General features: G+C 48.9%; 2 protein-coding genes, 1 long non-coding RNA gene and 1 pseudogene across 6 annotated transcripts in view; 2 read left to right on the forward strand and 2 right to left on the reverse strand.

The window, feature by feature from the left end:
• Window positions 1-4,085: 4,085 nt before the first annotated feature.
• Window positions 4,086-68,141, reverse strand: Rnft2 (ring finger protein, transmembrane 2). Its single transcript, XM_026386143.2, has 10 exons — window positions 68,063-68,141; window positions 67,520-67,578; window positions 60,669-61,138; window positions 57,953-58,029; window positions 54,714-54,814; window positions 47,092-47,245; window positions 14,246-14,395; window positions 13,001-13,066; window positions 12,757-12,858; window positions 4,086-4,288 (listed from the first exon to the last, which is right to left on the reverse strand). Exons 1-10 carry the CDS (start codon window positions 68,084-68,086, stop codon window positions 4,154-4,156), a joined length of 1,338 nt encoding a protein of 445 aa, XP_026241928.2. The 5' UTR covers window positions 68,087-68,141; the 3' UTR covers window positions 4,086-4,153.
• A 1,983-nt stretch (window positions 68,142-70,124) lies between these two features.
• Spring1 (SREBF pathway regulator in golgi 1) lies at window positions 70,125-95,306 on the forward strand. 2 transcript variants are annotated; one of them, XM_026386022.2, is made up of 5 exons: window positions 70,188-70,384; window positions 82,092-82,248; window positions 85,657-85,808; window positions 86,134-86,247; window positions 94,251-95,306. In XM_026386022.2, exons 1-5 carry the CDS (start codon window positions 70,274-70,276, stop codon window positions 94,332-94,334), a joined length of 618 nt encoding a protein of 205 aa, XP_026241807.1. In that variant the 5' UTR covers window positions 70,188-70,273; the 3' UTR covers window positions 94,335-95,306. The 2 variants fall into 2 exon arrangements, with proteins under 2 accessions (XP_026241808.1, XP_026241807.1); XM_026386023.2 differs by lacking the exon at window positions 82,092-82,248 and having other exon boundaries at window positions 70,125-70,384.
• An 8,911-nt stretch (window positions 95,307-104,217) lies between these two features.
• On the reverse strand, window positions 104,218-115,126 carry LOC113180842 (ribosome biogenesis protein BOP1-like; annotated as a pseudogene).
• A 20,192-nt stretch (window positions 115,127-135,318) lies between these two features.
• LOC113180901 (uncharacterized) overlaps window positions 135,319-142,708 on the forward strand; it is an 11,794-nt gene continuing 4,404 nt past the window's right edge. Inside the window, exons 1-5 of one of the 3 annotated variants that reach the window (XR_013343345.1) lie at window positions 135,326-135,793; window positions 136,024-136,607; window positions 136,903-137,077; window positions 137,802-138,768; window positions 138,863-139,203. This is a non-coding gene — a long non-coding RNA (uncharacterized LOC113180901). Of the gene's footprint in view, window positions 135,794-136,023; window positions 136,608-136,902; window positions 138,769-138,862; window positions 139,204-142,708 lie in introns of all 3 variants that reach the window. The other 2 variants (XR_013343346.1, XR_013343344.1) reach the window with 2 other exon arrangements.

Genomic DNA, 142,708 nt, shown 5'->3' on the forward strand with positions numbered 1-142,708 from the left:
CTCAATGTCCACGGGACAATCTGGCTGCCCTACCCCTGGACCCTGCACACTCTTGATCTCTGTCCCTGCCCCATCCCCAGGGCAGAAAGCCACACACTTACCTCACCTCTGAATTCCTGAGTACCCCTCAGGGGAAGGAAGGGTTTGCTGAGATAGGACCCAGGCAACAGGTTTGAGAACTTGCCCCACAATTCAAAGTCTCAGCTTTGGGCAAATAGGTTACACTGGGTTAAGAACTTTCACCTGCATTTGTGGGGTCTGAGACATACCAAGAGGCCAGGTTCTAGTCTCTTCCTAAGAATGGTGAGTTGCGGCAGGATTCTTAGGGGGAGGCGTTTTTAGATAAGAGATCTTCTCTTTTCCTTTGGAGTCTCACCCCTTCCCCACTCTCTTGTGACTTTGAGGGGCTGACTCCATGCTCCCATCTCCTCCACCATCACCCCCAGGGCTCGGTACCTGACAGGGCCCGGCTGGTACTCCACTTCCCACAGGCCAAAGTAATTGGTCTGAAGACAAATGGGATACTTTCTGGAACTCTGGGGAGGCAGAAGCTCTCTGTGGCGGGGTCGTTCAACTAGCGCAATATACGCATAGAGTTGGGGGGAGGGTCATCTTACCACCACAGGGGACCCGACTGCCTGGGAGGAACACAGAACTGAGGAAGGAAAAGAGACATGGTCATTGCTCCAGCCCCTGAATCCAGCTGTACCTGAAGTCCATACTATTACAGGAACCAAATAAAGTCCTTTTAAAATTCAAGCCATTTTTGCATTGGTTTTCTAACAGTGGCAACCAAAACGTTCCTATGATGTTTTTTTCTGGCTGGTGTCATCATGCTACCCTGAGAGGCATAATCTGTCACCTAATGCCAATGAGTTACATTTCGACATCCGTTACTGGCTGACACCCGGGCAAGTCCTCTTGCATCAAACTGTCCGTTTGGGGCCCACACAACCGATAGCCCCCATGGTAGGCATTGCAGTTGTTCCACGGAGGCCCCTCTGGTCCCTTTTACCAATTCTATGTTCCCGTCCTGCACCTCAGTCTGCTTTGCTGGGGCCTGAGGTCTTCAGAGACTTCTCTTGGACACAGGCACCTCCTCAGTGCAGAGCCTGAGGTGCCCCCGTCAACCCAGAGCCAAGGATCCACTGGTATTTTTATGAACTCAAAAACCACAAGGTCGGACCAGCTCTGAGATGCAACTTAGACTCAGGGCTCCATGTGGGATGGGGCTGAGGCTGAGACCTCCCCAGAAGTCGCCGCTAGCTTGGCTCCTTCCCCTGGCTCATTCTGTCCCATCCAGTCCCTCACCAGCTCCTCCTGGGAGCATGTCCCCAATAGACCACATGCTCCTCCACAGGCTCTGCTTTGGGAGCAACCAGGAGAAGATAAGGACCCGCCCCATGAAGCCCTGCCTCTCATCTGACCTGAAATGGTTTCTCCTGTCTTCAAGAGGTGACAGGATCATCAAGCCAGGAACCAAAGCTGTACCAACAAATGAGATTTATTGGCAGATTTATTATTAAGAAGACACAAAGACACCAAAGGCAGCAGTTTGTCCTACAACAAAAGGTGACTCTGGGACTAGATTCACAGTTCTTCCTTAGCAGCCAGGCTGTCCCTGGGGCTCGGTACCTGCTTCTCTTTTGAAGGCAGAGAACCTGTTACATCCGGGTTCAAAGTCTCCCCTTTCTCATTCTTGCACATTTATGATTCTAAGTTCCTTTTACATGAACAGGACCATTCCTGAGGACTTCATGGAACTTAAGTCAGTGAATCATAAAATATTAAGAGCAGGACCCTGGGAACCTGACACTGGATTGATCCTATATATAACAAATGAGCTGCATGTCAGCCTGGGAGCAGGAGAGGAGCCTTGTTCTTTTTCACGGGGACTCGTGGCTGCTTTTACTCAGGTGTTGGAGAATTCAGGTAGCCTGGTATTTGGAAAATTCTGCCTTAACCACAGTAGCCATCCAGAGCCGTGAAATGCTCCGACCTGAAAGAAAACCTACAAATGGGATGTTCCCCTAGAGGGTAGGGAATGAGTAAATAAAATCCTAAATGAAACCATCCCACCTGCCCTGGAGGGTCCCCCACATGGAACAGTCTATAATGTCAGAATCATGGCTCATTATTTGTAGAAGGTTAGAAAATGTGTGTGTGTGTGTGTGTGTGTGTGTGTGGAGGGGGGGGAGTATAACTGGCAAAACCATTAGTGTGAATATCTATGCAGTAATCGATAGTTAGTATCTGTGGTTCTGAAGGATAATACACTAGATTTTGTCACCCTCACCATGGCTACGGGAAGTAAAGTGACTTCCAAAGTCATGTCGAGTCTGCCGTCAGGGTTCCAGGTCTGACCCCCCCCCCACAGGCTGTCCACTCCCTTAGCTCCATGACGTGCTGACACTTTAATAAATCTTGCCCAGCTCTGAATTCTGGAGCTTCTGACAGCTTCTGCAGGCAGGGTGATCTTTCTGATGAAAACCACTTGCAGACGATCCCCTGGCTTCCCTTGGGGTCTCCCTCCAGGCACAGAGAACAGAGCCGCGGCAGCCTCTCAGCCCGCTTCCCCTTCCCACCGGATTCTGCAGGCAAGTGGGATTGTTAGCAGCCTGGCCATCGCCATAGTAACAGGGCTTGAAAGATGCCACGCTGGCCTGCCAGGGATGTCTTGCTGGGAGCCCGAGATGTCAAGCAAAGGAGGACATCCTGGTGTGGTGGCACCCAGGGGCAAATGTCCTGATTCTAGTGGAGGAGGTGGCCGTGAGCCTCCCCATCCCCCCGGGCCTTGCACACTCCTCTGCTCACTCGCCACACAGTCTGCCTTCCTGGTAATGCTGCTGGTGCCAGCCTGTTGTGCTGAGGTTGACAATGAGAGGGGCAGGGCAGGGCGGGCAAAAATCCCAGTGCTTCTACGTGGTCACCTGCACCATCTCATCCCGGGTTCCAAGGCAGGAGAGTTTCACAGGCAGACAAGCAGCTCTCATTGGGATTCTGGAACGGGGATGGCTGCTGGGCTCCGTGCAGCTCATGGAAAAGTCCATACTGTCCATTGTTCCTTCTGCTCAGAGGGTTTTCAGGGGAGGGAGCGATGTCTACAGGAGCCGTGGAGGCCTGAGACTTAAGGAAGGGAGAGGACAGACGAGGAGGAGGAGGAGAGAAACCATGACGGGAGACCCAGTGGTACCCACATCAGGGCCACAGTTGACTCTTTCTGAAGCCCAAGTGGGACTGGGCATCCCACACAGAGTCCAGGAAAAGAGCAATTTTAAGGGCCACGTCTTGCCGTGGACCCAGCCGCAGGACTTCCAGAGCTGGTGCTCACCATGTGCATGATCAGCAAGGTCTGAGGCTAACATCCTGTCCACCTGGCCGCTGATTCTTAACCAGGGAGGGGCATCAAAGTCACCTCTTGTGCTTTTAACACACCAGGTCTGGTGGCCCACACCTGCAGCGTCAGCATGCTGGCTTCGGGGCAGGCTCTGAAGCCACACGGGGCCAGTGTTGGACACTGGGTTCATCCTGGTCAGCTGGATGACCCTGGGAAAGTTACCACACCAAGCTCTGTGCCTCGGTTTCCTCACCTGTCAAAGGCAGGGACCAAGAGCACCTCCATCCTGGGGTTGTGGAGAGGATGACAGGAAGTCACCCCAGCAGGATGCGTGACACTGTGGGAACACATGAGGTGCTTGGTGCATGAAGCTATCCAGGTAGATGGTGGGGCTCGGCATTTGCATTGTGAAAATACTTCACAGTGACCAATCTGCAGCCTGAGCCGTGGGCAGGGGGAGCAGAACCTCCAGGGTGCTCCCGGGCTGGCAGCATCTTGGACTAGCAACAGGTACCAGGTGAGAGCTTCAGGTAGCACCGCCTCCTTGACTTGGAGGGGGCTGGATGACCTGCCGGGTGGAGGCGGAGACTGAGTCAGGAGGCCCCCCTTCCAGAGGGGAAGGCCACACATACCACCAGATACAAGACGGAGGTGAAGGGGAGGAGGCCAGGAGCCCGGCTCAGGCCCCGGGGCTGGAGGTGGCGGAAGGCAGAGGCAGGAGGTAAGTGCTGGAGGCTGTTTCTCAGGAAGCCCCCAGCGCTGGACCCAGGAGCGCTGACCCTTTGGCATCCGTCTGGACGCCCTCCGCGTTGGGCCCTAGTACACCTGGAAGTGCGCCGAGGTGGCCCCGTCCTTCCAGCAGCGCAGCGTGTCCACGGCGACCGAGCGGCAGAGGGGACAGGTGCGCTCCCGGTCCAGCCACAGGCAGAGGCACTCCTCACAGAACACGTGCTGTGGGGACAGCAATCGGCAGGACTGAGAAGCCAGGGGCAGCAGTGGGCAAAACAGCCCTTGATGCCCTCCCGAAGCTCGCTCCAGTGGGGGAGACCGTGGCGCCCCGAACATCAGCCAAACAGTGGAGGCGGAAAGGGTGGGAAGGGGGCCTGGGGAAGCTTCACCAACACATGGGCATTTGGGTAAATCGGTTTTTAATTTAATTTTTGGTGCTTGGGATGGGACCCAGGACCTCATGCATGCTCAGCAAGTGCTCTACCACTGGGTTACATCTAGAAGGAAAATGAGGAGTGAACCCTGGAAACATACAGGGGAAGAGCATTCCTGGCCAAGGAGATAGCATGGGCAAAGGTCCTGAGGTCAGAATGGGCCTCCCATGCTGGAGGAACTGCAAGGACAGTGTGGGGAAGCCAGAGGGGCCGGGGAATGGGAGAGGGAGGTGAGGTCAAAGGGCTCACGGGGACTTCAGGCTCTGCAGGGCCCTGTGGACCATTCTGAGGACCCTGTATGATGGCACCCTCTCCTTTTCAGACTCATCGACCCTGGGTACCCAAGGTCAGTGACAGGCCATGTGGCCTTCAATACAAGGTTAATTCACAGTCTTTGCACAAGCAGCGAACCTGTTTATTCTGGAAGGTTCTGTCAATCACACTCCCCTGTTCCGTCATGTCTCTCCAACCCCAACCCTCCACTCTTGCACCACATTCTGGAATGATCTGCAAACATGTCTGTCTTGTCACTAGATTGGGGTTTTCTGGGGTCCAGAAGCTTCCTGTTTTACTCTGAGAGCAGACTGCTCGGATGCTCAGTAAACATCTGTTAAATGAAGGGACACATGTGCTCTCCTGGAAAGAGGTACTGATGTGGGAGGCTGCGACACACTCCTGTTCACACGAGGTTCTCAGTTGGATTAGGGAACAGGGACTAGTCACCGGAGTGGGCAGTCCCTCTACCCATTCATTCAACACAGGTTCAGTGAGGCTTGCACTTTTTTTTTTTTTTTTTGGTACTTGGTATTGAACACAGGGGCACTTTACCACTGAGCCACATCCCCAGCCCTTTTTATTTTCTATTTTAAAACAGGGTCTCACTAAGTTGCTTAGGGCCTAAATTGCTGAGGCTGGCCTGGAACTTGCAAACCTCCTGCCTCAGCCTCCTGAGCCACTGGGATTACAGTTATACTCCACCATGCTCAGCACTTTTTTTTTTTTTTAAACAGGGTCTTGTTGTGTTGTCCAGGCTGCCCTCAAACTCCTGGGCTCCAGGGATCCTCCAGCCTCAGACTCCCAGTAGCTGGGACAAAAAGGGCATGTCTCAGCAACTGGCTTTACACACTTTTAATCTTTACACACTCAAATACTTGGATCATAAGGCCAAACATTCTGCATCTCACCACATGTTTGTTGCGGATTTTATACATTTTTTTTGTTTGTTTGTTTTGCAAAAATGTGGTGTGCAACCATTATGTGAAGCTTTTCTTTTTTTTAATATTATGTATTACTGAACAATCACTTATTACTAAACTGTCTTTGGTGCATGCTCGGGGGTGCATGGAATACTCATAATGTGGTGGCAATGATTATGTGGTGAAATATGGTTCTCAAAGATCACTGATGGCCTCAAGGAACTTTTGTTCTTGTGAGCTAAATCTGACTATATTTACTGTATCAAAAATAGAAAATGAGCTGAGCTCAATGATGCACACCTCTAATCCCAGTGTCTTGGGAGGCCGAGGCAGCAAGATTGCAAGTTTGAGGCCAACAGCAGCTTATTGAGATCTTGTCTCAAGATAAACAAATAACAAGGACTGGGGATGTAGCTCAGTGGTAAAGCATCCCCAGGTTCAATTCCCAGTAGCAAAAAAAAAAAAAAAAAAGAAAGAAACCGAGTCATATTTAAAACCTATGAATACAGACATAAGTACACATTCTACCAGAACAACGACCTCATCACGGTCATCACAACCTCTGGGAAACCCCACTGTATGCTCTAGAGAGATGAAAGCAAATGATATCTTAATATTATTGTAAAACTAGTTTTTACCTTGGAGACTCCCGAAAGGGACTCTTGGAGGTAGTACCCCTGTGACACTTTGAAAACACATTCTAATTGCTTTTTCTTGGTATCTGCCCTGCCCTCTCCAGGAGAGTAGCACAGCTGTAACTGTCTTCCTCCTGTCCACCCCCAAACTTGGGCAGAGCAGGAACTCCACTGGTATTGCTGAGAACTGAATTCAAATCAGGAGAGAGACCCATGGGACACTAGACTGGAGAAGACCCAGTCCCTGCCCCCAGGGACTCAAGATCTCTACTCCTCAGAGCATCGGGCAGGGCAGAATCTGCTGCTGAGGAAGTTCCAATAGCCAGGACTGCCCAGGACCTGGGTGACCTTGAGTTCCTTCTGCATCTGAGAGAGATGAACCCTACAGACAGAGGGAGGGGCTCCTTCCCAGTTGGGGTGTGTGGAATGGGCAGGTAGTGCTGGATAGTCATGTGTCCCCTGCCTGTGTCTCCCGGGTCAAGAGTAGCAGGACCAGCACCCTGTCCTCACCCAGACTGTGTTTTGCCCAAAGGCTCAGAGTAGGCAGGAAAAGGCGGCGGGGCTGAGGACAAGATCCCCCCCAACCACAGAAGCCAGGCCCTACGTGAAAAAAGAGACGTTGAATGGGAACAGAGGGCCACCTCTTGACCTGGCACTTGACTGTGGGTGTGCGCTGAGAAAGAAGGAAGCAGCAGCCAGGCCTGGGCACAGGGGGATGGGTGCAGGTGAGGAGTACAGGTCAAAATTGTGACACTGTGCAGAGAACTGCTAGTGACCTCCTGTGCACTTCACAGCCCCGTCATGCAACAAACAGGTCACAAAGACCCAGGGAAGCCACGTTGTTCCCAAGGGCACACGTGTGGCACAGTGGGCAAACACATTCCAGCACAGTGGGCTGGAATGCGACTTCAGACAGGTGGCAATCCGATTTCTATGGCATCCACCGCCTTGGGCAGCCCCCTTCCCTGAGTAAGGGCTGCACCTCGTGACTCTCTTCTAAGCAGGAGAATACAGCAAAGTCCACGGGATGTCACTTCCGACACTAGCGCACTCTCTGCTGCATCTCGAATGCTTGCTCCGAGGCAGCTAGCTTGGTGAGGAACTTGGGGTGGCTTCCAATCACCACAGCCTGAGAGGAATGGGGGCCTCCAGTCCCGCGGCCCTAGAGGAGCGGAGTCTTGCCAATAACCGCAGGATGGAGCTGGAAGCGGCCGCTCCCCACTGAGCCAGAAAATGACCATGGCCCTAGCTGAGACTGCATTCGCAGCCCCTGAGAGACCCCGACGGAGAGGAGAGAAGGCAGTGAAGCCATGTCTGGATTTGGATCCTGGGAAACCGTGTGATGATACGTGTTTGTAGCTTTAAGCCACTAAGTTTTGGAGTCATCGGTTATGCAGAAATCAGTAAGTGACGAAAGAAATGTCCCACTCCCGATCAAAAATTCTTGCCTATACGTTCTATCCCGCAGAGTGTGCATACAGGGACGGGGGGGGGGGAGAAAGGTTTAAAGAGCTTGATTATGAAAAACAACATTACTGAATATGTGGCCACTCCCATAAGGGGACACACACACACACACACACACACACACACACACACACACACACCTGTAACCACAGATCCCCTTTAATCACACAAATCAGGCCTGCTGTGTTCAGACTCAGTCTTCAACACTAATACTGAATATTGGTACAACATGCTCTGCTTTTCAAAACCCGTATGTAATTACGTATTCCGTCGCGGATAACTAGAAACACCTACAAGTTACCTGGGGCAAGCATTTTTATTCTCCGGTGACAGATGACATGGACAGTTAGTGTCACTGTGAAATGTGTTGCTCGGGGCTATCCAATCATGCTTGGGATACTGTTGGCACTCAAAAGCCCCTGATGCAGAAGTGAATGGGTGGAGGAGTCGTTGCCAATCCCAGCTCAGCCTTCATTTTCTGAGGAGGCCACGTGCAGGTTGGCCTGGGCAGAGCTCAGCATTCTCGAGGATTTCCAGAAAAAGCCCTCTGGTTCTTTAATGCAGCCCTCAGGACATCTCAAAGCCAAAGGCCCAGCCTCAAGGAAATGGTGGCTCTAGGGGTTCTGGATTGGAATCTGGGTTCTGCCACAGAGAGCAATGAGATCTCAGGCAAGGGCACCCCTTTGCCTTTCTGAGCCCAAGTCACCCCCTCTGTCACACAGCAGAACTCTTTCCCTCCAGGGCATCCGTGAGGACTGAGACAGCTACGGCCTCTAAGTGTCAGATGGGAACACCTTTTAAGTCCAAAACTAATAGGATCCACCCTTCTCTTGTTGAATGTTTATAACATACAACACTCAAAAAAGCCAAACTCATAGTGACCAAGAATTGGAAAGCAGTTTCTTCTCAAACGCACGCTCAGCTCACTCTTCTCTTTGCCAAAGGAGTCCTTTAAACAAACCAAGTTTCTGACTTTGTGTTCAAAATGCCTAGCCCCTGCTCCCTGGTAGTCTGGTGAGAGGCTATATGCCATAAACACCATAGAGACAAACTAAAACACGTCTGAGCCGAGGTCCAACCTCTGGATGTGTTCAGTGGGCAATCTGTTTCCCAGGCCCTAGCTCAGGGGATGGGGCGGCGGCTGAGGAAGTGACACACTGAGTTTCACTAGTGACTCTCTGAAGGACAGACAGGATGCTACTGTAGCTAAGGGGGTTCTTCATCCACTCACTCATTCATTTGCCCCTCCATCCATCTACCCGTCCACCCATCTACACATCTGATATTCACTTATCCAATCACCCATCTGTCCATCTGTCTATCCATACAGGCAGTCATCCACCCTCTTATACCTCTATCCAGCTGCCTTTGACCCTCTCATCCACCCATTTACATATCGGATTTTTATCTGTTTACCCATCTGTTCATGTTTTTATCCATCCATGGAGCTACCTACCCACTTATACCTCTACCCACTCACCTGTGCACTCACCCATCCACTTGTCCACCTGGTCACCGTCCTATCCAGCTGTGTGTCCACCCATTTCACCCATCCCATCTGTCTGTCCATCCAATCCATCCATCTACCTGCCTATCCATCCCATCCCATATCCATCCATCCATCCATCCATCCATCCATCCATCCAATATTTACTGGTCCATACTGTGGCTCTGTTGCTAAGCAAGACAGCCATGGTTTCCACTTGCAAGCTGCTTGAAGTTTGGCAACAGAGAGACAGACCTTACACAACCAGTCATCCACTGGATTATCTAGCTCGCCACTGGAAAAAAGTGCTATGAAGGAAATGTACCAGGCATATAGCCGAGAATGTGACTCATCTGGGGAAGCAGAGTCAGGAACACTTTATGGATGAAGTGACACCCAAGCTGTAGTCATTCATTCCTTTGTTTGTACATCCAGTGCATTTACAGGTCAGCAAATCCCTCTGACCCATGCAAGTCATCTCTGCCCTTCCAGGCTCAGCTCCTAGTGACCGGGTGACACTGAGATGTGTGTTTAGCCTGATGATGTTTGTGGTCTTCAACCATCACTAGGTATAGCTGTCACTCCTAGTCTGGGACAATGGGGTCTTGTCTGAACCCCCCCAAGAATTTCTAATCCAACTGTGGGAAGAGTGTGGTGGTACCAGGAGAGGAATGAGAAGGAGACAAACAGATTGATGCTCAGAGAGATTGCCAGAAAAGAAGAAAGACTTTCACCTTGACATCATGTTCAAATAAACCCGGCAACTGAGAAGAAAGTACAGATGGTGCCGAAGCATATGAAAAGATGCTCAACCACGCTCGTAATTAGGGAGATGCAAATTAAATCATCGCTGAGATAGAGTTTGTCACCTGTCAGATTGGCAAAGCTCACAAGAGGCTTGATAATGCTGTGTTTTGAGGCGGGAGGGAACAAGAGGCCATGTCACACTTTGCACTGGAGGTGTAAGCGGATACTCTCTTTATGGAGGGCAATTGAGCAATACCTGTCAAAACTGTGTACCTGTGACCTGGGAATTCCACCTCGAGGAATTTATCCTACCAAGAGCTCATGCACTTGTGAAATGGAATGTGTGTCCCTAAGAGCTGTATGCATTCAACCATGACCATGTGCCAGGCACAGCTTTAGATATTTCACTTGAATTAACTCATTGAGCCAACCTGACGCGGTGAGGTAGCTAGAACTGATCTCCCCATTTCAGAATCTTTGAGCTAGCCATATCTGTAATAATAGAAGATAAAAGCTACTAAATGCCTATCCATAGAACAATGGTTAAATAAATTTAGGTTTATTCATAAAATGGCATGTTATATAGTTATAACACAGAGTAAGGAGAGCTCCTAAGACAGAATTGCAAGGTAAAAAGACAAGTGGGTAAGAACACACTTTAACATATTTTTTTTAAAAAGATACATTCATGTGTGTATCTGAGTTTGTGTATGCATATGTGTGTGTGTGTGTGTGTGTGTGTGTGTGTGTATGTGCGTGAATATGTATATACCTAACACATATACTGTGTTAGTAACAGTAACAGTAGTAGTAGAATTTGGTCACAGTAGTTGCTTGTGTAGGTTGACAGAGGATTAGAGAGATGGGGGGCAGGGGAGGTGGCCTATTACCATCCTTTGTATATATTGCAAAACAATTTTTTTAAATAAACTCTTAATTTTTGGATAAATTTAGGCTTACAGAAAAGTTGCAAAGACAGAATAGAAAATGTCTGTATCCCCCTCACCTAGTTTGTCCAAATATTATCTCTTGCATGGATATGGTACATTCGTCAAAGCTAAGAAATCCACACTGGCACATTACTATCAACTAAATCCCCAACTCGATTCAGGTTTTATAAAGCTAGCTTTTCCAATGTCCTCTCTCTGATCTGGGATCCAAACCAGGTCCCAGATTGCATTTAGCTGTCACGTCTCTTTAGGTCTTCTTTTTTGAATTTCGATTCATGCGAACACGTTATTGAGTTACACGGAAACAAAATCAAAAGTTAAATTAAAAACAAATTCCTTTACAATCCCCAAACAGCAAACAACAAAAACATTTTCGCTGGTGCTAAAAGAAGACCCCGTCTCCTGTCCCACCTTGAGGGAAAGATGGCGGGCCATCTGCTTTTCCAGTCCGTCTGGTCTCCAGGCTTCATGACTCCTCCGAAAAGCCTTCCCAGCCTGGAACTCATCGCTCTGCTCGGGTCCCCTGGGACGCTGCATGAATCTCTCTTACACAGCACTTATCACCGCCTGCCTGGTTTCATAGTTATTTATGTATATGTCTCTCTCCCCAGGGAGACCGTGAGCTTCCAGAGAAGGGGACAGAATCTGCATGCCCTTCGCCTCTCCTTCTGATAGGACACTTTGACCCAATACATATTGGCTGAATTGACACCTGCCTCCTGATGTCAGGGAAGGGAGGACGGACACATCTTGAGAGTTGAAAGGGGCTAACCAGCATTTACCACCAAGGTTTGGTGATTCTCAACTAATAGTGAAAACAAACGCTGATAATTACCAACAATAAGAAGTATAATGTTATCAACTTATAGGTTAAAAGATCAAAACTTAGTCCTTTCCATAGATAATCTCATTGAATCATAAAAGCATGATGCAGTAGTTATTATTAGTAGTATAATATTATTTTTTTGAAGCTGGGAATTGAACCCAGGACCTTGCACATACTAGATAAGCACTGTACCAGTGTACTAGATGCCAGCTCCCTGAAGTAGGTATTATAATTAACATTATGCTCATTTCATACATGGCTGGGGGAGAGGCAGATGGAGACGGGAATAGTGCTAGGATTTGCCGCAGCCTGGCTGGCTGGGCAAAATAGCTGGGGGGTGACGAACAACTTGTTTACATTGATACAGCAGGAGTGGGAGCCGTTTATTGTAGGACAGGAGCAGTATTTATACATTCCACACAGCTTATCTTAATTAGCATAAACTAGATATATCAGTCAACCAATAAAGAATTTTCACACTTAATGGCTCGCTGGCATTACTTTACAAACCACTCCCTCTGGCATTTTGCCAGGCGCCATCCAGACTTGTTTACAGACTCTACCATTTGCCAGGTGCCATCCGGACTTGTTTACAGACCCTAACATTGCCATCCTGACTTGTTTACAGACCCTAACAAGGATTCACACTTGGACTGTTCTTACATGACTCCACACTGAATTTGGCATTTCTACATTTTACTAATGATACGAGGCTCAGAGAGGTGAAGTCATCTGCCCAAGGCCAGTCAGCTAAACAGGAAGAGCTGAGATTCAAACCTGGATCTGACTGGCCTTGGGCAGTTAGGGTACGAGCCACCGGTCTTGACAAGGTTGTTCCCAAAGACCCAAGCCAGAGCCCTGAGATTTGGTCAGGGGGCAGCTTTTCCAGGGACAGGACTTTGCTGTGCCTCAGCCCCAGTCCCCTAGGCCCAACCCGAACCCCTCTCACCTGGCACAGGAGGATCAGAGGTTCTCGGAACTCAGCCTGGCAGATGGCACATATGTCACCAGCTTCTGTGCACTGCTGCCCCGTGGCTCGGACCCCATAATTCTGTTTAGGAAAGAGAGAAAGGAAAACAGTTATAGTCCCTTGTGAAAGTGAGGCCATCAGGAGCACCGTGAGAGCTGGGGGGTAAGAAGGGGCTGCTCCTAGTTCCCATGACCTTAGTCAGGACCACCTGAGACCAACTCACCTGGGAGGTGCAGAGAAGCTTCAGGGCTTTCCTAACTCCACCCACACGGCCGCAGATATCAAATGACTAAAAAGGAGAGAAGAATGACAGCTGAAAAGTGTCCAAGACTTGCTTGGCCTTTGTCTTGCTTCCTGAGACCCACAGTCTCCCCTGCTACCTAAGCCACCACAGAAAATAAATGGCACACATACAGCTTTCTTCCCCTCCCAAGTCCAGAGCAGGCATCACTAATCAATCACAGCACACTTCTTCTGAGCCCAGGCAAAGCCTGAAGGATGATCTTTTTCCATCTAGCACTCCACTCAGCCACTACCAGTCGATCCATGAGCGAGCGAGCAAGCAGAATAGACCCCCTTGACTGACACTGCGCAGTTGGGTAGCTAGTCCCCTGGGAGGAAGGAAATAGAAGGCATGCATTCTCCCAGGATCTGCTAAAGCTGTAAAAAGAGAATGCTTCAAAAGAACAAGAGAATGTATTTGTTTTTAGGGGAGGGGGAAAATCTTGATTTGTACTAAAAATGAAAAGTACCGTGTTCTGATTTGAGGAGTTAGGGCATGCAAGATGAGAGGGATAATGTTTTTGAGATAAGGAGTTAAAGGAAATTCAGTGACAAGGAGGTGAAGTGCTCTGGGCTTTGGAAACAGCCTGCCTGGATTTGATGCTTGCTCTGAGTGACTGTGGGCAAGTAACTGCATCTCCCTCAAACCTCAGTGTCCTCACCTATAACATAGGAGTCCGAAGGGTATGCAGGCTGGTGGTTGTGAAGATGACTGTGTGAAAAGGCAGCATATGGTGAGCTTCCCAGGCAAGAAATTAGGCTGGACTCAGCCATTATAGGGAGTGACATGTGCTCTCCTGTGGGTGTACCTCAGACGTGGTAAGCTCAGTGAGGGAAGCCAAACAGGAAAGGTGGTGGTGCATGGAAAGATTCCATGTATACCAAGCATCCAGAATCGAGAGATTCAGAGACACAGATCAGGGGGTGTGAGGGCCTGTGGGAGGGATGGCTGTTTAATAGGTACAGGACATCTTTTGGGGGTGAAGAAAATATCTTAGAGAACTAGGCTGGCTCGCCATTGTGAATCTGCTGGATGCCACAGTCGCACACTGGGATCCTCAGAGGGTAATCTGATGTTGTGAATTTTACCTTAATTTAAAAGTGAAAGAAATGACTGTCGTTCCAGGCTCACCAACAGCCCCCCCCCCCACACTGGCTAGGGAATGCAGCCCTGGGGCCATCTCACCTTGCAGACACTGTAGAGAACGATCAGGACCCCTCCCAGGAAGTAGCTGTTGGAGGAGTCATCCCCCATGATGTATTTGTACCACAGCTGGATGGGGACCAGCGATCGGAACAGCTGGCTCAGCTCCTCGATAACCAGATAGAACTTTCCCTGCAGCCACACAAAGAGCATCAATTATTATTAGCCATAAAGACCCAGAGGACCAAGCTGGGGGTGGGGGGAAACTGGCCCAGCAGTAATGACATTCCAGGTCACAGGCAGGCCATTAATCAGCTTTGGAAAGCACTCAGGCCAGCTCTAATGGGGCCCGATATGGCCAGGGAGACTTGGCCCCTGCCCGATGTCCTCACCCAACACCCACCAGCCCAGAAGATCAAAGCACTGAGGATCAGGTTTCAAGGAGGGAGAAACCCTAGACTTTTCTGGTCAAGGGCTGGAGTGGGGTCACTCTTGGGTTCTTGCTGTAGCTTGGAGGGCTGAGCACTGGATGCGGGGAGATGGTCACTCCCTCACTGCCCCCCGCAGACCACCCTAGAGGGCTGGTGGAGGCAGAGGCATTGCAGGTGACTGTCCCAAGGGAGCAGGTGAGTCCAGGAGGAGGCTGGGGACAAGGAGATGCATGTCCCTGTCACTGCCAGCTGAGGAGGCAGGATGGATGGCATGGGGCCTCCACCAGGCTGGGTGTGACTCTCATCTTCCCACACACTCCCGAACCTGCGTCCTCACCTACAGGACGGGAATCCCATTGCCCACCTTATGGAATTTCTCCGAGGATCGAAGCAGATGAGTGGACAAGCACCTGGCACTGGGATTGACCTCCAGTTCTAGCCCCTTTCTTCCCTTTGCTCACTGATCAGTCCCTGGAGCTTTCTGTGGCTTGTGCTAGAAAGTGGAGGTGAAAAGAACCCCACCCTGTTGTGTCTAGTGAAGGTGAATGTACACCTGTCCTGTGGCCCTTTGATTCTACCCTGAGGTATCATCTGCCCAAGGGGAATGGAAACTAAGCCCCAAATGTACACAAATGTTCTCAGCAGCTCTGTCCATAAAAATCCCCAAACTGGAAACAGCCAAAACGTCCATCGGCGGAAGAACAGATAAACAAATTCTGGCGATGTTTATACAATAGGGTCCTGCTTGGCAGTAACAATCAACAAATGGCTGATATCTGCCACACTGTGGACGGATCTCATAGACGTTATGCTGAATTAAAGAAGACAGCTATTAATGACTATATTGTAATTCTGGTTTGTATAAAGTCCAAGAAGAGGTAACACTCACCTGGGGTGAGAGAAGTCAGACCTAAAGCTTCCTGGAGGGAGGGTTGGGAGGATGCCCAGCAGGCACCAGGGCATTTTGGAAAGTAGAAATATCCTACGTGTTGATTGGGATGGTGGTGATACGGGTGTATGCATTTGCTACAACTCACAGAAACATATGCCTGAAATCTATGCATCTTGTTGTATATATTTAAGTTATACTTTAATACAGTTGATAACAAAAAAAAACACATAAAAATAAGCATGTAACCCTACCCCAGGCATCCACAGTCTTAAAAATGTAAGTAACTTTTTTTGGGGGGAGGTACTGGGGTTTGAACTCAGGGGCCCTCAACCACTGAGCCACATCCCCAGCTCTATTTTGTATTCTATTTAGAGACAGGGTCTCACTGAGTTGCTCAGTACCTTGCTTTTTGCTGAACCTGGCTTTGAACTTGCGATCCTCCTGTCTCAGCCACTTGAGCCACTGGGGTGACAGGTATGTGCCACTGTGCCTGGTATAAGTAACTTAAAAAAACAACAACTTTTTTTTTTGTCCTTGTAGATGGATAGCATGCCTTTATTTTGTTTATTTTTATGTGGTGCTAAGGATCAAACCCAGAGCCACACACGTGCTAGCCAAACGCTCTACCACTGAGCTACAGCCCCAGCCCCCAAAATGTGAGTCATTTTTTGCTCCAGCAATTATACGGATAAAATAATTAAGGAAAACACGGAAAGACGTACCCTGGGGAATGGTTGCCACAGCATTCTTTGTTACAACGGCAAAAAAGTCACAAACAAAAATGCTTAAAAAGACAGTCGGTCTGATTATATTAGAGAGCTATAATGGAAAACCAGACAGTCATTAAAAAAATTATCCTGAAAAATAGCAGCTTTATAGTAAAGAAAGCAAACATACCACTCTCACCACACACCACATTAACCAAGGAGTCAAGGTTAATATCTCCGGTAATAGTCTTAGTGACGTCCTGAACTCTCTGATAGGATGCGCAGGCAAGACATGGCATCCTTCTGTGGGACTCACATCCAAAATATGTAACCTCCATCTAATCATCAGAGAACAAGGGACAAGTTCAAATGAGGCACAGTCCACAGAGGAACTGTACGACCATCTTCACATTCATCTCTGATCAAAGACAAAGGAAAGACCAAAAAATGGTCAGATAGGAGACTAAGAAATGCACATGGGATCTTGGACTCAATCCTGGACCAGGAAAAAAGGCGCTCACGAGGCAACCGACAGCATCTCGATAGGTTGTGCAGGTTGGTGAACGGTAACAGGACTGATGCCCATTTTTCTGGCTTGGTTAACTGTTCCAGGGTCACATTGGATGTTAGCACTTGAGGAAGCTGGATGAAGGATACTTGGACTCTCAGCACAGCTTTTAGAACTTTTCTAAATCTAAAGTTATTTCAAATTACAAGTTAAAAAAAAGAAACCATCCTGCCGGGCATGGTGGTGGCATGCCCAACATCCCAGTGGCTCGGGAGGCTGAGGCAGGAGGATCTCAAGTCCAAAGCCAGCCTCAGCAACTTAGTGAAGCCCTAAGCAACTCAGTGAGACCCTGTCTCTAAAGAAAATGCCAAATAGGGCTGGGGATGTGGCTCAGTGGTTGAGTGCCCCTGAGTTCAATTCCCAGTACCAAAAAAAAAAAAAAAAAAAAAAAAGAAAAAGAAAAAGAAAAGAAACCATCCTGATAACTGTTATCTATTGACCTGGAGAAATGCTTATTTTATAGTTCCAAGTGGAAAAATGGTGAACATAAAAAAATACTCATCTTTCTGTTTTTCTGCTTTTTTTCCGTTTATTTAAATTAAAGGAGGAAAGATTATAAAAACATGTTGCTTTATATCTACCTCTTTAGATCCATCTTGATGGCTGGGCACAGGCCACTCAGGAGGGGACCCGTGGAAGATGTATCACAAATGCCAAGGACCAAGAAAGGGATCCACTCGTCTTTATCTTTGCAACTGATTGTTTCTCTGTTGGAAAGTCAGAGTTTCCCAAAGCGCCTTTCTTTCCCACCTCCTGACTCCCACCAGCCCCTTTCCCCTAGAAACATTCCTGGAGGGATGTTGCAGGAGGCGGAGATGGGAGAACAGGTGTGGGTGGCCGCCATGTTTGTTTTACACGGACAGTGGCACAGCAGCTCCAACGATGGCGATGTCTGCCTGACCCTTCCACAGCCTGAGAGTTGGTCCCAAGCTCTCACTTTGAACTTTGTTTTCCTGTTTTGATCTTTCTTTTCCTGAATTCCCAACTTCAGCTGCCCTAGGCATTCTCCATGTCTCCCAAATTGCTCTTTTCTAAGATCTCTCACCTCCTGATTGTTCCATCTGATCCTGGACCAGCAACCCAGTCTCACCTAACTTCCAACATTAACCTGTTGGCCACTCCACCCTGAATTCAGTGCACCTCTGGGGAATTCTTTTCTCTTCTTTTCCTCCCTCCTCTTTTTCATTGTATACTTGCATCCACCTAATCATCTGTCTGTTCATCCATTTATCCATCCATCATCCATCCATTTATCCAACCATCCATCCATCCATCCACTCATTTTTCAATCCACCCATCCATCCATCCATCCATTTACATGGACAGTGGCACAGCAGCTCCAACGTCCGTCTATCCATCCATCCATCCATCCATCCATCCATCCATCCATCAATCCATCTATCCATCCATCCACCCAACCACTCATCCACCCAATCACCCATCTGTCCATACATTCATCCTTTCTTTCTTCCTTTCCTCCCCTCTCTCCTTCCCAACCCATGAAGCTCCCTTCCTTCCCTCTCCTCAGAACAGGAAAGGATTTTTGGCTCTGGATATATCCCCAGCATCTATTCCCATAATAGGTGCCCATTTAATAACCAGGGTCCTCCAAAGCTAAAGATTCCACCCCCATTACTTATGCCAACTTCCTATAGTTTGCGGACAGTGAAGGAAAGCTGAAACACTGGCAAAGGAGAGTTTGGAACATCAAAGAGAGAATGCCACTTTATAAGCAAGCACCAATGTCACAGAAAATAAAATTAAGGGAGTGAGTGCCTATGTGACACCATGTTAAAAGTAGCAATTAGCTGCTTGTGGGGTGGGGTGGGCCACTTTGAGAGAGAGAGAGAGATCAAACCACCAGGGAAAACTGGGCATATCCCAGTGAAACCATCTCTCCGTAATTAAGCAGTTTTATAATTCCAGGTTTCTTAAGCGTGTTATTTCTGAGGACCATCAAATGGAACGTGTGGTTTCTCTGGGGTGTCAGAGAACAAGGGAAGCGATCCGAGCGTGAGCCGTCTGGCCTGCCTGTCACCCGCGCGTGCGGGAGGAACAGTGGCAATTGTTGCAAGCCTGGCTGGGGCGCAGAGGTTCTGGGCTCGGATTCCAACAGGGGGGCAGCAACAGTTGAGTGGGGAAGGCGGATTCTATTTTGACTTCCTCGCTGCCAGGCTGGGGGCGGGACAGAAGTGAAATGGGAAACTCGGAAACAACAGAGGCTGGTGCAGAAGGCAGTGGTAATGAGGGAGAGTGGGATGCCGGGAGACAGAGACAGGAACAGAGGAGGGGGCTCTGAGAATAATGCACCTAGATGGGAAAAATGATGGGAAAAATTATGGGGGTGGAGAGGAAGAGAGAAGAGACCTAATCAGATCCTTGTTAGCTGCTTTCACAGGGAGGAATTCACGGGGAGTAATGAAAGCCTTGAGCCTTTTGTCCCCCTCTGTATCAGGCTCAGTAATGAATATTTATAAAGTTTTGCCTGTTGATGAATCTTTTTGGTACACAGGACTGCACAGTGGTTAGTGGCCCAGGATGTGGGATTCCAAGCTCAGATCTGCCACCTGCTAAACTGGTTGATTTGGGACAATAATTGAACTTCTCTGAACCTCAGTTTCTTCATCTATCCATGGGGTTAAATACATATATATATACATGCACACACACACATGCCTACCATGGTGTGCTGGCTACCCAGCTCTCTGGGGAGGGGGAAAGGCCCTGATCTGTGTGTTTGCCGATCTGTGGTGTGAATACTCCCACAAGGCCAATTTTAAGGTGCTAAGAGTTTAACAACTGCACACAGATTTCCTGAAAATTTAACCATGAGCTCTCACGAGCCCTTGCAACCTGGATCCCACTCACCAGGGTGATCATAGGATTAAATAAGGGAGCAAATCTAAACACGAGTTCACAGGGAGGGCACCATGCATGACACGGCTGGAGCTGAGCCTCGTGGTGATCCAGGCGCGTGGGTATTCTGTTGTCACCACCTTATTTTAGAGATGAGACAAAACAGATCCAAAATAAATAAGGTGCAGGCTGTAGAGCACATGCCCCTCATCTGTCACACACCCTCCACTCTGCATGCTGGTCTCATTTCCTATTGCATCCGTCCCTGAACAGTGTCTGTGTTTCACTGTTATATCCCAAAATGTGGGGTGTCCTTTGGCAGTGCCATTTCTGTCAGCAGAATCTGGAAGAGGGCTTGGGCATCCAAAGGGGTGCTCACTGCACATATACTGAATGCACTGGTGTGGCTCTGTGCCCACATCTGTAAGCTGGAGCTAATACCATGGAGGGCTGGTCCCCCAGCAGGTGTTAATACAAGCACTGTGTATCAACTCATTTAATCCTCAAAAGGACTTATAAGATCGGAGCGATCACTCTATTATCCCCATTTTACTGAAGGGCATAAGACACAGAGAAGTTAAGTCCCTTGTTAAGGACACAAAGCTAGGTAAACAATACCTTGGGAAGGATGTGCAGTGTAGAAGGAAGGAAGGACTGTGGTATTGGGTGTGGGTGCGAGTCTCGACTCTGCCTTTCCAAGCAGGGAGAGGGGCGTGAACTTTGGAATCAGATGGCTTGGGTTTGAAGCTGGATTCTGCCTCTCACTGAGTTCCCTGGGGCGAGTTACTTCATCCGTGTATGCCTCCCTTTCCTCTTTGGTTATATGGGGCTGATGGTGGCCCCGGCCCCTGGGGGTCATGGGAGGATAAATGAGCTAATGCCTGTGAAACGTTGAGTTCAGCACCTGGCACGTGGTAAGGGCTCAGTGAGCGCTGGCTGTAGCACCACTAGCAGTCTGGCAAGTATAAAATATCCTTCAGATGAACTGAATTAAGCCTGCTTAAAGGGAATGGCAGAGGCCCAAGAAGGCAGAGTGGGAAAGAATTGATTTTTCTATGTCATTGCTGATAATGTAAAAACAGTGTTAAAAGTACCGTTTGGAGTCAGAGAGTGAGGGGTGCATTCTCAGTGGCTCTGTGACCCTGGGCAAATTGTTCTCTCCTCCCTGGGTCTCAGTGTTCTTCTGTTCTGGATGATGGGGTGTGGACTCAGCTCTGACACTGTGGGCTTCCATACACTCTTAACACAACTACTCGGGTCAGTTTTGGTTGTGACAGAATGCTAACTTGAAGTTAGCTTCCTTCAAAGAAGGAAATGCATTAGGTCAAAAACTGGGGAGGCAGGGACAGATCTGGTTTCAGGTACCCCAGGAGATGACACAATGTACACATGTCTGTTGCTATGGATCTGTCACTCCTTCTCTTCCTTCTCTTTCTCCCAGGACCCAGCTCTCTGTAGGTGATGACGATGAAGATGACTGAACTCTGATCAGGTTATGTATGTGTCGGGCACCAACGATCACTGGTTGGCAATCATGATCACTGGTGGGCACACATGATCAAGTAGGTGCTATTGATACTCCCAGTTTACCGATGAGAAGATGGAAGCCCAGAGTGGTTAGGTAACCTGCTCCAGCTGACACAGCTAAAAGGGCAGGATGCACCTGTATCTGTCATGAAAATGGCAGCCCCTTAGAAAGAGGGAATTTTCTGTGTTTGGGCCCATTTGTCAAACTGAACGGCAAGCTTGGATGGCCCTTGGAGTCAAGCCTCTGCTTTGGAACCCAACTCTGAGCCAAATTTGGTCACGAGGTTCTCTGATTGGCCGGTCCTGGTCACATACCCCATGCAGTGGGTGGGACCCGTGACTGACAGTCCCATCAGACCTACCAGGAAGGACGGGGCGGGTCCCCGAGGTCAGGGGTGTCCCGCAAAGGAGGATGGACAGCTCTGCTGGACCAGGCTGGCGCACGGCCGTGGCCGACCTGCCTAGAATGTGGGGAAAACAAGGCTTCCAGCCTCCCGGGCCAGAGGGGTCCCTCGGAAGTGTCCCTGGGTCTCCACGGAGACTTTCCCTCGTTGCTGTCCTTCCCTTGGACGGCTCCTTTAGCTCCCGACTGCCGCTGGGGACGAAATCCCCGAAATTGGGGGACTGGGCTGGGCTGGGCTGGGGTGAGGGGCTCAAAACAAAGGCTTGCTTTCCGGGAATGTTTTCCTGGGAAGGCGGCCTGCGGGCCTGTTGGAATTGTGGGGCTGCGCGGGGGGCCATCGCTGACAGCGCCCCTCTGGACAAAACAGCCCCAGCGCGACCTCCGAGAGGCTGATCCCACCAGCAGGGGCCAGCGGGCACAGGCAGGTCTTCTCCATTCGGAGAAGGCTGGGGCGGGGACTGGGGACTCAGAACCACTTCTGAGCAGTGTGACCAAGAGTGGCACGGGGTGGTGCGGGGGGGGGGGGGGGGGGAAGGTGTTGATGGAAAGAACTGTTGACAAGAAAGGTTGCTAGGGAGGAGCGCAGGAAGGGAGCGAGAAACAGAAGGGGAAACGGGCTGTGGTGGAAGAAAAGCATAGAGAAATGACGAGCGTCAGAGGCCTCGATACAATGGCACCCAGCAATGCAGACGAGGAGAGAAGGAAGGGTGCAGGGTGCAGGGTACAGGGTGCAGGGGAATGGCAAGAAGGCAACTATTAAGCACATACCATGGGCCATTTGCAATCAGATGGCTCTTCTGGGTAGTTAGGATCAACTTCCATTTCTCAGATGAGAAGCTCAAACACAGAGGCAGGGGAGGGAAGAATAGAGAGGCAGAGGCTAGACCAATGACAGCCCTCTAGGAAGAAGAGAGAAATGAACAGAACAAGAGGGCTTGGCTGGCTTACAGTCTGGCATTGAGAGTTTCTCTGTAGAACTTAATGGCTGCATCCTGGCCCCAAACTCTGAGCACCGGAAGAGATGGACACTGTTATTATTGGCACCAGTTAACAGGCGAGCAAAAGGCTCAAAGAGGTGGGGTATGTGGTCTCAAGTTGCTAGACAGCAGTAGAGCCAGGATTTAAATCCTGTCTGATTTCCCATCTGATGCTTTAAGCCCTGTGAAAAAACAGGGAAGTGAAGGCCCTAGTAGATCAGTAAGATGCAGGGAGAGAGAGAGAAAAGATACAAGGTTTGGAAAGAGAGAGATGGAGAACTGAAGAGGGTGGATAAGATTCAGAACCATGGGTGCCCTCGGTGAGGGGAAGCTGGAACAAAGGAGCCTGGTGAGTGCTGGAAATGTTCTACATCTGCAGAGTCCAATACAGTGTCCACTCATCACGTGCGGTCATTGAGCACTCGCAATGTGGCTACTCAGAACTGAGATGTGCTGATAATCTCCACTACCCAGGGAATTCCAACGTGTTAGAAAAGCAGCAATACAGAGGTAAAATACCTCGTTGCATTTTTAAATAGATTACACGGTGAAGCTATTTTGAACCTATTAGGGTTAGTTAAAAAAAAATCAAAATGAATGTCACCTCTCCCTTTTTTGCTTAATGTGTCTCCTGGAACATTTCAAGTGACTGTGTGGCTTGCCTTAAATTTCTATTTACTATTGGACAGCGCAGTGGATACCTTTATCTGGGAGGCTGCATACACATGTAGTCAGAGCGCTTTACAGCACATACTTCACTGCAAAACGAGAGGGGAAAGAAGAAAGGAAAAAGAACGAATCTAGAGCCTGACGGGGGGCGGGGCCAGCGAGGGGCGGGGCCGGCGGCGCGCGTTGCCCGGCAACGGGCGCTGTGGGTGACGTCACCGGGCAGCTGCGGCCATCAATCCCCCTCTGGGCGGCGCAGGCGGGCCGGGCCGCCTGCCTCCTCCCCCCGGGCCCCGATGAGATCACCCTGGCGGGCGGCCGGCTGTCCCCGCGCTCCTAGCAAATCGGCTCCTCGGCGAGCGCCGGCATCTCATGATCTCATGGCCCCGCGGGACGGCGCCGGCCGATGAGGTCACAGCCCCGCGCCCGGGCCGCCCGGCTGTGCGCGCTGCCGACTGTGGCCGGGCTCCCGGCGCCCTGGTGCCGGTTCCCAGGCCGCGGCTCTTGGCCTCGGCGGACAGCGACCTCCGCGAGGCTCAGGGGGCAAAGGGATCTGCCCCGTTACCCGGCCAGGGCCGCGTGGCACAGGGACTGGCGTTCTTCTCGCTCGCTGTGCCCCAGGCCCCTGCCCCTTTGCCCCCGTTCCTCCTGGCCTTGGTGGGAGCAGTGATGATGGCCTTGCTGGCCGGGCACTTTCTGTTCAAAGTGACTGTCGCGAGACACCGTATTATATGGAGAGAAGGCTCAGAGAGGGGACGGGACCACGTTTACTTGACCCTACAGGACCTTCCTACTCCACTATACCTACTCCACAAGGGCCCTTTCCCAGGGACGGGGGAACTAACATCCTCCCTCCCTCCTTCCCCCAGGCTCAGTCATCAAACCCAGTCAAAGGAGGTCGGGTGAGACGCTATTAGAGGGCCTCACGATTCGATTCACTTGCTGGCAGATCTCCCCTCATTTAACTGCTCACCCCAACACACTGCCAGGAGTGCCAGGGACATCAGGGAAAGGGGAGGAAAGAGCACTGAGTGGCCGTGCTGAGAACATTCCTGGCCTGACAAGAACAGCAAAGCTAGGACTATTACCAACCGCATTTTGCAGATCAGAAAACTACATTTATTTTCCCCCAAGTCAGATGGTGAGGGAGTCCTGGTTTCAGCTCAAATATTATTTCCACAGAGAAAGCCCTTCCAGTTGACCTAAATGCATTGTCTGTGAGTTATTTTATTTTCTTCCTAGCGCTTATTGTAATTTCATGATTTGTGCTTGTGTTTCATGGTGATCTGCCCAATCAAATGAGAGCAGAGACTTCTTCTGCTTCGGTTTGTCTGGTTCACTCACCATCTTTCCCCCACGTCTCTGCAGTGCCTGTCATCCAGTATATTTTTGGAGCAAAAGCAGAGACCTGTTGGCTCAGACTGATGGGCAGTGTGACATCCAAACCCTGTTTTGAGTGTAAAGTGTGGGCCTATTCCATACTTTCTAGGAAGTGCAAGCCCTGTGGCACAGGTACTTGACTCACAGTAAAGTCCCCCTGGTGCTTCCTTAGAGCCTATTAACTGTAAGTCTGCTACAGTACTGACAAGCTTGATGCTCTCGTTTCCCAACTAGCAGTGTGCCTGCTTGGTAGCAGAGAGGAGAGGCTGAGAGGAGGAACTTGAAGGGAATCAGGTGTAGAAGGGAGAAGGTTTTCGTTGCCTGTGCCTGCTACACTCATGACTGACAGCTCAGCAAGGAGGGAGATATAAAAACCACACAAAAGCAGACACAAGGGAAACAAGGGGACGGCAACCCCAAAACTCTTGTAGGGCAGAGGGAGGGAAGGAGATGGATGGAACCTAAGAGCCGTGCTCGGGATTGCCAAGGCCTTCGTATGTTGCGCTGGGGACATGGCTGTTTGTTATTGTTTTTTACAACTGTTATTTTTAAAAAGCCACAAGCTGAAAATTTGCTTGCTCACTTTAAAAATTGACTGTAATTGCCTGGTGAGGCAGGGGGAAAATTATGAACCCAATTTGCAAGTGAGGGAAACAGGCTCAGTTTCAGAGAAGTTTGTGGGACCCGAATCCATGTCTCTCTGATGTCAGTGTGGATCTTCTCATGTACAAGCACGTCAGCCTCAGGAGCAAAGCCTACAGCTGTGAAAAATGTGAAAAAAAAAAAAAAACCACTTTCCTACAAAAGTCCTTTCTCTGCTCTTCTGGCTCCCATGCCCACGATGAGGAGGCCAGAAAGCATACCAGTGGCGGTGATGTCTCCTGGTGCTTGACCCTGGGGACCAGCTGACATCTGTCCCTGGGGCTGGAGTGAGGCTCCCCAGGAGTTGCCAGGCTGTGAGTAGAGATCTGCTCAGCAGCAGCAGAAGCAGCAGCAGCAGGTGAGGCCCAGTTTCATTGGCCACAGTTCCCTTGATCTGAGCGCCTCGGCCCCATGAACAGAAAGGCCCAGGCCACGTGCCCCAGCAACTGTGTTCCAGGAGCCTCCTTGCAACAGGGCCCTGCTCCCAGGACCCTGGAGAGGCCCAATTATAAGATGTTGATGATTAAGCCCCAAGTGGCCTGGGACCCTGTTAGCTGTGGAAAGGCAGCCTCTTCCCTCTGTCCTAGTCCCAGGTGGATGGATGTGCTTACATGTCCCCATGTCAGCTACAGTTGTAGGCACAAATGCTCTGCGCTGCAACTGCCCAGCACCGGCAGGTCTTCTCCAGAAGAGAAGAGGCTGGCGGCCTCTTCAAGCACTAGGGGACAAGGTGCAGGGAAGGACAGAGGGAATCAGAGGGCAGGGGCTGCCTCTGTTCCTGGTGGTCTAGATCCCAGCACTGTGAACCACATAGACAAGGGCACCACTGTGGATGAATGTCACCATCCCAATGACCTTCCTTGATCACTATTGAAAAAGTAGCCTCAACCTCAGCATTTCCTGTTTTACTTTTTACCACTGGACACGGTGCTTATTTATTTCAGTATCTTATGTGTGTAAGTCCCTTGAGAGCAGATAATCTGCTCACTCACTACTAGATTCCAGGACATAGTCCTGAGCCTCCCACAGAGTAGGGAGTCAAAACAAACAAACAAACAAACAAAAAAACACTGGTTGAATGAATCAGCAGCTAGATGGATGAATTAAAGAGCCCAGGACAGTGCCAGCATGGAGCAGGTGCAGAGTGACTGGCTTCTGTAATATAGCAGTGACAATTACTATCCTCTACTCCTAGGGAATGACGGGAAGGGTGGCAACTTCCTCCCAGTTCCCCTTCCTCTGTTTACTTTGTTATTTTCACTAAATAATGGACTCTGGCTGCTACTTACTGAGCTGCAGTGATCAAAAGGCTCTGACTGACATGATCTTGCTGAATCCTGACAATGGTGTAGTTAGTATCCCTATCACACAGATGAGAAAACTGAGGTTCACCCAAGGCCCATGGCTAATTCACAGAGCAGCTGAGACGAAACCTGCTTGACTGAGCCTAGCAGCCCTTCCCAAACACCACCACACTGCCTGCCTCTGAAAACGTGCCTTCGCAAGATTCTCATGACTTCTGGTGCTGTGGGCTCTGCCAGGGATGAAATGAAATGCAAGAGACCGGATTCCTCTTTAGTGGGTGTGAAGTCTAGTGGGGGAGAGAAACCACCCTGTGATGCATTCAGAACAGAAGCAGCCCGGGGGCTGTGGGAACACACCAGCCACCCAGCCCCACCTGGGGCCAGGGAAAGGCCGAGGCTTCCCAGTGGAAGTGGTGTCTAAACAGGGACCTGAGAGAGAGCAGACGGGGTTGGGGTTGGGGAGATGGTGTTCCTGGTAAGGGGAGCAAAGCCTGGGGGCGACAGAACAAGAGCACAATCTGGGGTTGGAGGGGGGTTGAGAGAAACTGTAAATGAGTGTTGAGTGACCGATGGAGGTCAGGCTGGAAGGAGGGGCCAGGGCCAGGGCAGGCGGGCAGGTGCCAGAAGGCTGCAGGCTGTCACAGTCCTGAAACTCTCAGGATGTTGCCTTCTTCCTCTTACGTTAGGAACAGCCCTAGACCCAGGGCACCTACCCCTGCCTCAACCAGAGCTGGCGACTCTTCTCTCCATGCTTGATGATTCCAAGCCCCAGGGGATTGCAGTGACCTGGTCAAGCCCATAAGAGAACAGACAGCACCTCCTCCTTTCCTTAGCACCCCTGCCTCTGCATCTGTCCCCGTCACTCAGCATGTATTTTTGAAGAAACCAAGAGTGAGGACACAGAAGGGAACAAGTCTCTGTCCTAGGGGTGGACTCCCTGGGTCCTAGATCTTTCCTTCCCTCTCCCCACCTCTCTCTGCCCCTTGAAGTTAGAGCAAGGTCACACCCTAAGCTAAGATTCAGCAGGAACTGAAATCTCTAGTGCTAACCCTCCTAAGTCACTGATAGATCGAGCACCCCTAATCTGAAAATCCGAAACCCCAAATGCTCTAAAATCTGAAACTTTTTGAACTGTATAGATTTTGGAGAATTTAGGGTTTTGGATTTTTCTGATGAGGGATATTCAACTGGTCAAATCTCTGTGAATATTGCAAAATCTAAAAAAACCCTGAAATTAGAAATACTTCTGGACCCAGGTATTTCCTCAACCTGCATCAACAACCATGTCTTCAGAGGAGGCAAGGGAGCTGGACGCCATGAACGGTGCACCCAAGGGTGTGCAGTTATGGGGACAAGTCTGCCCGGGGCTGGGCTCTTAGTAAGCAAAACGTGTTCTTCTTTCTTTGACTCATTCAAAATTCCAAACATGGTACTTCTGGATCCTGAGAAGAATTGGAAGCTGGCCAGGCCTCAGGGGCGGGGCTCATGGGGCGGGGCAGGAGCAAGGCCTGGCTTTGCCCTGGAGGGCCGTGCAGAAGGCACAGGAGGAAGAAACATACATGAGTGTCTACATGTGCCCAGAATGGCCGAGAGCTCCTCTACCTCTGCTGCCCGAACTTATGTTTTAGTTCACCTAAAAATTGTCCCCCAAACCCTGAGGGGAGACAAGGATTAGTTAGTTCTCTTCTGACACAGGAGGCGAGACACAGAGTGATGGGGGTATCTGGCCAGAGGGAATCCTCATGGAAATGGCAGAACTCAAACAGACCCGGAGCCCTTTTCAATCCATAATGGATGGAATCTTTTAGGCTTCAAGGCTCCCTGAGACCAGTCTCAATGCTAACTCCCTTTCCTCCCTGCCCCCTGCCCCCAAGGGGAGAAGGAACATTGGAAAACATGGCAGCAGGGCCATCCCGTCCACCCAAGCAGTGGAAGCCAACAAGAGGCCACTGCAGAGTGCCAGCCAGGCATGACTCCAGGGCTGCCCAGGACAGGGGGTGGAGTGGACATCCCTGGGGCTGCCCTGTGGAGCTGGGCAGCCTCCCTAATCATTTGTCTGGAGGAGCGCACTTAAGCTGGCTAACAAATCCCTGCCCGCCCAGGATAGAGAGCTGGTGGCCACCACGCACCCACCATGTGGCTGGAAATGTAGGACCTGGGAGCCAAAGACTCGGGCCTCCCTGTCCTGCCCAGGACGCAGGTTCACATCAACTCCTGACATCCACTCACCCTGCGGTCACTGCACAGCGGCTGTGTCCCTATGTGTAGCAGACACACAACAGACATCATTTTTGCCCGCATGGGGCTTGTCTCCAGGGAATGTGATGTTCTAGAGTTCTCTGGAGAAACGCACACACCAAGCTGCTGCCCACCTCCATGCCATGGCTCTGGCTGACCCTCTCCCTGGTATCCCTTTCTGGCCTTGCATGGCCTGGATCACCTCTGTCATGCTTCAACATTCATTTTGGATGTCACCTTCACTAGAGAGGCCTAGCTGGGGTCTGGCATAGAAGTCCCTCTGTTTTCCCAGAAGGCCCTGGGGTTACTGCTTCCCTATGTGCCCCCCAGTGAGTGCTTTGGGCTGAGTCCTGGGTCTGGGCAGTGCCCTCTGGCACAGTGCCTGGCACTCTGCTAGGATCCAGTAAACATCTCAAGTACAGGAGAGGATGTACCATGTGACCTGGAAGCAGTCACTGCAGGGCCTCAGCTTCCTCATCCGTGGAGCAGGTCTTTCTGGGTCTAAGAGGCTGCAAACATGAGGGCGGGGGTGTATCCTGGTCTTTGAGGAACGGGCCAGGTCTCCGGGGTGTCCAAGTTGGGTGTTCATCATCTTGGCTTGGCCCCCACCAAAGCCACAGGCGGGCCAAGGCCTGCAGCAGCCTTTCCCGGTGCCAGCTCTTCTTTCAAGTTCCCTTTACCCACAAGAACTGCACCAGATGCCCACCTACTTCAGCATAAGGGGCCTTTGGAAGATTCTGGATTATCTGAGGCTTCAAAGAAGCACCACACCTCTCGGCCACAGGAAGAGAATTCCAGACTCCTCAGAGCAGAAGTGCAAAATCTCACCTCTGTGCTCTGCTTCCCCAGCTTTCCTGAGCACCCGGTTCCCTGGGGATGGAGTTAAAATGTGGATTCTGGTGAAGCAAGACTCGGGCCCTGGCCTGTGCGCTTCCCGAACAGAAGGAATGGAGGCACTTGGTTCTCAGTGCACCCAGCTCTGTGCTCTCCCATTCCAGGGAGAGGGCACTGGATGGGTCGGTCCTGCCTGGGCTGGGTGCTTCTCCAGAAGGAGCCACAGCACCTGTCCCCAGGTACTCAGCCTCTCCAAGGGAAGGCAGGTCTCGGGCCCACATGGGCAGGTTCCCGGAGGTGATGGCAGCTGGGGTGGAGCCAGGCCCTTCTCTGGACAGGGACCATCCGAGCTGGTAAAAGTGATCATCTTTCAACCTGAAAATGGATTTCCAGAGGCCCCGCGATGGGGACAGGAGTGGGGTGGAGGTTGGGGGGCAGGAGGGGGAGTGCGGATTGGCAATAGCAGCTGTGTTCCTAATTTCCCCAGGAGGAGGCCTGGCCGCCCCTCCTCCGCGCTGAGTGTTTGCCATTAAAAACAAACAGTATCATTTGGTTCAATATAAAATGAATTAAAGGAAATTAAACTGCGGGGGCCATGTGGCGTGCCTTGTCTCCCATTGTCTGGGGCCGTTTTTCATCTTCCCCAGCGGGGAACAACAGCTTGGGGGGTGTGGAGCTGGGCAGGACGAGTCCAATAAATAAGGAACGCGGCCTCCCACACACCCGTGGAGGCTGGGGTTCAGGAAATCCCAGGTGCCCGTGGGGCCCTGTCCCTGCCAGGTCCCTTGGCGGTAGAATGTGGCCTTTGAGAGTCTTCCAGGAAACGGAGTGAAGGAAAGAAAACAAAACAAGAACAACAAAAAAATGTGTTGTCCCCAGAGACAGAGAAGGGGGTGCTGGGTGGCTGAAGGAGGAGGCTGTGGGTCAGAGGGGGCCAAGCTGCAGCGGGCGGTGCCTGGTTGGCAGGGCGTGGTTCTGATGTGTCCTGTGGTGTGGAGCAGTCGCTGCTGTCACTGCAGTTGTGGCAGCTGGGCAGCAGCATGCAGGTGGGGAGAGGCAGCAGCTGGGCAGTGGTTAAGGATGTTCATTCTGGCAGGGCACAGGGGCCCATGCCTGTAAGCCCAGCAACCCTGGAGGCTGAGGCAGGAGGATTGCAAGTTTGGGGCCAGCCTCAGCAACTCAGCAAGACCCTGTCTGAAAACTTAAAAAATAAAGAAAAAGGGTCTGGGGACATCACTCAGTGGTAGAGCACTCTCCTAGCATGCATGAAGCCCTGCCCTTGCCCCAGAAAGAATGTGGGTTCTGGAACTAGAAGCCAGAATTCAAGTCCCAGCCCACTTTTTTACTAAATTTGGCAAGTCACCTACCTTCTCTGTGCCTCAGTTTCTTCATCTGGCAAACTGGTGGTAAATATGAGTATCTACCTTGTAGGGCGCTACGAGGATGAAATAAGTCAATAGAGACAGGACAGTGCTAGGCGCATTAGCTCCCTGTCATTACGTTCTGTATTACACATAACGTTTATTATTCTATTTTTGCTGTAGGCTCCGGGGGGCATCTCCTGTGGCATCTGAAAGACCTGGCCTTTCAATTCATTGCTCCAACACAGACTTGCTGTGTGACCCTGGGTAAGGTAACATGCCTTGCTGAGCCTAGGTCTTTCATCTATAAACGAGGGATAAACAAACATCTGGGGACAGAGACCGCTGGTGCCTCTTAACATCCCTTCTTCCCTTCCTCTTTCAAAGTAAGAATTCTGACTTTTGCTTAGGTCCATTGGCACCAGCTGCAAAAGGACAGTCTGGTCTGCTAGGCGGCTAGGGTGACTGAGCGGTAGCCATGGAAATAAGTGGAAGCAACGAGAGCAATTCTGGGGACGTCACCTCCAGAGATGGAGGAACACGCATTCCAACGAACGCAAAAATCTTAATAGGACAGAAGCATGCAGAATCCAAAAGCCTGGTCAAAGGAAAATACATCCTGCTCCAGGGGAGTTCGTTCCAGGACACAAAGGCTAACGGGAAATCTGCTAATGCAGCTCCACATAGCAGTAGCTAGGAGGAGGAAGATCAAGTGGTTTTTGCTCTAACTCAACAACCACTTTAGATTTTTAAGACGTTGATAACTGGACTGGATATGTTCTTGACATTGTAAAACACTGGCCTTGACCTCAAAGATGGCACCTGGTTGGATGGGGGACTGAGAGGGTTAGGTTTCTGAGCCAATTCAGCTTGCCAGGCCCGACACTAATCTAAGTCTGGCCAGAAGGGTGTCTTGTGGGTGTGGTGAACATCTATAGTCAGGTACCTTAAGTAACAGAGTTTGTCCTCTATCATCTGGGTGGGCCTCATCTAATCCACTGAAAAACCTTAAGAGCAAGACTGAGATTTTTTTCCTTGGAAGAGAAAATTCTGCTTCAGGCTGCAGCAGCAGCACCTGCCTGAGATCCCAGCCGGCCCTGCAATCATGCAAGCCAACTCCTTGAAATAAACTTCTTAGGTACACGTGTTCTACTGGTTCCGCTTCTCTGGAGGAGCTGCCTGGTGCAGGCAGGTGAGGGGCATTCCCAGGGAGGTCGGCTGCCTCGGCCAGGCAAGCACACATCAAACAGCAAGGGACCTCCTCAGGGCTGAGGATTCTGGGTAAAGCTGAAAGCAGTCCATCCTAAAATCTAGCAGTTCCATTTCTAGATGGTTATTAGAGAAACTTCTGTGTATGTGTGCAGAGATGTTCGTTATTGTACTGTTCATGATAAACACTAAAGAAAGAGTCTAACAGCTCATAGTAGGGACTAGGGGACTGGATGGCTAGACCTTGGAAAATATGACCCTTAAAAAAAGAATAAGTGGAGACTTAGAGCTACCCATGTGGGTAATGATCACTGGTATGCATCAGATCACCCAGAGTGTTTGTTAAAGCCCAGGGCCAGGCCTCAGCCCTTGAGTCGCTGACTCAGGTCATCTGGGGCAGAGTCTGTGAATTTCTAACAAGTTGCCGGATGATGCTGAGATCGCCAGTTCAGGGGACACATTTGGAGTGGTGCAGATGAACACAAACTTCGAAAATACAATGTAATGTTGCAAAATGATGTGCACTCAGTATCACTGGTGTTAATCTGTTATGTCGGAAAACATACTGTATCTTGTTTATGGATATACATGTGTAGCAAATAAACTAAAGTGGTTACCTCTAGGGTGGGAGAGAGAATAAGTACATTTCAGAGGATGTGGCAGAGATACTGCCACTAAGTTCCTCAAATCCCAAGGAGTTTCCCCAGGCCCTCAGGCCTCAGGAGGGCAAGAGTCTCCCAGATTGCGGTGCTGTCAGGTGAGGCCTCCTAACTGAGTCCTGGGCAACAGGGGACCGAGGGTGCAGTGGATCTGCCTTACTTCCTGGTGCCTAAAACTTTCCAGGCACTCCTCCGAGTTCCCCTTCCTTATTGCCCTCCTTGGTGCGAAGTTTCCTATGCCCCTTTCGACTCAAAGTGTGGCCCATGGGCCGGTTATATCAGCATCACCAGGGAGTTTGTTAGAAATCAGAATTGCAGAGGGAGGCCCAGGAATCAGTGTGAACAGCTCACCAGATGATTTTTATGTACATTTAAATTTGAAAAACAGGGTCCCAGGGGAGTCCTAGGGGATGGTGGTTTCACTCCCTAGGGGAAGCCTGGATCCCTAAATGACTGCATGGAGCAGACGGAGCATCTTGGCTGACTTGCACTAGACTACGGTGACAAGGCAGTAAAGCACTGGCCTCTGCCATTGAGACTCTGATGTTCTTTGGCAACAGTACGTGGTTTCCCCTAATTAATACCGAAGGGAAACAATTAATACAGGGGGTATTAACTGTATTAATTAACAATTAATACAGTGAGGCCAGTTGGGTGGGGATTAAGCTCTTTAAAAGAAGAAATGTGGATAAGAACAACAAGAGTTATAGGTACAGAGATCTATTATATATCCTTTTCAGCACGTTTGTAATATTTTATAACTTAAAAATATTACAAAGTAATCTAGAAATGAAAAATCTCAGATTTATACAGGTGACCGACCAGGGACAAATGGAACAAGGAGGGTGTTATGGTTTGGATGCGAGGTGTCCCCCAGAAGCTCACATGTAAGACCATGCAGGAAGGTTCAGGGGAGAAATAACTGGGTTGTAAGACTCTAGACCCAACCAGTGATTTAATCCCCTGATAGGGATTAAGTGAGTGTCACTGAAGAGGTGGGTGTGGCTGGAGGAGGCGGGGGATTGGGGCGTGGCTTTGGGGGTCTATATTTGTACCTGGCCAGTGGAGACCTCTCTCTGCTTCCTGATCACCATGGTGGGCGCCCTGTCCTCTGCCACAAGCTCCGCCATGATGTTTAGCTTCAGCTCTAGGCTGGAGAAATGGAGCCGGCCTTCTCTGGACTGAGACCTCTGAAACCATGAGCCTCCAATAAGCTCTTCCTCCTCTGTAGTTGTTCTGGTGAGACCCTTTAGTCACAGCAGCGAAAAAGTCAACTACAAGCTGGGAATGAGGATAAAGCACTACCCAAGAGACAGGTGGTGACAGCGCACCCCAGGGTGTCACTGCCTCCACTGGGGCCCATAGGGCCAGATGACTCCTCTGCTGCTGTGGGTGTCGCTGGCAAGAGATGGAAAAGTGGCATAATCACCTGTTATCAGTTTTTGGAGACTGCTGTTAACAAATCACCACAAACTGTGTAACAACACAAAAGACATTCACTCTCTCAGCTGGGAGGCCAGAGTTCTGAGATCAGTTTCAAATTCAAGGTGCTGAGGGGCTGGGATTGTGGCTCAGTGGTAGAACGCTCGCCTCGCATAGGCGGGGTCCTGGGTTTGATCCTCAGCACCACATAAAAATAAACGAAATAGAGGCATTATGTTCAACTACAACTAATAAATAAATAAATATTTTTAAAAAATCAAGGTGTTGACTGGGCCATGCTCCCTCTGGAGACTCAGCCTCTTCCAGCTCCCTCCGGGCAGCCCCCAGCATCCTCTGGCTTGTGGCCACACCACATGATCTCCCTCTTCACACTAACTTCAAAGTCAGCAAACTTTTCCTTAAAGGACCAGACAATAAATATTTTGGATTTCTTGCAATTTTTCAATCTCTGTCACCTCTCCTCATGGTAGCTCAACAGCAGCCACAGACAATACATAAGTGAATGGGTGCTGAGAGTGTCCCAATAAAACTTTATTTACAAAAACAAGTAGCAGGCCACAGAGTATAGTTTGCTGATCCCTGAGATAGATTCTGGAGCACAGTGTGTCCTGTGCCACTCAGGAAAAGGGTTCCCTGGTTGAGAAGCTGGGAAAATGTCAGGGAGAACCAAGGGCATGATGGATTGCAGGACTTCTTGAAGCCTTCCCTATGATAATGTGAGGGGGGGATGAGGTACAGAGCGTCTCTCCATTATGTGACCACAGAATACCTTCTTATAAAATGGCTCGGAACATCTCCTGACAGCCCCAGAATTACAGGTCAGTGAATTGTCTTTCCTTCCACCCTGATTCTGGTTAGATTAGGACTTTCTTGCTTGATTTAATCTACACACAGATGACTAGTGCTTCCGACTTCCCTAGAACAACCATAATCACCTAACCCTCCAGCACTTGACCCGGGGTAGTTAATCCCCATAACGGTGTGCAGAGGTCAGTCCTGCTAGGCCCACTCTAAACATGGGAACACTGAGGCTCAGTGGGGTTAATCCCAGAGGCAGATCGGGGTGGATGAAGAATTTGAACCTAAGTTTAATTTCAGAATGTGTGTCCTTTCTGGGACCCCACCACGCCACCAGAGTTAATTTCTTGTCTCTCTCTCCTGCTTACACACTCTAGATTCTTGGCAATGACAGAGAGGGAGGTAAGTTTTCTAAAAGTGTAATGCCCACCAAACATAGATAATGTCAGTATTGTTAACAATTGGTGTCCCTGTCTCTGGCTTTCTGTTCTGTTCGGCTGAAATCCAATCACAAGAGGACAACACCTCCAAGAACAGCTGCAGGTAGACACTGTACCCTCGGGCTCGGCCCCTGGCTGGCTGCTTACAGCCGGGTGCCTTTCCTCAGGATGCTCAGTTTCCTCATCTGTACCATGGGACTGATGACAGTACCTACCTCAGAGTGCTGCTGTGAAGATCAACGACATATGCAACTGGCATATTTCAGATGGTAGGTAAATACACAAATAGGAAGAAAAGCCATGTGATATTAGCTGCTCTTTAGGGTTTGAATCCTACTTTGCCATCTACAGGCCTGGGGACCCCTGACAATCTAGTTGGCCTCCCTGAGCCTCAGTGTTATCTGTCCCATGGACTGAAGTAAACTTGGCCAGCCTCCTGAGAGTTACTGTAAGGACTTTTTAAAGGGATGGGCTATCTCAGTGAATAAGACAGACCTGTAAATGCCCCTGAGACTATGGTCCAGTGGGGGAGAGTCTGGCCACATAATTCCAGAGCAGCGTGGTAAGTGCTGGGAGAGAGGAGGAGCTCATAGGAACTTACACGAAGGGGACCCACATTATCTTAAAGGGATCCAGGGGGAAGTGACATCTAAGCTGAGTCCTGGAGAGACACAGTCAATGGGTCAAAGAGGGCTACGAAATCCAAAACCATACAAGTGTCCACAAAGGAATCTGTGAAAATATCTTTGCCTGGGTGTAGTGGCACACACCTGTAAACCCAGCTACTCAGGAGGCTGAGGCAGGAAGATTGCAAGTTCGAGGCCAGCCTGGGCAACTTAGCAAGACCTTGTCTCAAAGTGAAATGAAAAGGGCTGGGGATGCAACCCAGTGATAGAGCACTTGCCTAGCACTGGAGGTCTTGGGTTCAATCCCTAGGACTGAAGAAAAAATCCATAATAAGGCCAAACGGCTTCCAGGACATACAAACCCAGCTGTTTTAAAAAGGGCTGTTATGTACTGTAAACCAGGAGCACTGATGGGACCTCACCATGCTGTCTGAGGTTGTGTGATGGGCACCTCTGAACCCCCCATCTTAATGCCCAGGACTGTGACCATAAGAAAAAAGCCCACCTGGATGATGTTACAGGCCATATGACCAAAGGGACTTTACAGATGGCAATAAGGTTACTGGTCAGTTGAGTCTGAGCTCATGAAAAGAGAGGTCGTCTAGGTGGGTCTAATCCAATCACTTGAGCCCTTTAAAAGCACCGTTTTCTCTGGCTGGTGGCAGAAGGGGAAACCAGGGAGACCACAGGCAGGATTTGATGGGCTACTTCTGGCTTGAAGGTAGGACCGTCATGTGTCAAGATCAGAGAGAAGCTTCCAGGAGCTGCGGATGACCCCGGGAATCGCACCCAATTCTGCCAACCACCTGAACAGCCTGGGAGTGGATTCAAGTCTAGAACCTCTGGATAGGAGCACTCCCTGATGAGGCTTTGACTTAGCTCTTCAGACCTTTGACCTCCAGTCAAGTTGTTAAGTTAGAGGTCACTGAAAAGTTAATACAAGGACGTGTGTGTGTGTGTGTGTGTGTGTGTGTGTGTGTGTGTTTACTATTATCCCAATTTATAGGTGAGAAAATGAAAGCAAAAAGAGGAGAGAGGATCTTGCTAAAGTCACACAGCTGGTGAATGGAAAAGGGATTCCCAGACAGGATCTGGACCCAAGCAGCCAGTTCCGGGGCCCAGGCTTTCCACCATTACCCCAGGTTAGGGGAACACTCTCCAGGATGGGGAAATGGGTCCCTGAAGCCAGAAAGCTGGGGCTGTGTGTGGACAGCTCCTATTTGAAGATTGTGAGCTGAGCAGGAAGCACACTGTGTGTACACAGGTAGGTGTGACACAGCTAGGAAAGATTCAGGGTAGCGTTTTATCCTCTAGAAGGGGAAGTGGGCCTCTGGGGGCAGGAAAGAAACATGTCCTGTTTTCCATGTTTTGAACTTTGAACCATAGGATTATGTTTCCTATTTACAAAATAAATAATGATGAATAATTTGACAGTGGTAAAAAGACATCTGAACCAATACAGAATGCTTTCAAAAAAGCAGAGAACTAGGGGTGAACTGGTCTGGGGTATATTCGCCTGTTAGGTGTCCTAACAAGGCCTGAGTGGCTTTCACAACATAACTAAGTGCCAGGGGCCGGAAGCCCAAGGTCAAGGTGTTCCTTCTGAGGCCTCTCCCCTTGGCTGGAGGATGACCGCCTTCTCACAGTGTCTTCATATCACCTTCATCAATGCAAGTCTGTGTCCAAATGTCCTCTTGGCATAAGAGGAATATTCCATGAGGGCCCACCCTAGTAACTGCCCTTTCACATAATTACCTGCTTAATGTCCATATTTCTAAATATAGCCATAATTAGCCAGACAAAGTGGCCCCGACCTGAAATCCCTGTGAGTTGGGAGGCTAAGGCTAGAGGATCACTAGTTTGAGGCCAGCCTCAGCTACTTAGTGATACCCTGTCTCAAAATTAATTAATTAAAAAAAAAGAGCTAGGGATGTAGCTCAGTGGTAAAGCATCTCTGGGTTCCAACCCCATTAACAACAACAGAAATCAGGCACTTTGGGTCCAGACTATAACATAAATTTTGAGGGACACAATTCAGCCCCTATTAGGGGAGCTGTCCCAGGGCCCTCAGCAACCTTTGACCCAGTTTCTCTACTTCAACGCTACGGACACTTGGGGCCACATATTCTCAACCATGCCACCGTCCTGTGCACGGTAGGACACGTAGCTACGTCCCTGACCTTTATCCAATAAACACTGGATGCACTTCCCCACCAATTGTGACACCAAAAACACATCTCCAGAAATTGCATTCACCTCCCAGCAGGGTGGGGGAGACAGGAAATAAATAAAGACAGAGCAATCGGAGACCTATCAGGGACTGGCACACACAAGGAAGGACGAGAAGTGACAGTGAATAATGCAGGGTGGGAAAGCCACTTTCAACAGGAGGGGCCCTCCAAGGAGGTGACATTGGAGTCAGGCTCTGAATGATGTGACAGGGACAGCCCAGCGAACAGCAAGAGGAAGACTGCCCAGGCAGAGGCCACAGAAGTGCCGAGGCCTGAGAAGGAAGATGCTGGGGGCAGGGGTAGGGGACGTCCCCGGGTCACCAGGGTTGCAGGTCCAACGTGAGCAAGGTGCGGAGGGAGGCGCGGGGCAGAAGGCAGATCCAACAAGCCCAAGATGTACGAGTTAAAGAAAAGTCATTTCGATCTGAAGAGACAAGTGGCAGCTCAAGACACCCAGCCAGCCAAGGTAGGGTTGGGACCGAGGATGAAGATCAGCGGCCGCCATCGCTCACCCATCTTGGCCTTCCAAAGAGCCTGGCTCTCCTAGGAGGTCCAGGTGGGAGGCTCCCACAGCCCCCTTCATGCTGAGAAGCAAGTGGGAATTGGCGTCTTTGGCAGAGGGAGGATTAAGCAAAGGAGGAAAATGAAGAGATTCCCAGAGTCCCCAAGCAAGGTGGCTCGGCCAGCCTCACACGCCAGGGCCATCCAGCAGACCCCCATACCAAACCCTTCCACGGTCATAATTATAATATTAAAAACCAGCCCACCCTCTCAGCGGACAGCACAGAGGCCCGGGAAGCGCAGCTGTGCTGTGAACTATTAGGGGGTCCCTGACAGATGTGTCTCCCCGCAGCCCCGGCCCAGCTGCAGATGAAGACCTGTCCCTTTCTTCCTCCTAGACAAGGATTGATGAGGACTCTCCAGAGCACTCAGACAGGCGAGGAAAGGCTGCGGACCTTCTCCCAGCCTGCAATTTATCTTGGGGGGTCTATTCACATCGTGTCTTCCAGGCTGGACCGTGCTCTGACCCAGCACATTAATCTCTCCGAATAAAGTAATAATAATCAAAATCATGGAGCTGGACGGTTGCCAGGGAGGCATTAATAACTGTCACCCACACCTCGGCGGTGCAGGGAAGGGGTGTTGGGGCCCATCCCCGCCCCCTTGATGTAGCACTATTGGAAAGGGGAAAAAGTAGGGTGGCTCTGGCCTGGATTTGGGGGAGTTTTATACAGATGGTGTGTGGGGATGCATCTGAGGAGCTCCCCAAACAAATCTGGGAAACACACCTGGGAAGAAGGAGGGTCGAATAACAGAGCAGGTATTCTGGAATTGGACTGCCTGAGTTCAAACCCCAGCTTAGCCATTGACAAGCTGTGTGACCTTGGGTTACTTCCTTAACCTCTCACTGCTTGGTTCTCTCCTGGTGAGAAGGTAAAAGCATTTCAGCTTCTGTGGGCAACAGTTCAGTCATTTTTCTAAGAGTTAAGTAGAACTACCACACGACCCGCCAAGTCCACCCTTAGGTGTCTTCCCAGAAAAACTGTGTTCCCAATAGATGCTTGGACGAGAAGCCCTCCTGGCCACACCGTTCACAGTAGCTCAAGAGTGGCAATAGCCCCCATGTCAATGAGGGGGAAATGGCTACATAAATGGTCTCTGCCGACAGGGAACACGATTCAACCACAGCAGGAATGAAGTGCTGATCCCGCCACAGCCTGGACGGGCCTGAGACATGACTCAGTGAAGGTCTCGAGTGGTATTTCCACATCTAGGGAATATCTAGAACAGGGGAGTCCATCAAGACCGAAGGGGTGGCCTGGGGCTCGTGGGAGGGGCCGTGGTGTGTGAGTTTGGGGGCTCCTTTGGGGTGATGACAATAACCTGAAACCAGATAGGGGTGTTGGCTGCAAAACACTGTCACCATACTAAGTGCCACCAACAGTATTCTTTGAATGGTTAATTTTACATTGTGTGTGTTTTTCCTTAATTGAAACAAAAACAACAACGGCCCAAGCCTCACAAGCCTGATGTGAGAAGGAAGCAAGCCAGGGGGAGCCGGGCCCCCACGAGGCTGACCCCACGCTGGTTGCTCCTGGGCTGCTGCACGGTCTCCCTGGGGTTGATGACCTTTGCCAAGTTACTTAACTCTGTTTTCTCTCTGGAAAGAGATCTACTCTCTGCAGATTGATCGGATTGAACGAGGCCATGGCTCAGGAGGTTCTGAATGAAGATGGGGATTTTGGCCACCTGGTTCCCTAGAGAACCACCCATGCCTTCATCTGAGCCCAGCCCACACCCGGTGATCCACAAATATTTCTAGAACAAATGGCATTGCCGTCTGACTTCTGATGATTGCTTTGCAATAGTTAGCTGTGGTAATCACTCTTCATTTGGCTACCAGATTTCTTTGAGAGGCCCTTCATGGCCTTTTCTAGAAAAGAGGGGTGTGTAGTGCTCTGCTGGTAGATTTCTGAGTTCATGACAGACTTGTTTGGAAACCTACTGAAGAGGCTTGAGCTGAGCTGGAAATGGAATCCAAACTCTCACTGTGTAGCTGGCCAGCCTAGTCTCCATCCACCTACCCATCTATCCATCCATCCAACCATCCATCCACCCACCCAACCAACCATCTGTCCATCCATCCAACCATCCATCTAACCATCCATCCACCCACCCAACCAACCATCTGACCATCCACCTATCCACCCCCTACCAAACTATCCATCCATCCATCCACCCAACCATCCATCCATCCATCCATCCATCCATTAATGCATTCTCCTATCCATCCACCCATGTTTCCCCCATCCACCCATCCATCTATCCATCCATCCACCCACTCCATAATCCCCTGTGTACCCTCCCTCCCTCCCCCATCTAGTTGTCCTCACACCTACCCACTCATGGATCAATCTGCACATGCACCTACCTGCCATCCTGCCACAGCACATCCATCTCCCTCCGTATCCACAGACCCACCCCTCTACGCACTCTCTCTCATGTGCATGCACGCGCGCGCACACACACACACACACACACAGAGCAAGTGCTTCTGAATGCATCGAAGATGCTGGTGATCCCTCCACCAATCACCTAGATTCATTTGCTTCGAGGAATGGAGGGTCTGCATTGTGGGGGAGTGGGGAGAAGTGACAAGAAGGATGACCGGATTAATTGTTTCTAAGAAGATGGCTCTGGCTGCAGTAAGCGAAGGGAGAGTAGGGAAGACACACCAAGGGAAGGGTGAGGTCTCAAGGCAGTGAGGACGCTGTGGTGGCAGTAAGGATGCTATGGCGGCGGTGAGGATGTTATGGCAGCAGTGAGGACGCTGTGGTGGGTGGCGGTGGAGATGTGGGGGGAGGCTGGATTCAGAGCCTGGGGGGGGAGGCAGGGCAGACGGAGCCCGCTTGTAGACTGGGAGCAGCAGGAGGAGAGGAGAAGGCCGCTTCCAGGCTGCTGGCTGCAGGAGCGGCCATGGGGCAGCACACGCAGAGATGGGGACACAAGAGAGCCCAGGCTCCAGGGAGACCCGAGGCCACCTTTGGAAAGACCCCACGTATCCATACCTGGTCCTCCTGCTGAGTGCTCCCCTCAGGAGGCCAGTCCAGACCACCAGCTGGGCCTTCCCTGGTGACAGCTGATTGGATGAGGGGTGAGCACGTGACCAGTGGAGCCCCTTCCTGGCCAGTCACTGGGCTGTAAACCAGCTGGTACAACAGAGGGCTTGGGCTGGCCAGGGCCCTCCCCTAGGCACCTGAGGGTGGACCCAGAGATGGCCTGAGCTGCGGTCAGAGCCGGGAGGCCGCCAGGAGGCCTTGTTCCTCCGGCTTTGCACTCTCGGGTCTAAGTCTACTTATGACGTGGCTTTGTGACAGCCCCTGTTCTGGCTGCAGCAGAGGGATTCAAGCTCAGGCAGAGGGGGGTGGCTGCCTGATGGCATGGATGGTCTTCGCGTCTGGCTGGGTGGCCTTGGGCAAGCATAGTTCAGTTCCTACAGGTGTAAAAAGGGGGTGGGCCTTGGTCTCCAGGGCAACGGTAATCAGAGTACTCAGGACAGTGACCAGCGCCCGGGGACGCACCCTGCAAGGGCTGGCTATTGCAGCTGCTCCTGCTCCTCACTAGAATGGGCTGACAAATGACTTTCTGTGACAGTCTGTTCTCAGGCACCGACTCCCGTGGGCTCCAGCACAGGCTCTGTCTCTCCTGCCCCGGCCCCATGGCCCCACCCTGCTGGCTGCGCAGAGCCAAGAGCTCCCAGCAGGTGCCCAGGTAGGCAGGGGGCAGGGAGGCCCTGCCTGGGAGGTATCAGCCCCAGCCCCACCCCGGCCAGGGCTGCGAGCCCCATGCCTGCAGGTGGCCGAGGCTGGTGTCCCCTAGCAGGAGATGGCCCCCTCTGTCTTCTTAGGTGATGGCTACAGGCCATTCCTAGTCCAGGCACAGGGTCCCCCGAGAGCTCACAGTGCAGCTCTCACCCTCACTGTCCTACATGGTGCGAGGTCCAGGCAGGTGCATGGAGGAGGAGGCCCACCGGAAGCTTCTCCCTGGGGGTTCCAGGCCTAATGACACCAATGTTGGGCACATGAATCTGTGGGAACAGTCACCCGGCCGGGGTTCTCAGAGATCAGACAGCTGCAAGAGGCCCCCACGTGACAGTTTGGATAGGAGGTGTCCCCCCAAGCTCATGTGTAAATGCAGGGATGTTCTGAACGGAAATCACTAGGTTATGGGGCTGTGAGCTAATCAGGGGACTTGGCCATTTGATGGGTCAACAACTGAGAGCACTACCATGCTGGGCGGCAGCTGCAGGCAGGCAGGGTGCGTGGCTCAAGGAAGTCGGTGCCTGGGGGTGTGCCCTCGGGAATTAGAGATTTCTTTTTTTTTTGTACCAGGGATTGAACCCAGGGCACTTAACCACTGAGCCCCATCCCCAGCCCTTTTTATTTTGAGACAGGGTCCTGCTCACTTGCTTAGGACCTTGCTAAATTATTGAGGCTAGCCTTGAACTTATGATCTTCCCCATCCTCCCGATCCGCCCCCCCCTTCAGCCTCCAGAGTCACTAGAACTACAGGCTGGGCCGACTCCCTGTGGGAGTACACTCCTGCCCCTGGCTCCTTGTGGGACTTTCTCCGCTCTCCAGCTGCCAGGAGGTGAGCAGCTCCCCCCGCACACCTTCCACTATGACTTTCTGCCCCGCCTCAGACCAGAGCAACGGAGTTGGCCCATGGTGGAATTTGCCTTGGAAACATGAGCCCTAAATAAACATTTCCTCCTCTTAAATTGTTCTTGCTATGCCTTTTAGTCACAGAGATGCACAGGTGACTGACACACCCTGGATTTGGTGTCAGTCAGGACCGAGGGCAAATTGTGGATCGGCCAGGTGTCTGCAGGGCTCTCTGAGCCTTGATCTCTTTGTCCATAAAATGGGGAGAGTGCCCACCTTGAAGGGAGGGGGAGACAGCAGCAGCAGGAGGAGTAATGAGTACAGCGGTGAGTAAAGATGATCATCCGCTGGGTGGGGTGGTGCATAGTAACCCAGGAGGCTGAGGCAGGAGGATTGGAAGTTTGAGGCCAGCCTCAGCATCTTAGTAAGACCTGGCTTCACACACACAAAAGGGCTGGGGATGAGGCTCAGTGGCAGAACGCCCCTGGGTTCAACCCCTGGTACCCAAACAAAAGAAAGGTCCTCCTGGTGGCCGACATGCATGGAGCATCTGCCCGGGGCCAGGCCTGCTTGGATCCTCATCATCTCTTCACCTTCAAAACTGCCCAGGGGGGTCTCGTGGCAGGCCGCGAGGAGGGTGGGATACAAGTGCTGGTCTCGAAGGTATGGGCCAGGGTTAGGGGAGCCACCGGGGGGTCTGGCCTGGAGAGCCCTGTCCACACAGCTGGCTCCGTGGAGATGAAGGGGCGGAGAGAAGGTCCAGGCCAGGCCTGGCAGAGAGCGGCTGGAGAAGCTGCCCGGGCCGGGAAGGGCCCACTCTGAGGAGGGACGGGAGGAGGGACAGCACCCCCTTCACGGGAGGTGGCACAGATTCTCGAGTTGATGAGTGTCCAGCGCTTAGTGACCTGTGGTCAGTGACCTGTGGTGACGCGGAAGGGAGGAAGCCAGGTATGGTGGACGGAAGAGGAGCCCTCACCACGGGGTCCCCATCCCAGTCCCCACAACCTGCGAAGACACCAGCTGACAAGGCCCAGGGCACTTTGCCTTGAGATGGGCCCAGTGTGATCCCAGGGTCCTTGTAAAGGGAAGGCAGGGAGGCCAGAGCCAGAGAGGGAGAGGTGACCAGGGAAGGGAGGTCAGAGAAGATGCGAGAAGGACCCCACCTGCCATCCTGACCCCGTGGGAAAGGACAGAGCCCAGGCACCACCTGCCACCCTGACTGGAGCCCAGCGAAACCCAGGTCGGGTTCTGACCTGGAGAGGAATGGAAAAGTCAATTCACTTTAATTTGCTTTCAGCCACCAAATTTGTAAGAGTGTGTCGCAGCAGCTCTTGTTGGGCCTACCACTGGCTGAAGCCCCCTGGAGGACACTGGACACAGGAGCCCAGTGTTAAAGTACACACAGGACACCTGTGGTCTCAGTGATTCAGGAGGCGGAAGCAGGAGGATTGCAAGCATGAGGCCAGCCTCAGCAACTTAGGGAGGCCCTAAGCAACTTAGTGAGACCCTGACTCAAAAGAAAAAGGGCTGAGGATGTGGATCAGTCTTAAAGCGCCCCTGGGTTCAATCCCCAGGACTTTGTCACACACACACAAAATACACACAGGTCTGGGCAGAGAGCAGGGTGAAGAAGACAGGTTAACTGCATTGATATCAGCTATAAAATTATGATCCCCCTAACCTCTCTGAGGCACAGAGAGGTTAGGAAACTCATCCAAGGCCACACAGCTAGTCAATGCAGAGCTGGCAGTCACAAAGGGTAAATGATATCAGCAAAGGCCGAGCACCCCTGACCCCATAATCTGAAATTCGAAAAAAGTTCCAAATGCAACATCCCCCCGCCCCATGATAAAATTTAGCGTCAGAGAAGCTTCGACTAGAGTAACTAGGAAACGTGTTCACGGAGTGCATGAAAAGGCACTGGCCAAAGCCACACTCAGCTTCCAGGATGACCCGGGCCGGTGACAGAGCTGCCAGCTACAGCTCTGTTAGGTACAATGACACAAGTAGAGAATCCCACCCTGACCTTGTATGATGATCCTGGTCAAAACATAGGTGCACTGAAAATATCGTTCAAGTTACCTTCGGGCTCTGTGTATCAGGAATATGGGAAACAAAAATGCATCCAGTGTTCAGACCAGGGCATAATCCCCGAGATGACTCATTAGAGGGCATAATCCCTGAGATGACTCATTATGTATACAAATATTCCCAAGTCTGGAGAGCCCTGGTCCCAGCACAACCTGTCCTGTGAATTGAGCAATTGACTCTGCACTGGATCTGAGGTAAAGCACTTGGTGTGTCCCATACCAATCGTTCTTACGAAATGGAGACTAGGACTCAGAGAGGTTGTTACCTGCCCAAGTCACACAGCTAGGGAGGAGTCTAGGTGGCCCAGGGTGTGGATGTGTCTGAGGTCAAATTCCACCAGAGTGAACCCGGGCCATGCTGCTTCCTGCGGTCAAGGGCACGGGGCCTGCGGCCACTGGCAGGAGCTCAACAGGCAAATGGTAGTGGTCATGAGGGTCTTGGGGAAGCAAGGCGGGCACCTCAGGGCCAGTGTTTGTCTCCTGACTTTCCCTCCCGTGGGTCTTTTGATCTTTAAGTGTCTTAAGCTTCCCGTCACTGGCTTTGGCCTCCGAGTTGTGGCTTCATCTCAGAAAACCTCAGTGGCTTGGGGTTTGGCTCACCCAGATCAATACCCAGCAGGGAGCGGAGACACAGGCTCGAGGCTGACCCCCGCTATGGGCTGGGTCCATTGTCACTCAGACGGATGGTCGAGTCTGACCTGCTCTCTGCCAAGCAATGTCTGGGACAGATTCTGAGCTTTCTGAACTGGAGAGATGGCTTTTTTTTTTTTTACGAAAAGGGAAGCCGGGCACTGGAGAGATGCTTTAGTCTGCCTGCCTCTGTCCAGGGTCCCTTTGGGTCATCTTAGAGTCACTGGGAATCACGGTATCCCACGGTGGCATTTTGCCTAGGCCTTCTCAGTCCTCAGAACTTCAATGGCTGTTTGCCAAGACCTCTCTGCCCAGTGCCCGCCTGTAGCCCAGGCCACGGCAAAGCCTCAAGGCTGCCTCCACTCGTCCTGGGTCCACAGCAGACATCACCAATCGAACACAGAGCCCTTCTTTTTGAGCCTCAGCCCCCTTAACAAAATGAGCCCCTGGAAGACAGACAGTCAAAGCCCACCAGGCCACCCTTCCCTGGGAGGAGCAGGACACAGGACCCAGGACACAGGACACAGCAACATCCCCCCACCCCACGATGAAATTTAGCGTCAGAGAAGCTTCAACTAGAGCAACTAGGAAACGTCTTCACACAGTGCGTGAGAAGGCGTTGGCCAAAGCCACGCTCAGCTTTCAGGATGGCCCCGGGCCGGTGACAGAGCTGCCAGCTCAGGCTCTGTGCACTTGACAAGCTGACCTTGGCCCTGCTCTTGGCCGATTCTTTCCTCCTCTAAAAGGTGCCCAGGATCCCCCGCGTGATCCATGTGGCTGGGGGTGGCGGGTGGCCGCAGCCAGGACCTACCTTGGACTTGACCGCCAGGATGATCTTGGGCAGGGCCACGACGAGGCACTTGAGGGCAATGGTGATGTACTTCAGCACAAAGTCTGCGATCCCCACGATCCACAGCAGGTCGAAGAAGTCCAGCGTCTCCAGGTTGGGCTTCAGGAAGATGAGGCTGGGAAGAATTCACAGAGCCAAGATGTTTACCCAGGGCCCATCCCTTGGCAGTTCTGCCTGCTCACCCGGGAGCCTTGGAAATATTACCTACAGAAACAGCACTGACCTCTGTGTCCCATTCCTGAGTCTGCTACAAACCTGCTGTGTGACCTCAGGTGGGTCTTTTAACTTCTCTGGGCCTCAGTTCCCTTGAGGGTTACAAGGAGAGATGGGCATCATTAAAGTCCCCTCCAGTTTTATGGGTCCACAAGAATCTTGACAAAAGTGGGCAAAGGAAGGAAGAAGGGGAGAAGAAGTCATGCCAACGGTGCAGAGGATGCAGGGGGACTGCTGGGTAGGTACTGGGCTACACCCTTCACTCAGTGTATCTCATTAAATCTCCCTCTCCAGTAGGCACAGCTAACCTCTATAAAAAGGACTGAAGCTTGGAGACGTTAGTATCCAACAGACTTGAATTTGAACTCTGGCTTCTCCATTTGCTGAATCCTGGGTAAGTACAGTTTTCTCTGCAAACCCGAGTGTGCACATCAATCCAATGGGAATCACACCCTCCCTGACGGTGTTCCTGACAGGCCTTGGGGATCACAGACACACTGCAGACCCTGCCAGGCTGTGGTGACAATGGTAACAGCAATTCCAGGAGGCAGGTGCGTTTATCCAACCCTCTTTGCAGATGAGAAAACTGAGGCACAGAATGGCAAATCAGCACAAGGTGGTACAGGTACTAAGGGATGGAGGCAGATGAGGTGCAGGCTTCCTGGGTTAACGCTCTCCCAATCCTTAGTATGCACAGGGCAAACCCATTTTATCTATCCGCAGCCAGCCACGTTAGACCTCATGCTCCATATCTGTTCTCAACTCTTGGAGACATACAACAAGCAGGGTTCAAGTTGGCAGCTGTCCATGGACCACACTCTGAGCAGCACCGCTCTCATCACCCCTGAGGATGAAGGTGTTATTCATAATTATGCGAACAGTAGTCGTAAAATACCTTGGCTTCTCACTTCATGCAGGGCCTGTTCTGCGGGCTTTCTGCGTCTCAGCTCTCCTTCCTTCCCACTGGATTAGAGGCTCAGAGCCAAGGCCAGGATGGGTCCTGTCGGTCTCCCAAACGCTTTGGAAATACCTTGCTGGCCCAGCAGACAAGGGCAGGGAACGAAGCCTCTTTTTTCAAGTATCCTAGGAACAGATCCACCTGGTTTTCCCCCTTCTCTTTAAGCAGCTAGAATAGGGAAAATCCAAGAGGACCCTCTATGGTGGCAACTGCTCCCCACACCTGTGGTGTTGTCCACATCCCAGTCTCTCTCCCTGGGACCCCTCGTCTCCAAGTTCAAGTGGACACCCACGTCGTAACACAGGAAGAGGACTGGGGCCTGCGCTCCCCTCTCTGGCTCCACTTGGTTCCTTCCTGGGGATCCCAAACTGGCTGGCTGATTGCTACACTCTGCAAATTTTTTTGTGTGAATCCGACTGTAATATAACAAGGTTCGGTCTCAAGCTTTCCATTTCATCTCAAAGACACCAGTTGGCGTTTGACTCACTTGCCTGGGTTTTACCCCATCATCTTGGTGCTTTTCCTTTTTTTTTTTTTTTTTTTTTTTGTGGTGGGGGTGGAGAGGGGGAAGTGGCGCATTTCCCCACAGAGAGTTCACTTGTGTCTAAAATGCTCCAGGAACTTTTAACGGGCTGACAGATTGATGGTCAGTTTTGCTCACTGGACGCCATCATCCATAATTATAGTAATTAACCCTAAAATAATATGATATGACTATATGTCAACGACTTTATAGTTCACCCAGTTCCTTCATGTATTTTCCGACACCTGGCCTTGCTACGGAGCCTGCTCAGGTGGATCAGGAAGAACTAACTCGGCCCTGGTTTCTCAGGTGAGGAGAGGTTCTCGGACTTGCCAAGGGGCAGAATGATGGCAAGGGGTAGAATTAAGGTTCCCAGAGGTTGGTCATCAGAGTTCAAATCCTGGGAGGATCCAAGGTCACTCCTAAGTGCTGTCTCTGGGGCTGAGGCTCCTTAGTAAGGTGCTGTGATCTGAATGTGGTTTGTGCCCCCAAAGTTTACGTTGGAGGTCTTGGTGCTCAGTGGGTGATGAGACAGGTGGTGGGGCCTTTAAAAGGCAGGACCTAGTGGGAAGCCAATATTGGTCCTTCTTCTTTTTAGCTTCTGGTCTCCAAGTTCATCTGGCCCCAGGTCCTCACCAGAGGCATGCCAACATCAGTGCCTTGCCCTTGAACTTCTAGAACTGTGAGTTAGATAAACCTCATTTCCTCATAAAGCACCCAACCTTGAGTGTTTTCTTATAGTAAAAGATAACCATTCTCATCCTTCTGGATCTAAAGCCTTGGTTTCCTCACTTGTGAAGGGAGGATATGGCTGGGTCACTGGGAGGGCTAAATAAGATAATGGCTGTTGGCAGCACTTACGTGCACACTGTAGAGAGGTGGCATCTGAAAGGACAAGGACTGAGCTCTGTTGCTTTTCTCTTAAGCCACTCTCTCTCTTGCTCTTTCTATGCTGCCAGTTTGACTCAGCCCTGGTTTGATGGGGCCACCGAGGTCTGAGCCTGGGAATATGATCATGCCCAAAAAATGGCATGAGTGGGAAATTCCTCCAAGCTTCTGGGAAACTCCACCCCCTCTACCCTCCACCAGGACTGGAGATTCTGGACCACTTGACGAAGGCAGGGGGTGAGATGTGTGTTGATGTCTTGGGATGAACTCCAAGGGCTGCTCTTATAGGGTGGCCTCAGGAAGTGTCCAAACTACTGACTCCTCAAAGTCCATTTTCAAAACAGGGGGACGTGATCTGCAAGCCTAACTTGTTTCAACCTCCCTTCCCCCACCCTCCATGAGACAGACTTCCCTCCGTCCTGGCAGCCCTCAGTTCCGCACAGAGCAGGAACATTCTGGTAACATATTCTTAACACTGTTTCAAACACTTTTTCTAAAATGAAGGGGAGTGTTCCATTGACAAGGTTGTTCCTTTTTTTTGGGGGGGGGGTGGATACTGGTATTTGAACTCAGGGGCACTCAACCACTGAGCCACATCCCCAGCCCTATTCTGTATTTTATTTAGAGACAGGGTCTCACTGAGTTGCTTACCGCCTCGCTTTTGCTGAGGCTGGCTTTGAACACATGATCCTCCTGCCTCAGCCTCCCGAGCTCCTGGGATTACAGGTATGTGCCACTGCGCCTGGCTCAGGGTTGTTCTTTAATCTTAATTAATTCTTTGTGGTTAAAATACCTCATCTTATGAAATGATGCAGGTGGTAGATGATCTTTTTTTCCTAACCGGTAAAACACACATCATAAAATTTGCCTCGGCCATCGTTATGAATACAAGATGCTCACACTGTTGACAACTCACTCCCAACTAGTGCCAGGGTTCCGCATCCTGCAGAACTGGAACCCACACCCATCAGACAACAGCTCCCACTCCCCTTCCCTTGGAAACCACCCTGCGACTGTCTGCACGTATGAATTTAACTATTGTAGGTACCTTGCATCAGTAGAATCGTGCAGTGTGTTTGTGTGTGTGTGTGAGAGTGTGTGTGTGTGTGACTAGCTTATTCCAATTTAGGAAATATCCACAAGGTTCATCCATGCTGTCACCTGTGTCCAAATTTCCACCTTTTTTCTTTTTTTCGAGGCTGAGTAATATTCCAATACATGGACAGAGCACATTCCATCCATTCATCTGCCAGTGGACACTTGGGTTCCTTCTACCTTTTGTCTTCTATATGATGATCATTTTGAAATGTGTTTTTAATTGCAAAAAGCAAGCTGCTGTCTACATGGTGGACTTCTGAATTTTGGCTGAGGGATGCTTCACTGGTTTGGGAAATCTCCAGGTCTGAGGTTTATAAAATCTTGTGGGTGGTGTAGTCTGTGGTTCGGCTCCCCCCTCGGGTTCTCCCACCAACAGTTCTCAGATTCTGCAAAGTTGCGTCTGTGGCATCTGAGCACGTGACCCTCCATTCTGAGATGAAGTCACCACTGCCATCCTCAAGGAAGCCATCTGGTCCTTGGTGACCTGGCCCTTCTGGCCACAGGTGCTTGGGCAGGGCTGGACCCCTAGCCCATGAAGAGCCAGTCAGGTGCTCTCCTCTTTCTTGAATTTTAAGGGAGCCAGTGAGAGGCTTAATCATGCCAAGAGCTGACATCAAAACCAATGTCCACGATTTCTGGCTCACGGGTTCCAGGAATTTCTCTGGTTCCTGCCACCTAAGGCCTGGTTGTTCAGCTTTCCTAGGATTGAGCGAGCCCCTCTCTGGAGCAAAGCCTGACATGACAGCATCCCAAAGGGCTGGAGTTGGTAACTTTTCTCAGTTCAGGCCGAGCATCCCTGATCTCCAAACTTGAAATGCGTAATGCTCTAAAATCCGAAGCTCTTTGAGCATTGTGATTTTGGAGTGTTTTGGGCTTAGGATGATTTTCAGATTGGTAATGCTCTGTGGGTAAAGTCTACACAAGTGCTCCAAAATCTGAAAAACTCCCAAGTCTGAAACACTTCTGGTCCTTTTGGATAAGGGATCTTCTGTATAGTCCTGAGAACTGGCACCGGAAGTAACAATAAAGGCAACTTGTGGATTTAAAGTGAAAAGGTGGCAAATGAAAGAGAAAGTGTCATGAAGTGGCAAGCTCTGCATGTCACCTCCTCTAACAGGTACACACACATCTGCAGAGAAACATGTTAACCTGGTGGCAGTTTGGTGACAAGAATAGAGGCAATTTTGGCCTTTTAAAAAATGTATCTTCTAACATTTCACCATTTAAAATAAATTACCTTCAAAGTCAGAAAAATAAATTACTTTTAAAAGCCTGAGCTGGGTGAGGTGGTGCACATCTGTAATCCCAGGTATGTGGCAGGCTGGGGCAGGAGGACCACCAGTTTGAGGCCAGCCTGGGCAACTCAGTGAGACCCTGTCTTAATAGGGCTGGGGGTGTGGCTCAGTGGTTAAGCACCCTGGGTTCAATTCCTGGCACCAAAAAATAAACAAATAGATAAATAAATAAAAGGACAGGGGTTGGGGTGCAGATCAGTGGTAGAACACTCGTCTAGCATGTGCAAAGTCCTGGGTTCAATCCCTAGTCATGCAAAAAATAAAAATAAAAATAAATAAAAATTTTAAAAAGAGTTACTCATTTATTTATTTATTTGAAAAAAATAATGAAACAACTATGGACATTGTACAAGGTACCTGGGAAAGTGCCTCGCTACCAGGAAACAGGAGGTGGCTGGCAGCCCCGAAACACTCAGGAACAAGTTCTGACAGTGTGACGGGCTCTGGGAGTGGGGTGCTGCCCGCCTGGACCTGCTGGAGCTCTGGCGAAGCTCACTGGCTTCAGAGCACTTCCAGGGGCTTGGTTGCCAAGGTGATAGGATATTTTTAAGGCAGCTGATGACCAATCAGGGCCAAGCAGTCCATTCTGTGTCTGTGGCTGAGCCTCCCACCTGCCACGGTGTTGCCCAGGACTCTGAGTCAAAAAGTCACATGAGAACAGAGTTCCCAGGTCATGTGACGTGTGTCTAGGATAGGGGACCCTTGTTCCTGCCCAGATGAAACCAGAGAGGATAGATATTTTATCTCTTAAGAATTACAAAAGCACTGCTATTATTACAAAAAAGTCTGTCCCTTACAAAAACATTACAAAATACGGACAATACAATAAAGCATTACCATTACCCACACATTTAACCTCCGGAGGGCCATGGCTAATATTTTAGGTCGGGTGCACAATTTTGCTATGAAAGAATCATGACCTGTCATCCCAGCTACTCAGGAGGCAGAGGCAAGAGGATCTCAAGTTCAAGGTCATCCTGGGCAACTTAGTGAGACCCTGATTTGAAATAAAATATAAAGGATTAGGGGCATAGCCTAGCATGCTAAAAAGGCTCTGACTTCAATACCCGGCACTGGAAAAAAATATTTTAAATATTTTCAGTTTTGTCTGCTATATGGTCTTTGTTCGACTCTGTTAGCCAAAAGCATTCATACATCACATGTACGTGCATGAATGGATGGGGTGCAGCTGAGTTCCAATTAAATGTCATTAATTAAAAATACATGGATGGCTGGAGTTTGCCAACCCTGCTTTAGCATGTATCTCTAGATTTTTAAAAAAATGTACATATAGGGGCTGGGGTTGTGGGTCAGCAGTGGAGCACTCAGCTAGCCTGTGTAAGACCCTGGGCTCGATCCTCAGCACCACATAAAAATAAATAAAATAAAGGTATTGTATTCAATTACAACTAAAAAATAAAATATTTTTTAAAAAATGTATACATATAAGTACAACAAAATACCTTTAAAAAGTTGCTACATTCACAGAGAAGAAAAAAAAATCAAGTAATACAAACAGCTAAACAGTTCCAATCAAGTTTCTGATCTGCAGTGCCCACCCCAGAGGCAATGCTGCATCTAGTGTCTCGTGTGTCTTTCTGGAAATATCTAGACCTGCACTGTCCACACACTGACCATTCTGAACACTAGAAATGTGGTCAGTTGGTAGGAACATGAGCTGTATGTGTAAGATGCCAAATTACCAATAATGCAGAAAAAAATGAATGTACAATATCTCAAAGAGTTTTTATCTTGATTGCATGTTGAAATGATAGCATTTCCAATACTGAGTTGTCCCTCAGTGTCCTTGAGGAATTGATTCCAGGATCTTCTACGGACACCAAAATCCAAAACGCTCAGGTCTCACAGTGAAAATGGCACCGTATTTGCATGTAACTTATCACATCCTCCTGTATGCTTGAAACCAACTCTAGATGACTTATAATATCCAATAGTATAATGTCAATGCTGCGTGAACAGTGCTCTACTCTATTGGTAAGGGAATAATACAGGAAGCAAAGTCTGTGCATGGTTAGTGCCGATGCAATCAGCAGCAGCAGCATCATCATCATTATTATTATTATTGGTAACAGGGATTAAACTCTGGGGCACTAAACCATGGAGCCACATTTCCAGCCCAATATTGAATTTTATTAGAGACAGGGTCTCACTGAGTTGTTGGTGCCTCGCTTTGAACTTGCCATCCTCCTGCCTCAGCCTCCTGAGCCGTTGGGATTATAGGCAGGCGCACCACCACACTCAGCATCAGATACAATTGTTTTTTCTGACAACTCTCACCTGAGGTTGGCTGAATTCTCAGATGTGGAGGCCGATTGTACTGGGTTAAATAAAATCTATTAGTAAAATTAGTTGTCTTTTTCTTTTTTATTATTTTTCTTCATGTGGCAGTTGGAAAATGTAAAGTTGTATGTGGGGCTTGTGTTATATTTCTGCTAGGGTACCTAGGCGCCAGTGTGTAGCAACAGACTGGAGTCCAAGAGCTGAGCCATGGCACAGAGCTGGTGTGTCCTTCTCAAGTGCTGGAGTGCGGGCCCCAAACCCAGCCAAGCCCCCTGACTCTTCCACTAGAAGGGTCTCCCCCGCTCACCTGTTGTATAGCTGCTGGGAGCTGAATGTGTACAGCACACACAGGGTGTTCCCTGCCAGGAAGGCCAAGATCCACAGGATGACCAGCACTGACCTCTTCTCCTGGAGACAAAGCAAGAGATCTGTGGGGATGCTGCAATGACCAAGGCACACCTAGCGGAACATTCTGGAATGTTCCCCCATGAGTGGAAACCTCACCGTCTCACAGTTTTGGAGGAAGCAGGGCTGATGGGAAAGGGAAAGGGCACCAGCATCTTTCCATCTCACTGGGACCCAAGGAGTAGGCACAGAGAAGGTGACACAGTAGTGCCCACCTGATTGGAGAACCAGCTGAAGAGGGGAGGAGCTTGCGGCAGAGACCCTGGAGCTAGATGGCCGGGGTCGAATCTGTGGTGGGCTACCTGGGAGCCATGATGTTCTTATCTCAGGCCCAGAGCATGGCGCTGGCCGACCATGGACTGAACCCGTGAAACCAGGAGTCCAAAATAAACGTCTCCTCGTCTTGTAATTTGGTCACAGCAAAGAAGAGCTGACACGCCATCGGACCCTGGGCCAGCTGCTGATCTCTGCACCTTCCTTTCCTCATCCGTTCAGCAAGTGCTTGTTAGGACCTACCTTGCGGAGTCACACAGGCTTAGAAGAGCACCTGGTGGCAGTGTTAGGTGACACTTAGGGTAGAACTGGGCACAAGGCTCAAGGGCACACGTTAAAGCCCAGGTGTCACCATGTGAAGAGGGTCCTGCCATTAGGGATGAAGTCACACTTAACGTGTAAGCGGTCATCCTGGTGTGGACTCGTGTCTGGCTCGCTAAGGGGCAGGGCCTCTGACAGAAACCCCACAACCGGGGAGTGGATTCAGAGTGAGGTGGTGGAGACTTCTGCTCCCACTTTTTGTCGCACAGACCTCTGGGCTCCCTGTTGGCCAGCAGTTCAATGTGGGGCCGCACTCCTAGGACGGGGTTCACACTCATAAACACGGCTGTCACAGCCTTTCACGGTCCCTGTTGGGTCCCCAGGAAGAAAAACTGAAAACCTTCTCAGTTTTCTGTTTCCTGGCAGCTTCAGGGCCTGAAGGGAAGAAGCAATCCTGCGAGATGCCCCTCAGAGGAGGCACGGAGACCCGGGAGACGCCAGCAGACCCCTCTGCTCGGATTCCCAAAAGCTGCTCTTCTTCCTGGCCGGGGCGGCTCCGTTGCTGGAACAGGATGAGGTCATAACTTTCCCAGTGTGACCGTCCCTGTGGTTTCGGTAAATGCTCAAGACACGCTGTCTGCAGACGGCCCAGCACCCGCTCCCTGCTGCAGCACACGTTTCCAGAGGGTGGACCCAACAAATGCATCTCCATCCACCCATTATTCTGGGAGCGGTCAAGGTTAACGACTACAGAAACCACCTCCAACCGGCCGACTCCTGGCTGTGGGATGGATCCACTCGGCAGCTCCCTTTTTCCTCAATAAATAATAGATCCTGGTTGAATTCCCTGTAAATCTAAACCAGCAATGGAACAGAAGGAGGACTCGGCAAGGCCCTGGGAAAACAGTGCACAGGACAGGGATGGTTCCTAGTAATGAGCTGGGCTTTGTAAGTGCACTGAGCGTCACGCACACCGGCCAAACATCACTTGTGTCTTCACGGGGCTTAGGGACCCTGGAGGTTTGTCTATGAATCCAGACCTCCTTTCAGCCCCTAAAATTCAAGTCAAGGCACCACAAGGATGTTACGTGACAGGACCCACTCCCCAAAGCCTCCCTCTGTGGGGTTAAGTCAACCAGCTGTTCTAACAGCAGCAGAAAGGGGCTTACATGAAGATGAGACAAAAGGTCAAGAAGGACCTCTGGTTACCCCAGCTCTGGACTTCAACGTGTTCATGTACAAATGGAGACAGAGCTGCCCTCCAGGCTGCAAGGATCTCCAAGTGCTTTGGTGAAAGCATAAGATGCTGTGGAAGGGTCAGAGAAGATGGCTTTGGTTACGGGACTGCCTGTGCCACAGAAAGCACACGTTTTACAAAAGAGCTCAAATGAAGGCTTCCTGTGTGTGTGGGTGCTGTGCTGAACTACTTCTCTGCAGTATCTCATTGAATCCTCTAAATGCAGAATCTTATTTAGCCTTCTTGATGGATCTGTGAATTGGTGTGAATACAGGTAGGTGCTTCTTGACTTACGATGGGGCTCTGTCCCCAAAGACCCACTCTAAGTTGAAAACAGCATTAAGTCCAAAACGCCCTGACTTCACCCAACTTGCCCAATACCACGCTCAGCAGCACAGCGTGGCACCTAGACAGCCGATGCTTCCCCTGGAGATTGCCAGCCGATTGGGAGCTGCGGCTTGTGGAGCTGCCCAGAATCACAGAAGGATCACACCAAGGATCACTCGCTTAGGAAAAGACCCAGAGTGAAAATTTGGAGTGGGTTTCTAATGAAAGCATATTGCTTTCTCACTATTGTAAAGATGAAAAACAATGAAGTCAGACTGTCATAAGTCGGGGACCATCTATAAACCTTATCCAGAGGTGAAGGCTGAGGCTGAGATCGCCAGGAATATCTGGCTGAGGGGCTGCAGGTGGTGAAGGAGTTGGATTTGAACTCAGAATAAGCACAGGCTCTGGGGCTGAACTGCCTGGGTTCAAATCCCAGTTCCCACTTGCCCTGCTGTGTGACCTCGGGGTTAGTGTCTCTGAGCCACTGTTTCCTCACTGGGGAAATGAGTAAGAATGATTTTTTTCTTTCCCTCTCCTTATCAGGTCACAGGGAAAAGGTTGGCAGGGCGAAGGCTGGCATGTGTGGGATCTGCCCGGTGGCGGCAGGCAGCATACCCTGCCGAGGAGGGCCACTGACCCCTGGCAGCTGTGAATAAGTTAGGGGACAGGTGGGGGAATTTGGGCTGCAGGTGGAGTTGAAGTTGTCAGCTGGGCCTCAGGTGGGAACAGTCACCTGGATTATCCAGGTGGGCCCCGAGTAACCACAAGGGACCTCACAAGTGGAGAGGATGACCCAGAGGAGGGCTGGAGGGAGGTGCCACACTGCTTGAAGGGCCACAGGTGACTGTGGAGTTGCAAAAGGTGAGGAGGTGCCCCAGGGACTGCAGACGGAGCACGGCCTGGGGGCAGCGGGACTGTCACTGAGAGACCACGGTGGACTTCACGTGCCGAGGTGAGGGCCATGCACCATCCTGCTGTAAGCCACTCAGGGTGTGGACAGCATGACGCAGCCACAGGAGGCCCCCCCCCCCGTGACTCACCTTCAGAGAGACCTGTTCCCGCAGCGTGGAGTTGGCGTAGGCGAAGGTGCTGGCCATCCCGATGCACACGGCGATGCCTGCAGTAGAGGGTCCCGCACCCACTTAGTCTCACGGGGCCCAGCGATGTTAGAAAAAGACCTGCCCCCGAGCCGGCAGGCAGGTGAACCACAGAAAGGGGTGGGATGTGACTCACGGGGAGCCTCGAGCCACCGTGACAGGGACAGCGTTAGGCCACGGGAAGGGGAATATTTAGCACTAGATCAGGAGCATGGGCTGTGCCATCTAGCAAGACTAGAAACACAATCCTTGCTTTGCCATCTCTACTGTGTGAGCCTGGGCAAGTCACTGCACCTCTCTGAGCCCCAGTTCCATCATCTACAAACTGGACAGAATAATAATAGTGCTCACCTCCCAGAGGGATCGGCTTATGGAAGATCACCTCCAGCCCTTAGGAAATAGCACCCATTATTCTTTCTACTGTCAAAACCAATCTGTGGATGTATGCTTTTATTTCAAGCACACATGAAATAAAAGCATACATCCACAGACAAAGCCCAGGAAATCACAGGAATTAAAACAACACTAAAGGGGGGAAATTCTCAGCTAAGAGGTAACCGTGACCCAGGTGGATGGGAGAACGGTTGAATTGGATTCCACAGCTGCCGCGGTGCCCAGCCGGCATCTCGGGACACTCCCTGCATGATGACTTCCATCCTACCAACTGTAAGCAGAATTCGCTTCGCACCTGGGCTTGGGGGCCACCTGCTTTTTCATTAGTGTGTGGACACCAGGCCTTCTCCCACAGCCACTCCGGAAAAGGGGTTTATCGTTCTTCACTGGAAACATAAAACAACTAGTAACCCTATTGTTCTTTTTTCCAATTTCCTTTTTGATGAAAAACAAAGCACAAACAAAACCAAAATACACTTATTGAAAAATAAACATACTCAAGAAGAAAACTTAGCCATGAGTCTGCCAGAATTTGGGGTGACTTGTTTTGTTTTTCGTTATTGTTGTTTGTTTTTGTACCAGGGATTGAACCCAGGGTGCTTAACCACTGAGCCACATCCCCAGCCCTTTGTATGTTGTATTTAGAGAGGGTCTGACAGGGTCGCTTAGGGCCTCACTGAGTGGCTGAGGCTGGCTCTGACTGGCCATCCTCCTGCCTCAGCCTCCTGAGCCGCTGGGATGACAGGCGTGCGCCAGTGCGTCCGGCTTCAGGGTAAGTTTTGGGGAACATGCTGGCTCCTGGGAACCGAAAGGGAAGGACTCACACGGAGGTACTCTAGTGAGGAAGGAGAAGCATGGGAGCAGGTCAGAACTCACCCAAGAGGGGAAAACAGGAAGCCAAAGATGGCCTAGACAACTTGTCTTCATGTGTGGGAAGAGAGTAATTCTTACCACCGTTTTTATGACAGGATTAAATAATAGTCCACAAATGCTGTAAGGCCAAGCCACACCACGATCTAATAGAAATAAGTACAAATAACAACTGCCCTGTGCCAGACACCACTTACTGACTGCTAAGGGTGTATCAGCAGCAGACTAAGCCTTTTTGTGAATTGTCCTCTTACTTCCTAACACAATAGGGAGTGTTTATCGAGCACTTGCTAAGTGCTAGGCTCTATGCTAAGTATTTTCATGTGCATTAATAAGGAATATAATTAAGACAGTGATGCCAGGCACAGTCCTAAGTACTTTCTACACATTCACTTGATTTAATATCACTGTTCCTCTGAAGTTCAGTGGTCCCCCACATCATCTGGGATTGGTTCTAGGACTTCTGTGGATACCAGAATCTATAGATGCTCAAGTCCCTTATATAAAATGCACAGTATTTGCATGTAACCTACACACACTTTCAGCAATCTTTAAATCATCTCTAGATTCTTTAGAATACCTAAAACAGTGCAAATGTCATGGAAATAATTGTCAGAATGTGTTTTTGAGGATGACATGGAAAAAGTCTTACATGTGTTTAGTATATATGCAAATTTTTCTCTGAAAAGGTTCCATCTGTGGTTGGTTGACTTCATAGATTCAGAGCCTGGAGCTATGGAGGGCTGACTGCATATGCTCTTTTTTTTTTGTACTGGGGAATGAACCCAGGAGCACTTAACCACCAAGCCACATCCCCAGCCCTTTTTATTTTTTCTTTGGAGACAGGGTCTTCTAAGTTGCTGAGGCTGGCTTTGAACTCACATTCCTCCTGCCTCAGCCTCCTGACTACACCCAACTTGCCCAATACCACGCTTAGAGCACAGCATGGCACCCAGACAGTCGATGCTTCTCCCAGGGTTACAACCACTGCCACAGGCTGTATATGCTGTCTTAACCCCTGGTTTACAGATGAGGAAACTGTGGCCCTGAGATTTAAACAATGCAGGGTTAGGAAGGGGCAGAGTGGGGTTCAGATCTCAGAAGTCTGAACTCCTAGTTACACCCTTTCCACCAACTGGCCAGCTGGGGAAGTTTCTCTCACAACCCCCACCCAGTGGCAACTAAGGGTCAGAGAAGCCAAGCGACTTGCCCACAGTCATACAGCTGGTCAGAGAACCTGACCCCAGGTGTGAGGGCAATCCCATGCCCTCAGGCACTCTGCAGGCCACAGCCTCTGCTGCCTTCCTCTGACATTGGGCCGCAGAGCCTCCACCCATGAGCTGCAGGAGCCCTCTGTGGGAGGCGGAGGCTAACAGCAGTGTCCCCAGGGACTCACCTAGCTTATGCTGGAAGCACACCTTGGCCAGGAGGATCAGGATGAAGGGCAGCCCCTTCTGCAGCCAGCAGATCACAGCCTTCAGCTCGGACAGGGCAGGGGCCGGCGTCCCTGGCTGCTCATCGCCACCTTCCTCGGGGTGCCCGCGGTGGTCGCCGCCCACGTGCTGCAGCAGGGAGCCGCCGCGGTGGCCTCCATGGTGGAAGTGGTGGTGCGGCGGGCGGTGGTGGTAGGTGCCCCCCTCGCTGCCCCGACTGCCGCCTTCCTCCCTGGACGCGGGCATCTGGATGAAGACGTCGCCGCCGCCGGCTGCGGGCCCGAGCACCAGGCTGGCGGGGAAGGGGCTGGCGGGGAGGCCGCTGGCCAGGCCCGAGAAGAGCGCGGGCGGCGAGGCCGGCTCGGCCTTCAGGCTCTCGAACACGCCGCCCTCATCCACGCTGGCCTCGGGGCTGAGCGCCTGGCTTCGGCTTCTGCACAACAAGGTGGTGTGCGGTCTGACTGTGGCCAGCAGGTCCCCCAAGTCCTGCTGGAGCGCCGTCCCCTGGGGAGCTACTAAGAGGGCAAAGCCAGCCCCACCCCGGGGTGCAGAGGGGAGCCCCACCCCGGGGTGCAGAGGGGAGCCCCACCTCGGGGTGCAGAGGGGAGCCCCTGGGAGGTGAGCAGGGCCATGTGAGGTCAGCAGGGAGAAGTCCCTACGATGGGATCCTGCTGGCTTTATAAGAGGGGCAGGGACCACAGGACACATGCCAATAACGTTATGGACCCAACGGTATCTTCCCATGGAGTTAAAACGAGGTCATTAGGGTGGACCCTAATCCAGCAGGACTGGTGTCCTTTTAAGAAGAGGCACTTAGGACACAGTCACCCACAGGTGGGGACACAGCAAGAAGGCAGCCACTATGCGAGGCGCCAAGGAAAGACTTGGGAAGAAATGAACCCTGAGCACCTTGACCTTGACCTTCCAGCCTTCAGCACTGGGAGAAACCTCCACTGTTGAAGCCACCTGTGGCCCCCTGCGCAAGCTCACCCAAATAAATACAAACAGTAACAACAACAGGGTCAGAACCTTTACTGCACACTCTATGTGTTGGACAGTTTTTTTTTTAAAAACAATACCTTTATTTTAATTATTTTATAAGTGGTGCTGAGGATCGAACCCAGGGCCTCAAACGTGCTAGGCAGAGCGCTCTACCACTGAGCTACAACCCCAGCCTTGCTCAGTTTTTTTAATGTGTTACATTGATCAACTCATTAAATCTCCCTCTCCACCCTGAATTGGTGCTGATAACATCCCCATTTCACAGATCAGGAAACTGAGACACATGGATTATTTGTCCAGAGTCACATGGCTGCTAAGGGGTCGGTCTGGCAGGGGGATTTGGACCCAGGCAGACTAACTCCAAAGCTCGTTTTCTTAACTGTTCTGCTTCACTGAAAAGCAAGCACAGAATTGTATAAACTCCAGGCCCTGGCTCTGGAGCTTCCCAAAGGGTCAACCTTGGTCAGAGCTGGTATTTGGTGGGCAGCTAAGAGTCAAGGGAAGACAACTCAAGACGGACCCACATTGGAACCCGGACTTCATCTCTCCCAGGGCATTATGATTCTGTACTCAGTTTCCGTGCTAGAAAAATGGGCACAAGTTCCATTCATGTCCAGCATTCCTGGGGAGGAGTATCAAATTTAAAACATCCATTGCAATGAACTTGGACTGCATTAAGTGCTCAGAGCAGGGAAACTGTTCTCTCTAGGCCTCTGGAGATCTCCAGGGCCAAATTTCCTTTTCTAGTTCCAAGCACAGGCTTCTGGGGTTGGAATGAGGCAAAGGATTTGGTGGCTTTTTCGGAGCCATTGCCAAAGAGCAGAGAGCCCAGAGTGACCCCTCCAGGAATGGGGAGCCCAGAAGGGACAGCAGTTTCCCATGAACACTGTGCCCTGGAGTTCTGGAGGCCCCCATCCTTCTCTCAGGCTATGTGGACTCGGGTCACACCACAGACACGAGGGGAGGACAGGCTCAATGTGTATGTGCGGGGGAGGAAGGGGTGGGCACAGAGCCTCCCCGCCTCCCTCCCCTTTATGTCCCCGAAGTAGGTGTGGCAGGCTCCTCCTCAGAATCCCAAGGGTCTCCAGAAACATCAGGAGCCGCTTAAAGGAAAAGCCGAATTGCATCCATCCTCTGGACCTCATGACCCAGGGCATACAGTAGGTGCTTAACAAACACATACAAGCTATCATTCAGTCATGCCTTAGCCATACAATGGAGGCTATGGGGAGTTGACAGCTGCTCTCACACTTGACCTCTATGGATTCTCTGCTCATTCCACATATATTTGATGACTTCACTATCCCATAAAAATCTTATCTAAAGGCTTCTCAGCTTACACTTCCCATTCTCAGATAAATCCTAAAGATAGTACTGACAGCATCTCCATTTTACAGATAAAGAAACTAAGGCTCAGAGAGATGAACTTGCCTGGCCTCAGATTCCAAGGTCATGACACCCTTCTTCCTCGCTACTCAGGGGCTTCCCGCCTACGCCGTCACCCCACTCCATCCCATCCCGGCTGCCGACGCTCATCCATGAGATTCCAGCTGAAATCTCTCTTCCTTGGTGGGGTCTCCCTGCCTCCCCCAAAATGCCTGCACCTGCTTCTGGTTCTCAGGTACCTAACCTCCCCTGCCCAGGACCCGTCAATCATCAATGTATTGGGTATCTTTCCTGGAGACTTGTGGCCCTCAATCCTGGCTGCCCCTTATAATCTCTTGGGAGAGCTTTTGATAAATAAAGGTGCCCCAGCCCCCCCCCCCTGTAGACTAATTCAAACGAAATCTTGGGGGTAGGCCCCAGCACCTCAAGTTCTGGAATCCCCCAGTGAATTCTAGCATGCAGTCAGTACTTTAGACTGGGCATGCTCCATAGGGTCAAGGACCATGACTGTTTCTCTACCACACATCACAGGTGCACTAGCACATAGAATATGCTCAATAAATGCTGCTTTAAAAAGAAAATGAATAGCTGCATGCTAAGGTGCCTGTAATTCCAGCTACTACGAAGGCTGAGGCAGGAGGATCAGAAGTTCAAGAGCAGCTTCAACAACTTAGCGAGACCCTGCTTTAAAAACAAAAAAATATAAAAAGGGCTGGGGATATAGCTCAGTGGTAGAGTACCCCAGGTTCAATCTCTAATGAAAAATAAAGAAAGAAAAGAAAAAAGAAATGCATGATCCCACTAAAATCTCTGAAAAGGTCTGCAATCGAAAAAAGAATTGACTCTATTTAAGCCTGCTGGTTCCCACAGAATTCCTTCTGTGCTTTTGAGACAAGGTCTTGCTCCGTTTCCCAGGTTGGCCCTAAGCTCCCAATTCCCTTGCCTCAGCCTCCCAAGTAACCAGTAAACAACTGTTTGTGCCCCACGCCCAGCTCACAGAATTCTTTTTATCCATGGAAAACCTATGAATGTCTTGCAGAAAGTTTGTTAAACACAGCAGGGGACATGCTGGTCTGGAGAAGTCTCAGGGTTGGTCTCTTTGGCTTTACAAACTGAACCTGAGGAGGTACATTCTCAGCAGCCTGGCACAACCTCCCCCTTTCCCCCCTTGCTCCTTCTCCATCAACTCCCAAAGCCTGGGAAATGTGTGTCCTCCCCCTCCAGGGCTCTGGGTAATAATCATGATAATATTAATAATGACAACAATAACAGACACCATGGCTATGAGTCTCGAGGGTCAAGAGCTTTTTCTGAACTCCAAGAAGCTGAGCTCAGAAAGCACAAGTCCTAAAAAAAGAAAGCACAAATCCTGGCAGCGGCCACACTGGCCCATGTGGATACCTGCACTGCCCCACGGGGCTCTAGAAAGCCCTCCTGCTCCTCCAAGCCCTGAGTTCATGGCGCTCTGGCACAACCAACAAGACTCAATCCACCAAGAGCTTTTTATAGTTGGTCCCCCTTCCCTGAGCCTCTCCCGGATGGCCAGCTGGGATTTCATCCTAAATGGGAAAGACTATTCCTTGGGGAGACACAGAGGCTGCACTTCCAACTTAACCACTTAAGGTCTGGACCTGTGGCATCCCAGAACAAGTAGAGCTGCTCAGACAGGAAGCACTCAAAAATGTGGCATCTCAAAGCACAGAGTCTGGAAGACAAATAGACTGAGACCCAAATCCACTTCCTGGTCATTGACTTCAGGTGACTGACTTCCCCTGGATATACCTGTTTCCTCATCTGTAAAATAGACACAGAAACAACCCTGACCTCAATAGGCTAGCAAGAGGGTAGTGGGGACAGTCACTACTTGGTGGCCATTATTTTTCTGCTATGGTCTCTGCCCTAAAAGATCTCCTGGTCCACTTGGGAGCAGAAGGCAAAGCTGTCTTCAGGGAGTGGAAGGCTCCAACGGACTTGTTTCTTACAAGCTAGATATATTTGTGCATTTTCACACTCATCCCTTATTTATAAGCAACTCTGAGTTTTATCATGTGCCATCTGCTGATGCAAAATTTGAGACGTAGGGGTGAGGTCACTTGCCAGAGGCACCATGGGAGATGTCCTTGTCTGTTTTCTGTTACTATAACAAAATTCCTGAGACTGGGTAATTTATAAAATATAGAGGTTTATCTGGCATACAGTTCTGGAGGCTGGAAGTCCACAAGCACAGGGTTGCTTCTGGTAAGGGCCCTCATACTGCATCATCACAAGGGGGAGGGCATCCCATGGAAGTAAGTGCGTGGGCCCAGCTCTCTCTTCCTCTTGTTATAAAGCCTCTAATGCCACCATGAGAGCCCCACCCTGAGGACTTTAATCCTAATGACCTCCCAAAGCCCCCACCTCCAAATCCTATCAACATCTGACTCTGGGATGATGTTTTCAACTCGTGGATTCTGGGGACACACAACCCGGAACCATAGCAGGTGGGAAGTGATTGAGCTGGGTTTTTGGCCAAGGGTTGACTGCCCGGTAGCCAGCGAGCGACCTTCCTGCAGAGCAGGCAGCTTCATCCCAACCTTGGTCCCAGAGCTGGGCCTGGACTGATGGATACGACTTGTGATTTTGGAACCCACCTGAGTCACAGGGGACCAACAAGGAGGTCTGGGCTGGGATGTCATTGCACCCTGAAAACAGGTCCCCATGGGGTGCACTCTCTTGGATTTAAACAGACAGCCATTCTAGGTGATGAGCACTCTAACTGTGTGTATGGGTTCCCTCTGTCGTGATCTACTTGGCATCTGTGAATCATAGCCACACAAGGGACCAGAGTTGTTCACATCTCGCCTGCAACCTGGGGCTAGCCCGCCTCCGACTTTTTAACCCTCACGCGTACAAGCCAGTGTTTTCTCTGCCCTAAGTGACCCAGCGTCGGACAGCAAACAACTAGAGACCGCTCTACAGCCCGGAGCCCACGGACACCATTCAAACCACCGACGGCAAGCTGTTTCCCTGCTTGGATTTTCCTGCAGAAAACAGAGTAAAGACAATGGCCGGTGCCCCGCTCTGCCTGTGACCCAGTCAGTGCTTCCCCATATGGCCCTGCGTGCCCCTCCTGTCAGGAAACCTAAGTGATGAAGAGCCTCCTTCACGGTCGTTGGCCTCTCCGTGTGGGTTCTCATGTGTCCTCTGAATGTTTCTGTCTCCTCCAGATTCAAGTGTGGAAATCCCGACCCCCTGAGTGATGGTCCTAGGGTGTGGGGCCTTTGAAGATGAGTGTGCCATGATGATGGGGTTCATGCCCCAGGACAAAGGCCACAGAGAGATCCCTGCCCCTTCTACTCTATGGACATGACCCCAACCAAAAAAAAAAAAAAAAAAAAAAGAGCCCATTTCTCCAGCAGGAAGCAAGCTCTCGCCAGAATCTGCTGTCACCTTGATCTTGGATTTCCCTGCTTCCAGAACTGTGAAACATAAATGCTTGCTGTGTAAGCTCCCCCGCCTGGGGTATTTTTGTTACAGCAGCCTGAATAGACTAAGGCATCTCTATAAATTAAAACTCCATGGGCTGGCACAGTGGTGCATGCCTATAATTCCAGGGGCTCAGGAGGCTGAGGCAGGAGGATGGTGAGTTCAAAGCCAGCCTCAGCAGCTTAGCAAGGCCCTAAGCAACTCAGGGAGACCCTGTCTCTGAGCAAAATACAATAACGGGCTGGGGACGTGGCTCCTTGGTTAAGTGCCCCCGTTCAATCCCCAGGACCCCTCCCCAGAGAAAACAAACAAACACACTCCATGGGTACAATCATTGCTAAAATGAGTCAAGTAGCTCATCTAACACAGGGTTTGAAAATGACCATAAAAGTGAGAGCAAGCTCTTATGGGATGGGTATTTAGTATAAAGCCATCACTGTGTGCTATGGTTTAGGTATAAAATGAGTGTTCCTCTAAAGTCCATATGTAAAGACTTGGTCCCAGTGGTGGTGGTACTGTGGACCTTTAAGAGGTGGGGCCTGATCAGAGGTCCTTAGGTGCTTGGGGGTGTTCCATTGAAGGGGACCATGGGAACCCAGTCTCTTTCTCTCAGGTATTTTCAGACGTACTCGCTTGTTCCCACACATGGAGCCACCATTGCCAGCCATGCCATGAGGTGATGAGGCCAAGAGGTGGTGCTGAGCCTGGGCTGTGCCATTGAGATTCTCAGCCTCCAAATCTGTGAGCTAAATAAACCTTTTCTCTTTGTGAAGTTATCTGCCTCAAGTATTTTGTTGTAGGAATGCAAAGGTGACACTCTTCAGACTAGGTTCCAACTGGGTCTCCTTTGTGACTCTAACAATTACCTCCAAGAGGCAGATCTTTTCAATCCAGTTTTGGACTGTCCTTCATTACTCAAAGCCCGGAGCCTTTGGGTGCAACAAAACCCGGGGCCACCTACCTTTCGGGCGGGATGGAGTCTGTGTTGCTGCTGTGCCGCCTCTGCATCTTCCTTAACACCTGGAAGCCAACACAGGAGTGAGCCAAGCCTCCCACACGCCTCGCACCTTTCAGGTCACCACAGCAACCCTCAGCCAGTCCCACCTGTATCCTGCATCCCTAGAGCCCTCTGACCTTTTTCAAACTTTGTTTCTTTTTGTGGCCACTTGATCCTCAGTTCAACATTTATCTCTGCAGGAAGAATGATCACATTTTGCAGATGAAGATGTTGGGACATAGAGGTGGAGGAGGTTCTCACGGGGAAGGAGACGGGAAGGAAGAGAGGTGTCGGGTGTGGTGAAGGGAGCAGTGGACAGGTAGTCAGGGGATGGGTGAGTGTCCCTAACTGGCTGTGTGACCTTAGGCAAATCAGTAACCGCTTTTTGGCTCCAGATTCTCCATCGGTTCCACGGGTGGAGTGGAGTGGCGGAACACCAAGCTTCCTGCCATCCCTCGCATTTACTGAAGCAGTAATGAAGGTTGGATTCTGATGGAGACACGTCACCTGGTTCACCGTGAGGAACCACATGGACTTCAGACCTCCATGGTGACGACGGCTGAGGTGGATATTCAGGGCTCCTGGTGGGGATGCGACCACTGGATCCGAGAGAAAGCAGGCCTTCCCTTCCTTTTCCTCTCCAGAGGGACACACAGGTTAGGGAACTAATCAGACTCCAAACCCTGGAGGCACAGAACGCTTGGGTAAATAATTCACATATAGTCCAGTAGACGATAATTCTCATGACATCAGGGCTAACTGTACCCATCTACTTATTACCTCTGGGTGGCTCCTTATGGATCTCTCCTTGAGTCTCTCTAGAACAATTATGATCTGAATGTATTTTGTCCTGTTGACAAAAGAGGAGCCCTTCTGATTGGGGAATTCAGAAAATATGGCTTCCCACTGAATCCAGAATAAAACCCAAAGCTCTGCTCACAGCCTACAGGTTCTGCCTGACATAGCATCACACACTGCTAACCTCATTTTCTTCCACGCTCCCTTCTATGATGCACCTCCAGCCTCACTGGTCTTGCTGTTCCTCCAACATGTCTGCTGGTCCCTGCCTCAGGGCCTTTGAACTGGCTGTTCTCTTTCTCTGGAATGCTTTTCCCTCTGTATGTTGAAAAGCTAGCTCCCTCAGGTCAAAAGTCACCTGGGGGGGCCTTCTCTGTTCACCCCTGATTCCTCCCACCATTGCACTGTTTTATTTTCTCCATAGCACTTAACAGTTATTTACATGTACATTAGTTAATTTTTGATCTCTCCCCTATTAGAATGTAAATTCCACAAAAACAGGAATCCTGTGCACCTGGTTTGTCCCTTTATCTCTGCATCTAGAGTGCTGCTGGTCACAGAGAACACTCTGCAAATATTTATTCAATAGATAAAACACCATGAGTCTCCCACTTACCTTTTTCTAGATCCCTTGCTCACTGTCTCACCTCTCACATAACAGAAGAAAACATTGTGGTACATTTTCCATGAATAGGTTTGGCCTCTTGAAATATTTTCCTGTCCAGGACCACAGATGGTCCCAACTCTTAGTTCAGGGCACCATAACTGGCTGTTGAATGACTTCCTACTCCTGACCAGGCTTCTTAGAGCCATAGAATAGACAACGCTTTTCCTTTTCCTTTCAGAACACTAGTTAAGAAATGGGTCAGCAGCACCATCTTTATGTATAAAGGAAAGATCATTACATATATATTTTCCTCAGAATTTGCAATCTTGCTTAATAACTTAGCTTCAACCTTCTATCTGCCATCACTTGCAAATAAATCCTTGGAGAAAATAAAATACAGCATTCCAAGGTTTCTAACCACAAATTTGGCACAACCTCCTAAATCGAGTGCCCAACACTACTTTCAGATGCTTGCTTTTGAAGGGTCTTCAGATTCTGTGTTGGACGCAGGCCATACATAATTATTTCAACATTGAATTCTGGAATAAATTTTTGCACCTAAATAATTGAATGAAACGCCTTTTAACCCTCTGCTCCATGCATAGGTCTAGCTCCCTATGAAGGACCACACTGAGACTTTTCCGGCCGTTACTAGGCTGCCCCGAAGTGCCCGCAAGGGAGCATCTCCTGCATCCCTTGCACTGGAAGAGGGCAGGTGCACTTTGGATACAATGTCGCCATCGCTTCTCATTCCAACAACCCCATGCACAGCGGAAAACACTCTTAAGACTCCAAGGGCTTCACAGACCACGCGGGGGGCGGGGGGAGCCGCGTACTCTTTTTTACCTGCCCAGACAATTCAGCAATCACAGCCGCATCATTCACATCCAGCCAAGCCAATCACTCGCCGGTCCTGTGCGTCACGTGACTTCCGAGTACTTCCGGCCTCTGATTAGGTTCTGTCTCAGGTTCCCAAAGCCGGACACTAGGATCCCCGCACAGTTTCACAGTCCCACGCGATTGCCCGCCCCCTTCTCCTAGCTTCAGCCAATAGGAGGCCGTCTCTTCTCAGGAACCAATGACGAGACGGCCTTGAGGGGCCGACCGGTGACGCAAGCGGAGCGGAGGCGGGGCGTGCGCCGGGGTCACGTGGTGCGACGCGCGCCGGCTGCCGGGAGCTGGCTGGGCCGCGGACCGCGGGGCCGGGGTTGCGGCTAGGGGTCTGGCCGCCTGGTGTGTAGGGGCCATGCCGCCGGGTCCCCGGGCCTGCTTTGCTCCGCTCCCCGGCCGCCGCGCCCCGCGTCCCCGCCGGGATGGTGAACCTGGCGGCCATGGTGTGGCGCCGGCTCCTGCGGAAGAGGTGGGTGCTGGCCCTGGTCTTCGGGCTCTCGCTGGTCTACTTCCTCAGCAGCACCCTCAAGCAGGTCAGTGCCCGCCCGCCCGCGCGTCCTCGCTCCCGGCCGCCGGGTTTCTGCGTCTCGGGGTCGCGAGAGGTGGGCGTCCCTGCCCCGAGGCTCCGGGCGGGCCAAGGGTCCTGCCGGTTCCGCTGGTGCGTGGGGCGGAAAGGCGGTGCTGGGCCGGGGCCGAGCGGGGACTCGAACCCACCGCGGTGGGCTCTCCGGGGCGCCTATCCCTTGATTGGCACCTGGATGCTCCTCACCTGGCAGTCCAGGCCTGCGGCGGGGGGGGGGGGGGCGTGCCTTTCCTCACGGGATTCCCAGCGGTCCAGGGAGAGGTGGGCGTCCCCGCTTTACAGCCAGGGAAACCGAGACACGAAGGGTTGGTGGTGGCCGGGCCAGGCAGTGGTCAGGTGCGAGGCCAGCGCTGGCGTGCCTGCTCTCGGTTTAATCATGCGGCTGGGTGTTGCGTGCTGAGGCCACCTGGGTGACTGGACGGAACTCCTTTCTGTGCACGACTTGGTTAGGTGGAGTTTTCTTTTCATTCCCCCTTTCGGTTTTTCTTCCACATGAGACTTTCTGGAGAGCAATGGCAGCGAGCATTAGTGGGAAATGTTACACGGAGTTTGATTAGAAGTCCAACTTGAACGCTTGAGTTTCAAGGAAGGGTGAGCATATCCCAAGATGTGCCAGGGACATTCTTTTGGTGAGGCGGTTGTCCTGATGTAGTTAAGAGCCTGTCTTTCCACTCTCAAACGTCAAATTCATAAATTAGTGCATAAATGCAAACTATGTTGCCCTAGTTTTGGTGGATGGGCAGGGAAGCCAGGAAAAGGGAAGATAGGGAATTGTATCCTGCCTCCCCCTTTAGAGAACAGAAATGTTGCAAGTGTCTTGTTGGCCGGGATGTGTGGTGACCGTGAACGGCTGGGCTTCTGTGACTTATGCTTTCTGGTACCTCTGGACACTTTCCAATCATGTGTTGCTTCTTCTCCGAACGGTTTGGACTTGTGAGTGTTGTGTGCCAGGACTTAGTCCTCTGGCTTCCTCTCTATCTGACCCAGGTGATCTCTAGCACCATTGTTTACCAGCTGTATGCCGATTTCCCAAATGATAACTCGAGTCTAGACCTGTCCAGAAAATCCCAGATTCTTCTGTGTAATGGCCTACTTTATTTTTTTTTCCAAAAATTTTTGTGATAATCATAAATTTCACTTTTTAAGCCACTATTAAGTGTACAGTTCAGAGATAATAAATGTATTTGTCATGTGTAGTCTTTGCCATCATCCATCCCCATAATTTTCTTCATCATGTGAAAAAACAAACGACACCTGTAACAATAACATCTCAGTCCCTCTTTTTTTCTAGCCCCTGGCAGCCACCCTTCTACTTGACAGCTCTTCCTGATGGTAGTGTAGGCTTCTCACACTTGGCCGAAACAGAACTCTGGATTCTCTTCTGCCAGTGTTTGTTCCTCCCCAGTCTTCCCAGTCTCACAGAAAGGCATTACTATGCACCAGGTGGTCCAAGCTCAGACATTTCTTTTCTGACATTTCCTACATCCAGGATATTGGCTCTGCCTCTGCCATGTGGCCTGAACCTGTTCATTTCTCCTAGTTGTCACTCTAGGTCAAGCATCTGTCATCTTTTGCCTGGACTATTGCAGTAGCCCACCAGGTCTCGGCTTCCTTTCTTGTCTCAGGATCTGTTCTGTACCCAGCAGCAGGGGTGATAATCTTTAAGAAGATCAGATCATGTTACTCTCCCACGTGTAATTCTGTCTGCTCCTGTTAACAGGCAGATAAAACCCCAGATTCCATTCTGGAGTTGTGTCATTGAATCTTTTCTGTCGTTTCAAGTCAGGCTAACTCTTCATACTTGGTTACTTAGGCCATACATACGTGGTGACCCAGTACTCCTTGCCCATAAGCTTTATTTATTTATTTATTTTTTTGGTAGGAATCACCAATGGAACATTTCTTGTTCATTTACTTGTTTGTCTGTCTTGCCTCACTCACTGTTTTCAAATGTAATTTCTTTGAGAATAAGGACCTCATGTGTCTTGTCGGAGACCTTCCAGCCCCTGGAATACTGCCAGGCACTTGGTGAGAACCCAAATACTGGTTGAGCAAAGTGTCTTTGTACTTGGGATGGCGTTTGCTTTCTCCTCAGGCTTGCATACTCCTGATTTCCATGTCCTGTCTCAGATGCTGTTTCTTCCCTATAAACCTAAGTATCTCAGGGCACCATCTTCTTTATTATTATTTTTTATTACAGTGTCTTTGTTTCTTACTTGTGATCTGTGACTATAAGTGGGTTTTGGGGGGTGGGAACAAAGGCATGACTGAAGGCTTTGTAACTCTTGGTAGAATTTTTGCCTTGTAAATTTCTTTGGGTCTAATTTCTCAAAACATAAGAAGCCCTGATCTGTTGTCTGCCTGTGTTAAATCATTGCTGTGATCCGTCCTTTCTCCCATTAGGTGGCTGAACTCTGTAAAGAGGGCATTGAACCAAAGGCAGGGCTCGTTACCACATGATGGGGGCTCAGAGGACTTGTGAGTCTCGATCCAGGCTGTGGCAGCAGAGTACCATGGACAGGGTGGCTTGAATAACACATCCTTGTCCTGGAGGCTGGGAAGTCTGAGGCTTCCACCTGTGCTGATGTAGTCTGTGTCTGGTGGGCGTGTTGTGGAGAGCTCTGGCCCCTTCCTCTCCCAACAAGGCCATCAATCCCATCACAGCTGCATCACCCTTGTGACCTCCCAGAGGCCCTCCTCTAAATACGGATGTCACTTCCCCTGCTATCACATTGAGGACGAATACATTAGCATAGGGCTTTTGGGGGAAGCATCCAGTTCCTAGTACAGGGTGACTGCATGGATCAGCTGTTCATAAGCTAGCCCTGGTGGCCTGTCAGATGCTGCTCCATCTTGCTTCCCCCTCAGTAACACAGGCCTTGGAAGGGAGTGCATAGGGCCATCCTGTTGGGTTATGTGGATGTACGTAATGAGGTGGAGCGCACCTCCCCTGCAGTTTGATGCGTGAGAGGTGGTGCTCACGTTTTCATTTTATGTTGATAGGAGCAATACGTTGTATACACTCAGGCCTCGGGGACTGCCTTTCTAGGAGCAACTAGTTGATGTCTTTTATCTGCACCATTTTTCATGTTTAAATCTTTGTTTGTTTTGGAATTTATTTTTACATAGAATGTTATTTTGCCTTAAGTTCCCCTTACTACTGGAAAAGTTAAACATCATACTGGTGATTCTACAGCTCCCCTCCCTATTGTGCCTTATATTCTTTGACCATTTTACTCGTGGGTGTCTTTCTTTCTACTTTATAGGAATTCTGTGTGGCTGGGATTATTCCTTTGTGCAGGTGCAGGAATCTCATGCAGGGCTGCCTGGTTTTAAAGTTCACATTCTTAATTGATAACATTGTGACAGAACAGCTAACTTGCAGTATTTGCACAGTAGAGTTTAAAAATATATGAAATTTCAAATAAATTTCTTCTCTGGCTTCTTTTGAAAAATCAGGAGATTTGTTAGCACTAGATCTACTGGCAACAGTCAGTCTGGAGAAATCAAAGCAGATCTGCACCCACAGATTGTGGGCTGTATTCTTTCCTCTAGGCTGCTCACCGGCATGTCATTTCCTGGCCTCCTGTGGCAGACATCAGCATGAGACAGCTGCTTTACCCTTGTGACCTCCCAGAGGCCCTCCTCTAAATACGGATGTCACTTCCCCTGCTATCACAATGAGGATGAATACATTAGCATGGGGCTTTGGGGGGAAGCATCCAGTTCCTAGTATGGGGTGACTCCATGGATCAGCTGTTCATAAGCTGGCCCTGGTGGCCTGTCAGATGCTGCTCCATCTTGCTTCCTCCTCAGTAACACAGGCCTTGGAAGGGAGTGCATAGGGCCATCCTGTTCCGTTATGTGGATATCATAATGAGGTGGAGCGCACCTCCCCTGCATCAGGGGTGTTCACAAGCCGTAGCTCGGTCTTCACCTGGGCGCGGGTGGGATCGCCTCTTCTACCCCCTTTGAAGGTAGCAGTGGCCACGTGGCTGGCTTTTTTTCCTCCAGTGTTAACTGTCCTTTCCAGGTGACTTTTGGATACTGCCCCCCCACCCCCCTGCTGCAGTGAGCCAGGAGTCTGCATGTTGAGGGGGCCCTGCTGCCTGAGAAACAGGATGAGTAGAGCCCCTGACTCACCTGTGTGAGACTTGTACCATGAGCAAGAGGTGATCCTTCCTGTTGAGCCACTGAGGTTTAGACTTTAGAGAAACCTGGTCCAGCAGTTTCCAGAATGTGGTCTGTGAACGCTGGAGGGTTCCTGAGAATCATTTTCAAAATAGCCCTAACATGCTTTTTTCACAGTGCTGACCCTTGAACTGATGGAGCAAAAGGAATGGTGGGTAAAACTAGTATCTGAGCCCGACCACAGCCGTGGCGCCACATTAGCCTAGTAGCCGTGGCATTCCTCACTGTCACGCCTGTGGTTGAGAGCCTTATTTCCCCTAAGACTGCACAGTGAGCATCATGAGTTTTGCTGATCGTTGATCAATCTTGCTCTTCAGTACCTGTCGTTCTGCCTGACAGGAAGGGAGATCCCTCACCCAGCAGTCCTCTGCGGCTAAAGTGTGGCTATTTGAAGGAGGGTACTTGGCAACCGAGTTGCGGAGCTGAACTAGTTATTGTTTTCAGGGAACACCATTTTCACCTGAAACAATGAGCCGTGCATTGTAGTTATTCAGATGGGGTATTTGATAGACAGTTTCTTGAAAACCAATAAAGCGAGCCTGTTACTTCACAGAAAACATCTGATGTTATTTGTTGCCAAAGATAAAATTCAAACTTTCAAGTGAAAATTAGAATTTTGGGAAACATGTTTGTGCCATCCTGAGCTTGATGACTTCCTAACACTTAAGGAACTATTCCATTTGGTCACTGGTGATATTAACAAATGTGACCTTTTTGATATGTATACGAAAATGTTGTCAGCATTTGGAAGATCTGCATAAGATCTGTTTGAGTGCAAGAGAGAATCGTGGATTTTAACAGTGCATGAAAAGTTCACAGGCATGGTTTCAAAGTCCATATTATACAGAACTGGTTTTTGGCACGGTTTTACTGAGATATAATTCACGTTTATATGATTATATAACTCATTTTTAAAGTGTACAGCTCAGTGTATTTAGTGAATTCACAGTTGGGAAGCCGCCACAGTCATATTTTAGAAACTTTCATCATTTTTCTGTTCTTCCCTCTCAGCTTTAAACAATTACTGACCTGCTTTCTACTTCTATAGATTTTCCTATTCTGGATTTTTCTTATAAATGGAATCTTAACGTGGTCAATTGTGACTGGCTTCTTGCAGTTGACCTTCATCTGTGTTGTGGCATGGATCAGAACTTCATTTTTATGCCTGACTAGTCCATCGTAAGCATCTGTTGAATTTTATCCATTCATTGCTGGTGGCATTTTGGGCTGTTGTTACCGCTGTTGACCGGTGACGAGTTCTTGCTCCCCAATGTTGAAGAATAACACCAAAGAAGCACGCCGAGGCAAGGCCAGAGTAGAAATTAGAAATTTATTAAAGGACAGAAGAAAAAGACTTCTCCCGGAGGAAGAAGGGGACCCAAGAGGTGGAATCCAGTTAGCGGGCAATGTGTTCCCCTTTTTATAGGTTTGGTGATGTAATGTAGGTGGGAAGGGTTTGGGACAAAGAAGTAATCTGGTCATTTCCGAGTTTGCTGTTTGCTGTTCATTAGCACTTCTTTGGGATGAGCTATCTCCAAATCTGTTGGGGGCTGTATCCTGGGCTTCATTAACATTTCTTTGGGATGGGCTGTCTTCTGAATCTGTTGGGGGATGTTCATTAACATTTCTTCCAGGTGGACTTTGGCCTAGGGCCTTTTCGGAACTTTATTAACACTCCATGAGTTGTCCTGTTTTCCCTGAGTCATTCCCAGCATGGCCTCCATTTTAGATTTCACTCAATATTAGACCCGATTTACCTAACTACACTGACTACCTAACTTTAAATCTGGCTTCACTGTTATGAACAGTGCTCCTATGAGTGTCCATTGACAAGTTCTTGTGGGGGCATGTTTTTGTTTCTGTAGGGTACACAGCTGGGAGTGGAACTGTTGGTCAGATGGTAACCCAATGTTTAACTTTTTTGGGGAACTGCATGGCTGTTCTCCAACAAACCGGATAAAACTTCAGGTTTTGGTGCCAAGCATGGCATAGGATCATCCACAATCATCTGTAAAAGCTGCCAGGCTCCCCCACCCTTCCAGCCACACCACGGGTAGTTTTTCTGCCTGCGCTTCAGCCCCGACTGCAGATTGCAGCACATTGACTGCAGAGGCAGAGGAGAGACTCCAGCACCCCACTTACGCCAGGCGTTAGTCACAGTGTGTAAAAACATTGTCCCTCATCTCATTTGTGTTTCTTGAAAAACTTTTTTCCTCCCCAAATGTGATAACATGCCATGAGTTATTTTTATTTTTAAATGAATTAACAGTTGGCTTAATGTAAATATGTTAAGAAAGTTTAATTTTTGGTAGGATCAAACACCAGGAGCCACAACTCACAGAAGCCTACATATTGGGATCCTGGGTAATTTTTCCAAGCATATTAAGGGCCAGGACCAGAACTTTGAGCAGTTCTGCCCTAGGCCACCTTGGCTGCTGCTCTCCTGCCTGCCTTGGCCTGTGCGCCCTGGTGCTGCGACCAACTTCAACTGGCGTCTGCCAGTCTGCGGGGGATGTCCCTGGAAGCCAGTGTGCTCCCCTCACCTGGCCGCCCTCTCCAGGTTCTCCATCTGCAAAATGGGGCTGGAGAGCTGGAGTTCGGGGCTGGGGGAGGAAGGTGTTTGCCATTAATTGAGAAGAAGCCTGGAGACTGGGAGCTCTGCGGGATCCTCTGCTTTGCTTGGGGAGATGGGAGACAGCAGATGCAGCAGGGCGGTGCTTGGTCCAGAGGTAGTCATTAGCTTCTGCTTCTTGGATCCCTCTTTTCTTTGGTTTTCATGTTAATTAATGCTTTGGGGGATAATTTAAGTTTTTACAGATGGGAACACAGGAGAGACTAGTGAGGGTGGTGTGGATGCCATTGGGGCACATGGTTGGGGGTGGCAAGTGGTGCCAGGTAACTTGGCGTGTTCTTTAACAAAGTTTTCCTGAGCACCACTGTGCCCCTCTGGGCATGTGCTGCTGTGTGTTGGAGATGGCGCACATTGGAGAAGGCGCACGGGCAGGCAGATGTCAGATGTCACGGGCTGGGAGAAGGAAAGACAGGAAGTCAAAGGGTGAGAGATGATGACTCCAGGGCTTTGGGCCTGAGGTCAGGGAATCCCAGTGCTGGCCAGAGGGTCCTTAGGTCCTCTCAGGCAGTGTTCCCTGCTGGTTCCATGCGGTAGCTCCTATAGTTCAAGGGATTATTTGCCTAGCTCCTTGAAAACACATTAAGTCTTTGGCTTTAAAGCAGTTAGGTCTGTGAATTGGAGCCATCTTAGATGCTATCTGAAGTGAAGTGCAGTAAATCCTAAGATTGTGTTGGTTATCTGGCTTTGTTTTGCATTTTCACTGATCGCCAAGATACACAAAGGGCCTCACCGGCCAGCAGAGGGAACAGTTACCAGTAATCTCACCAACCAGAGGGGTCCCCTGTTTATTTTCTTCCTGTCATTTTTCATACTTTCTCTGTGTTTAATTGAAGCCTACTGTTTCTTCACAGCATATAAGCATTTTCTTCATCTTGTAAAAAGCTCTTTTAAATTTTTAATAACTTTGATTTTTCATTATTGGCTGCAACTCCCAAATATTAGGCATTTGGGAAGTTCTTGGGCTTTCCTCCTTCCCAGTTTCCAGACACTCAGGCAGATCTCTTAATGGCAACAGTGCCTTGTGTTTAAGTGCTTTCTCACCCACGTGGGACACTATTTCATTTGACCTTTATAACAACCCCTGAAACATGCCCAGCACAGTTATTAATACACCTTTTGAAAATCCAAGGCAAAGTGACACTCATTAGCAATGAAGACATTTCAGCACTCCTTACAATTCTAAAAGAAAGTTCTCGTGTGTCTTTGTTCCTTTTTGTTCCTGCCCTTTCCTTGGTGCCCTGGTGTACCACGGGACATCTTCAGCCTGTCTGCAGTGGTCTGTTGCACTGATTTGGGTGCAGACCTCCTTGCCAGCAGCTTCAAGAAGGTTTTTGAGACTGGAGCACCTGGTCACCTTTGTCCTTGTAGTCTTTGTACTTTGTGGAAGTCCATACCTTTGACTGAATCTTGAATGAAAAAAATACACATATTTGGTGAAGTGCTTTAAGCTGAGACCACCTGTAAGGTTGGGGAACAGTTTGAGAAAAGTTTAAACTCCCATCTGAAGGAAGAAAGTCCTCAGTGCTCCATCCCCCTGCCCTTTGCAAGACTGGGCCATCAGAAAAGGAACTGGGGCCACGTCATTACCTTATGCCATCTCCGCCCTCCCCACACAATTCTTTGGCAGGGTCTTGAATATTCATGTTTGAAAACAAGTTCAAGCGCTGGGAGAATTGCTTTCCTGTTTACCAGGATATTGTTCTGTGGCAGAGAGCCATCTGAGATCACTTGGCCATGAACTCTTGTTTCTTTCAAGACAAATAACAGGATAGCTTGGGAATAATGTTAAGGACACTTTTAACCTTGTCGTAACAGCCAGTTTACTGCACTCTGACTGGCCCCTTAATAGTCTTTATAGCTATTAATTTATCCAGGGTGGCATTTGCAGCTCAGGTTAATGTGCACACAGCTTGATGATGCAGTTAGCTCCTGTGTCCCAGTAGAGCAGCGGGGTGTGAATTCACAGGTAGTTAAGCAGGATGCACCTAAATGATTTGTCCCAGTTCCCAAGACTCCTGCACTTCCCTCCTCATCTCCCACTTACCAGCAAATACACCTGTTCTTGTACAACCTGCCATGTGCAGGCTGGTGCCACTTTTTCCTTTTAAAACAAAAAGCCACCTTGAAATACCATTTACATAGTAAATTAAAGAACAGAAATGGTCCTGGTGGAGTTGTGGCCAAATCATAATTAGTGGCATTTAAATGCTGGTGGTATTACACACGGTAGATAGAATTTTTGAGGAGTTATTCAGCATCGCATGGCATTTACTACTAAAAATTATTCAACAGTTTTTTAAATCCTCACATTTTATTGAGAGCCATCTAGGATAGCAAAATCCCTGGGTGTTCTCATGTTAGTCTACGAGGATGTGTTTACTCAGTCAGGGCACATCAGCATGATGGTGTTATGTAGACTTGAAAATGAGATGATCAGAGATCCTGTAGGTGCTTGGAAATGTTTTACTATCCAATTAGTGTCAAGAAGAGCTGAATGCAAAGCACCCTAATTTGTGACATCAAGTGGGTTTAGAGGCCAGAAGTTCATGTACAGATACAGATGGGGTTTTATTTGTGTGATGGGATCGTGGGTAATTTCTGTCTTTAATGTTGATAATTATTTTTAAAAACACCTTTTAGGTCTGGGGATGTGGCTTAAGCGGTAGCTGCTTGCCTGGGATGCACGGGGCGCTGGGTTCCATCCTCAGCACCACATACAAATAAAATATATTGTGTCCACTGAAAACTAAAAAATAAATATTAAAAAATTCTCTCTCTCTCTCTCTCTCTCTCTCTCTCTCTCTTTCTCTCTCTCTTTCTCTCTCTCTCCCTCTCCTCTAAAAAAAAAAAACAAAAACACCCACCTTTTAGTCTGAAATAATTACAGCTGTACAGAAAAGTCACCAGGACAGTGTAGTTCCTGCAGGCTCTTCACTTCATTTCTCCTATTATTCACAAGCACGTCTTAAATTAAAAATAAGATTATTCCAAAAATGATTAAAGATAATTTTAAGAATCACAATCTCCTTCCATGGCAATAATTGGGAGTAGACTTTCTAAGCTTTTCTCAGTTCTTACCAACCTATATGTACATGTTGTAGTTGTTATCAGAATATAATGTGTGACACAGTGCACACTATTTTCAACTTACTTTCTCGCTTAATATACTGTAGACACTCAGTGCTCTGCACCCTGTGAAAATCATCTGGGACTTTTAAGAACACTGATAGCCAGTTCTCATCCACAGAGGTGTTTTCCTCATGTATTGGTAGACTCAAGAGTCAGAATTCATTTTAAGCTGTACAAAATTGAATGTGGGAGTCCGGGTGAGACCTACTCCAGACAGCTGTCAGTCCATTGCAGCCTGTTGTAAGACCACGTCTGTACTAATACTTAGTTCTTCTCTGTTGAGCTTCTAGGTTTTTCTACCTTTTAAACGATGCTGTAGTAAGTACCCCAGTACATCCTTACACATTGGCATTGTCTATAAGGTGGCCTTCAAAAAAGGGTTTGCTGGGCCAAGTTGTTAATATATATTTGTTTTAAATGTTAATGGTCCTTCGCAGATTAGTTTTCTAAATAAATTTTAGTAATTACAAAGGTGTTTCTCATTTTTTAAAAACTATGTAAGTTTTGCCATCAGATTTTTTAAAATATTTTTTTCAGATGTTGATGGACCTTTATTTTTTTACAGCTGTGCTGAGAATCGAACCCAGTGCCTCACACATGCTAGGCAAGTGCGCTACCGCTCAGCCCCAGCCCCAGCCCTTGCCATCAGATTTTCAAAGTTAATCCTTTTTGCTTAAAAAGTGACAAAAGACAGGTCTATTTTCTTTGGCGATGTGGAGATTAAACCGGGGGCTTCTCACATGCTAGGCCAGCACTCTAACACTGACCATATCCCCAGCAGACCCCTTCCTTTTTAAAGAAAAGATCGAGAAGCTCCTCCTGTCTCTGCTTCTCACATAGCTGGGCTCACCAGCGGGCGCCCTGCCACAACAGATCAATCACAGTGGTTCAAGCCACGGAACTCACATGGCATTTACTACTAGAAATGTTTGAACGGTGAATGTTTAAAGAACATAAAGACCTTCAGGAGAGAGTCTTTTGCAGTGGTTTGTCCCCTGCTTGGCAGGCTTTCTGGCACTTGAGCACCTTCCTCCTCAATGATTTAGCAAACTCCCTGCCCAGCATGGCTTCAGGGCTAGGAGACAGGGGGTCAGCTCTTGCTCAGGCAGCTCCTCCTCTGGTCTGCTGTAGAGGTGCTGTGGGTTACATTCTCAGGATTCCCACACAGTCAACTCCTGAGATTACAGCTTCATCTTACCCTCTGTCGGCCCCAACTCAGTTTCCCATACTGTGTCTCTGAAATACCCTCACTGCAAATGAAAGTGACCTGTGCTCCAGATGTGTCTGCTATGCCCGAGGTGACAGTCACAAAAATGTTTCCTTTTCTGTTTACACTAAAGTATTCAAATTTTGCATTCTATTCCACGTGGTTTTTTTTTAATATGAAAAAATTCAAAATGACAGGCCATCAGAAAGAAAAAGTTCAAAGCTTTTTCCCTGCAAATGAACACTTCTGCACATTTGTCATGTGCATGTCATTCTGGGACCTTGCAGGTAAACCTGCCAGGTACAGGCAAAAAAAACCTTACGATTTTTTTCCTACAATTCTATTTTATGACCCTTCTCGGATGTTGTTTCTACCAGCAGAGTACAGGTTCCTGGAGGGCAAGCTTCTTATGATATCCTCTTGCTGCAGTCTCTATGAAAAATTGGTGAGATCACAAGAAAAGATACTTTAACCTTTCCATTGATGGTCTCTTTGCAGGAGGAGAGGGCAGTGAGAGATCGGAATCTCCTCCAGGTTCAGGACCACGACCAACCCATTCCGTGGAAGGTACAGTTCAACTTGGGCAATAGCAGCCGGCCAAGCAATCAGTGCCGGAACTCCATTCAAGGGAAGCACCTCATCACAGACGACTTGGGTAAGGCCGGCTCCCCGCCCTCTCCTGGCAGCCAGGAGGCAACGTGCTGGTGGGGCCCTTGGTGGGGTTGGTCTCAGCAGGCGTTCCTCTGCAGCACGTCTCCCAGCGTGCTCATTTTTTCTCTGTCATGCCCTGCTCACCATTTCTGTTCAGTGTCAGAGAAGCCTGCCTTGGTGGTTCTCCCTCCTCCTAACAGTTGCTGTGTCTGCAGCCCCCAGTGTCAGCACTGAATTGTCCATCAGTCCCTGGGCCACTTCTGCCAGTCTCTCTCCAGCTCACGTATTTTCAGCTCTTGACAATCCTTTCTTCCCATCTTGATGGTAGGGTGAGAGTTCAGTTTAAAAATCCTTGGTAGCCTGAGTGAATCCACCTACTGTTGACGCTCAGGAAATGTGGTTGTTGATAGACTGACTGGTCAATTTCAAATGAATCATACTCAAAATGTGTTCCTCTTAGAAATTGAGGGATATTTTCTCACTTCTTTTTAAGCTATAAGAAAAGAGATTTCTTTGGGGCGAGGCAGCCAGACCAGACACCTGCTAGAGCTCATCCCCCTTGAAGCCTGCTTGCCCTTCCCAGAGGCCTGCTGTTGCTCAGCCTGCACTGACTGAGCTCCTCCAAGTGCTGGGCACTGGGCATCAAGTGTGGATGTCTTGCATTTTTTTTTTGTTGTTTTGTAGCAGACCTGTGAAGGTAGGTATTGCCAGCCTCATTTTGTAGGTGAAGAGAGAGGCACCAGGGCTTAAGTGCTTGCCCAGGATTGCTAAGGACCTTCATAAACCATAAGTGCAATACTATTATCACATCAGAAAAAGTGCTAACTTATCCTAAATGTTAGGTATCCAGACAGTGCTCAAAGTTCCCTGATGCTTTATAGGGTTTTTTTTTTTTTTTCTTAATTAGTGGTTTGTAAATAACATGGTTTCCTTGTTTGTTTGCAAACAAATTTTACCATTTAAAAGAGTCTCAGGATAGATGGTTTGTGAACAGGACAGTATTGGAGTTGTGACAGGTGAACCTTTAGTAGAGTCTTCATCTACACATGATGAGGCCAAAGTAAATGAAGACGTTATTGCTTTAAAAAACATTTAGAGACCCTGCAAAATAAAAATAAATAAATAAAAACTTTCTCAAAAAGATCCCAAAGTCATGAAACCAGAGATGAGATTATTTGGAAATGAGGGGGGTCAGAGGAAAACTGCTACCTAAGATAAGAGAGCTGAAAATTTTTGAACAAAAATATACTTGCAAATCAGCAGTGGTACCAGTGACAAGCTCTTCTTAAGGTCACATTGAAAAAGCAAATATTGCAAAAGTCTTTTTTTTTTTTTAATAGTAAAGTTGAGCAAAGGGAGTTAGTTAACTGACAGAGATAGTGCAGCTGGATAGGACTGGGATCAGATGCCTTGACATAGTGGAGTTCAGGGCTTACTTCAAATTTAGAAGACCTGACATCTTATGCCTTGACTTTCAAATTTAGCATTGAGTTATAAACACAATTGTCATTTTCTTTGATTGTAGCTAGCAAAAGAATACTTTTTTTTTCTGATTAATGTATGTGAGACAGAGACTCACAGACTCTTTAAAAAGTTCCAAGAATCAACTCATCAATCAGTGAAAATCCCAGAGTCATAGGTTTTATTTCACTTCTGTGAATGTGGGAGAAGTGAATTAAGAAATAAAGAAAGCTCACAGCACTCACGCCTTTTAGCAAGCAGATGCCACCACAAATATTGCCTGGGTAACACGTTATTAAATAAGACAACCAATTAGAATTGCAGACTTATCAAAGGTTGGAAGTTAATTTCCCAGGCAATGCAACGCATTTCAAGGTTGTGATCTCACCGGTCTCCTTGTTGGAAATAACATTTGCATGAGTAGCCCATGGTACAGAGCAAGAGGTCTTGAGAACTTGATGAACTTTCCAGAAATGAGACCTGCAGATTCCAGGTTTAATGCTGGACAGTGGCACTGGAAACAAAAAGAAGGCCTGAAATACTGACCCAGTGTGGAAAAGGAAAGGGCAGAAAGCTAACTGGACAAATAGCGTTTCGGTCACATAATATTTAGATCTTCCTGGCACAGAGTTGTTTATAGTTATCACTTGGGGCAGAATTTTAAGAAAAGTGCTGACTTACTTGGATTGTTTGTTTGTTTGAATTCCCTATAAAGAAAATAAGTAGGAATAGTTGGGAGAAACTCCCAGAAACATTTACTATGCCATTAGAATCATCCTCTCCTAACCTAGGAGACGGAATAACAGTTACACAACAGCAAAGGGTACCAGTTTCCCAGGTAACTAGGTCTGTTCTCCTGAGGCCTCAGTTTCTCAGGTGTTGAGCAAGGGCCCCCTTGGTCCCTTCTGTTGTCCTTATTCCACAGGTGCCTCCTGCTTCTGCCTAGGCTTTGTTTTCCAGTGTAGCTTCTGAAAACAACCTGCACTACAACGAGTCTCATTCTCTGAGGACCAAGGAGCTGGGGCATTTGAGTGGAGTGATGCTGGGAGCAGCTGCTCTGCACCTGTGGACCCGTGCACGCACCTGTGGGCCTGAACATGCACCTGGGAGTATCTTAAGAGCCCAGTGGCGGCCCTCATAGAAGTCTTCTGACATTTTTCTGTCCCACTCCTAGAAGGATGTGGAGAAATGTCTGTGTCAAAGCTCTGAACAAGAAATCAGTTTCTGTGGGGAGGTGGCCTTAGGCATGAGGCCACTGGGCTGGAGGAGATGGCTGCATGTAGTTGAGTGGAGAGACTCAGGAGGACGTTTTCTCTTCCTTGGGCATCGGGGGGCAGCGTCCCCTAACTCCAGGGTTAGCTGAGTCCCCAGTATTTCATGTGCAAAGAGCCTGAATCACTTTACAAAGGTGAAGTATGACTATTTCTACTTGGGAAATTCTCCAAATTACTAAATAAACAGCAAGTACTTAAAAGATGTTGTAGAGAGTGTTTTGTTGTTATTTAAGTCTAGAAAGAACTTTTGTGAGTGAATGCCTTGGTTTTTCCTATTTTCAGATTTTTATTTGAAAAAGAGTATTCCCTGCACTGCAATAGAGGGAAAAAGGAAGGAAGAAAAGGGGACATTTTTCTTGAGGCAGATGAAAGACAGGTTGGCTTGCAGAGGTTAGAACAGCAAGTCGTGGGCCGTCTCCTGGTGTTGACAAGGTGCCCAGATGAAACACCTGGCTGTGGGCTGACAGGCATCGCAGTGTGGAGCCAGCCCTGGTGGAGGAGCCCTACTTCCTGTTCACTCCCCCTCTGAGGAAGCCGGCCCTAGTCACATGTTCGCATCTGGCTCCCCCATGCTGAGGCTGCCCCGTCACCAGCTTCTGTCCTTGTGTCCATGTCCGTCCTCACACTGCTCTGTGCTCACTGCTGGCTCCATGCTCAGACTCCTCTCTGACTTGCAGGGTACGTCTGTGAACGGAAGGATCTGCTGACCAACGGCTGCTGCGATGTCAGCGTCCCCAGCACAAAGCAGTACTGCTGCGACGGCTGCCTGGCCAACGGCTGCTGCAGTGCCTATGAGCACTGTGTGTCCTGCTGCCTGCAGCCCAACAAGGTAGAGCAGCTGTGGCTCCAGGCCTCCCTGTCTGTCATCCTTTATTTCAGGGTGACCATGAGGCTCTTCTGAGGTTCTGCTGATTATAGAACTTAGAAAGGAACTTTGTGGGATCAGAAATCACTGCTGTGCAGTAGGCTTTGCCTGCAGAGAGAGGAGCTGGTTCCCAGGGACTGAAGGCTCCCCTGCCCCTGCAGAAAGGCCCAATGTGTTGCTAATCAGAGGCCTAGTGAGTAAGGGACTGGGCCCCCTCTGTCTCTATGTCTTATTAACCTGTGCTTGCTCGCTGTGGAATTATTACAGGTACTGACTTTTGTTTCTGTAGCAACTTCTCCTGGAGCGCTTCCTCAACCGGGCAGCGGTGGCATTCCAGAACCTCTTCATGGCAGTGGAAGATCACTTTGAACTGTGCTTGGCTAAGTGTAGGACCTCTTCCCAGGTCAGGAGCCGCCATCTGTACTGGCGGGGGTGGCGGGTGTGGTGGGTGAGAGTCTGCAGCTGGAGAAAACTAGCAAATGTACATGGGGTGGAGTGATGGTGGAGAAGGTTCATAGGAAGCCTTCCACACTGCACTCTGTCTGGTGTAATGACAGTGTTTACAGAGTCAGCACCAGATGGACCCAAGTTGGGAAAAGTGAAGCCTTTATATTAGCTCAAGGCCCAGTCACCTTGCACGTCTCCTGTCTGCTGGGCATGTTTGCGCTTTTTTAAAAAAAAATATCTTTTATTTATTTTATTTTTTAAATACATGACAGCAGTGGAATGCTTTACATTTCTTATTACACATATAGCACAATTTTTTGTATCTTGGTATATAAAGTATGTTCATGCCAATTTATGCCTTTTCACATGTGCTTTGTGTTTTTTTGCATTATAATTTTAAATACACATATATACCACAATTTTTCATATCTTTGTTTGTATATAAAGTATATTGACATCCAATTTAAGTCTGCATACATGTACTTTGGATATGATGTCCATCACATTCCACCATCCTTGCTAATCTCCTGCCCCCCCCCATTCCCTCCCACCCCTCTTCCCTATCTAGAATTCATCTGATCCTTCCTCCCATGCTCTCCCTCCCTACCCACTATGAGTCAACCTCCTTGTATCAGAGAAAACATTTGGCATTTGTTTTTTAGAGATTGGCTGACTTCACTTAGCATTATCTTCTCCAATGCCATCCATTTATGTTTGCACTTTAAATGGAAGCATAAAATTGGTTTTTAAAGTCTGGGTGCAGTCTTCTTAGTCCAACTATTAAGAGAGATTTTTCTTCTTGTCTTTGAATGAGATTCAACTCCGGTTTTCCAGCAGTCCCTCCACTTTAGAGTGAGCAGTGATTTGTACTGTGACAGAGTTGTGGTTTGTTTTAGGATTCAAGGGGCCAGGGCAGGTAAGTGTTTGATACAGGAACACACCAGTCAGTTGTCAGGCTCTCAATGTGTATTGGTGTGCTTTGTTCTTTGGCTGTTAAATAGCATGAGAAGCACGCTCACCTGTCCAAGAGTCACAGGAACAGCAAAGAGCAAGGCTTTACTGTTGAGTACAACCAGTGTTTTATCCCCTCTCCCAGCTCCTCATTGGCTGAGTACTCTGGGGTGCACAATCTTCCCCAAGTCACCTAGGTTTTTCCCGCTCCTGTTGGGTTTTTTAAAGGATTGTGTCTGTTAGTTGTCCCACCTCTCTCTGTTCTCTTGTAGTGGGACATTCCCCTTGGCTGAGTGCCTTTTGGCAATTTCACAGTTTATCTCTGTTGGTCAGGGCCAGGTGGGCCCCTTCCTTCTCACCTCCTGTTTGTCAGGGGCTGTGAGTTTTGACACTTTGGTGTTAACTGCTTGTAACTTTCCATCCTGCTCCCCTGGCCAGCTGCCTTTCCTGCATCCTAAGTCACTTTATATTTGGAGCTGAACATGTTCTGAAAATGGACAGCCAGACTTTCTATTTCTCATCAATCCCCCCTTTTTTCTTTTTCCATCTTTTGGTCTTGTTTTCATTTTTGTTCCTGTACCCTTTGGTATTGTCACCTATCTTAGTCATATTTACTTTTTGAGGTGGAAACCACCCATGGAAATAGGTTCACCCCTTTTAGTAGTTCGGACAGCTGTCCCAGGCATCAGGAGCACCGATAAGTTCCTTTACAGATGGGTGGAAACTTGTCTTCTTTCTTGGTCATGGCTAAAACCAAGTCATAAGGCTGGAAGTGGAAGTGATAACTTTTGAATCCTGGAGGAGGAGTCTGAGCAAGGAGTCCCTTTAACTTGAGTGATGATTAAGTACAGGCTACGGCCAGCATATATTTTCTTAGAAATTGGCCTTTAGTTTCCATGGTAGAGAATTCTGTAGCTTTTTCCCAAGTTGGGGAGCTCATTAAGCAGCTCATAATAAATATTAGGGCTAGATAATCATACTACCACCACCAACAAACACAGATTAAGTCACCTGTGTAGGAGGTTATAAAGACTTGTCTGTCTTAAATTGACTCAGAACAGACTTATGACTCAGGTAGAGCTGTTTGTGATATTCATCAGGCACGCTTGTATAAAAACTCTTCCTTTATAACCTCTCAGTTTTACTTAATTTTGGAAGGACTGACACAAATGTACATCTCTAGTTAACCATTGTCTTTTCTTTAAAATGTCCAAGCACGGCTGTGCTGGCAGGTATTTAAGACCAGTTGGTCAAAATTGACCTTGTTCTTATCTACTTTTAGAATCAGTTGAAATTCCAGAGACCATTCTTGGGAACATATGAAAAACCTCTTGGCTTCTTTGGTTTTCCTCTCCCAGTTGTACTATCTCCCAGGATGGCTCAGGATCTTACTGACCACAGTTGGCTTCCCTTGGTAACATCAGGGCATTTCCCTTTCGAGTGACCTTCCTCTTGGCAGAGTGTGCACTAAACGGCTTCCTGTTCTCCAGGGTCCTCTTGATTCCTCTGATCAGGAGAGCAGGTGATCTTAGAGGGGTCTCATCATTCCTGGGTCTTGCTCATCTTAGACAGCAAGGGCCAAAATATTGATTGCCTTTTCCTGGGTCCTTTTACTTTCTTGACTTTGGTGTCCATGTTTTTGGTTTTAAAAATTCATCAGGCCAGTTTCACCAGTCTTCAAGTGGGAGTGGTGGGTTTTAACTTACATGTCTATAATTTTAATTGGAGTCAGTATTAATACTGGAAGTTAGCCTTATAGCCTGTCTGTCCTGTAGGTAATGGTTTATTGTTTCAGATTAACTCAGGCTGTTCTAATAGAAGAAGTAGCTCTGCAAATACCAACAGGCAACAAGCACAAAAGGAAAATTTTTAAAAAATTTTTAAAAAAGAACAAAAACATTCAGTAAGCATAATAGCTTTGAACTAATAAATATCATTTCTATAATAACACTAATATCTTTTGTATCTATTTGCCTCCAGAAAGATCCATAAATTTATCAAATCAATCATATATGAGATCCTTTACAATTTTACTTTAAAACTTTTAAGACGTTGTATACCTTTTATAATTCACCCAAACCTTTACTTAGTTTTGAATTATGTCTCTTGTTTATTTTGAGATTACAGTAATCTTTACAACAAAAATATGTTTTTTGATCTCAACTATTTTTTAATTATTTTTATTGATTCTTTTTAGTTATATATGACAGAATCCATTTTGATGTAATTATACAAGCATGGAGCATATCTTGTTCTAATTCAGATCCCAGTACCTCTCCTTTCCCTTCCCTCTCCCCACCCCTGCTACCTTTCCTCTTATTGATTTCTGTCATTTACCCACATTTATTTTTAATTATTATTATTATTTTTTTTTTTTGTGGTGCTGGGGATTGAACCCAAGGTCTTGTGCATGTGAGGAAAGCACTCTGCCAACTAATCTATGTCCCCATCTCATGGTTATGTTTTTTCAAATGAGTTTTTAAAGCTAGCCTTCTTGGAGTCATCCTAACATGAAGTAAGGTGAGAGGCAGAGCCTTCTCTCAGGTGAGGCAGGGGTCTTGACTAATCTTAGGTAAAGTGTTTTATTTCTGAAATTGATCTTGCCTCTGCCTTAAATATAATTTTACAGAGTTCTCATATGTTGTTTCCTGAGTCTATATGAGCATCAGTCAATGCACTATAATATGACATCTAAAATATGGATCAAAGCAGAAGCTAAGAGAGCTTTTGACTTTCTTTTTGAGGGAAAAGTGGTAAACTGCATCCACATTGTCAGCCTTTAAACAAGTTTAGACTCTCCTGATTGTCTTCCAAAAGTACATTTAAATTTCTATCTTATTCTAAAAGGTAACAGAAAATTCTGTATATAACTTATTGATAATGGGTTACCCATATCCAGAATACTAAATGACATAAATCTGAAGGAGACTATTGCTACAGACAATTTTAGTTTGGAGGACATAAGCTTGGTAAAGTGCTTCTCTAAGCTACACTTAGATCTCTTTTACATTTAGAAAACACTGTTAATGATTAGAAATAGACTTCACCAAAGCAAACAGATATAAGTCAGGTTTTTAAATGGGAGTGTGACCCTTTTATATCAAATATAGTGTATAAAAGAGAATAGTTGTTTATTTAGCCAGTTACGAAGTAATCATTTAAAAGACTTTAAAACAGGTACAAATTCTAATTCCTTTCAGACTTGCTTTCCTTTAGTAATAAAACCTAACAGACACAAATTCTCTTGATGGAAAAGAACAATTCAATGTTTTAAACTTTGTTTCATATCTGTGCCTTTAAATTGACCTTAGAAAAGCCTTTAAATATTTTTTTCTGACTGGACTACTCATAGTCAACTTAATCACGTGCATAAACTTTTTGAGAGTTACCTTCCACAAACCTTTTGCAACTTAGACATTCTACAGCTTGTTTACATTCTTAGCTTTGTCTTTGCTTTCACATAGACTTCAGCACAAAAATACTACTTTATCATACAAAATACTTCTTGTTCAAAAACATACATTTCCATACCTGTAACTTTTTATATCCCTTCTTCCAGTTGTTGACTCTTTCTTAAATTTACATTCTGAAATTAGACAAATTTATGAGATTTCTGAATTCAGACAAATTAGTCCTTTTTTTTAAATAAGATTAAATACTTTATTTACAATACTTTAATGAAAACATAGCTGAAACTTTTTGTATTCCTAACATATAGAATTACACCTATTAGAATCTTAACTCTTAGCAACCTTGCTAGGCCCAGAAAAGCAACTTTAAGACTGTTTTTCCATTTCCCAACTTATAAAGATATTTAACAGACCCAAATATATGTCAACTTCTGGAATTCAAGAAGTCACCAGCACTTAAATTTAAACTTATCAGTCGATGTTTTTAAGTTTGCAAATTAATCAGATGTTTCCTCTAACAAACACATTCATAAATGTTGTCCCACTTAGATTGAATCTAATTTACCCATTTTTAACCATAAAAAACAAGGTATCAGACAAGTCCAGTTAACACTTTAAATCAATTATTCCTGCCAAATAAAAATCCTTAAAGTAATGAACATTGCACTTTAAACATTTTATAGAAACTAATGTTTTGTTGATTGCCTGGCCAACTAGAAAAAAGTCCAGGTTAGTAATTTCAAAGACCCTTCATTCTTACCAATGTAAATTGACCTTTAGAAATTAAAGTAGAGCCTGTCACAGATTTCTTAGTATGACCCCCGACATGGAAAGGGCATGTGCCATTGGGAACTTGAGGAATGGACTCTGACAGCCATGGTGGACGCTGACATGAGCGGTCAAGCTGGCCACTCGTCCTCTACAGGACAGATTCACTCCCACTATCGCCACTGTATATTTTCCCTGCCTAGGACTTTTTAAGAATATATTTTTAGTTGTCAACGGACCTTTATTTTATTTATATGTGGTGCTAGAGATCAAACCCAGGGCCTCACACATGCTAGGCAAGCGCTCTACCACGGAGCCCCAGCCCCAGCCCCAGCCCCAGCCCCCACTCCCGTGCCTGGGACTTTTTAAGGGAGAAGATTTCTTTCCTTTTCTATTGAACTTGAGAGTTAACTCTTGAATAAGTACCTGGCGTCCATATAAAAATAGCACAAAAGAAAGGCAGAGCTGGAAACTCTGTGAGACAGAACAAAACCGGTCAGAACAAAACAGTAAAGAATGCGGGGTCCATGAGTGCTTAAATGTTCTTAAAGAAGATGGGTACAGGTGGGATCTTTCCACTTGCCTTCCCTTTCCCTGGGCCTAGAGTTTTTATTCCCCATTCTTGCTAGGTTCCTGTAACCGAGTTTCACCTTGTGGACTCAACCTCCCAGTGCCCGTGTGCTCAGTCCCCCTCACCGGGGATTCCTTGCGCTCCCTGGGCCACACACGTGCTCAGCCCCCTCAATGGAGTTTCCTGCATGAACTGAGCTCAGTCAGTCTCCAGCCATCCGGAACCAAGAGTAGGGCTCTGCAAAGTGCCCAGGGTGTGTTTCAGTCACACATATTCAACCTCCGAAAATTCCCAACCACTGGAGCAGCACTCCTGGTCCAGTTTCCTGCCTCAGCCAAGGAAACCCATGTTGCTCCCGCTGGGGGGAACGGGACATCTGGGCAGAGCAGGCCACCCAAAGTTGGGTGGGACGCATCTCCTCCAGGACAAGCTCCCGGGTTGTAAGAGACATGCTCACCTGTCTAAGAGACACAGGATCAGCAAAGAGTGAGGCTTTAATGATGGTCTTGCAAGATTCAGTGCCCACTCGGTGCTCAGGGACCCCCAGGTTGGGTAGGACCAGTGTTTTATCCCCTCTCCCAGCTCCTCATTGGCCGTACTGTCTTCCCCAAGTCACCTAGGTCTTACCCGCTCCTATTGGGTTATTTAAAGGAATGTGTCTTAGTTGTCCCACCTCCTTGTGTTCTCCTCTGGTGAAGTCCCCTGGGCTGAGTGGCTTTTGGCAATTTCACAGTTTATCTCTGTTGGTCAGGGTCAGGTGGGCCCCTTCCTTCTCACCTCCTGTTTGTCAGGGGCTGTGAGTTTTGACACTCTGGTGGACTGCTTGTAACTTTCCACCCTGCTCCCCTGGCCAGCTGCCTTTCCTGCATCCCAAGTCACTTTACATCTGAAGCTGAGTACTGTTCTGAGAGTGGACCACCGGGATTGTCTGTTCCTCACACAGAGTGCACCTGTCACCGAGAGGTCTGAAGGCCCTTGGCTCTCCGCACTCTGCCCTCAGCTTTGAAATCGCCAGGTGTGCACGTTACATGCACACCCCTGCCTTCCATCATGTGCCACCAAGATTTCACTGGCTTCCCTGAGGTACAGCTCATTCGCCATGATCTGGAATTCTTGTGCCCTTTGCCAGGCTTCTGTGGCCCACCTTTTGATTTTATGCCCCTTCTGATGTCTCTGGTCTGCTCTGAGAGCATGGCAAGTGTTCCAGGGTGGAAGAAGCATTTGAGAGCTTTAAGAAGTTCCTGGTGGCCTTGTTTTGCCTGAGGAGCTTTCCGCTTGAGTGGGCTTTAAAGAGGAAGGCTGGATGCAGGACTTTGATTCACATTGTTCTCATTCCGAGAAATGCAAGAAGAGGCCAAGCATTTTCTTTCCATAACTGATAAAACCCAGAAGTATTTCCAGTCTTAAGTGAAGCTGTTAGCAAAAGCTCAGTCCTTGTCCCTGATGCCAATTTAATAAGGAGGACACGGTTTTAGAAAAAGGAAAAGGAAGGTTCATATGCTAGCAAAGGAGAAGCACAAGGGACCCCTCTCCTAGAGGCTGTGGTTCTGTGGTCAGGGAGAGCAGAGGGTGTTTTAAAGAGGATTCAAAGCCTATATTCCAGGTGTGCCCAGTGGGGAGGGTCCTAGGTGCCCTGATGATGTGGAGATTCACTCGTTAATTTGGGAGATAGTCACTTCCTGGATCTTCCTGTGGTGGGTGTGTGCTCAAGGACAGACAGCTAGGCCTAAGGTATAGAAGAAAAGATAACCCTGTCTCCCCAATCCTGTTAGGGAGGGGAGAGGGAAAAGAGGGGGAAAAATGTCCCTTTTAAAATGAGCTTCAGAGCAAGGAGGGCTGTATTCATAAGGTGAAGTGGACTACTGGTACAAAGCTACTCTGCTTTTTGAGTTTCATTTTATTATAAATGGAGATTTCCCAATTGCCTTTCAGTTCAGTTTGATAACAACATCCCAACAAAGAGGAGGTTTGGCTGTATGGCTGTCAAGTTGGATTGATACCTACTTAAATTGGATTAATACTTCAGTCGCTTCGGTCATGGGCTACTTAATGAACCTGCCTAAAACTCAAGTTGCTTGTATGAAAACAAAGTTCTGAAAACTCAGTGCTGAGTTCCTTCCTTGTTCAGAGGGTCCTGGGAGCCTCCAGTCAGACACCCTGGAGATGGCTTGGGCCGGCCTCCTGCGGGGAGAGCCTGCTGGCCGCCTGCTCCTGCCCACTCTGCCTCTCACCCTGTGCCTGTCCCCCTTTTGCCCACAGAGTGTGCAGCACGAGAACACCTACCGGGACCCCGTGGCCAAGTACTGCTACGGAGAGAGCCCGCCGGAGCTCTTCCCTGCATGACGGCCGCTGCAGCCTGGGCCCTGAGACACTGCTGGAGGATGCGCCACCCAGGGCCAGACTTAAATGTCCCAGCCAGTCCAGGGCAAGGAGACAAGGTGGCATGGGGACATTTTGACTGTGACCACTTCCTGTGCTGTCCACGGGCGCTGCCCACCATCAGGCTGCACCTGGCAGAGCTTTTCTATGAAGCGGACTAGAACCTCGGGCTGGGCCCAGGCAGGAAAGAACCGCGGGCTAAGCTGGGGGTGGTGTCGGCCTCCCTGGAGATTCATCTCGGCACCCACACAGGGGCCTGTGGCTTGTGTCCATCAGGCTCCAGGTGTTCACTTCCATTTTGATTTGGGCTCTTCTCTGTAAAATTATTTATTAGATTCCTTTGGAATACTGGGAAAACCATAGTGTTTATGGAGGAAAATGCCTTACCATTCTAGTTGAATATATTCAAAGAAATTATTTTTGTTGTTGTCCTCGGGTCCTAGAGTTTCACGACTTAAATTGTCCCTTCACCCAGATAAAATGGCTTGTCCCTTGGAATGTGGATCTTCTCTCTAGGGAGTTATTTTTGGTTTTGACCATGTCTTTGAGAGAGGGTCTCAGATACAACGGAGGAACCATATCCTGGCTTTTAAAATCATCTGAACACTCCGAACTGCTGCGTTCTAACCTCGGGCAGCGCTGCCAGCAGTGGCCCTGAGGGCCCTGGGCCCTGTTCTGGGTTTCCATGTGCCATCTGCCTTAGGACTGTTCCAGCCACGGTGGTGACGTGTCCAGAGGCAGTCCTTCTCCCTTCCTGCATCGCTGTCGAAGGACTGGGATCTGCTCAGTGTGGCACAAGGGGGCCTCCTCCCCTCTCCTGTCACAGAAGCCCTGTGCTGAGGCCATTCCTGGGCACACAGCTGTTTACTGCTTCAGCATTTTTGTAGCAGGTATAAATGTTCAGTTTTCCTATGATTTTTGGAGAAGAAAATCCAACTTTCTGAGAGTGTTGTGAGAGTTTCTTTTTTTAATTTATTTTTTATTTGTTCTTTTTAGTTAAACATGACTGTAGAAAGCATTTGAGAGTTTCTTACATTTGTCCTCAGTGAGAGATGTGTTTGGTTCTCACAGTTGAGAGTGCCACACACGCAGGTGGCTGGCGTGTCCTGGATCTGTGTGCTTAAAGTCAGTGTCTCTGACTCAAGGCCTGGAGTATTTGGCCTTATGGTAAAAGCATCACGCTCCTTGAACATCCTGCCTGAGAGTTCAGGAGGCCTGTTAGCACACACCTCTTCCCGGCTGCTTCACTCACCCCAGCTTGGGCAAGGTCTTTTTGCCCTTTTTTTTGGCTGTTTGGGTTCATCTGGGAGCAGGTGCTAATGACCTGCTTCCAACAGTTTTTTTTCCCAGTGGAGTGTTTTTTTTTTTTTTTTTTTTTTAGGGGGCCACGTTCTCCTTCTAGATGTTTCTGCAGCATGTAGTGGTCATTTCTTTTAGCCCCCCACTGTATCTCTTACATTTACCTTCCCTAAGGGATCTTTGCTCCTCAGTGAGTTTTCCTGCAGGGTAAACTGCCAGCAGTTGTTTTTCAGTGTTAGATCCTAACAAATCGGTTCTGTTGGCGTTGGACTTTTCCGATTCTCTGGGTTTCCTGTGGTGCTGAAGCAAGCTCTGAGAGAACCGAGGCACACCTGAGCATCTTACCCCGCACCTTATGGCAGCTCCATGTGGCGTCTGAGGGCCAGTCTTCCCTTGGTTGCCGCTGCTGGCAGCCTGTCCTTCGTGCTCAGCGTGCTGTGGAGCAGTGGACAGCTGCATCAGAGGCCGGCCTGTGTCCACCTGCCGGTCCTCCCCAACTTTGCACTAAACACAACACCTCTTCGTGTTACTGCTGTCACACAGATGCTGCAGCTATCGGTAGGACATGTGCTTCCTCCTCGTGGATGAGGAAATAAGGTGAAACGACCTCGAGTCCCCACTGAGACTTCATGCTGACCCACACTGGAGCTCGTCTCTGGTTCTGGTCCTGTGTGCTTCCCGGCACCCCTGCCAGCTCCAGGGCTGACCAAGCTCGCCATCTGCCCCCAGAGCCTATGGCTTTCAGTCGTCCAGGCCAGAGGAGGAAGTGGTGGCTCCCATGTCCACATTAGGTTGATAGCTCAAAGGTCATTTTCATTTAGATGAGGAGTATGATTTTTTTGTGCTTAAAAATCAGTGGGGGGTGTGCACTGTTTTGGAGATTGACAGCAGGCACAGGGTGAGCCGCAGCAGAGACCTGGCGTGGCCCAGCCTCCTGGCCCAGCCCACACTGCTCCTCTGCTTTGTTCATGGTTTCTTGGATCAAGGCTTCTCACACAGGGACCTTGTCTTAGCTGCGTGTTCCAGAGCCTAGCAGAGCACATGATACGTGTTGGCAGTTTAGGAAAGAGAAAACACCTTTCGTTGAGAAAAATATTATCGAATATTGAGTGCTTTAGGCAAAGGTGATTGGGCAGTGCTAGGTATTTCCCTCAGTGCTAAGTCTTCTGTTTGCCATGCTTGTTGCTAGAGCTGTACAGATGTGTGAGAAGCTTGTGGTGGGGTAGAGAGGCTCTGAGATAGAAATGTCAGAGGAAGGCCTGGCCACCACAGAGCTCCTGAGTTCTTGGAAAAGCAGAGGCTTTCGGAGCAGTGATTGCGCCCCTCCGCATCTTTCAAAGGCTGACTCGGGAGCTTCTTCCTGGAAGTGCCTCGGTTGGTGTCTGCTCCCAGGGAACTGTGGGGAACAGTGGCTCAGTTTGTGAGATGTCTGAGCAGATTTTCCCAGGGTTTGCAGACTCTTTGTTGTCTGGAAAGATCAGTGCCTCACAGTCAGTAATTACTGCTTATTAATGGTGCAGCCTTGGACAGTCTTCTGTCCTCTTCTGAGTCTCAGGCCGCCATCTGTTACATGGAATGACGTCTGCTTCTCCCAGGCCAGCGGTGAGGTGTCTGAGCAGGGACCCACTGCTTGGCAAGAAGTCCAGGCCTGCAGCCCATCCTGGAGCAGCACAGGTGAAAGGCAGGGCTGGGGACAGACAGGCTCCTGGGGTTGGGAGGGCGGTGAGTACAGAGTGCTCATTATTTATTTATTTATTTATTATGAGTAGAAACTCCTGCTACAGACACAAAGCTTCAGATAATGCAGACAAACCAAAGGCAGAAAGAAGAACCTGAAGTCCTATAACCTAGAGATAAGCACCAGCTATTTTTCTCTTCCAGGACCTTTCTAGACAACATGGAGGGTGTTTTTGTGTTGCATATGTGCCTATGTGATTCTTCTCCGTGGCCACATGCCTTTTTCATGGATCTGAAGTACTGTTCTTCATTCCCTACTGATGAGCACATTAGCTAACATGTCCCAGGTCTGTTGTCGCTTTTGCTACTACAGATAGTGCATTGGTGACGACCCTTGTGCAGACATGGGTATCAAACCATTGCCACAATTTACTTTACCCGGAGTGCCAGGGGTACCATTGCCATGCCTCTGACAACCCTGTATTACCATTTTTAAACTCTTTGCTAATGAATCTCAGTGTTCTCATTTGTATTTTAAATTTTTTAATCATGATATTTGTCCTTCTATATAAGGATCAAAACTCATATACTGAAAAATGAGTTGCAAATATTTACTTTTTGCTTCTGTCTTTGTTCATGAGTTAAAAACACACAAGTGCTATTTATTTGTATTTAATTTCTATGAGGTAAACTCCATCCCATGTTTGATTGGTCATTTATCGTTCACATGTGGTGAATTGTGTATTTCTGACACCTTTTCCCTCTTTTCTTCCTGATTACTACAGAACATTGCGGGTGGAGGGGCTTCAACCCCTTATCTTTTTCAGACCCTGAATCTCAGAAGCAAGTGGCTCACATATTCACAGCTCAGTTTTCCAGTAGATCTAGGGCAGTGGTTTCTCAACCCGGCAATTTTTCTCCCAGGGGACATTTGGCAACGTCCAGAGACATTTCTGACACAACTGAAGGGGGCAGTGCCACTGGCCTCTAGGGGGCGCAAGCCAGGCTTGCTGCTCGCATCCCATGCTGCCCAGGACTCCCCAGGACTCCCGTAGCACAGGGCTCTCTGGCTGCCACTGTCATCGCAGTGCCGTGGGCGAGAAGCCAGCCCCCCGGGTCGTGTCTACCCCTCAGGCTGCACAGAGGAGCTCCGGGACGTGCTGACTTCATTATTTCCCTGCCCTCGCGTTCTGCGGTGCTGAAGCGCTGCTGATTAAATTACCCTGCCATCCCCACGGGATGTGTTACTTTCTCACAGGTCTCTGGCAGCCCAGCGCTGCCGCAAGGCACCATGTTATTGCCCTGCCACCGTGTCCTTAACGCGCTTGGAGAGCCACCGAGTGCAGATACCGTCCTGTCTGCAAAATGAGCTGTGGTCTAGAAACCCCTATCCTCCCCTCCCCTCTGCGAAGGACTGACTCCCCCAGCACGAAGGGAGTTCCAAATGGAGTAGCTTTGTGGGTAGTGATGGGGAAGAGGTATGGACCTATCATTATAGATTTTATTTAGAATTCTAGCTTTTCTGCTAAAAAGGTATAAAGTACAATCAAATTTAAAAGGTGATTATATTCTGAGGGTTTTCTAACAAGATTTCCCTGCATCTCTGACATGTCAGGCTGTCACCTTCTTGGCGGGTTCTTCCCAGCTCTGCATGTTTGCAGTTTATCACTGTGTGGCTGCGGGTTTGCATCCCTGTACCTGTTTGCACTCCGTTGTGTGTCTGCAAATTTCCCATCCAGTCTGCTTTCACACATGAAGAGGAGCAAGTAGCCAATGGTGTCTGACCTGAGCCCAGGACCAGAGTGGCTGTGTTCAAGGGACTCAGGAGAACCTCAGTGGTCATCATGTGTACAGCTCGCAAGCTTCTGATGTTAGATTTGAACTTCACATATATACAATGAAAGTACAGCTTTGAACACCATAAAGGAACGAGTCCAGTTATGTCATTTGTTGGGCTTGCACTTTCTGAGGGATCAGATCATCACGCCTAGAAATGTGTTGTTTGTAAGTGGACAAACAGAAGGGCAAACAGTTCCTTCCATCTTGGAATTTTTTTTATTCATAAATTCTAATGCAGTGTTGAAGGTAAGTTTCTGGCCACAACACATCCGTGTTATTCCCAAATCAAAAGTAGTAGTGGCTGAGTGAGAAATCACTGTTGACAGTGATTCAAAATTCTAGACCATGTTGGTTAATGGCGGTGCTGAGGATTGAACCCAGGCATGCGCTACCACTGAGCTACATCCCTAGATTTTTAATTTTTGAGTCAGGGTCTTGCTAATTTGCCAGAGCTGGCCTTGAACTTGAACTTGCTATCTTTCTGCCTCAGCCTCTTGAGTCTCTGCGATTACAGATTGCCGCAGTCTGGCTAGGCACAAAATCACGAGCCACTCAAGCAGAAACAAATTTTATTTTTTGAAACTGCCGCCAATGCCCTGTATGCCCGGGGAAGAGTGCCGAGCAACCCACGTCCTGTTCTCCCAGACCCTAAGAGGAAGTTCCGCCTCCGGAAATCCCTCCTACCACACTTCCCCAACCAATGGGAACTCTCCAGGAGTCCCATAGCAGGCCGAGGTGGACAGCAGGAGTCCAATATCCATATGAATGTAAATCTTAACATAATCATATCATCTCAATGGCTAGCTGGCGTCACCTTTCAACCAAAAATGCTATGCATCATATTACTTGGCTGTGGCTCTTAACAACAGATGTGCACCTCCATACCCAATTTCATATCTCATATTACTAAGGTGGTGTGTGATTTTTGGGGTTCTGTTCAGATGGTACATTTTCTTAAGCTGTATTAGGAGGTATCAAGACAAAAATGTTGAAAATACTTCTTATTATAGACATTTGATTGGATGCTGTTTTGGATGGTGAGTATGACATGCTTCTCTGGTACGACCCTCACACCCTGGCCATGTGTGTATGCATACATGCGAACACGTAGGTAAAAATAGCTGTATGAGGTATGTGAGTAGCATCCTGATTAAACTGACAAGAGCCCAGGCCTTGAGTACATTGAACTTGCTGGCTTTGGTTTCTTCATTTGTCAGTAATTGCTAAGAAATCTTGCAGATCCAAAATTCTGACTTTCTGTTTTGCCAAAGGTCCCACCTCTTATTAAAAACCCAAGCCCCTGTCACCTAGTTGTGGGCTATGATTTTTACGTGGTGAGTGGAATTGAGTTGTTTGGACCCCTTCATCTTAAACCAGGGTTGTCCTGCTTCTCTTTTGGAGATTTAAACTGGGGCCAACCACTTTCTCCTCTTCCTGGATTTCAAATAGACATCTTTCTCTGCTGGGACCAGCCCATTATGTGTTGCTACCCTGCACCTGTGAAGACAGCTGCAGCGTGTTCGCTCATGAAAACACCTGTCTTTTGGCAGGAAGCACGGAGCTGCCGACCTGTAGGTCACCTGAACACACTGCTGAGTTATTTAGGTCTGCTTAACTCGGGTACCCAGAGCATCTTGGAGTTTGCAGCAGGGCTTCTGTAGGCAGACCCTCTTCCTGGATATGTAGTGCTCAACAAAAGGTGGCCGTTTTTCTTTTGCATCACATGGCACAAACCTTAAAGTGTACAAACCTACCAAAAATTAAATTAGCTCAAATCAGATTCCTAGCTCCCCAAAGATAAACACTGATGAAAGTTCTGATTATAAGTTTTGCCCATATTTTGCACATCTGTGTGTATTTTTGTATTTGTATGTAAATAAAGATAGAATCCTGCTGTACGTGTTATTTTAAAGGAATTGGTTCTTGGTAGATTGATTTAATCCAATTATAGCTAATTCATTACTGAGCAGGAAAGTGCACTTTCTACTTATATCATCCTGCCTTGAAAATTGAAGCCCAGTTAGAGGTTAAAACCCTTTATAATTGCACTTGAGTTTGGCTTTGCATTTCTGCATTCTTTTTCCTTGCCTGATTTAACACAGTGGGGAAAGAAGTCTTTTTGTTCTTCACAAGGAGAGGCATTTTCTGCAGCCAGAGCTGACCTGCATGAGGCATGCTGAAGATCAAACCCACCAAGGCAGGCTGCCGCATCTTGAGGGTTCCACCTCTGTTCTCCTGAGAAAGCTAAAGAAAGGCAGCTCAGGGAAACTCCACTCCAAATCTCCTAGGTCCTCCATTAATCTAGTGAATCAACGTATGCAGAAGCCTGAAGAATGAAAAGTTCAGGGAAGGATCTGTCGACCCTCTCCCTGGACATGTAGTGCTGTAAAGGTGAGCTGAGCTCAAGCCCAGCTTTCTCCCAGCGCTGGGTGTCAACAGTGGTGCTCAGGAGTAGAGAACTTCCCTTTTTAAGGTGTTCCTGAGTACTTCTTGGTGTTCCTACACGCACTGTTTGGAGCTGGGATCTGCATTCCCCTCCTAGTGCTCAGAGGCACGGGCGTCTCCCTCAAGTGTGGACTCAGTTTCCCCTGGGGGTGTGCATCTGAACAGGCTTTCAGCACGAGCCCCCTGGGCTCCCTTGGTGAACTCCATACCTGCCTGCAGCCTACTAAATGCCAACTCGGAAGCCCAAGATAAATAGTCCTGCGGCAGCTTAGCAGTTGGTCAGGCTAATTTATTTGACACAAATAAGCTCGTTGACCTGATTTAGCACTGGGAAGGACTAGGAGCAAGTCCGCCCTGATCTCAAAGCGCACGCTCTCACTGCAGCCTGTTCAGAGCTGAAGGACAACAGCGCAAACGACACTTGTGGGTGCTATTTCAAGGAAGGGGGGGGGGGCATGGAGAGATGGAAAGGGGCCAGGAGGCGCAGCGCCTCCGGTGGCGCACACACCAACAATTGCTCTCTGTGCCACTTGGTGGCACCAATTCCATAGGTTTTCCATCCTCTCTGTGATCCTGTGTGGAAGCTGGGGCCTTGTGCTGCATGGAACTCCCTCTCCTGAAGACAATGAAGCTATTTCTATAGATGGAGAACCATCTGGTGCCGTGACAGATCAGGACCCTCTCCTGGGGCCTGGCAGTGTGAGGACAGGGACTCAAGAAGGGAGCCCGTGGAGAAAACAGAGGCCTGCTCTGGTGCTCCAGGCGTGCCCCCGGCCACCCTTGGCCACCCCTTTCCTCTGCCGCCATCCACCAAGACACAAAGTAGGTGAGGCTTTGGGGCTGTCCCAATCCAGTAGAAGTAAAGTGGCCCTAGAGCCCCTCCCCGGGCACTGCTATGCGCATGTGTAGCACCACTACGCCGCCCTCTCCCAGGCACATGCTTCTGTCTTCATGGGATGGAGGAGGACACCGATGCTCAGGTTCGCTTCTGCTTAAGGCTGCTCCATCGATGAAGGAGCCCCATGCAAACGGCCATCCCAGTGTGGCCAGCCCTGCAGGCAGGGACTGCTAAAAAATCTGCTTGTTGAATAGCCCCAACAAGTGGGCTGAGTGCGTGGCTCAGAGGTGGACACTTGCCTCAAGCGCACAGAGCCCTGGGTTTAACCCCTAGCACACCCCAAAACATGACCTAATCCAACCCTTATGTGATAGGTAGATCTTAACCCCCCCCCCCTTTAAAGAAACAAGCTCAGAGGCAGAGGCAGAGGCACACAGGGGGGTCCTCCTGCCTTAAACCAGGGTAGTGATTTGAACACTCCTGACCCCTGCCGTGTAGTTAGGGTGGGGTCCGTGGAGGACGATGGTTGTGGCATTTGCCATGAAATCTGCTGCTGGCCCTGGGATCAGGTCATCCTTGATTTAAGCCAAGTGTAGTGCCTGCTTGCTGTTGTCCCTGCAGGGAGGGTTGGGAAGGATGTGTGCAGCAGGATTTGAACACTTTAGGATGGCCCTGAGCATAGTCCTTTGTGTCCCCCCAAAATTCTCACCTTGAAGTCTGAACCCCTAGTACTTCAGAATGTGCATGTGTTTGGAAACTATGTCTCTAAAGAGTTGATTAAGTAAGAAGGAGGCCATTAGGGTGGGCCTCAATCCCATATAACTGGTGTCCCTGGAAGAAGACGAATTATCACCAGCAATGTGCACAGAGGGACGGCCACGTGGACACAGCCAGAACGTAACCACCTGCAAGCCCAGGGGAGAGGCCTCGGGGTAAATCAACCCTGCCCACACCTTGGTCTTGGACTCGAGCTGTACCAAAATAAGTGTCTGGTTGGAAGAACCCGTCTGTGGTGTCCTGGGCATCCCTGGCTCCCTGGCACAGCCCTCAATGGCGCTGAGTTCAGAGTCGCTGTACAAACCCTGAGGGCAGCACTCTGGGAAGCACCAAGTTGTGCTGCTGGGTTTTTCCCGGCTTCCGTGCCTCTTCTGGGTCCACGTGCCCATCTGTGAAGGGCTTAAACAGGACCATGCACAGGGACCTAGGCCTAGGATTGTAGTCAGTGCCTTCCAGAACCGGGGAGTGTGTCTGTTGGCTTGTTTTTCACAGGGAGGAAAGCCTCTATTGAGAAGGTCCTGGGCACGTGGGCCCCCATCCGGCAGCAGGGCAGCAGCTTAGGTGAAGAGGCGGGCAGTGTCGTCAGCCTCTGAGAAGACCCACGCTGCATGGGTGACCACATCCAGCACACCCTGGTCTCAGGTGGGCTCCTGCCCCTTCAGAGCCTGTGATGCCTTGACATTTTATACGGAAAGGTCCAGGCCAAACCTCACCAGCTTGCTGTCAGAGCTGCCATAGATGTTGTTGTCACCTGCAGGGTGGACACACACTCCCAGTTGGGCATCAGCTTTTTGGTGAGCTCCTGGTGCAGGAGGGGCTGGGTCGGGTGGAAGCAGCTGCTGCACCTGTCCCTGGCTCAGAAGTCGGATCCCCAAGATGAATTCACCAGCAGCACCACATCTTTTACCCTGCAGCCCCCAGGCTGGGGGAGGGTTCCAGGCGTCACTCCTCACCCCACCCCACAACAAACTTTCATGCAGCAGGCATTGGCACCTTCCAGAGCCACCCTGATCCATCTGAGCTGGAAACCAGCCACCAGCCCCCTGGGAAGACACTGAGGCAGCAGACAAGGTCGCAGTGGCCCCTGTAGACCAGGACCTGGTCCCTGGGGAAAGGCTGCAGGTCTCTCAGCTGAGACAGTTAGGGGACGAGGTCTTCAGGATCTCGTTCATCCTTATTCAGTGCTCAGAACGCTTCTGGATAAAGTGGCGGTGCCCAGGAGGGGCCAGCCGGCTCCGGAACTTCTGGGGCAGGAAATTGAGGGTTCTCTCTCCGATTCCTGCTGGTCCAGGCAAGCGCTTCTCCTCGCTGGGCAGGCATCTGGGAGGGGGACTGCATGACTCGGCATGGCCAGGCAGGGCCAGCTTGGGCGGGCGCACATGCATCTTGTGGCACCCCAGCACAGCATTGCAGTGTCGGGGTCCTCTGCCACCCACAAGTCCTAGAATCTGGGGGTAGGGTCTCTGGCCAGCGAGGCTGAATCCAACTCATCTGATGGCATGTGTGATGTGAGGCACCTTTTCTTCTCCACCAGGGACAGGACAGAAGCTGTTGGTCAGCAGGGAAGTTGGTCACCCAGTGGATCATGATGTCCCCCCGAAGAAGTCCACAGCCGGCTTGTAAGAGTGGAAGCTCATGACCTGGCTGTAGCCACTGCACTGGGGTCACCTGCTCATCAGCAGCCTCACCATGCCCGTGTCTTGTCCTTCATTGTGCCCAGAAATCAAGATTGTCCAACTTATCCAGAAACTGGTCCAGCCCGTCCCTGGTCCACAGGGGCTCGAGGATATGCCTGCCATGCAGGTCACAGCCCACGGGCGGAAGTCCTGGTACCACTCCAGAGGCACGATGCCCACTGATCCTCTGGATGTCCTCCTCATCAGAGCTGCCCCTTGTCCCTGTCTCCAGGCAAGGGGGTGAGCCTGTGCCCCTCCCCAGAGGTCTCCTCCACGCTACCATTGCCTTTGTCATAGCTGCTCCCGACCCCTTCCTCCTCATTGTCCTCGCTACTGTCCCTGCCAGGATCTTCCAGACCTGAGAATACGCTCGCCCAGCCTGAGAAAAGCCGGAATCGCTGCCATCATTGTGGTCGGGAGCGCGGTTGCGAAGGAAGGGAGGGCTCCAGCCCAGGCACCCTGCTTGGTGACTCTGCAGCTCCAGCTCCCCACTGACAGCCACTTACCATGCCCCCGCCCCATTTTAGGGGGAACCGGGGATTGAACCCAGGGGCTATCGACCCGTGAGCTGCATCCCCAGATCTCGATGAGTTGCTTAAGACCTCTAGAAGTTACTGAGGCTGGCTTTAATCTCGCGACCAGCCTCCCAAGCCACAGAAGAATATATGTATAAGACTATATAGAGGAATAGATAGAGGAATAGATAGAGGAATAGATAGAGGAATAGATAGGAATTACATCCAGTGCCTTCCACTCAGAATGGGGAAAGGATCACTTGCCCTCAGCTAGAAGAGGTGAAGAGCTCCACCCGTTCATCTGTGGGAGAGGTGTAGGTCCATGTGGGGGGAATAGATCCACCTGTCTTTCACCCCCTGAGGGCAGCAGAGCCTCATGCCCTCCACCTGTGAGGGGAGGAGAAAGATGTATCCTTGACCTGATCAGAGGATTGAATCCCTGGATCCTCCATCTGATGAGTTTCCATTCCAGAACATGCCAGTTCAACCCCAGAAATACCAAACTGGAGAAGTCAGAATCTATGGAGATGAATCTATAGATAAGTGATATACATATTCATTTATACATGTATTCATATGTGTGTTAATATATGTATGTTCATAACATATTAATATATTTACATATATTCACATATATATGCATATGTATTAATATATATAAATTAATATATAGGTGAATATATGTACACACATGCATATGTATAATATTAATTGTATAATAATATAATAATACATACATATAGTCATATACATAAATTAATATATAAATTGGAATATATGCATATAAATGAATAAATATATAGGAATGAATATATGTTCATACATACGAATATATATAGGAATACATAAAAATATATGTAAAAATGTATATGCACACATATGAATATTTATGAATATATGTATGTGCATATAATGAATACATATTCATACATATTCATGTTCATATTCATATAATACATGCCTATATAATTCTATACAGGTATATAGAGGCATATATGAATATATGGGAATCCTATATTGGCATATATAGTAATATATATTTATATGTCTAGATATTCCTATATATTCATATGTGTTCATCTGTATAGATTCACATAGATATTCATATAGGCATCATATATATTCTTGTTGGTATATATGTATTCATGTATATATTTGTGTAATGGTCTTTAGTTTCATATTTTGGGGGTTGAACTGGAATGTACTGGAATCGTGACTCATTAGATCAAGGGCACAGGGACTGACTCTCCTCATCCAAAGGAGGACACATGGTTCTATTCCCCTCACCATGTGGAGGGCATGGGGATGGACTCCCCTGTTGGCCGACTCCCCTCATGGGGTGGAGGACATGCAGAGCTGTGCCTCTCATCTAGTGGAGGGCAAGGTGGTCCCTTCACATACTGAGCGAGGGTACTGGTATCTAATTTCACACACGTATCTATATGTGTGTTCATATATGTGTTCCCTTATGTGTTCATTCATGTATCCACTTGTATATTAATATATACATTCATATGTTTAGTATATATACTTACATATATTCTTATATTCATGCATATATCATATAAACTCATTTCTATACTCATATTCATATATATGTTCATATAAACTCATATATATTCAATCATATATTCTCATATATAAAGTTTTCTCCAGTTTTGTATTTTAGGGGTTGAACTGGAATGTTCTGGAATGGGATCTCATCAAATGGATGGTACAGAAATTATCTCACATGATCAGGTGGATGATACATGATTCTACTCCCCTCATCAGCCGAAGGCAGGGGATCTGATCTCCTGAGAGCACAAAGAACTCAGGGACCTACTCCCATTGCAGGCTGGAGGGCATCACGCTGTGCTCCCCGCGTCCAGCAGCGCCTGGTGATACGTTTCTGATACTGGGGGGAAGGCACTGGAACTGTGTACTTACATATGTATTCAAACTTAGATTCATACATATATTCTCACATATATTCACACAAATGTTCACAAAAATATCCACATATATATCATATATCTGTCTTCTACACTTTCATACTTCAGGGGTTGAACTGAAATATTCTGGAGTGGGATCTCATCAGATGGAGGGTATAGGGATTAAGTCCCCCTGTTCAGGTCAAGGATACATGATTCTAATCCACTCACCTGGTGGAGAGCGTGGGGACCTATTCCCCTGAAGGTGGCCAAAGCCTTCAAGGTGTGGAGGGTGCAGAGATCTACTCACCTGATGTGGCAGAGGACACGGTGATCCATTCCCCATGTGAGCAGAGGGCATAGGATCAAATTCATATACATATGTGTGTGTGTGTGTATGTATACCTACCTCTTAACATATTCACATACATATTCATATACATGTTCATCTGTAAATTCATATAATAATCACATACATATCATATTCATATTCATGTTCATGTACAAATTCACATATTCAAATTCATTAATATTCATACACACATTCATGTGTACATTCATTTCATACGTACATTTTCATGTATGTTTGCCTAATCATTTCATATCCATGTGCATGTACTCATTCGTATTCATAGTCAGGTACGTGTACATATTTATATTCATGTACAAGTACATGTACATACCCATATTTATGCACATATTTGTATTGGTATTCATGTTCACGGGTTCACATACATGTTTATATTTGTATCAGTATTTATGTACATGTTAATATACATATTCCTATTTGTATGTACTCACATTCATGTTCATATTTACACTGATGTACATATTCTTGTGTATAAACATATTCACATTCATCCACACATTCATAGAGATTCATGCCTTCTCCAGTTCACACTATGAGGGCAGAACTGGAATAATCTGGAAGGGCAAATCACCATCAGGACTGTACCGAGATGGACTCCCGTGATCAGGTGGATGACACGTGGTTCTACACCCCCACCAGGTGGAGGGCATGGGGACCTTTGCCCCTCAGGTCATGAAGGTCATGGGGACATATTACCCCCAAGGGGAACTACCCCCGTCACTTGCTGGAGCGAGTGGAGGTCTACTTCCCCATCTAGGGAGGGTACAGTCACCAATAACATCTCCAGTTTCACACTCGGGGGGTTGACCTGGCGTGTTCTGGAATAGGAACTGATCACATGGAGGGGACAGGTGGAGGATGCCCGTGCTCCTCCCCTCACCAGGTGGAGGGCGGGAGGTGTGGTACTCTCAGAGGGTGAGGGACGTGGACCTTCACCTCTCACATGGCAGAGGTGGGGGGATGTACCCCCCTCATCTAGGGGAGGGCACAGTGACGGGAGTCTGTCCCCACTGTCCTTTACTCCGTGAGGGGCATAGATTCCCATGCCCTCTACCTTATGAGGGGAGTAGAATCCTGTGTCCTTACCTGAGCAGGGGAGGTAACCCCTGGTCCCTCGAACAGATGGGTTCCCATTCCAGAACATTCTAGTTCAACCCCCAAAGTATGAAACTGAAGAAGAGCTATATATATCTTCATGTTTGAATATACGTATGAATATATCTATGAGGCCATATGAAATATACATATGAATAGAAATGTGAACAGAGTGGTTTTGAATTGCATATCTTTGATGGCTAATTATTTCTAAGCTCTTTTCTCATGCTTGTTGGCCATTTGTATATATTTTTTGGAAAGCTCTATTTAAATCCTTGGCCTATTTTAAATTATTTACTTTTCTTTTCATTTTGCAGTTATTAGAGTTCTTTATACGTCCTGGACCCTATTTGTAAACATTTTCTTTCTTTCTATGAGTTGTCTTTTCACTTTGGGGGGCAGGGTTCTGGGAAGCATGAAAGTTTAATTTTGATGAAGTTTAACCTGCCTGATATTTCTCTTGTTGCTTGTTTTTTGTGTGTGTGTCAGACCTAATACCACTTGAATTTTCCCATTTTTGATGGGTGCATTATATAATGTTGGGATTCCTTGTACCTGATTGTGCATGCGCATGATAGGATGACATAATTTGGTCAGTGTGGGACCCCTACTTCCCTTTCCCTCTCCTCCCCCTGGTCCCTTTCCTCCTCCCTATTGGCCTCCTCACTTTCTTGTTTTCCTCTGTAGCTTCCACATATGAGGGAAAAATATGACCCTTAATTTTCTAAGTTTAACAAAACTGCTTGATTTTCAATGAATGATAATATTCCTTGGAAAGGAAGTGCCGTAAGTGGACCATTGCTCGATTAGGCACTTATAGCCGGGCGCGGTGGCACACACCTGTAATCCCAGTGGCTCAGGAGGCCGAGACCGGAGGATTACGAGTTCAAAGCCAGCCTCAGCAATGGTGAAGCTCTAAGCAACTCATTGAGACCCTGTCTCTAAATAAAAAATACAAAATAGGGCTGGGGATGTGGCTGAGTGGTTGAGTGCCCCTGAGTTCAATTCCTGGTACCTCACACCCCTAAAAATTAAGCTACTTTGTGAAGCAATCTGTTTTCTGTAAGGAGAGGACACTTAATGTACTTCTTGCTCCGTGAACAACTCTCGGTACTTGAAGTTTCATCACTGAGTCGGAAGCAGTACTTTGTCTCAGGGGACAGAGGACAGTGGGTACAGCTCATATAATGAATCATAACAGCATGTTGTCATGATTCTATTTGATGCATGTCTGGTTTGGTAGAATCCAGAACACACTCCAGTGTCTTGTCACCCTGGCTTTTCCCAACCTTCCCAGTGCACAGTCCCCACTTTCCTGATGAGGAGGATGAGGTCCTGAAGAGAGAAATGATTGACATTGGCATCAAGTTTATTTTTTAATGAGTGACAGTCTATTCATGTCTGAAATGACTAGTACCTAGTGTAGCATGTGACACTTTGGAGGTATTTTAACAAGGATTGAATGATCAAAAATGATCATTTTTATGTCCTGACCCAAAAGTCTTCACTTTTTGCCCACCACCCTCATCTGCTCCTCCTGTCTTCACCATTTCAATAAATATTTGTAATATTATTCAATGAGAAGCATGTGTGCATAACTTTTCTTTTGGTCTTTAATAAAAGGGATGAAATATGATATTAAAAATCATATAGAAATCTTGGACCTGAATGCTCATGGCAACACTAGTCACAGTAGCCAAAAAGTAGAAACTGCCCAAGTGCCCATCAGCTGATGAATGAGCAAACAGAATGTGGTCTCACCACACAATGGAATATTAATTGGCCATAAAAAAGGAATGAAGTGCAGACACAGGCTGCAACATGGAAGGATGATCCTTGAAAATATCCTGCTAGTTCATGGACAGGAAGCCAGGCTGTGTCTGGTCACATGTTGTATAATTCCAGTTCTAAAGCTGACTGTGAGGATGGTTATGCACCTTGATATACTAAGAAGGTATATAAAGAATACATAAACCAGTCTGAATCTTATAGTATCCGATTTCATCTCAATGAACCTGTTTAAGATCTGCACAGTGCAGCTTTGCGAAGGGTTGGTCTATGTGTTGTGTGGAGAGAGCAAGGCTCAGCCAGGTTGGCCTGGGTGTGCTAAATTGCTCAGAAGCTTTGATTCTGTATTTGTAAACTAAGTGTGAGAATATCCTCCACACAGGCTTTTTGTGGATTAAGGAATCCTTACCTGCCGGAGGTGACTGAAGGTCCCCCATTTAGATGCCCTCTATAAGTTAGGGGTTCAACTTGGGACCCTCTGAGCAACACTGCCAGGTCCTGACTGCGGATGGTGGTTGGTGTGAGCCTGTGGGACCCAGGTATTCCTCCTGCCCATCCCCAGAGTGTGCCTGGCCTCTGCAGGGAGGCTGCCTCCTCTGCCTCAGCCCCAGCCTGCCTTCTCCCAACTCCTGCTCCTCTGGGGCTCTTTGGCAGAGTAGCCTGATTGCAAGGAGAGTGGCCTCTAGAAGTTTTTCTTGACCCCTGAAAGCAATTTGTCCTATATGAACAGGGACCCTGAATTATTCCACATAAACGGTGCATTAAAGGAAAATCAGGATGTACTTAGGAAGCTGGAAGAAATGTAAATGGATGTGAAGAAATGTCTCTGCTCTCCCCCAAGCAGACAAGTCCCATCAGTCTTGCCTTCAGACACCTCAGAACCAGATGAAATTGGTTCATCCCTGAACTCTGACCTCTGACCTCTGACCTCTTCTGCTTAAGTCTAGGCATCCAGGGGGTCATGAACTCACCCACCAAGAACCAAGGCTTGGCTTTCACTGAGAAGGGTGTCCGCAGTGGCTAGTGCTCAAAAGAGGGGACTCCATTCCCCCACATGGAGTCTGTGGATTGGGTGGATTGAGTGGGTGGGAGCCATGAGAGACAAATGTTTTGGATAAGCTGAAGGATAGGGTACAACATGTAATTCTAACAAAAATGAAATAAGTAGGGAGAAATATTTTATTGAGGTTTTTTTTTTTTTTTTTTTTTTTTAGGGATTGAACCAAGGGGCATTCAACCACTGAGTCACATCCTAGCACTTTTTTGTATTTTATTTAGAGACAGGATATCGCTGAATTATTTAGGGCCTCGCTAAGTTGCTGAGGCTGGCTTTGAACTCACGATCCTCCTGCCTCAGCCTCTTGAGCTGCTGGGATGACAGGTGTGCACCACTGCACCTGGTTTCTGAGTTTTGACAAAGCCAAATTCTTGTGCTTTCACTGAGTGAGTAAATTCAGATTCCTTTTCCTCGGATAACTTCCTACTGATCAGAGACACTCACTGGAGGCCTTCATTTGGGGTCTAGTGCTAATAACAGTAATCAAACTACAGGAGAAAGAGAGAGTTCAAGAACCAGGAATGGGGGTTCCTTCTGATACAGGGATGCCAGGAAATAGGGTTGGTCTTCTTCTCTGGGGTGGGGGAGGGAGGGGGGGAGGCGGGGGGAGGCAGGGGGGGCTTGAAGGACTCAGACCCAGCCCCCACCTTTTCTACTCTGCCTCATGGCCTCTCCTATGAGGTGTGTAGCATTAGGCATGGCAGGACTTCAGAGAAGTCCTCTCTTACCTTCTGCCAACAGCATCAACAAGTCACAGTGCAACACCTCCCTGTCAGGCAGATGCAGAGACAGCTTAGTGCAGAGGTCAGCAAACTTGCCCTGCAAGGGGGCAAACAGTCAATTCTTTTCAGGTTTGCAACCAGGACAACATGTCAACAAATGGGCATGTCCGTGTGCCAATAAAACTTTATTTACACAGACAGGCCGAGGGCCAGATTCAGCACTCAGGCTGTGGGTTGCCAATCCCCAGCTTAGTGGGCTAGCCTTAATTGCTGGGGCTCTTTTCCCATGTTGTTCCTTATTTTAGATCTTAAGTACTAAAAAGGTCAGAGTCTTTTTCCAAATGCTCCCAGGCAGGTTGCTAAAAACTACAAAGAGCCAGGGGTTGACCAAGTAGAAGCAGCAAGAATTGGATTTTTCACCCTGTGCCAGATGCCCGGAAGTGACGACTTGGCCCTTTCCCCACCGTCCTCAAATGGAAGGCTGGGTGTTTTAATTAGTTAATGTTGGCAAATTGCTTTGTAGAAATTGTAAAATGTTGCGTGTTATAAGTGCCAAAGTCCTAATGAGCTTTCCTTAAAGATCCCACCTGGAAGTGTGATATTTCTTTGCTTAAGGTCCAAGTGTGCAAGAAAAACCTGCAGATGAAAAACCAGTTTTTAAGCCAATGTAACAGGAAAAAAAAAATAAAAAGGATCTCTGCATTGAATGTCACATTCTCTTCCTTCTGTCCCACCTGTGTGCCTAGCACCTGGAATGTTAAGCCCCACAAGCAGAGGTAGTGGTTGTCAGTGTGTGTGTGTGTGTGTGTGTGTGTGTGCGCACACACGCGTGTGTACCTGGTAGCAATGAAACAAATGAAGCCACACCTTCATTGTGGCTGACACTGGCGGCTGGATTCTCAGCCTGTGCACGGGAAGCCCTGCTCTGGTATGTCAAGGTCACAGGGAGAAGGGGGCTGGCAGCCACTCAATCATACCAGGGCTGCTCCCAGGTACCCGAGTCGGGGAGCGAGTCGGGGAGCGGTGTCGGCAAGCCTCGTGTCTCCTAACAGCTGGATAATGAATTTCCTCTCCAACACTCTTGTTTCACGGGGTGGCGTCAGGGACAGCAGCAGCTGATCGGCGTCACTGTCAGAGCGAGTGAGATGTAGTTAATACAGACTAGAGCCACCAAGATGCATCCACTGGGAATCTTCAGCCTCGATGAAGTCCCTGCTAAATTGTCAGGGCTGGGCCTGTTGTGAGAGGAGGTGGCAGGGGTTAGGGATGGGACCAGAGTAGGAATCCCAAGCTGACATTTGGGGCTAGGTGGTTTGGCTGCTTCTCTGTGCACCCCAGTGTCTGGAGCAGCACCCTGGCCCCCACCCACCAGATGCCAGGAGCAGCCCTTATGTCCAGTTGTGACAATCAGAAAAGTCCCCAGGCATGGCCAAGGGGGGAGGGGCACAATCACCCCTAGTTGAGAATCGCCAGGTTAGGGTTAGGGGGAACCTTAGGATCACTTTTGCTCAGGGACACACTTGGACCAGGGGTCCAGGAGAAAGTCAGCTCCTAGGGTCCTCTTGACTCTTCTCTGTCTCCATCCATCCAAAACCCCAAAGACCAGAGAGCCCTGTGGACGTGTTCTGAACGGAATCACTTCTTACCAGCCAGCCCCTGCTCTCCCCCCAGCCTCTCCTCTGCTCCTACGGCCCCCCACCCTCCGCCCACAGACGTCCTCCACTCCTAGGGTCTCTGCTCCCCAGAGCCCTTCCCTGCGCCTGCCTTGAAGAGCACAGTGCTGGCTTCTCCTGCCGTTGATGACATCTGGGGCCGGGTGATTCCTTGTGTGTGCGTGTTGGGGCGGGGGAACCCGTCCTATGCATTGTGGGCTGTCGGAACAGCATTCCTGTCCCCTGCTCGGCAGATGTCAGCGGCACCCCCTCCGTCAGTGCAACAGACATTGCCAAATGTCCCCAGGGGCCTGGGTTGGGACACGCTGCCCTCCTGCTGTGTCTCTTACTCTTCCCCTTTGTCTTTCCCACTGGAAGGCAGCTTGTGTAGAGGCAGAGACTCAGATTTGTCCCTTGCTGCATCTCCAGGCTTCATATGTAGTAGGCGCTCAGCCGATTGCTGGGTGCGTGAGCTTGGTTTTTCTGCACAAGGAGTGGGGCGATGGCAGCATGGATTGGGGCAGGACTGGCCTGCAGAGCGCATTTTGCTGATTCTAGGCATCTGAATCTTGTGGCGCACAGTGGCTTGGTGGCCCTGCCATGCACAGCCACTTAATCCTACTTTTTGTTGGTTTGCTTGCTTGCTGTCTCTCTACATGTTTACAGGGAGAGTGGAATGCTGTCAACGGCAGCGATTAGGAGAAACCCGACTTCCAACTGAGGTTCTTCCACTAGCTGTGCATCTTTGGGCCAGTTACTTAGGTTCTCTGACTCGGTTTGCCCCTCTGTACAATGGAATGACTCCTAGCTCTTGGTTTTGCCCTGAGGAATAAGGTGCATTGGCAGAGTCCCTGTCCGGGTCTGGCCACTCTGAGTGCCCTCTCTTGGGGGGGCCCATGGACCCCTTCCTCTTGCTGGAGCTCAGCCCTGCCAGGGTTCACCTGCTTTTCCTGTCCCCCATTTCTGCTGCCTCCTCTGTGTCATCCAGCTCCAGGGCTAGCTGCACCCCCTCGGGGCTCTCCTCCCCCTCCCCTCCCAGCATGCGGATCTCATCACTGTGATTACGCTGTATTAGCCACAGCGATTGTTCCATGCCTTGGCACCTCATTACTGAAATAAAGTTAACATTAATGGGAGTCCTGCCGCTAATCCCTCTGCTCACCTCTCCTGAAATGCATTCCGGTGATTAGCGGGAGAGACACATGCATATATTCATGTTAAAACCCTTCCCCTTCTCCCACCCTCCCTTCGCCTCTAGAGGTGGAGGCCAGGGGGGCCTTTTAGCTGCCAACGGGCAGAGGGCAAGGCGCTGAGACCCGTCTGGACCTGGGCTGGGCTGGCGTTGGGGGGCAGAATATGTCCCTCCCTAGAAACAGAAAACAGTTCCTCTGGGTGCAAGAAAAACAGACAACCAACAAAACACACAGGCCTCAGAGTGGGATCAACCCTCTGGGTGTCCTGGGCCTGCCCTGACTGGACACTAGGACACATGGGTGGTGTTCACCTCCTGAGCCTCAGTTTCCCCTTCCTTTGAAGCAGGCTGCACAGGGAGGATCAGGTCAGGCCAGATGGAGCACAGCCCACACCTCCAGCCCTGGGACAGTTTGTCTGGCTCCAAGCCCATGGATCCAGGGGTCCCAAGGGTCCATGGGGGCTCCCAGGGCCCCTCCCACCCCCAGTGCTCCACTCCAGGACCCAACCCACCCCTCCCAGGCAGAACACAATGAGGACCAATGGGGGGGGTGAATTGTCATTTATAAGAACTGCCACCCCCCCACCCCAGGGCACATACTTAGGACCCAGGAGTCTGGCTCCCAGGTCCGCCCAGGTAACCTTGGGCCTTTGGAGCATTTTCTCTGGGCGGATTAGCAGTGGGACTGTACTGAGATTGGCAGGCGCCGCTCCTCCTCCTCTGTGTCCAGGAGACGTTCTCAAAAAGGACTGAGAGGGCAACCAGGCAGATCCCTCTGCCAAAACCCCAGGTGGAGGCCCCTGGAGTGCTGAAGCCAGCCTCTGTGAACACAGCAGTCCGTGTGCACAGGAGAATCCCGGCTCCCGCCCGGCGGGCAGCTGTTCCCACCAAGGGGGACAATGGCCGGGCCCCATCCCTCGCAGAGCGCAGCCCCTGGCCGTCGAGGCCGCTGCCAGGGCTTTGATCAGTTCTCACTGGGGACCTGGAGGGCACATTCCAAAGTGCTGCGGGCCGTCTGCCAACAGGCACCTCAGCAGAACGTGACAAGGGCCCGAAGTGTCACTGTCGGAGGGCGGCCGCTCACGGGGTGCCTTTAAAAAAATAATTGTGTTTGAATTTTAAAAGCCATCTCCCTATATGTAAGTGGATTCATTGATATGGAAAACCAGGCTGGTCCCTCTCCCGTTTAATATTTGATGCCGCTGCAGCCTTCTTGCAGGGGACTCAGGGTCTGGGGGACTTTGCAGGCGCCCGGGGGAAGGAGGACGCCCCACCCGGGCTGGGCGCTGTTCTGCCTCCCCCAGTCCCCGTGCCCCCCGCTTCTGTCCCTCACCCAGACCCTTCGTGGCTACAATGGTTGCAGAAGATTTGAAGGGACCAGGTGAGGAATGAGATGCCTGAAAATAATTTGGGGGAGGGGTTCCTTGTCAATAACAATAGCATTTATTTTTATTTTTTGTACTGGGGCAAACTATACATCACATTCACCACTCCTACCGTTTCTAGGTGTCCCGTGCAGGGGCATCCAGCACATGTGCACTGTGGGGCACCCGTCCCCCCCATCTGTCTCCAGAACCTTCTCCCCTCCCTCCCTCCCTCCCTCCAGCTCAGATGGCCACCACGCCACGCCACCTTGTGTCTCCATGTCTTTGGCTACAGCAGGGGCCTGGTGCAGGTGGAAGCCTTCTGTATTCTGCATCTGGCTTCTTTCACTTAACACAAGAGCTGCAAGGTTCATTCATGTCCCCGTGGTCCTTCCTTCTGAAGCTGGACAGGATGCCGTTGTACGGTGGCACACTGCATCTCTGTTTATCCATGTCCGTCTGTGGACATCTGGGTTGTCTGGTGTTGGTTGGACAGTGGCTGACCCGCCCAGCTAGGTATTTTAGTTACTCGGGGACACCTCATTCAGTTCTCACCAGAGCCATTGTGCAGTTGAGAAATGAAGGCCTGTGGGTGGAGGATGAGCCTGCTGGGGCTGGGGAAGCAGAGGTTTGGTTTTAGGGCTCTCCCACTCTGAGACTCTGGTTATCAAATGTTGGTACCTTCCCAGAAGCACATAGGAAAATCAGTTTAAAAGGAAGATTCTTGGGCCCTGTCTTGACCTATTCTGATTCAGAAGATTAGGAACAGGACTCAAATTGAGAAGCTCCGTGGCGCACACCTGTAATCCCAGCCGGGCAGGAGGCTGAGGCAGGAGGATTAGGAGTTCAAAGTCAGCCTCAGCAAATTACAAGGCCCTAGGCGACTCAGTGAGACCCCGCCTCTAAGTCTCCAAATAAGATACAAAAAAGGGTTGGGGGTGTGGCTTGGTGTCCAGTGTCTCTGAGTTCAATCCCAAGTACCAAAAAGAAAAAGAAAAAAAGAAATTGACAAGCTCCCTGTTCCAGTGTAGGTCATCAGAGAGCCAGAGTCTGCCAAATGTTCTCTCCACTCGGGTTGTGACCTTTGACTCCCGTGACCTCGTTCCTAGCAGAGGCAGCTTCCTGGAAAACATTTAAGAGAAGACACACAAACACTTCCTAGGTCAAGGCAGGATTGAGAGAGACTTATTCATGGGATCCATAAACAGCTTCTGTGTAGGAGCCTGTGTGAAGGGCTGCAGTCTGGGCTGCACCTGGGACGGTGAGCTTCTTAGTGGCCCAAGCAAAGAGTGAAATAAGATCAATCCCAAGATCGACACCGTTCCTGACACGAGGAATACCTCCACAAAATGGATGGAATTGGAGGGCATTATATTAACTGAAATCAACCAGGCATGGAAAAACAGATACCCACCGCATGCTCTTTCTCATGTGAAAGCTAAAGAAAAGATTTCAAAGTAGAGAAGAGGGAAGGGCAGGGGGCTGGATATTGATGTCCAAACACAGGAGGAAGAGGTTCCAGGGTTCTGTAGAACAATGGGGTGGCTATAGTTCACAATAACCTGTTTTAATAGTTCTACTTTAGTATTTAATTTTTTTTTTGTAGTTGTGGATGGATAGAATGCCTTTATTTTATTGGTTTATTTTTATGGGATGCTGAAGATCGAGCTCAGTGCCTCACACGTGCTAGGCAAGTGCTCTTCCACTGAGCCACAACCCCAGCTCCTAATTCTATTTTATTTTAATAATTCTATTTGATGAAGAGCTACAAGACTCCAAGTCTCCAAATACAAATAAATGTTAAGGAGATGGAAATGCTCATGACCCCGATTTGATCACGACACATTGTGCCTGAATTGAAATATCCCACGAATATGTACAATTACTATGTGTTAATTAAAAAAGAAAATGAGTAAACGGACTTCCCTGCATCCTGGTCTGAGAGCTCCTCAGGGAGAACGATGCTCTAATGGAATGGTCACAAGGGCCCTAAGTCAACAGGTGAGCCAAACCATAGACCCACAGAACCCCGAGCTGAGCCGTGGGACCAGCTTTCCCACGGGGACAGGATGGAATTCTGCGCCTGGCCTGCCTCGGTCTCTCCTCTCTGGTTCCTATCCTGCATGGGCCCCCCTACCCCAGAGACGAGATCCCAGTGGGGGCCTCTGCCTTTGGGACAAGGGTGCTTGTCTGTAAAGTTTGCAAAGCCCTTGGTCTCCAACCGCTGGCCGCTTTGGCCCCTCTTCCGCCGGCATGCAAGAAAAGGCGCTGTCTGCTCGAGTGAGCTCTGCTATAAATCAAAGTGTCACCACTTAGCCAGTAGAAGTGATTTAATGAATCCGCTGTGCTGTCCCTTGAGCATCACGCCACCTGACTGCTAATCAACTTCCATCAGCGGGAGGAACACAGGCCCCCTTTTTCTGAACCGCATTGCCTGGGATGAAGGAGGAGAGGGAGGGAGGGAGGGGAAAGTTAACTGTGGCAGGAGAGCTCAAACTGTCACAGGAAAAAAAGTCTCTTGTCTGGCATCTGTGGGCTGCCTCATTCTATGCTGGCGGGCCCGTCTCGGGTGAGCGGCAGGAGGGGAGCACTTTGGGGTGATATTAATATAGACATTATCTATTGTCCATATCTATTTATCAGAAATAATATCTCGCCTGGAAACACATGGTAGCTGGCATGTTGCAGAAAAGTGACTGTCCTTTGATCAAGCACCGCATATTTAGACCTTTAAACACACACACACACACACACACACACACACACACACACACATACACACCCTCCACTGCTAATCAGATAAGACTGAGGGTGTGGGTGACCACACCAAAATTGACAGATGACCACCCCAAATGTCTGTCGCATTCAGGCAAAATAAATGCGAGCCCTTTCCCTGGAATGTAATTAGGCAGGTCTAGTTAAGGCTATATAGTGCTTTGAAGGTGCAAGGAGCTACCACCGTGAGAATTCCAAATCCAGGGTGCTTAGAAGCTTCCAGCGCCTTGAGTTTCCTTGAATCTCTTCACGGGTGGTAAATTGCCTGGCTCCATTTTACAGATGGAAGAAACAGAGGCAGGCAAGGCGGAGGGAAACTTGCAGAGCCAGAATGGCCTTCTGAGAAGGGGATCCGCCGCTTGTGAAGGAAGAGGTGTTACCTCTAATTCTCCTTGAAAGCACCGACTTATCTGGATTTTTTTTTCTTTTTTTTCCTGATCGTCAAGAACTTGCACTGTAAAAAGCAACTTGTAGAAAATCTCTTTGGTCAAAGGAAGACCAGAAAATCTTTTATCTGATCCAAAATACAACATCTTGCATCAATTATAGGAAAAGTTTGGTTCTCCCCAGCCTGCCCCCACCTCCACCCCCATCCCAAGTAAACTTGGAGTTCCTGCCCTGCTGACGGTGGGAGGGCCTTACAGCTGTCAAGGGCAGGGACAGTGTCAGCTGCCCTGGAACACTGTCTCAGCACAGATGTGCTTGGGCTCAGAGCCTCGGCTGTGCTTGCTGATGGATGTGCTTGCTAAAGGAGGGAGAGCCCTAGGATCCTATTCTACCGGCTTTGAGCATTCTGTGGCATGCCAAGGACCTTGCAGGCACATCCACACATGACCTGGTTCTGTGCAACTTGACTGCTAGGCCAGGGCCTCACGCCTACTGTGGAGCTGCAGATCTGTGTGCAGCCTGTCCAACACTAGGGGGCAGTGCAGTGCCTCCCCTGCTTGACCCTGGGGCTTCTCTGGGAACAGGTTCTCCCTGCCTGGGCAGAGGAGAGGGGGTGCAGCTCTGGGTGACTGGGGGAAACTCTTCCCTTGCAGAGAGGAAATAGAGGAAATCCTGCCCCTGTGCATTGCTGTTCCAGGGGCCCGGTATGGAAAGGGCTGAGACTGGAGCTTAGAGCAGGGTGGAATTCGGACTGTACCACTGACTGCCTGTGTGGGTACCTCCAATGTCCATCTTCCAGAACAGGCCCCCCATTCACCCTATAATCTGTGCTCTCACATGCTTGATTGGACAGCAGGTACTCAGATCCCAAATGCCGCCACCCCTGCTTTCCTTGCAGGCCACTCATCTGCCCACGCCAAGGATCCTGGATCCCCTCTGTCTCCCACCCACCCAACAGGCTGTCTCAGATACAGCTGTGTCCATGCGGGCCTCTCACTCACAGGGTTGCCACTGGCCTGCAACTGACTCCAGGCCTACAGAGACCAGTCAGGGAGCCTGTCTCTAAATAAAATACAAAATAGGGCTGGGGATGGGGCTCAGTGGTGGACTACACGTTTCTTCCTTTGTTTATTTTTACCCACAGTTTAGAAACATCTGTTCTGACATTTTCCGGTTGCAGACAGGTGGAGAACAAGTCTGCTATTTCTCTGATGCCAGGGCCTTGGTGTTTCTGGGGTTGAAAAGCAAAACGGTTCTCCTGTCCGACACGTTTCATCTGAACGAGGGGGTGGAGTCCCTGTGGCGGGGGTTATGTCAGAGGTGAGCAGGTACTCACAGCGTGCCAGTCAGAAATGCTCAACGTGGTGGATACCCGTGGGCAAAGGCTGTCTTTCAGACAAAAGATGGCCACTGGGCGTCCACCTTTTCTACGCTCTAGGATGGTGGGAAGCATGTTTGCTTTTTCTTAGTGAATCCCCTTCTTGCAACGAAGACGATAAAGTTCATTGAGGGCAGGTAAGCATATGGGTCGGTTCAGAAAAAGTGTTTCCTGAGCACCTACTCTGCCTGCATCTGGGCGAGGTGATGCCTATGACATGGCTTTTGCCCTTGGGAATGTTATAGACCATGGGAAGCGGATTGACACGTGACCCAATTATCATCAAAGTGGTGGAAATCCCAGTGGGCAAATGAGTTCACCATATGGGACTGTAAGAGCCGTGGCTGGGGGAGGGCTTTTGCTTGCGAGGTTGAAAAAGGGGAGGGGACCCTGAAGTAGAAGGAAGAGCATCTCTGAAGAGCAGAGAGGAGGAATGAAAGAAAGCCAGAGACACCAATGGCGTCCTTTCATTAATTATTATGTCACCTTAAATACCGAGCAGTTGAATCCTGGAAGCCACATCGTCTGCTGTATCCTCCACGGAGGAGCAGGTGGGCTTACCCTGTTTTATGGATGGGGATGCTCAGGTGACATTGGGGGAGGTGGAAATGCTTGCCCAAGGTTGGGCCCCCCTAGTCTCCTGCTCCTAAGAGCCCTGGAGGGGAGTAGGGGACACACTGCCGAGTACTCTTCATGCTGTGCTGCAGAGTTCGGACTTCTTCCTGTAGACAGTTGGGGAGCCAGCAGAAGTTTTTAAGTGGATATTGATTCTGTTACCGATGGGAGATGGATGGGAGAGGTACCCTGTGTCGAACTGAAGCCTGGAGCCTCGACCACGTTCAGATTCAAGGTGCTGTCTGCCCAGCTGCCCCATATGGCCAGCTGTCCACTCCGCTGATAGGACCAACCTCCTGCCCCTGAGCAAAGGAAGTCATTTTCTTCCTTCCTTCCTTTCTTTCTCTTCTTTATCTTTTGGCTCACATAAGCTCTTTAACATTTTGCTATAAAAACCACAATTGGTGGTATGAGATTCCCTGATGCAGCACCATTAATAATAACTTCTTCTATAGCTTTCCTTTACTCACATGTGAGGATGTGTGAACATATAGGCTTCTTTGGACTTTTTCAATTGTGTTGACTTTTGACCAGTTAATACGTGCCATGCTTTGACATTCCAAAGGGTTTACAGTGAAAAATCTCACTCCTGTGGCTGTCCCCAGCCAGTCTCTTCCCCTCCAATGTCATCATTTTCTCACATTTTGGTAGATTATTCATGCATATGCAAACTCATATTTGCATGTGTTATTTTTTTCCTTTAAGTGCAAAAGTTACAGAGCATGCTCCATACACTCTTCTACTTCATGATCGTAATTTTTGAAATTCCAGTATTTAGATGGTACCTACTAGGTACCCTCAATGTATTAATTGGTCAGAAGTGGTGCAATTGAATGGTACTTACTTACTAGGTACCCCTTGCAAGTATTTCCTGCACATTATCCCATTTAATCCTTTGATGTGGGCACTGTTTTGTCCCCCCTTAAATGGATGAGGAAACTGAGGCACAGAAAAATTGAGCGACCTATCCAAGGTCATTCAGTTAGTAAGTTAGCCCTGACCCTGTACCAGAGCTGAACAAAGGCAGGGAAGGGGACGCCCAAGTGTCTCAGGACTCCTCGGAGGATGCCCAGATACTATTATCACCACCATCATCATCGTTATTATAGATCAGCTCATCTTGCTGAGCTCTCTGTATGAGCACATAGGTTTCCTAGTTCTTTTTACATGGCTGGATACCTATTGCCTCTTGATAGATATTCTGGTTTTGCTTACAGTCCTCCTACCAATTCTGCTTCAGCTGAAATGTCTTCCACGGGTGTCTCAGAGCATCTAACATGGGTAGAATAAATCTCTTGTAGTGGACTATGAGCCCTGGGCTCTGCACACTTTGAATTCGGGTCCGTGTTGCTAAATCACACTTCTAACAGCTGCGCCAATACGTGCCTCTCGAAGAATGAATGCAAGTGTTAGCTCGGCACCCTCTCCCGCCCTGGGCATTACCAACCTGTTTCATCTTTGCCAATCTGACGGCTGAAAAATTAGCTCATTTTCATTCGCCTGCGTTAGGAGAGCATTTTTTTCCCACGCGTTTATTGGCCATTTATATTGCTTTTATGAACTTTTTTTCGTGTCCTTTGTACATTTTGTATTTGGGCTTTGTCTTTTTCATAGAGATCTATAAGAGCTCTCTGAATACTAAAGAAATGTGTTACAGATATTTTTTCCCGTTTATTGTTTGGACCTGTAATTTTTCCTCGCCCTATGCAGGGCTTTAATTTTCATGTAGTTGGATCTATTCATCTTCTCTTTATGGTTTCTGGGTCTTCTGCCTGCCTTTTCCACAATTATATATATTTTTAATGATCAATTCTTTTTCTTCTCAGTCTTTTTATGGCTTTAATTTTTAAATTTAGCTCGAATCTATTTGGAACTTGCTTTGGGGTGAGAAGTGATATAGGGGTTCAGCTTTACCTTGGGGCTTGGGGGGACCTCCCTAGCTTCCCTGGTACCCCAGCTTTCCCTATTGGGTGGACACTGGAAGGAGGCTGCAGATTGGGGGCAGGGGACGAAGAGTTCCTTGGGAAGGGCCCAGGCCACAGCTGGCCCCTAGAGGCTGCCGGCCCTTCTGGCTGATTCTATGGTGACATGGGGCAGCCCTGGGGTGCGTGTCTGGGCCAATCCTCCCTAAGCCAACCACAGAACCCTTATCTCCATATTCCCAGTGCTTCTTGTAGATCCGGGCACATGACAGGTGCTTGGTAATTGTTGCCCTGTATGAAATACACAAATTCTGACCCCGAACTGCCACTGACCTGATACAGGGGACTTGGGGACCGTCAGTAGGTCCCTTCATCTCTCTGAGCCATGCTTTCCTCAACACGATACCTGTATCCAGGAGTTGTTTCAAGAAGTTCCAAGAAAAAAGGGAATAATGGGGGGGCGGCCCTGGGTGACACCCAATGAGCGCTACCTCTTTGCTTCTCTTGAGATGTGTCTGTCCCTCACCATCTTGGTGGCTTTCAAACAGTACAGTCATCTTTTAGGAAAATTTTTCTCTTCAGTAAAGCAATCAATTTGAGTTGCAAGAATCACCCTTTATCTCCTTGTGGGACGTAGCAGGGCTTTTAATTTTTAATGAGAAAAGGCAACTTGTGAACATTTCTTTTCTTTTTCTGAATGGGTTCTTGTTCGAAGTCATGTTGCTCCATACGTCTCCAAATCCCCTCTTCCCGACATTTGAGGATGTGGATGGGCGAGAGGTAGGATGGCGTTGTCAAGGAGAAGCAGGTGACCACGCGGGTGGAGCAGGGGACTCACTGACCATCTACTCCTAAGGAAGGTTTGGGCACTCCAGTCTCGTCTGATTCGGGTGAGATTTGGGTCCCCTGTGTGCCTCAGTTTCTCCCACTCGGTGAACCAAGAGGCCCCCCCACTACAGGAAAATGGATCTAGAACCCGCCATCTAGACCAGGGGTTGAGAGAAGGGGTGCCAGCATCTCCCCCACCAAGTTCAAATCCAGGGCCACCTTTTCCTGTGTAGCCTGGGGCCACCCACTGACCTTGGTCCTACCTCCTGGGGATGGTGGGGCCCTCTTCATGGGGCTGTGGGATGACAACCGTCTGGAGCCGCTGCAGAGCTAGGCATGCGGAGAGTGCTCGACAAATGTCCCAGTGACATCTTAAAAGGTTTTATTGGCATTGAAAAGCCTGTTTATGGAGCAAGGCAACTTTGGTGCACAATGTCACAGCAGGGCACTGTGGAAAGCCAGGGGTCGTGAATACTAGGTGAGGGACGGCCTCGAGGACATAGGCTCCCATGGAAGAGATGCTGCAAACACACGGGAAAAGCCAGAGGCTGAGGACCTGACACCTGCAGGGAACGCCAGGCACCAGACAGGACAGATGCATCTTCTCTCCTCTCTCTCTCTCTCTCTCTCTCTCTCTCTCTTTCTCTCTCCCCCCCACCTTCCTCTCTCTCTTTGCCTACTGAATCACAGAGGTAGAGCCCTTTTTTTCTGCCCAAAATCTGCCTTCTTCCTTTACCTTGAGGCAAGCTTAACGAGGTGTTCTCACACTTGGTGGAGGCCCCGCTATGGGTAAGTGGTTCTTACCTAGAAGAAAAACAACAGGGCTGGATGCCATGGTGCACGCCTGTCATCCCAGCAGCTCGGGAGGCTGAGGCAGGAGGATCAGGAGCTCAAGGCCAGCCTCAGCAAAAGCGAGGCGCTAAGCAACTCAGAGACACCCTGTCTCTAAATAAAATACAAAATAGGTCTGGGGATGTGGCTCAGTGGTTGAGTGCCCCTGAGTTCAATCCCTGGTATCCCCCACCACCACCTCAGCACCCTCAGCATGTAAGCCATCTTGAGTTTTCAGTGCCCATCAGCCTGCTTTGCAACATGGTCTCATGAAAGGCAACTGTATTTTTCCAAATCACTGAAGTGTTGTACTGTTACACATTCTGCTACTCCAGGTCATAGGCTGCATGATCCCTCCACACAAAGCTGCCTCTTAAGAAAAGATCAGATGGCAAGTGGAGGGTTTTCGTACAGTGTGAGTTTAGAAGAAAGATCTGCAGGATTCACTGCAGCCCAGGATGGACTCTTAATGCCAATTGATTTTTCTTTCTTTTTTTTTTTTTTACAAAGCACTTTATTGAAGGAGGATTGACGTACAAAAGCTATACATATTTAATGTATATAACTTGATGAGTTTGGAGATAAGTATACCTGCATGGAGCCATTGCCACGGTCAGTAACTTAAATGTGTCTGTTACCTCCAAAAATTTCTCCTTGCCCTCTTTATCATTATATCATTGTTAATTATTTTATAATAAGAACATTTAACATAGGATCTATGGATTTGTCAGCTTCCCATTACTGTGACAAATAGCTGAGATAGATCAACTTATAAAAAAGAAAGGTTTATTTGGGCTCAGAGTTTGGAGGTGTCAGCCCATGGTGCATTGGCCCTATTGCTTTTAGACCTGTAATAATAAGCACATCCTGGCAGAAGTGTGTCAGAGTAATGCTGCTCATCTCACAGCTGGGACATGAAAAAGAGAAGAGGAAGGGACGGGGGTCAACTGTCCCCTTCAAGGGCAGATCCTCGACGACCAGAACTCCCACAAGACCTTGCCTCCTTAAGTTTCCAGAACTTGTGGGGGACAGTTAAGATCCAAACTGTGGAGTCTACCCTTTTAGCAAAGTATAAGATACAATATTATTAACTACAGGCCCTACGCTGTATGGTCGTGGCTCTCTAGGACTTCCTCAGTTTGCCTGACTGGAGCTTTGCAATTCCACCCGCCCCCAGTACTGGGGAAAGAACCCAGGCCCTTGTGCATGCTTGGCAAGCACTCGACCACTAAGCTATACCCCCAGCTCTTTAAAAATATTTTTATTTTGAGAAAGGGCCTTGCTAAGTTTTTTGAGGCTGGCCTCAAACTTGTGATCCTTCTGCCTCAGCCTCCTGAGTTGCTGGGACTACAGGCATGCACCACTATGCCCAGCTTGAAGCTTTGTATATATATATATATTTTTTTAATCAACATCTCCCCTTTCCCCCACCTCAACTCCTGGCATCTACTTGTCTACTCTTTGCTTCTATGAGTTTGACTATTTGAAATTCCTGATGTAAAGGAATCCTGTAGCTTTTATCCTTCTGTGTCTGGCTTGTTTTAATTAGCATAAGGTCCTCCAGGTTCATCTCTGCTGTCTCAAGGGACAGGATGTCCTTCTTTGTCTTTTTAACTTGCTACGGGGCCACATTTTCTTCCTCATCTGCCCACGGGTGTGCCTCTGTGTCCTGGCTACGGAGAAGAATGTGTCAACGCACCTGGGCGGGCAGGTGTCTCTTTGGGATCCTGATTTTCATTTCCTTTGAATATATACCTGGAAATGGGATATCACCTTACACTAACCAGGACGGCTCTGTTATTTAAAAAACAAAAGATACCAAGTGCTGATGAAGGTGTATGCTTTTTTGTTTCTGGTGGGATTGTAACAGTGCAGCAATCGTGGCAAACATTTTGGAGGCGCCTCAAAAAATTACAAATAGAACTAACATATGATATCAATTAATTTCTTTGACAGGGACCCCAAGAGAATTCAATGGAGGGGAAATAGTTTTTTTTTTTTTTTAAACAAATGGTACTAGGACAATCTGCTGGCTACTTGCAAAAGAATGAATTTGGACTCCTTCCTGCCTCACGCCATTCACAGAATGGATTGAAGATCTAAATGGAAGAGCTCAAATTACAAAAATTCCCGGAGAGGACAGAGGAGGCAATCTTTGTGCCCTTGAGCAGGGCGATGGCTTCTTAGATATGATACCAAAAACAAATGACAAAATTTTTTTTTTTTTTTTACTCAATGGAAGTAAAACCCTGTTGCTATATTATACCATCAAGAAAGTGAAAGACAATTTACAGAAAATATTTGTGAACGTCATATCTGATTGTATATCCAGAATATATAAAGAATGCTTACAACTTAATAATTAAAAGACAACCCAATCAGAGTATTAGGGAAAGATTTAAGCAGACACTTCTTGGAAGAAGACAGACAAATGGCCAAATCACAGGAGAAGATGCTCAATTTCCTTAGCTGCTAGGAAAATGGAAATGAAGTCCACAGGGGACCATTTTATGTCCAATGGGATAGCTGTAATTTCATAGAACATAGAATGTATTATAATAAAAAATGCAGAATGTAACAAATGTTATCAAGGATATAGAGAAACTAGAACCCTGCAGATCGGGATATGAATAGTGCAGACACTTTGGACGGCATTCTGGCAATTTCTTAGAAAGTGAAAGCTGTGGATGGATAAACAAAAGGTGGTATATCCATACAATGGAATAATACTTGACCAGGAAGATGAATGAGGTATATGGTCCTGCTAGCTGCTACGACGTGGATGAATCTGATGGTAACTGAAAGAAGCTGTCCCCAAAGACCATATATCATCTGATCCAATTTGTAGAAATATACACAAGAAGCAAAGGCAGAGAGGTAGTAGGTGGTGTTGGGATGAGGAGGGAGTCTTGGCATAGAGTTTCTCTCAGGGAACACAAAAATGCTCTCAAGTGAGATTGTGGCGACGGTTTCACAGCCCTGTGAATATGCCAACAACCACTGGCTCGTGGGAATTGCATGCTGTGTGAATTGTCCCTGAAAAAGCTGTACAAATAAAGAGGTCACTTGGCACAGGCGTTGATGATCTTTGCCACATAGACAGTATCAGTCAGTGTCATCCTTGAACGCAAAGGAGGGTGACCTAACTGCTGGCAGTTGCCACCCACTCATGCATTAACAATCGGCGTCCATTAGCAAATGAATCCGGGTTCAGACTCCCAGGACCAATCTCAGGGTGTCTGCCCCATTCTTTGCTGACATGATTTAGCAGGTTCACGTAAACAGCACCGTAGGCAGCCGTATCTATTTCAGGTCTGCAGGGACAGGGGAATTTGAAGACATGCTCTTCCCATAATCTGCCCAGTTCCAACGAAGGGAAGTCCCAGCCCCCGTCCCACCAGGCCACAGTCAAATGGGAGCCCAGCGGATCTTGGAACGAGGCCACTCCCCATCCTGTTTGCTCCCATTCACAGTTTAGAGGGTGTCACCCGGACTTCCCCTTTATAGCCTTTACCCTCTGACCCCATCCCTCCCAGGGCCCGGGAACCCCAGCCGTGAGAGTGACCAGATGGTGGCCTGGCCATATGAATGAGGACCGCAGACTGGCCAGAAGCAGGTGCCCGTCTGCCAGCGGCCTCCCTGCCTCCTCCCCGTGGCCTCCGTGAGCCCGTCTCTTCCTGGCTTGACCCACCTTCTGTCCATGGAGAGAGCAAGTGTCTGACGTGGACGGGGGGCCTCTCTCTGCGGCTGTCCCCTGCTCCCCTCCCCTGAGCAGAAAGGACAACGGTGTCCTTGCCTCTCCCCAGAGCACCTTGCCCAGGGCTTCCTGCCCCAGGCCTTCCCCAAGTTCACCCGTCTGGTTTGTCCCCACTTCTCTCTGAGCTCTGGGGTCAGCCCCCGGCCCCTTTCCTGTGGCCTTTGCTGGCTCCGTTGTTTCACGTGGGACGGTCACTTAGGAACTTCCTGCCCGAATGGGGAAAGCCCTCCTAATGAAAGTCCCCTTCACCCCCGGGGGCCTCGAGCTGCCATGGCCTCCGCCAGCAGAGACCGGCCACTTCCAAGCTCTGAAGCACTTGACCTACATGTAATTACAGTGTGACCTGCCAGACAAGGAAATGTTTGTTTATGTGAAATCTCTGCCACCCCTCCCCCGCCTGTCCCCAAGGGGGACCTTGGGGACCACCAGTCCTCCCACATCCATTGTGTGGCTTTCCTCTATGTTTCCGTCCTGTCCCCTCCCTCTGGTTCCTCAGGCCAGGCAGGCAGTTAAAAGGGGATGGAGGGCGTGTTCCCGTGGGACCTCAGGTGCAGGACGATTGTCTCCACTTGGTCAAGTTCAAGGCAAACATTAATTGAGCAAATACTCTGTGCCAGGCCCTGTGTTGGAAGGGACAGTGAACATAGGTCAGTCTGGTGGGGCCCCTGCTTTCATTAGGGGACAAATGTGAAATAACAACTGTGGGGAGGACTTAGGCAGAGGCAGAGGGTACAAAGGAAGCCCTGAGCAGGAAGCCCTGCCCTGTTAGCCTTACGGGGCCAGGCGGATGTTAGAAAAGTCCCCAGGGACTCTTGCCTTCGTGGGTCCCTCTCTCATTAAGAAAAAAGGTTTCCAGTTTACAACTTCATTGATATAAATCCAGGTTGGTTTCATCATTATACACTCATTACTATAGCCACTTTTTTTCCTTTAGATTTTAAAAGAAATTAAACACCCCCCGCCCACCACAGGCCCCTAAAGGCATCTATCAATCCTTGGCACTGTGCCTAATGGAGAAGTTGGCCCTAGAACAGGCTGCCCGGAGGAAAAGAGAACTGAATTGAGAACTGCAGAATAAACAGGAGTTAATTCAATGAACCAGGTGTGGGGTGAGATCTAGGCAAGAGAAAAGCAGGAGCAAGGGCCCTGTGGCAGAGGGAACTAAAGGTTTAAGAGAGTCTCAGTGAGATATTGTTCAGAGAGCAAGTGGAGCTGGATCAGGTGAGGCTCAAGAGTGGGACCATGAGCAGCGGAAAATCATTGACTGGTCTCAAGGCAGGGGGTAGAATGACATCAGAGGGTGTCCCCAGGCAAAGCCGACCAGAGGGACAGAACGCCCCCAGACTTCCTGACTAAGTCTAATCAATGGGGCGGGATCCAGTCTGGCAATGTTCAGGCGTGAGTGTTGAGAGCCACAGCCAAAGGGGCCCCAGCAAACTTCCAGCTGCCAGCAAACTTCCAGCTGCCGGCTGATGATTGGCTCACAGTGGCCCCAGCAACATCTAGCTGATTGGCTCCTCTGCGGTGATGTTCATTGGGCTGTTTCCCTGCCCTTCAAGCTGCCAGCTGATGATTGGCTCACAGTGGCCCCAGCAACATCTAGCTGATTGGCTCCTCTGCAGTCATGTTCATTGGGCTGTTTCCCTGCCCTTCAAGCTGCCAGCTGATGATTGGCTCACAGTGGCCCCAGCAACATCTAGCTGATTGGTTCCTCCACAGAGCTGCTCATTGGGCTGTTTCCCTGCCCTTTAAGACCATGGAGCTGCTCATTGGGGGACTTCTTTGGCTCCGCCCATGCGACCCAGCCAATCGGCCTCAAGAGCAGGAGGATTGTGGGAGGTGGTGAGGTTTGTGTGGGTGAGAGGCTTGTGGAAGCCGGTGGTGGCAGTTGGGCTCTGAGGGTTTTTCCTGAGGAGCTGTTTTGTTTGGCGTTTGTAGTTTTAAAAATAAAGTTTGTTTCTTTTGACAAGTGGCTCCTGAATTGTGCCCAGCCAGACTGTAGCACGTGAGTGATGCCCAGGTTAAGAGATTGAGACGGTATTTTCCCCAGACTTTTTTCTGTCCCCATCCTAGTTCAGGTCCTGAGGCAGGGCCCAGCGTGCAGGGTCCGCAGGTGAGCTGGTGTGACTTTCGGTCCACGTGACTTTACTGATGGACACTGAGATTTACATTTCGTATAATTTCCATGTTTCACCATGTCTTTTTCTTCTTTTTACTTTTGTCCTCCAACCATCCAAAAATGTCAGAACCATCCTTGGCTCGTGGGCAGCAGCAGTCCAGTTGGACATCCCCTTCCCCTCCAGAGGGACTCAAGAACTCCTGGTGCTGAAATCCCTGGTGTTGGAGTTGTCCCCTGTGGCCTAGTGACAGCTCCCTCCTACCTGGAGCCTGCTCACAGGAAGGTGGTAGAGGGTCGTTCTAGAACCAGGTCCCTGACACGGGGCGTGCAGAGGAGTGGGAGGGGCGGCATCTGTTCAGTGGCCACGGGTGACATTTCAGAATGTGACATGTCCCAGGTGCTTCTCACCACCTGCTCGTCTCTCAGGCCAGAGCCGTGCACAGGTCCAGTGGTGGCAGTTGACATGGAACCGGGTGCCACCCTAGAAGCACAAGAGAAGGACATGGGGTCACAGTTGGGTCGGGATATTCGGGAATTTTCCTCAGTGTGAAAGTCACTTGAAACCAAGAGCCAAGCCAAGCTGTCCCCTTCCTGTCTTCCTTTATGGAGGGACCAGTGATACCCTTGTGCACCAGGCTCTCCTCGCCCTACTTCATTTGCACGTGCGTATGAAGTGACCCGTGCTGGTGGCACCCTTGCTGTGTCCCCTGAGGGGACACCGCAGTCCTTGGGGTAGGGTTTGCCCACCACAGCTGCCCAAAGGACCTTCTCTGCTCCAAAGGACAGGACTCCTCTCTCCAGTCTCCTCCGCCCCATCCCCACACCAACGCCGGGGACGATCACAAGGCCTGGGGCGTCCTTTGGCACCAGGGCTGGAGTCGTGCCAGTTACCTCGGGAGAAATGGACAGCGCTTCAACCCGTCACCCTGGTTGCCCGTGCCCAGGAAGGCCGCAGGTCTGGTGACTGGGGGACCCAAGAAGCCGCTGGACCTTCCTGTTCCCTCTTTGCATTCTAGGCACCTGGTCTGAGTGTCACTTTGTCCCTTGATTCCTGGGGGGTGCTCCACAGTGTTGCTCAGGTGGGCAGTGGGTGGGAGCCTGCTGGGGCGCCTCCCGGGAGCTGGGCCACCCCTTCTTCCTGTGCCACTGGGGTCCTCACTGTCTGTCATCAGTTCTCATTTTCTTCTCTTTTCCCCTCTTGGACTTTCCAGATGTCTGAGCCCCTAACTTCTCCGTCAGTGACCTGGGGCTCCTGACATTGCAGCAGGGAGCCCCGATCCTCTGACTTCCCTGAACTGTGAGTTCGAGGGAGCCCCTCACTCCTTACCCATCTTCGCATGGACAGGGTCATTCACAAGGCCGGGCTCTTAAAAGTCCCTCAACAGTGTGCAGACTCCTGGCTGGGTGCAGTCTGTTTAGCGTTTGTGTAAGTTTACTTTAACGTTCTGTCTAAGGAGGGTCTAGCAGAGTCCCAAGATCATTGAGTTTGTTAAGTGAAGTGTGTTCTTTCCGTATTTAGAGAGTAACCAGTACTTTGGCTTTTTTTTTTTTTTTCCATTTTGGTACCAGGGACTGAACTCAGGGGCACTTGACCCCTGAGCCCCATCCCCAGCCCTATTTTGTATTTTATTTAGAGACAGGGTCTCACTGAGTTGCTTAGGGCCTCGCTTTTGTGGAGGCTGGCTTTGAACTCTCCCTCCTCCTGCCTCAGCCTCCCAAGCTGCTGGGGCGACAGTGGTATGCCACCTCCAGGGCCACTTTGGCATTTAAAGTATCCGAGTGGATCTGCACATAGAGGCCTGGTTAGTTCCGTTTAATTCCAAATTTCCCAAACTCATGTGAAGATGGAAACTTTTGTTTCTCCCAGAACTAGTCTTCCAGGATTGGAGAGTTTAACACAGACACTTTGTGTCCTTATTTATAAAACACAGTAACCGCATGCCCAGGGCTTCCATAGAACGCTCTTAACCCGAGCACTTGGACGTAGAGCTAGGTCATCGCCAAGAACACGCGGTCGGTCTGTAAAAATGTGCATTGGTAATGCTGATGTGCACAGATGTGGAAGTGTTTGAAGGACACGGATGCTCATGTCAACGTGTCCCCTCAGGTCCCCCATGCAGCACCCACGGGGAGGGAGGGGCTCACGTGATCATTTTTCCTTCCTCGAAGACTCACGGTCCTGGGAACCTGGAACACAGCAGTGAGCAGAGCAGACATGGTCCCCGAGCAAAGGGACCTCCTCTGTGCGGATGTCAACCAATAAACTAACAGAACCTTGAACCCCCCGCCCCTCCCCCACACAGGGAGAAGCGGGTCAACCCCCAAGATGAGGAGGCTACTAGGATCCTTCAAGGTGACTTCCTGCTCACAAATGGATTGTTCATGAAATAAAATGATCCAGGCAGAGGCAGGGGGTCCTTTTATGGAGACATTTTATAGGGGGGAAAAATGTGTCCTGGACAGAGTTTGTATAAATTTCAAAACTGTAAATAGAATCCTATTATCTGATAAATGCACATACCATCTTCTCGGGTGTTTGAACCACTTCTCATTAATCTTTCATTCACAGGGAACAGGTACAGAGAGCCTTGGAGCCCGCCCCCCTTCCCTGGGTTGGTAATGACTGATTTTAAAGTTAAAGCTGAGCCTCACAGTGGGGGTGGCGGTAGAGGAAGGAGCGTCCCCTCATCCCCTGTCAACTGATTCTTCCTCCCACATCGGTTCTGTCTGCAGGTGGGGGATGTGAGAACTGTCCAGGTGAATATTGGGAGAGCCCCCGCGACATGGGACACGTGCCCTCTTCTCCCTGAGCACCTGGTGCAGACGGGCTGTCCACAAGAGCTGTACCTCAGAGTCCTTCTTAACCCAGCTCCCAGGACACTGCCTCTGGTCGGTCAGGATCGGCCCTGAAGAGGAGGAGGGGCTCATGAACATGGGCCTGGTTCTTTGTGGCCTCTGTGCCTCCAGAGGAGTCCTTCCCTGCCCAGAGCCTCAGTGACCCCCACTGGGAGAAACAGAGAGCCCACCTCATCCTAGAAATTGAGTCTTCCTTCCTGACGACGGAACGTTGAAGGGGCCACAGAGAAGCCACAGAGCCCTGCGCGGCCAGGGTCTTTCCCAGCCTCGGTGCAGAGCCTGGGAAATGTGGGAGACTGCGACCCTGAATTGAAACTGAAGGTGCAGGGTGGGGGAGGGGCAGCCCGACCTCCCCAGGGACCCAGAATGACTGGTGATGACAAAAGCCAGCCCCCTACAGGGCGCTCACCCAGGCCAGTCCCATCCAAGCACTGAGTCGGAGTCGGCGATCGTGCCCAGCCACCAGCCCAGAGAGACCACTGTGGTCATCTGTAGCTGCACAGCCCCAAATGGAGCCAGGCTCTCTTGTCTACACTGCTGCTACTACTACTGTCACAGGGCCAAGATTGGGCCCCAGTCAACCTGGTCTCCAAGTCCATGGCTCCAAACCGCTGCACTACTTACTGGACAAAACCATTTTCCACCCACCAGACTAACCAGCCATAGGTTGGATGCTATCAGGTGCTGGTGAGGCCTTCGAACCTAATTACCTGGGGAGCCCGCAGGGCTGGGCTGGGGTGGAGGCTGCCGGCTCTTTCATCTTATCTGTGTTTGTTTTGTCCTGCAAAAAAAAAAAAAAAAGAGTCTGGCCATCCTTGGGTGCATAACTCATTTAAAAAGAGACAACTGCAGGAGGTCTGGTTAAGAGAACCCAGGACAAGGGAAACGGAGGCTTCCCAGAGGGAGTCCAGAACCTGGCGACCTCTGAACACGGCCTCCAGGTTGCAGAAGCCGCCAGCTTCAAGTCTGCTGTGCGGTTTTATTCAGTGTGTTTTCTGAGAACCCCTCTGTCCCAGTCTCAGTGCCCGCTTCCTGGCTGTTTCCCAGTGAACCCAGGGTGTGTCCTCCCCGTCTACTCTCTGGGTGCCTTTGTGGCAATAAGGTCACAGCTGCAGGGAGAGGCCAGTGCTGCCCTCCGCCCTGATTGGCTGCGGGCTGTTCCCCCAGAGCAGCTGCAGCAACAACATTTACTTTGTACAGTGGCCAAGAGAGAAGGAGAGAGAGGGAGCGAGCGCACACACACACACACACACACACACACACACACACACACACTCACGCACAGCCTACCCCATCCAAAATGTTTCCGACAAAAATCTGGCACTCCTGGTTCTAATCAAAATACTGAACTTTGGAACAAATTAACATTCCGCAGCCTGCAGGGAAGGGGGAACTCAGCCGAGACAACTTCGGCTCACAACCATCACAAAAATAGCTCCTCCTGGGGAAGACACATTCTGCTAACAAGGTCACTTTTGTTTGGCTTCTCCTGCCATCTGGCTGAGTGGCACCAGGGGCTGGCTCTGGGACCAGCTAAATTCTGCAGCGTGGATGGGAGCCGGGTGGCACCGCAGAAGGCTTCTCAGCCTCCTGGCAAGAAAAGTCGGTGCAAAGTTACCTTCAGACACCCCAGAAAGAGCACAGGCAGATGGAGCCCCGGTTTCACCCAGCCCTGCTCTGCTCGGCTCTGCACTGAAGCTTGCAGGAGGTGTCACTCCAGAGACAGCAACAAGCAGGTGGGGCCTGGAGAAGGAGGCGGTGGGATGGGAGAGCTATCTTTACCTCACAGAACATTCCAGAACCCAGTGCTGACTCCCGGGGGGGGGGGGGGCTGGGAGTCTGAGTTACAGGAGGAGGGGGACCAGCGGGGCTTTAGTTTTCTTCTCCTCCTTCTTCTCCTCCTCTCCTTCCTCCCACTCCTCCTCCTGGGACCACGGGGACATTCAGCAACCTGCCTCTCCCCCAGGTCCTCATCTGTAGAATGGAGATCACTTGCCCAGACCCTGAGCAGCTATGGGGAAAGGGGACAAGGAGGGCGAATGTCCTGGCCTAGAGCACCTGGCTGAGGTCCTCTGGAGAGAACGCGCTGGAATCCTGAGCTCTGTGTTCATTCCCAGAGGGCTTGTATGCCGAGGAAGCTTCTGCAGCACTTGACGTGGCCCAGATGGTCTGGCTGGAACTCTCTGGGTGTGAAGGCAGGGCTGGGTCTTGAGCATTGGTACTTTTCCTTTTCCCCCCAAAGATGATGCTTCTTTGATGCCAGTGATTTTGTCTTCTAAAGTAGCTTGAAAAACAATGAATGCAGACACAAAATATTGCTTACAGCTATGAGGAATTTGTGACATACTGAAGCCATCTATCTCCTGGGAGGAATCCAAGGGGTCCCAGAATATCTCCTGGGGACCAAAGGAGGGGAACAAAAATCTTCAATCCCATAGAGGAAGAAACTTCAAATGACCTACTCTCAAGGAAAATATGTTGATAACACATCTTTTTCAGGATTTAATATTTTTTTAAAAAAAAGACAAATGAAGGGACTTTGACTTCCAGGTGAGCTGAATCCAGTCTCCAGGGGGTTTGAAGCAAGGTGGTTCAGGGGCCTGGGATTCTACAGCTGGGGTGGGGGATGACAAGGGAGTTGTAGGGTTTCCCCCAAAGTGGATTGGAAACTTTACCTCCTGGGTGACAGAGTTGGGAGGCGGGGCTTAATGGGAGGTCTGTAGGTCACGAGGACTCCAGGACCCTTGCCAACAGATCAATGCCCATTGTAAAAGGGCTTGGGCTCCTGTTCCATCTCTTGCTGGCTCTCTGTCACCTTATCGTGCCCTACTACCTTCTGCCACAGGAGTATGCAGCACCATGTCCCCCCAGCAGATGCAGGGCCCTCACCTGGGACTTCCTGGCCTCTAGAACTGTAAGAACAAATTTTTATGCTTCTAAATGTCCAGTCTGTGGTGTTCTGTGATAGCAACGCAAGGCAGAGCTCCTCTAGAGATTACCCACCACTTCAAGTACACGCAGTAAGTATATAGGGAGCCTTAGTTATGCCAGGCAATGTGTTCAGGTCTCGGTACACGGCAGAGCAGGAAAGAACTTGAAGTCTCCTTCAGTGTGGATAGAAGAAGTGAGCCAGACGTCTATCACATAGCCACTCAGAGAAGGGAGGGGGGTGGGCCGAGGGCAGAAATTGACATCCTACGTAGGGAAACACAGGCCACTGTAATATCTTGACATAGAAAAGGACAGCAGTGGACCCAGAATGTTCTTATTTAATGGATATAGGTTTTTGTCAGAGGATCAGAAATTCCTCCCCTGCCCACCCCCTCACTTTCTCTCTCTCTCTCTCTCTCTCTCTCTCTCTCTCTCTCTCTCTCTCCCTCTCCCTCCTCTCCCTCTCCCTCTCCCTCTTCCTCTCCCTCTCCCTCTCTCTTTCTGTGCAGAGGACTGAACCTAGCACCTTGCACCTGCTAAGCAAGGACTCTATCCCTGAGCTCCACCCACAACTCGGCTCCTGAGTCTCCTATAGAAAAGATAGTCATTAGGCCGGGCTGTGGCTCAGTGGTAGAGTGTTCGCCTAGCATGTGTGAGGCCCTGGGTCGGATCCTCAGCACCACATAAAAATAAAATAATAAAAAAATAGGTATTGTGTCCAACTACAACAAAAAAAATAAAATATTGAAAAAAAGAAAAAGAAAAGATATTGATAACTTGTCTTGCAACTCAGTGTAAAATAGCACTTTACAGGATGTTGAGGAAACGAGAATCGCCTACATCAGAGAATGAGAAGGACAGGAACTGAAGATGGAGATGGTGGCTGCAGCCTGTGCCAGGCCTCTGGACCCTGCTGTTGGGAAAGCCCTTGCTACACCAGGAAGAAAGGAGACCCCTGCGATAGGGGATCCTGGACAGAGGAGAGCTCAGGGCGCCAGATGACAGGAGAGGCATCGGGGGCTAATGTGGAAGTCCTGGAGGGCAGGATGTCCACAGGGGGAATCTGGGTCACCTGTTTCGGGCTTATGGCAGGGGCTGGTTGTCAGTGCAGGTGACTGGGGCTGCTCACACCTGTGGAATCCACATCTCTGGGAGGCCCTGGGGATTATTTTATGCATGGGAACTCATGGTTCGCAGTAGGCTCTGGACTTCATCCTACAGGCAAAGGGAGGCTATGGAAGGGTCTGGAAGGGAGGATGTGGTGCATCTTGCAGATGTTCTGCCTCTGGGGCTGGGGTTGAGTGGAGGGGGATGATGGGGAAGCCAGAGCAGAAGGCCAGCTGGGTAGACCTGCTCCTTACTCCAGTCCCCAGGGTCTGGCTGCACTCCAGAGAGACAGGCACATTGACCCTGGCTCTCAGGTTGTCCACATCTTGGGCCTCAGATTGCTGGTCGCCTTTTAATGTGCTTGTCACTCACTGTCAGCCTAGCAGTTGGTGGTCCAAGGATTCACCTCCTCTGCCGTCTGTGCACGATGGTCCAGGAGGTGAGAGGTCCTCTGTGCTTCTTCTCCAGGTTGTCTGGCTTCGTGTGTCTGTGATCTGAGCTCTGCTGAGGGTGGGAGTACAATTCCCAGGCTAAGGTCAAGTGCATCCCCAAGGGCTCCTGCTGTGGGCCTGGACAGAGAGGAGCCCAGCGACTCAGCTCTTCCCAGTCAGAGGCTGGGCTCAGCAACTCCCGTCTCAGGCTGGTGCTATCCCAACTGGCCTCCATCTTTCAGGTAAATGACACATTTTTTCAGTCTCTCTGTGTTTTGAACAAGAGGCCGACAGAGAGAGGAGGCTGTGAATTACAATCAGAGTTTCCTGCCGCAGAGCACACAGATGAGCATTGATCTCAGACTCTCTTACTGTCATCATTTACTGAGTGCTGGAAAGACTTGCACATAATTCAGCGGAGGAAAACAGAATTCTGGTCGCCAGCCGCATGTCAACAAAACACCCGGATGATATGGGCGGCTGAAACAGAGAGAAGCAAGCCTCCACCCAGCCCAGCCTCCTCAGGCTCCACAAATACCAAGCTCTTGGCCGAGGCTTGCATTAGTCTCCAGATCAACATTATCGGGGTGTGATTTACATGCAATAAACTACAAAAAAAATCATGATTTGATGCTTTAACAAATGTACATCTCCAAGTAACTATCACCTTGATGGAGGTATGGAATATTTCTGGCACCTACGGAAAGTCCTGCCAGCCCCTAGAAGCCAGTCTCTCATTCACGGGTGACCTGCTAGCTGTCATTGTAGCATTGCATTTTCATGATTTCATATCGTGGAATCATATCGGTGATACCTCTGTGTCTCACTGCTTTTACTGATATTTGAGATCCACCCACATTATTCTGTCTACCCTTTTACTGTTAAGGTCTGTTTCACAGTTTGTTTATCCATTAGCCTGTGGATGGACATTTGTTTCCAAGGTTTTCATGTGATAACTTGAGCTGTTATACATATTAGTGTACAAGTCTTTGTGTGGAGATATGTTTTCCTTTCTCTTGGGTAAATATCTAAGAGTAGCTGGGTTGTCTGGTAGGCATTTTTTTTTTAGAAACTGCCAGATGTTTTTCTGGAGTGGATGCACTATGTTTGCATTCCCACCAATAATATGCAAGAGTTCCAGTTGCTCCACATCCAGGATGGTAAGTGGGATCGTGAGTCTTTCTGATTTTAGCTATTCAAATGGGCGTGCGGTGGTACCTCATATGGTTATTACTTGCATTTCCTTGATAACTGGTTTAGTTTGGGTCTGGAACTGAAGGCCCATGTGCTGTGGCTTGGTCCCTATGCCTTGGTTCTATGGGAAGAAAATTTAAGAGGTGGGTCCTAGTCAGAGATAGGTCATTGGAGGTCAATAGAGGTGTGCCTTCAAATGGAATCATGGGACCCTGGTCTCTTTCTGCCAACCGATCAGGGACTGGAACTTCCAAAACTATGAGAATAAACCTTTCCTCTTTTTTTAAGTTGATTAATTCAACTTTTTTGTTGCAGTAACAGGAAACTGGCTAACACAATGGCTATTTTTTGGCATATTTTCATGTGCTTTTAAGAATTCATATGTTTTCTTTTAGGAGTGTCTTTTATATTTTTTATCCATTAAAATTAGGTTGTTTGACTTATGATTCAGGTGTAGAAGTTATTTAAGATTCTGCTATAAACACTTAGGCACATGTATTTTTTCCAAGTTGTGGTTTTTGTTTTAATTTTTTTAACTATGTCATTCATGAAACCAAGTTTTATGTTATGATAAAGTCCCACTTATCAACTTTTTATTTTATGATCTGTGTCTTTTAAGTCTTATTCTAGAAATTTTTGCCTACCCAATATCAGAAATTTTCTCCTATGTTTTCTTCTAGAAGTGTTATAGTTTTAGCTTTCATGTGTAAGTCTATGATCCACTTCAGGGTAATTTTGTGCATGGTATATGGCAAGATTTGATGTTTACTTTTTCCCACATAGATACTCGGTTATACCACCACTCTTTGTTAAGAAACTTTCTTTCCTCATTGAATTACCTCAATACTTTTGACAAAAATAAATTGGCCATCTGCCTGAGGGTATATTTCTGAACTCTTTTTCATATCCCATGGATCTTTCTTTCAATCAATTTTTGGGATCTATTTAATTTTTTTCTATCTATCTTTTCAACCACTACCACACTGTCAGGTAAGTTCTCCAACTTTGTCCTTTTTAAAAACAAACAACAAAAAAAAAAACTGTCTTGTCAATTTAGGCATTGCCTTTTCACATAAATTTTAGAATCAGCTTTTCAATGTCTACAAAACACCTTGCTGGGATTTTGGTTGGGATCCTGTGGAACATATTCTATGGATATATTTGGGGAGAATCAACATCTTAACTACTGTGTAAGTCAGCTTTTCTTTACTGTGACCAAATACTTGGCCAGAACAACTGACTACAGGAAAAGTTTACTTTGGCTCATGGTTTCAGGTAACTCCAGTTCTCTGGGAGCTCAGTGAGGCAGAACATCATGGTGGGAGGGAGTGGCAAAGGAAAGCATCTCACCTCAGGGTATCTGGAAAGCACAGTGAGAATGTGGAAGGAACCAGAGACAAACTATGTAACCCTCAAGGCATGTCCCCGGTGACTCACTTCCTCCAGTCACACCCCACCTGCCTACAGTCCCCACCCAGTGATCCATTCAAATGGATGAATCCAATTATCAAGTTACAGCTCTTGTAATCTGAGTATTCACCTCCAGCATTAACACAGAAGCTTTGGGGGGACACCTCATATCCAAGCCATACAATTTAATTCCTCCCAACCATGAACATGGTATACCACATCATTCATTTTGTTTAGGTTGGCGATATCTTGGTTGAGTTTTTGTTTTGATGACCTGTCTATTGGTGGCAAGGGTGTATTGAAATCTCCCAGGATTATTGTGTTAGGGTCTATGTGGAATTTAAGGTTGTGAAGTATTTTTTTTTCCATGTAATTGGGCATGTTGACATTTGGGACTTCAATGTTTCCTATGGTTATACATTCTTGTTGGATTTTTTTCCCCTGACTATTATGTAATGTTCTTCTTTTTCTCTTCTGATTAATATTTGCTTGAAATCTACTTTGCCAGATATGAGAATAGCTAGTCCTATTTGTTTTCTTGGACCATATCCCTGGAATATTTTTTGCAACCCTTTTATTTTCAGCCTGTGGGTGTCTTTGCCCATAAGATGGGTCTCTTGTAAACAGCATATAGTTGGACTTCATTTTTTGATCCATTCAGTCAATCTGTGTCTTTTAATTGGGAACTTGAGACCATGAACATTCAGTGTTAGCATGGATATGTGTTTGTGGTTTCCTGCCATTTTGGTTTTTTGCTGTATTTTACCCTTAGTTCTCATTTAGTGGCTTATTCTCTATTAAACATCCTCTGTTTTTGAGCTTTGGGCATTGTTTTTCATTCCCCTGTAAAGTTTATCTTTGAGTATTATTTGTTGTGCTGGTTTGTTGCTCATAATTCTTTTAGTTTCTTCTTGTTGTGGAATATTTTTATCTCCCCTCAAATTTGAAGCTGAATTTTGCTGGATATAGTGACCTTGGCTGACAGTTGTCTTCTTTTAGGGTTTGGAATATCTCATTCCAAGTATCCCTTGATTTTAGGATATGAGTAGAGAAATGACATGTGAGCCTTGTTGGTTTGTCTCTAAATGTGACCTATTGCCTTTCTTTTGTGGCTTTTAATATTCTTTCCTTGTTTTCTGTATTAGGCATTTTGATTATGATAGATCTTGGCAAGCTTCTAATTTGGCTGGGTCTATTTGGGTTTCTGTAAGACTCTTGTACGTGGATGTCTACCTCATTTCTTGTATGAGGTAGACATCCATATACAAGAGTCTTACAGAAAGTTTTCTATAAGTATTTCTGTAAGTATTTCATTGAAAATATTTTTGAGAAGTTTTCTCTAAGTATTTCATTGAAAATATTTTTTTATGCTTTTAGTTTGTATGTCCATGTTCTCTTCTATTCTGGTGATTCTCAGGTTTGATCTTTTAAAGTTGTCCCAGAGTTCTTGTATAGTCTGGTAATGTTTTATATTTTCCCTTTACTGCCTTCTGTGTATTTAAGATCATATAACCTGTCTTCTGTGCCTAAAGTTCTGTCTTCAAGGGCTGAGGTTCTATTTTCTATACCATCTAGTCT

This window comes from Urocitellus parryii, chromosome 3 (assembly GCF_045843805.1).
Source record: "Urocitellus parryii isolate mUroPar1 chromosome 3, mUroPar1.hap1, whole genome shotgun sequence".
NCBI lineage: Eukaryota > Metazoa > Chordata > Mammalia > Rodentia > Sciuridae > Urocitellus > Urocitellus parryii.

Excerpts from the sequence above, each read along its gene's own strand:
- Rnft2 (XM_026386143.2), bottom strand. The coding sequence starts at position 68,086 with ATGTGGTTCCTCACGGTGAACCAG. Across the intron at positions 47,246-54,713 it reads TCCCAGCAGCTATACAACAG|CCTCATCTTCCTGAAGCCCA; the intron begins GTGAGCGGGGGA and ends AATTCTTCCCAG. Across the intron at positions 4,289-12,756 it reads CTCTGATCCTCCTGTGCCAG|CACGTGTTCTGTGAGGAGTG; the intron begins GTGAGAGGGGTT and ends CTGTCCCCACAG.
- Spring1 (XM_026386022.2), top strand. The coding sequence starts at position 70,274 with ATGGTGAACCTGGCGGCCATGGTGTGGCGCCGGCTCCTGCGGAAGAGG. Across the intron at positions 70,385-82,091 it reads TCAGCAGCACCCTCAAGCAG|GAGGAGAGGGCAGTGAGAGA; the intron begins GTCAGTGCCCGC and ends GTCTCTTTGCAG. Across the intron at positions 86,248-94,250 it reads AGTGTAGGACCTCTTCCCAG|AGTGTGCAGCACGAGAACAC; the intron begins GTCAGGAGCCGC and ends TTTTGCCCACAG.